At 41.6% G+C, this 111,970-nt stretch overlaps 2 protein-coding genes across 11 annotated transcripts; one reads left to right on the top strand and one right to left on the bottom strand.

The window, feature by feature from the left end:
* The first annotated feature begins 577 nt into the window (after positions 1-577).
* SYNRG (synergin gamma) lies at positions 578-85,495 on the top strand. Of its 9 annotated transcripts, none has more exons than XM_026517553.4 (23): positions 578-722; positions 7,520-7,560; positions 10,833-10,951; positions 24,321-24,451; positions 25,252-25,357; positions 25,896-26,007; positions 30,512-30,814; positions 31,723-31,956; positions 32,875-32,952; positions 35,189-35,385; positions 35,986-36,234; positions 37,599-37,732; positions 43,299-43,417; positions 43,609-43,671; positions 48,257-49,204; positions 58,366-58,956; positions 60,110-60,273; positions 61,052-61,105; positions 61,589-61,685; positions 63,578-63,726; positions 83,322-83,432; positions 83,794-83,829; positions 84,834-85,495. In XM_026517553.4, exons 1-23 carry the CDS (start codon positions 646-648, stop codon positions 84,963-84,965), a joined length of 4,245 nt encoding a protein of 1,414 aa, XP_026373338.2. In that variant the 5' UTR covers positions 578-645; the 3' UTR covers positions 84,966-85,495. The 9 variants fall into 9 exon arrangements, with proteins under 9 accessions (XP_026373338.2, XP_026373342.2, XP_044246761.2 ...); XM_026517557.4 differs by having other exon boundaries at positions 10,830-10,951; positions 58,504-58,956; XM_044390826.3 differs by having other exon boundaries at positions 10,830-10,951; positions 58,501-58,956.
* A 3,160-nt stretch (positions 85,496-88,655) lies between these two features.
* Positions 88,656-111,722, bottom strand: DUSP14 (dual specificity phosphatase 14). Of its 2 annotated transcripts, XM_044390829.3 has the most exons (4): positions 111,616-111,722; positions 109,911-110,006; positions 91,421-91,509; positions 88,656-89,985 (listed from the first exon to the last, which is right to left on the bottom strand). In XM_044390829.3, exon 4 carries the CDS (start codon positions 89,891-89,893, stop codon positions 89,297-89,299), a length of 597 nt encoding a protein of 198 aa, XP_044246764.1. In that variant the 5' UTR covers positions 89,894-89,985; positions 91,421-91,509; positions 109,911-110,006; positions 111,616-111,722; the 3' UTR covers positions 88,656-89,296. The 2 variants fall into 2 exon arrangements, with proteins under 2 accessions (XP_044246764.1, XP_026373344.1); XM_026517559.4 differs by lacking the exon at positions 109,911-110,006.
* Between the last annotated feature and the right edge of the window lie 248 nt (positions 111,723-111,970).

The raw sequence follows: 111,970 nt of genomic DNA, 5'->3' as shown, positions 1-111,970 counted from the left end.
AAAGCAGGGATTATTGGGTGGCATAGTGGCAGAACCGAACACACGAACGGTGCGCATCGAAGGTTTTATATACGGGCTAGGGTTATTTGCGCTAGGCTGCCTCACTAAATTTTAAATACCTTCATCTTCTGGGGTGGGTGCCAAAAGGAAGCTGCCGAGTTGAGAGAGGCGACCACTGATCAGCGCTGTGAAGCTATCAAAGGAGCGTCCAGGACCCACCCATTCTTTATGTGTGAGAAGAATAAAAGAACACCCGTACACCCATCATTTCAGTTTAAAAAGCAAGGTTCGATCTCCACTTTCCACTAACCAACATGCCGGTTTTTCAAACGGAGGGACAACGCTTTGCCGCTCGGCCTCCAGCCGGGTTCTCGGGAGGGCCTTGCCAGACAATGAATAAGCTCGCCTGAGCCGCCCAGGCAACCCCAGAGCTAGAATCGCGCTCGGAGGACCCCTAGCTGCGGTCAGGCCACGTGACGAGGGCGCGCCGCATTTCCCCCCTCCCCGGGGCGCGGAGGGTCACGTGGGCGCACGGCTCCGCCCCGCCGCCCAGTCTGCGGCGTGGAGGGGCTGGCGTTTGCCCCGGAAGTGGCTGTCTTCAGCTGACAGCTGCTTGTAAGGTGGCGGCGGCGGGCCCGGAGCAAGATGGCGCTGCGGCCGGGAGCTGGAGCTGGCGGCGGCGGGGCCGCGGGAGCCGGCGCTGGGTCTGCCGGGGGAGGCAGGTGGGTGTGCAGAGCCGGGCCAGGCCCCAGGGTTGGCCCCGCCGGGGCGAGGGCTGTGTGGCGGTTATGGCGGTTTTCACTCGCTTCGACCCCTTTTCCTTTGGCACTGGTTTACGGGAGAAGGGGGTCCTCCGGGGACCTAGGCCGAGGGGGCGGGGGGACCCCGGCGCCCGACTCCTGTCTCCCAGGCTCACGGGCCGAGCAGCGAGCGAGAGCGTCCCAGTGCGGAGAGGAGAGGAGGAAAAGGAGCAGGAGGTGAGGGTCCGCTTGGCTGGGCTGGCCCCCGAACGGGGCTGGGGAGAGCAGGAACCCCAACGCCTCGCTTCCAGCCCGGGCTGGCTCCGAGCGACCAGACTTCCCTTTCCTAGGGCTTTCTGGTTTTGACCGGGGTTAGGGTAGTGAAGGCTCTGAAAAATCTCACAAAACTGAACAGCTGTTTCCAAGATGTGTGTGTGTGTACTATTTGTCTTCCCCGTTTAGAATGCCCTGTCCTTTTATCACCTTAACAACACACGAGAAACAGCAGGAAATGCTGAAGACCTTTGAATTAATAAATAGAGCTCTTGTAGACGTAACTCATAAGACTTGTCTCCTTATTAAAATCAAATCACTATTAAACAACAGTTACGCAGTTATTAGAACAAAGCTTCCAGACTTTTACTTAGTCCTTAAATAAATCTCTCCTCTGTCATATAAAAATTGCCTGTGGTTCTCATATCCAGAATGATAAAGGAGAAGAACGTCTGCAACTTGACGAGTTCGTCGTTTAAGGAAATCCTTTGTTCGGGGAAGTTTTCACCCCACTTCTATAATAATGACCTAGTCCGAGTTTGTTTTGTTAACCGACTCATAGTGCATACACATTAGAAGATAAAATTAGCTTTTTATCTTCAGCATCCTAAATTATTTTTGGAAAGCAAGGTGTTAGTGTTTGGTAGGCAGTGTTTTAGCTTTGGAGTCAGGAACACTAAGAAGTGTCAAGTATTTAAAGTTATCACCTGCAGGTGCTTATATATATACTAGGAAAAGAGGGCAGTGGCTGTTGAATGAACCACCTGCGTGCAGCCCCATTTTCCATTTCTTCTACACATCTTTTATTTTAGATTTAAAACTTTTGTTTTCTAATCTACACTGTTTCATTAGCATCTTTCATGAATACTTGATGTAAGTCAGTTTTTGGCTGCAGAAGACAATCTTTTCTATATGTGATGACAGTTTCTGATATGTTCTTGAGTGGTATTAATTTAATCAAGTATATGATTAATCATGGCACTAAGTTCTGGAAAAATATAAACTTAATTTGGTATTTTAGGCCTATGGGTTTTCTTTTGGTTGGTTTGGTTTCTGTTTTGTGTGTGTGTGTGTGTGTGTGTGTGTGTGGAGGGCCTCATGTGAAGAAAGTTGAATGCATCATCCCCCCTTAGTTTATAGTGTTTTAATGTCACCAGTCCACAAACACTCATTTTTAAAAATAAGTATGGCCTGAATTGTGATAGAAGTTAGAATGATTGATTTTAAAATTTCTTTCATCTATAAAGGTTGGAGTAACATCGAATTCTAAAACTGTAGAGGACAGGGACGCCTGGGTGGCTCAGCCGGATAGCAGCTGCCTTTGGCTCAGGGCTTGATCCCAGGGTCCTGGGATTCAGTCCTGCCTCAGGCTCCCCGCTCTGCAGGAGCCTGCTTCTCCCTCTGCCTGCTGCTCCCCCTGCTTATGTGCTCACCCATGCTCTGACAAATAAATAAAATCTTAAAAAATGAATAAATAAAACTCTAGAGGATATATGGGAGAGAAAAGTGGTTTAAATGTTCCTTACCTTGCAAAATGTGTGGTATATGTTACATATATTGAAAACTTTCTGAGGCCAAAAAGCTGTATGCTCAATAAAGAAAGAATATTACAGTTTTTAGAGAGCAGCGGTGAGGGCTGAGTTTATTTAATAAGGAAGTTAACATTATGATAGCCTAAGTGTATTTTAAGGGAAAAGAAAAAGAGCCAGGCAACCTTTCTCAGCTTTTAAAGGAGAAAATCCGGGAACTATAAGGTACCATATTTCTTAGGTACTTGTTTCTGTTCTGAGAGACTAAACAAAAAGCAATGGCATTTTCCAACTTCATTAACATTAGCCTATTTTTGATTGGTATCATCGTTGGGCTACTTTAGAATAAATGGTAGAGTTATATAAAGGACAAAATTTACCCAAGAGATGAGAAGTATAATTTTTTTTAAAGACAAGTACAGCGGAGAGAAAGATCTTGATTAGTCTGTAGCCTTCTGGGATATTATCATTTGTGAGCTTGTCTATGTTTTTCCTTCTCTTTTACAAGCTCCTTAAGGACTTCCTCATCTTTTCATCTTCCACTGCTTTTAGTACATAGAAACATAGTAACATAGAAAACATTCTGTAAATATTTGTGGATTTAGGCTACATTGAAAGCAAAGGAGGTATTTCAGCTGGGCCTCATTTGGAGGAGAGGAAGGGGTCAAGGGATTGTCATAAGAAATGTGAATGCATACTGAACACTAAGGGAACAGCAAGTAAGGCCAGATGGATTGTGGGAGACGAGTTTTGTAAGATAAAACTGAAAAAGTTATGCTAAAACTGGAGGGGGCCTTGGATATAAAGTAAGGAAATTGAGGTTAAGGGGGAATGATTATGATACCAGGAGTGGTCTTATCAAATGGTCCTTTAGGAAGATGCATCTCACCTGTGCTCTGTATTAGGAGTTTGCGAGGCTGGAGGCGGAGGTTTTGCTGGAGTCCTTGCCTGGGGAGGGAAGGTTAGTAGCAAAGGTAACTGAAAGGGAAGGATGAATGGGATAGGCATGTGACAAGTAGACCTCCTGGTTCTGCTTTCATACTTGGGTATTGGTAAGAAATAGTGGTTTTACCTTTGAAATTAAATCGCTGGTCATCTTGCTGCCCAGTTTATAGGTTTTGGGTTTTTGAGGTTTTTTGTTTTTTGATGGTTTTTTTTTGCCAAACTTTTGCTGTCTTACAAGTGTCTTAGCTGCTTGTCTACCCAGTCTTGAAGCATGTTGTTGTTAGTTGTCTAAGCATTCCAGAGAATCATGAATGGTACATAAGTCACTAAAGAGTTTGGGTTGCTAAGTAATTACTGGAGTAAGTGATTTTGTCAGTAATGTTCTTAATTTAGTTTTTACTGGTTTTCAAGGTAGCCTTTATACATCCTATACATTTATTCTTGTCTATTTGGTTATCTTAGTTGGGACCTTGGCAAACTTGCCGTTCTGTGTCCTCATTTGACAGAGGGGGAACTAGGACAGGGTGGTGAAGGGGTTTGCATAGAACTTTACAGTTAATTTATAGCTGAACTGGAAAAAAGAAAATATAACTTGAGTTTCTAGTTTGTACTTAGCCACTAAGCCATATTGGTAATTGTAATCTTTAAGACTGATTTGGAGAAGTCTGGACAAGTTGATTATTTAAATGCATTCCTCCTAAGTTTATAAATCTTAGTATGTGTGAGTAGCTTTTTTAAAAAGCGATAGTACCAAATTTCAACTTGCAGTTTAAACATCTTATCCGGGTAACGCACAGTTTAGCTAATATATCTTGTGTGCAGTTCAGAAAAGCTGTTCACTATTCAAGCCTCTCTTTGTGTGTGGGACTGCTTGCGGTAGAATTTGCTAACAGTTCAAATCCTCTACAAAGCTGTAAATCACATATAACTAGCTATCCAGCTAGAATTTGTAAACCACAAATTGTTTTTTTAAGATTTTATTTATTCATTTGACAGAGAGAGAGCCAGCGAGAGAAGGAACACAAGCAGAGGGAGTGGGAGAGGAAGAAGCAGGCTCCCAGGGGAGGAGCCCGATGTGGGGTTCGATCCCAGGACTCCGGGATCACGCCCTGAGCCGAAGGCAGACGCGTAACGACTGAGCCACCCAGGCGCCCCCAAAATTTTTTTAAATTAAAAATATTAATAGAGCTAAAAGACTCTAATGTTTGGTGTTTAGCCTTTTTCCTGGAAAGGAAGTAATATACAATAGAAAAATGCAAGGACACATAAATTTGGCATATAATTCTGGATTTCACTAGATTCTTTAAAGATTATCCGAAACCCCCTTCAGATCCTTGACTCCCAAATCGAGTCTTTCCCACTCAGACTTTTTCTTCCTTGAATTGTCCCATTTTCTTTCCCTCCAGCCTCATAGAAAGAAGTCCCTCTTCCTTTTCAAAGCAGGTCTCTTTTGCTACCTTCCTGTGTTAATCTCATTCCCCAAAAAACTTTGTTTTATCAATTTCTAAGTATATCTTTTCTATCCTAAACCTTTCTCCCTACAGGTCCAAGAGTTTCTCTTCCTCTTGACACTGCTTACTCAAAGATGAGCATTTTTGGAAGCAGTGAGCTTTTTTGTTAATCTTCATTCTGATCACCTTTTCTACATCATTAGATACTGGTAACTACTTCCTTCTTTCTGAAATGTGGTCCTTCCTTAGTTATCACTCAATTATAATTAACTCCCTTGGTTTTCAGTGACCATTCCTTACTCAGTTTTTACCATAAGAATTCTCCAAGTTGCCCTTTGGTGTCTTCTCCCTGTATATGCACATTCCCTTAGCGATTTCATTCACAACAAGGGCATAATTTTTTTGTTTTGTTTTGTTACCTTTATTTAAAAGAGTCTAGCTAGGGGCGCCTGGGTGGCTCAGTCTGTTAAGCATCTGCCTTCGGCTTGGGTCATGATCCCAGGATCCTGGGATCGAATACTGCATCAGGCTTCCCGCTCAGCAGGGAGCCTGCTTCCCTGTCTTCCTCTGCCTGCTGTTCCTCCTGCTTGTGCTCGCTCGCTCTCTCTCAAATAAATAAAATCTTAAAAAAAAAAAAAAACCCTACCTAGATTGATCTAGGCCCTTCTCCTTAGCTTGAGTTACTTTTCTGATTGCCTGCTAGTTTGCTCTTTGAGGAGCAATCTTCCTCCTTTCTCTCCAAACCTATTCAAGGGTTCCTTCTTTTAGGAAACAGTATCACCATCCTTGCCATTGCTCGGGCTCAAAATCTCAGCGTGATCTTTAGCCCTTTCTGCTTCTTTACTGCTTTTCCCCCATCCTGGCAATTGCCAAGTCCTCTTGATTCTTTCTTTTGAGTAGCTTTCATTCACCTCTTCTTTTCTAGTCCCACCACCCTGCTTATGGCCATTTTCATCTCTTATTAAGACTATTGTGGTAGTTTCTTAGCTGGTTCTTTTTGCTTTAAATATTCTCTGCTTTACCATGTTCCTAGAAAAACCTCAACCGCATTTCTGATTATTTCACATTCCTACTTAGAACCTCTGACATCAGGGAAATGCAGATTCAAATCACAGTAAGCTAATACTTCATACCCCTTAGTATAACTATTATTAAAAAAAACACCCCACAAAATAACAAGTGTTGGTGAGGTTGTGCAGAAATTGGAACCCCATGCGTTGCTAGTGAGAATGTAAAATGGTGCCACGGTTGTTGAAAACAGTTTGGCAGTTTCTCAGAAAATAAGCACACAATTACTATATGACCCAGCAATTCCACTCCGAGGTGTGTGTGTGTGTGTGTGTGTGTATGTGTGTATGTGTATGTATGTATGTGTATGTATAAATCCATCCAAAAGAATTGACAGGGAGACTCAAACAGACACATGTATACCAACGTTCATAGCAGCATTATCCACAACAGCCAAAAGGTAGAAACAACACACGTATCCTTCAACAGTTGAGTGGGTAAACAAAATGTGGTACATACATACAATGGAGTATTTATTATTCAGCCATAAAAAGGAAAGAAATGCTGATACTGGCTACGACGTGGATGAATCTTGAAAACACTATGTCAAGTGAAATCAGCCACATACAGGCAGGACAAGTATCGTATGATTCCACTTAATCTGAGGTAGCTAGAATAGGCAAATTCATAGAGACAAAAAGTAGTGGCCACCAGGGGCTGGGGGAGGGGTGATGGGGACTTATTCTTTAGTGGGTATAGAGTCTTTATTAGGGATGATGAAAAAGTCCGGAAATGGGTCGTGGCGATAGTTGTACAACATCGTGAATGAACGTGACACTACAAACTATACACTTATAACTGGTTAAAATGGTAAAATTTGTTACGTGTATTTTACCGCAATGAACAATCTCTGCCTTCATATAGTATTCAGAGGAAAATCAGAGGTCCTCCACAGTCTGCTTCTCTAATCCTCTATCTTATAGTCAGCCTTAAATCATTTCTCTAACACACAGCTCTGGCCTCAGGGCTTTCACTCAAACTGCAGTGTGACTCTTTGAGGTTCAGCTAAAAACAGATGTTCACAAAACGCCCTGAGCTGTAACCCATCAAATTAATCTTCTTCTTTTCATCTGTTAGTATTCTGGACCTCTCGCAGCACTTAGCACGTCCTGCCTGGTATTAGAGTTTGTTGCCCGCATGCATGCCTCCAGCAGGACTGTGAGCTGATCCAGTTCCTCCATGTAGTAGGGACTCAGTCCGTGTTCGCTGAATTGAATCTCATCCAGCCTCCTCATTTTATGGATGGAGAAATTGGAATCCAGGGAAGCCACGCAGGGACAGGACCAGGACTAGCTTCAAGGTCTTCTGTTTTCCAGTTCAAAAATTTTCTCCCTACGCTAACATGCTGTCATGCAGCCTGTGGACATTCAGTCTGTGTTGATACTGAGAATTGTACTACAGGACAAATGGCAGGACTCTGTCTACAGTTCTTTTGTTTATGTAAAACAATTACATATTTTATTTGAAATCTTGGTGTATATTAAGATCCTGATAGTTTTCTTTCTGTTTTCAGCTTCATGTTTCCGGTTGCAGGTGGAATGAGACCCCCTCAAGGTATGTGAAAGCTGAAGTTTTAAAGTTTTCACTTTCATGTTTCTGAACTTGGGAATTAAGTGGATAAAAAAAGTCTTGTTGCTGTCAAATAGAGTAAAGTTTTTCTACAGTCTTGAACTTATGCCAGCTATTCTTCAAATTTCTCAAAAATTGTATAATTCTAGACGGTTAGCTCCGCAGGGCAGAAGCTATGTCTGCCTTAAGCTCGTTGGTACCTGCAGTACCCAGCATACTGATAGAAAATTATAGGGTCTCTGTGGGTGTTCGTTGAATGAGTAAATGAACTTCTTTAATTATTCTATACTGCCATGTTTTCTCTATGTGAATTTGGTCTTATGTATGTAAGAGATCATATATTCTCATGCAGTATAAATTATTTTTTAAGTCTCCGTTTTATTCTTTTCAATTTCTTTACTGGGTATATCCCTTCTCTCTGTTTCAGACAAGGGCCTACCAATATCAGTTCTAGCTGTGTCTTTAGAGCAACCGTATGAAGGGGTCCAATCTTGACTCATGCTGCTGTGCCACTGGGACACAGCATTGAAGAAAGAATATGTCTGCCTTTCTCTTCTTCCTGCTCATACCCTCTTCATTGTACCCCTGACACATCTCAATCTGCTTCTGAAAACTGGCCCTTCTCACAAAGCCAGTGTTGATTGCTTATGGTAGAATTGCTAGAGAAACAGAGACTCCCAGGTCACCAGTAGAGATGAAAGATAAAGAGCAGCTCAGTAGCAGGTGGTCAGTGGCTCATACTGACTTTGTCTCCATTTGTAATCAGTGATGGAGGTTGCATTTCAGGTAAATTTTTCCAAGGGTCGGTTGTATTATTTTCATTGTGCTGACATTTATGCATTATGTAAGCTATCTGTAATTAGATGTGTCCCAGATTTAGATTGAATGGTTTGAGATCTTTTGTTCTTTAGGAAGGCGTTATAGAGTTATTCATTATTGTGGCTCAAGATTTTGCATTTTTTAAAACTTTCAAGTAAAAATCTGCATATAGAGCAAGAAGAGAGCCCAAACGGTTGTATGATATTTTTTCTTCCGGAATTTGGAATTGTTTTTGAGATTTTTTTTCTTTTTACAAAGTATGTTAGCATGGACTTTTTGATCCTCAGAAGGCTTTAAATTATGCATGGATTATTTCTGAAAGCATATACAAGAAGCTGACAGCAAGAGTAGCCACAAGATCATGAGTAGGTAAGCAGGAGACAAGAGAGAGATGAGGGTTTTCACTGTGTATACTTTCATGCCTTTAAACGTTGTAGTAAGTACCTGAGTTACCCATTCCAGAATTGCATAAAACGAATCCAAATGAACAAAACTTTAGGTCCAAAGGGGCAAGAGGAAAACATGTGAAGTTCCATGAGGGCAGGGACCTGGTTTTATTGACTACCATGTCCCTAGAATGGTGCCTGACAAGGAGTAGGCCCTCACATGTTTGAATAAATGATTGAATGAATAAATGAATGCTATTACTAATGTTACTTGTAAATATGGATGTTCACGCTTCTGAAATTAAACTGTGTATAAATAACCTTTAAAGTACACAGAACCCACAAGGTAAACGCGGTATACTTTACCAGACTTTTAATTTTTTTTAATCAAAATTTTTTTCTCCTTTATTTACTTATGTATGTATGTATGTTAGTTACCGTACAGTACATCATTAGTTTTTGATGTAATGTTCCATAATTTGATGCCCAGTGCTCTTTGCAATACGTGCCCTCCTTAATACCCATCACCATGCTAACCCATTTGATTAAAAGCTCCTTATAGTAGAACCAACATAGATGTAATAAAAGTGCAGAATTAGGGTGAAGTTTGTGTTCAGGCCATGGAGGGATTTTGTTTTGTTCACAGTTGTGTACCAAATATGTGCCTAACATATAGTAGGCACTTAGTATTTATTAAATTCCTGAAGGTATATATCTTTAGTCTCCTCCACTCTTTGGAATACTTCATTGGAAGAGTTTGGGAGTTACTTTAATCTAAATCCTGTTTTCATGATAGTTCTCCTGCCATTGCATTATATGCTTTCCATGCTGATGGCTATTTAGTGGTAAATGTTATATTAACTATTCATCTAAGGAAAGAGAAGAGGAATATCATTTCTTCTTCAATATCATTACTTCATATTAGGTATTGACCAGTTTTACAAATCAACCGAGGCACAGAAGTTAAGCAAGTCCCAGAGGTACTAAGTGACATTTCTCGTTGGCATCCACAGTTCATGCTATTAGTATATATGTTATTGTATAGTTAGTTATATGCCGCTGCATAAAAAATATCCCAAAACTTAAAAAATACACATTTTATTATTTCACATTGTATCCACGGATCAGGTATCTGGGTATGGCTTCACTGGGTGGTTTTGGCTCAGGACCAAAGAAATTGCAGTAAAGGTGTCAACCAGGGCTGCAGGCATCTTAAGTTTTGTTAGGTCTGGGTGGTCTGTTTCCAAGATGGCTCGCACATACAGATGACAAAGTTGTGCTGCCTTTTGGCAAGAGGTTTCAGTCCCATGCCACATGGATTCTCCAGAGGATGGCTTAAGTATTCTTATGCTGTGGCAGTAGCTTTCCCCAGAGCAAGCGATGGAAGAGAGCAAGGAGGAAGCTGCAGTGGCTTCTAAGAACCAGTCTTGGAAGTTACACGTGGTCATTTCCACCACACCCTGTTGGTTATACTGGTCAGCCCCATTCAGTGTGAGGGGAATGAGTACCAAGAGGCGGAGATTGCTGGGATCCATCTTGAAGGCCAAATATCACAATTAGGCCATCCTGTTCATTTCTTAAGAATGCACAAAAATTCTGTAGAAAAGCTATTTTCTTTGCTTTACAGATGAAGTTTTATAACTTGCCCAAGATCACATAGCTAAGTAACTGATGGAATTGGAATCTTACTCAAGTCTGTCTCACTCCACGGCCTGTGCTTTTTCCACTAAACTGTGCTGCCTCCCAAGTAACAAGTCCTTCATGTACTTATGGTTTTCAGAAGATAAACTTTAAAATACATTGACTTTAGGGGCGCCAGGGTGGCTCAGTTGGTTAAGCATCTGATTCTTGATTATGGCTCGGGTCATGATCTTGGGATTGTCAGGTCAGTCTCCACGTCAGGCTCTGCACTGGGTGTGGAGCCCGCTTGGGGTTCTCTCTCCCTGTGCCCCTCCCAAGCTCGCATGCACGCGCACACTCTCTCTCAAAAAAAATTTATTTTAAATAAAAAATAAATACATTGACTTTAATGACACCTTTGTTTTTCAGCAGGACTGATGCCGATGCAGCAGCAAGGATTTCCCATGGTCTCTGTCATGCAGCCTAATATGCAAGGCATGATAGGAATGAATTACAGTTCTCAAATGTCCCAAGGACCTATTGCCATGCAGGTACTTGCCTCTTTAACCAATTGTTTACAAAGTTATGGTTTGTTGTTACATGTTACATACTAAGAGCTACATACTAGGAGCTTAATGTTATATTTGGAAATAAATGTCCACATCTTAGGTGGCTTCCTTCAAAATAAAATAAAGATATGTTCATAAGAGTGGGGGGAAAAAACAAGATAAATCATGTAAGGAAAATCTGGTGACTACTTTATTTGATTACTCGCTTAGAAGAATTTTAGAATGACATCTTGGAAAGTTCAGGGACCTGATGCCATGAAGAAGCATTGTTAGAAGTAACATTGTTCTCATGAAAGGAGCTGTGTCATTTTTTGGAAGATTTAGAGCCTTCTTTGTATTGAATTATGTAATCTCCATAACTTTTTAAAGAGGTAGTGTCTCCATTTTTCTGAGAAGGAATCTGCAGGTTTGTGAGGATGCCCACAGAGCGTAGGAAGCCAGGATTTGAACCTAATTTTTGAATAAGTCTGTTTTATCCAAATTATGCATTGACTTCTCTCTCAATTGAATAGTTTAAAGCAGTGGAATGACAATCAGATTTGTATTTCAGAAAGATCATCCTGACTGCTAAGTAGAGAAGGATGGAGGTGGAGAGGAGGGCAAAAGTAGATAGAAGGAGAATCATTAAAGGGTGATATAGTGAGAGCAGGTGAGATGTTGACTGATTAAAGCAAATAATGTTACATTTTAATTTTAGAATTGGTGAATGAAATTGATAGTATCAGAATTTAGTAAGCACTGCCTAAGATAAGATGGGATTCTTCCATTTTGGATCTCTCTGTAAATTATCTTCTCTATGATATCCATTTAAACCAAGTAGCCAAATAAACTGAATCCAGGAGTCAGATTTTTGAATGGCTGAATCCAAAGTGTTATAGTATTTTTTTCTAAATAAACATATTAGGGGTGCCTGGGTGGCACAGTTGGTTAAGTGCCCAATTCTTGGTTTCTGCTCAGGTCATGATCTCAGAGTCATGGAATCCAGCCCTACGCTGGGCTCCATGCTCAACACGGAGTGTGCTTGAGCTCTCTCTCTCTCCCTCTGCCCCTCCCCCCTCACTGTCTCTTTAAAATGAATAAATAAATCTTTAAAATAAATGTATTCCTTCACAAATAAGCCAGAACCAAAAGAGTTTCCATACTGTAAATAAATATTGTAATGGCATATATTTTGTTTTTGCTAATTTAAAATTTTCTGTTTGTATGTTTTATCATGTATACAATATATTAGTACAGTAACACATATATAATTTATAAATAAGTAATATTCATCATTTACAATCAGAATTTAAGTTGGGGGCGCCTGGGTAGCGCAGTCATTAAGCGTCTGCCTTCGGCTCAGGGCGTGATCCCGGCGTTCCGGGATCGAGTCCCACATCGGGCTCCTCCGCTGGGAGCCTGCTTCTTCCTCTCCCACTCCCCTGCTGTGTTCCTTCTCTCGCTGACTGTCTCTCTGTCACATAAATAAATAAAATCTTAAAAAAAAAAAAAGAATTGAAACTATTGTGTTGAAGTTATATAAGCAAATAAAGCTTATGTGTTGTATGTAAAGATTTAGGAGAACTTCCAGAATCATTCTTTATTCATCTCCAGTAAAGAAATGGGACTAAATTGAGCTTTTGTAAGTTTTAAATCATGTTACTCAGCTTTTGCTAGGTCATGTTTCATAAACAGCAATCCCAAAATCTCTGACTTACAAAAAAAAAAGGTTTATTTCTCATTTGTGGTATGTGTCCTTTGTGGGTTGGCTGTGACTCCGATCCATGTTCTCTTTATCCTGAGACCCTTACCTAGGACATCCCAGAATTGACATAAGGAAAAGAGATGGCCAAACCCTGTTACAACTTTTAAAGCTTCTTCTCAGAGGTAGCATTTATCGGTTACTTCTACTCACTGAAGTAATATGGCCAAACGAACAGCAGTAGGGGAAGAATATACCAGGAAGAATGTACATCACATAGGATTGTATAATCTTAAACACAGCAAATAGCTGGAAACAATCTACCATAGAATGCAATGTTGTTGTTGTTTATTGAAGTATAGTTAACATACAGTGTTATATTAGTTTCAGGTGTACAATGTAATGATTAACCAATTCTATGCATTACTCAGCGCTTATCAAGATAAGTATACTCTTGATCCCCTTTTTTCACACCTCCTTCCATCCACATCCACATGGCACACACTAGTTCTCTTAAGTGTCTGTTTTTTGGTTTCTCTCTCTCTCTCTCTTTTTTTTTTTTTTTTTTTTTTGGTGATTCCCTTGTTTTGTTTCTTAAATTCCACATATGGGTGAAATCATATGGTATTTGTCTTTCTCTGAGTGACGTATTTCACTTAGCATTATACTCTCTAGGGACTATCTGTGTCATGGCAAATGGCAAGATCTCATTCTTTTTTATGGCTGAGTCATACTCCATTATATACATCTTCTTGAGCCATTCATCTTTGGATAAACACTTGGTTTGCTTCCATATCTTGGCTATTGTAAATAATATGGCAATAAACAGAGGGGTGCGTAGTGTTTTCATTTTCTTTTATTGTTGTTAGAGATTTTCATTATTTATTTGAGAGAGAGATAGCACGAGCACGAGTTAGGGGCAGAGGGAGAGGGGGAAGCAGACTCCCCCTTGAGCAAGGAACCTGATGCGGGGCTCAATCTCAGGACCCTGAGATGGTGACCTGAGCGGAAGGCAGACTCTTAACTGACTGAGCCACCCAGGTGCCCCTTATTTTCATTTTCTTTGGGTAAATACCCAGTAGTGGAATTACTAGATCATATGGTAATTCTATTTTTAATTTTTTGAGAAACCTCCCTACTGTTTTCCAGTGACTGTAGCAATTTCAATTCCACCAAAGGTGCATGAGGATTCCTTTTTCTCCACATCCTTGCCAACACTTGTTATTTCTTGTGTTTTTTATTTTAGCCATTCTGACTGGTGTGAGGTGATAGCATCGTAGTTTTGATTTGCATGTCTTTGATGATGACTGATGTTGAGCATCTTTTCATGTGCCTATTGGCCGTCTGATGTCTTCCTTGGAAAAATGTCTATTCAGGTCCCATTTTTAATCACCTTGTTTGTGTTTTTGGTGTTGAATTATATATATCAGATAGATACTGAATTATTCTGGATATTACCCCCTTATCAGATGTATTATTTGCAAATACCTTCTCCCATTCAGTAGGTTGCCTTTTCGTTTTGTTGATGATTTCCTTTGTTGTGCACAAGCTTTTTATTTTTGTGTAGTCCCGAGAGTTTAATTTTGCTTTTGTTTCCCTTCTCTGAGGAGACATAGCTAGAAAAAATATTTCAGTGGCCAATGTCAAAGAAATTACTGCCTGTGTTTTCTTCTAGGAGTTTTATAGTTTCAGGTCTCACATTTAGGTCTTTAATCCGTTTTGAGTTTATTTTTGTGTGTGGTGAAAGAAGGTGGTCCAGTTTCATTATTTTGCATGTAGGTGTCCAGTTTTCCTAGCCCATTTTATATTCTTGACTCTTTTATTGTAGATTAATTGACTATGTAAGCATGGATTTATTTCTAGGCTCTCTATCTTGTTCCATTGATCTGTGTGTCTGTTTTTGTGCCAGTACCATATTGCTGGTTTTTCTTTTTAGATTTTATTTATTAGAAAGAGAGAGCATGAGCAGGGGAAGGGGCAGAGGGAGAGGAAGAAGCAGACTCCCCACTAAGCAGGGAGCCCAATGCCAGGCTCGATCCCAGGACCTTGAGATCATGACCTGAGCAGAAGGTAGACGCTTAGCCGACTGAGCCTCCCAGGGCCCCAGTACCATATTGTTTTGATTACTACAACTTTGTAGTATATCTTGAAATCTGGGATTGTGATACCTCCAGCTTTCTCAAGATTGCTTTGACTATTCAAGCTCTTTTGTGGTTCCATACAAATTTTAGTATTATTTGTTCTAGTTCTGTGAAAAATGTTGTTGGTATTTTGATAGGGATTGCATTGAATCTGTAGGTTGCTTTGGGTAGTATGAATATTTTAACAGTATTTTTCAGTCCATGAGTATGGACTGTCTTTCCATTTGTGTCATCTTCAGTCTCTTTCATCAATATACAGTTTTCAGAGTATAGGTCTTTATACTCCTTGGTTCAGTTTATTCCTAGGTGAGACTTCTGGTGTAATTGTAAATGGGATTGTTTTCTTAATTTCTCTTTCTGCTACTTCCATTATTAGTGTATAGAATTGCAACAGATTTCTGTATATTAGTTCTGTATCCTGAAACTTTACTGAATTCATTTATCAATTTTAATAGTCTTTTGGTAGAGTCTTTATGGTTTCCTATTTATAGTATCATGTTATCTGCAAATACTGACAGTTTTACTTCTTCCTTATCATTTAGGATGCCTTTTATTCCTTCATCTTGTCTGATGGCTGTGGCTAAGACTTCCAGTACTATGTTGAAAAAAAGTGGTGGGAATGGATATCCTTGTCTTGTTCCTAGTGTTAGAGGAAAAGCTCTCAGCCTTTCACTATAGAGTATAATGTTAGCTGTGGGTTTTTATATATGGCTTTTAGTATATTGAGGTATGTTCCCTCTAAACCCATTTTGTTGAGTTTTTAATCATGAATGGTTTGTATTTTGTCAAATGCTTTGTCCACATCTGAAATTATCACACAGTTTTTATCCTTCTCTTGTTAATGTGATATATCAATGCTGATTGCCAATATTGAGCCACTCACCCTTGCATTCCTGAATAAATCCCACTTGATCATGGTGAATGATTTTTTTAATGTATTGTTGGATTTGGTTTGCTAATATTTTGTTGAGGATTTTTACATCTATGTTTCTCAGAGATACTGGCCTATAGTTTTCTTTTTTTGTAGTGTCTGTCTGGTTTTGGTATCGGGGTAATGCTGGCCTCATGAAGTGAATTTGGAAGCTTTCATTCCTGTTCTATTTTTTGGAATAATTTGAGAAGACTAGACATTAACTTTTCTTTAAATGTTTGGTAGAATTCGCCTGTGAAAGCATCTGGTCCTGGACTTTTGTTTTTTGGGAATTTTTGATTACTGAGTCAGTTTCATTGCTAGTAATCAGTATAATCAGAAATTTTCTATTTCTTCCTCATTCAGTTTTAGAATGTTACATATTCCTAGGAATTTATCCATTTTTTTCTAGGTTGTTGAGTTTGTTGGTATATAATTTGTATTATCTTATAATCCTTTGTATTTCTGTGGTATTTGTTATTTCTCCTTCTTCATTTCTGGTTTTATTTGAGTCCTTTTCTCTTGATGAGTCTGGCTAAAGGTTTATCAATTTTCTTTTTCTTTACAAAGAACCAACTTCTAGTGTTATTTTTTTGTTTTCTTAGTGTCTATTTCATTTATTTCTGCTGCAATCTTTATTATTTCCTTCCTTCTACTGGCTTTGGGCTTTTTTTCCCCCTAGTTCCTTCAGGTGTAAGATTAGGTTCATTGTTTGAGATTTTTCTGAGGTAGGACTGTATTGCTATAATCTTCCCTCATAGAACAGCTTTTGTTGCATCTCAAATATTTTGGGCCATTATGTTTTCATTTTCATTTGTCTCCATGTATTTTGAGACTTCCTCTTTGATTTCTTGGTCGACCCATTCATTGTTCAGTAGCATGTTATTTGTATTCTTCCAGATATTTTCTTGTGGTTGATTTCTGGTTTCATACTGTTGTAGCTGGAAAAAATGCATAATATGATTTCAGTTTTTTAAAATTTATTGAGACTTGTGGACTAAGATGTCATTTATCCTGGAGAATGTTGCATGTGCACTTGAAAAAAATGTGTAGTCCACTATGGGGTGGAGTGGTCTGAATATATCTGTTAGGTCCATCTGGTCTAATGTGTCATTCGGACATGTTTGGATGACCTCTCCATTGATGTAAGCGGTGTGTTAAAGTCTCTTACTATTATTGTATTACTGTCAATTTTTCTCTTTATGTCTGTTAATATTTGCTTTATGTATTTAGGTGGTCCTATATTGGGTGTATAGATATTGATAATTGTTGTATCCTCTTGTCCTTTTGTCTCTTGTTATAGTCTGTTTTAATGTCCATTTTGTCTGATGTAAGTATTGCTACCCTAGCTTTCTTTTCACTTCTGTTTGCACGGTAAATGGTTTTACATCCCTTATTATCTCAATCTGCATGTGTCTTCAGCTCTGAAGCGAGTCTTTTGTAGGCAGCATATAGATGGGTCTTGTTTTTTTTATCCATTCTGTCACCTTATGTCTTTGGATTTGAACGTTTAGTCCATTTACATTTAAAGTAATTATTGAGGGGCATCTGGCTGGCTCATTCAGTAAAACATGCAACTTTTGATCTCCGGGTCATGAGTTCGAGCCCCACTTTGGTCATAGAGCTTACTTTAAAGAAAATTAAAATTAAAACAAATCTTTTAAATAAAGTAGTTATTGATGATCATGATCAAGTAACCACTTGTTACTTCTTTATGGTTGTTTTTGTCATTCTTTTGTGTTCCTTCGTGTCTTGCTGTCTTTCCTTGTGGTTTGATGGCTTTCTTTAGTATTATGTTTGAATTCCTCTCTCTTTATTTTTTCTATCCATTACAGGTTTTTGATTTGTAGTTACCATTAGGTTCATGTATAACTTCTTATGCATGTAGCAGTCTATTAAGTTGATGGTCACTTAAGTTTGAACTCATTCTAATAGCACTAAATTTTTACTCCCTGCCCCCATATTTTATGTATATGATGTCATACTTTACATCCTTCTATTTTACAAATCACTTGGCTGCTTTTTATAGATAGAATTGGTTTTACTACTTTTGTGCTTTAATCTACATGCTGGTTTTATAAGTGATTAATCTACTTTTATGTGTAAGTATTGCTACCCTGATGTGTAAGTATTGCTACCCTAGCTTTCTTTTCACTTCTGTTTGCACGGTAAATGTTTTTACATCCCTTATTATCTCAATCTGCATGTGTCTTCAGCTCTGAAGCGAGTCTTTTGTAGGCAGCATATAGATGGGTCTTGTTTTTTTTATCCATTATGTCACCTTATGTCTTTGGTCACCAAAGACATAAGGTGACATTATATGTTTGCATTTACCTGTGAAATTTTTTCCTTTCATCATTTTCTTACTCCTGATTATGGCCTTTTCTTACCAAAGAATTCCCTTTAACATTTCTTGTAAGGATGGTTTAGTGATGAACTCCTCTAACTTTTTTATGTTTGGGAAACTCTTTATCGCTCCTATTATGAATGATAACCTTACAGGGTAGAGTATTCTTGTTTGCAGGATTTTTTCTTTCAGCACTTTGAATATATCATGCCACTGCCTTCTGGCCTGCAAAGTGTCTCCTGAAAAATCAGCTGATAGCTTTATGGGGTTTCCCTTGTATATAACTGTTCTTTTCTCTTGCTGCTTTTAAAATTCTCTCTTTATCACTACTTTTTAATTATTGTGTGTCTTGATGAGGACCTCCTTGGGTTTATCTTTTTGGGGGCTCTCTGATTCCTGGATCTGGATGTCTGTTTCCTTCCCCAGGTTAGGGAAGTTTTCAGCTATTATTTCTTTAAGTTTTCTTCCCTCTTCTTTCTGTCTTCTTCTGGGATTCCCTATAAAGTAAACATTATTATGCTTGGTGATACCACAGAGTTTCTTTGACCTGCTCTCATTTATTATTACTCTTTTTGTTGTCGTTGCTCTTGAGCTTGGTTGCATTTCATTAAGCTGTCTTCCAGATTGCTGATGCATTCTTCTGCTTCCTCTAATCTGTTGTTGATTCCCCCTAGTGTATTTTTAAATTTTAGTTGTTGAATTTTTTAGCCCTGACTGGCTCTTTTTAATATTTTCTTTCTCTTTGTTGATGGTCTCACTGAGATCCTCCACTGTTTTCTCAAGTTGGTGAGTATCTTTGTGACCATTACTTTGAATTCTTTATCAGGCATATTGCTTAGCTCCATTTCATTTAGCTCCCCTCCTACCCTTTTTGATGTGGTCTTAATTAGCTGTGGAAGGTCTATTCTGCCGGTTTTCAGGTTGTTTTCAGTGTTAGTCACATAGATGTAGTTCCTGTCTCAATGTGTCCATGGGAGGAGGTGAGCTCAGGATCCTCCTACTCTGCCATCTTCCCCAAACTACCCCCATTCTGTTTCTGTTTTTGCTTTTGTTTTCTTAAGTAGGCTGTATACCCAACATGGGGCTTGAACTCATGACCTGAGATCAAGAGTTGCATGGTCTGCCAGTTGAGCTAGCCAGGTGCCCCCTGTTTTTTTGGTAGTAGCTGTTGTAATGGATGTGAGGTAGTATCTCATTGTAGTTTTAATTTGCATTTCTCTAATGAAGGGTGTTGAGTATCTTCTCATGTAATTATTGGCCATTTGTGTATCTTCTTTGGGGAAATGTTTATTGAAGTCTGTCCATTTTTGAATTGGGTTTTTTGTCATTGAATTGTAAGAGTTCTCTTTATAGTTTAGATATTAATCCCTTATCAGATGTATGATTTGCAAATATTTTCTTCCATTCCGTGGGCTCCCTTTTTACTCTGTGGATAGTGTTTCTTGATGTACAAATTTTTAAGGTTTTCATGAAGTCCGAGTTTGGTGGTTTTTTTTGTTTCTTTGTTTTTTGTTTTTGTTTTTTTTTAATATTTGGTAGAATTCACCAGCAAACCCATCAGGTGCAGGACTTTTCTTGTTGGGAGATTTTGGTTACTGACTAAATCAATGTGGCTATATGACAAGTCTTCCCATGTCATTCTTCTTTTCAAAATTATTTTAACTATTCTAGTTCTTCTATCTTTCCATATAAGTTTTAGAATAATGTTGTCTATATCTATGAAAAATCTTACTGGAGTTTTGATAGGAATTATGGTAAGCCTTTTTATCAATTTGGGGGAAATTGACATCTTTAATTTGTGGATTCTTGCAATACATGAGCATGGTATGTCTCTCCATTTAGGTCTTTGATTTCTGTCATCAGCATTGTATGGTTTTCAGCATAGAAGTTCTTTAAATGTTTTGTTAGATTTATATCTAGGCATTTCATTCTTTTAAGTAATGTAAATGGCATTGTTGTTTTTATTTCAGTGTCCTGTTCATTGCTAGTATATAGAAATGATTGATTTGGGTATGTTTGTTTTGTAACGTGCAACCTTGGTGAACTCACTTATTCTAGGAATTTTTTTTTTATAGATTCCTAAGGATTTTCTATGAAGATAGTCATATCCTTTTATTGGATTTTAACCTACCATATTTGCTTCATATTTTTAAAAGAATAGAACAAAACAGTTATAATTCCATTCTTCTACTTCCCCAGAGATGGTTATCACTATCAAGAATTCAGTGCTTATTGTTTTCGTATGTATTCTTCTTACACTTCTACTATTTTACATGTTTGAATATTTATGGACATTATATATTTTCTAGGGTTTGTACTTTTCTGCATTTGATTTTTTTATTCGACATTGTTTCTCCCCTAGATTTATCCCTGTTATAGAGTGAAGCCAAATTTGTTCATATAGCTGCTGTGTAGTATTCCGATGCATGGGTGTATGTATACTTATGTTGGTAGACATTTATATTGCTTCCAAATTTTGTTATTTGTTCCAGTTTTATTGATTTCTAAAAGTTCATTGTATATTCTGGATTCTTGCCTTTGTGGTTTTTGTGTTGTCAGTATTTCCTCCTATACTTTGGTTTGTCTTTTAATTTTGGTGGTGGTGTCCTGTGTTGAAAAAGTTAAGTCAGATGGATAAATCATTTCTACTATTCGAGTTTTGTGTCTCATTAGACATAGTCCTACTCTGAGATCATAATATTATTCTCCTATATTTTCTTATTAAACCTACGTGGAATTGTTCTTTGGCATCAGTGTGAGTCTAAAGTTCTAATTTTATTATTTTCCATTTGACTAGCCAGTTGTCTCCAAATCATTTATCAATATCCCATTCTTTCCTCATTGATTTCTAAGATTATACTATCCAATTTCTTTTGCTTTGGGTTAGTTTCTGAGCTCTTCTATTTATCTCATTGCTGTTTCTGTCTATCCCTGCATCAGTAACTATCTTAGTCTCCTAATTTTTCTAGCCTAAGATAAGCCTTGATATCTGCTAGTGTGGATCTTCTTTGTTCTTCTTTTAAAGAATTTTAGCTATTCATGGTTCTTTCCTCTTCAGTATAAATTTTAAGATAAGCTTGTCAAATTCCACATAAAATCTGTTGGGATTTTGGTTGAAATTGATATTTTTACTTTTTTAATCTGTCCTGTCTCTCCAGTTACTCAAATCTCCAGTTACTTCAATATTCTTCATCTAGGGAGTGAACTTCTTTATCTTTAGTGTTTTTAGCAGTTTATTGGATATATCAGATTTCTGAGTTATTTGTCATGTCATCCACCTGGTATATAACTGGAGATCAGTATTCTTTAACCTTTTGGTGTATCTAGATTTCAAAAAAATGTATTAAGAATCTGTATAAATGTGGGGCGCCTGGGTGGCACAGCAGTTAAGCGTCTGCCTTCGGCTCAGGGCGTGATCCCGGCGTTACGGGATCGAGCCCCACATCAGGCTCCTCCGCTGTGAGCCTGCTTCTTCCTCTCCCACTCCCCCTGCCTGTGTTCCCTCTCTCGCTGGCTGTCTCTATCTCTGTCGAATAAATAAATAAAATCTTGAAAAGAAAGAAAAAGAATCTGTATAAATGTATAAGCTAACTTTTCAGTAGTAGGAGAAAGACAAAATATCATCTAGCAAGTTTGAATCTTCCTGAAGAACAGAATTTTGTAAATAGGAAGACAATGTGCGTAAAAATGCCTGTACTTTTTTCATTCTTTATTACTTTTGTGAAATATCTGGTCTTTTGGCCTATATGAGTTGAGTGAGGTTTTTTTGCATTTTATGTGCCTTGGGTAAACTAAGAATTTAAAAAGGAACTTAATCCCTCACAAGAAAGAAATGGTGATTATGTGATGTGATGGAGTTGTTAGTTAATGCTGTGGTGTTAATCATTTTGCGGTATGTAAGTGTATTACATTAACACGTCGCATACCTTAAAATTAGACAGCATTATGTCAGCTGTATGTCAGTCTGGAAAGCTGGAAAAAAAATAGGGAATTGATTGAGTTATTATATTTAAATAGAGCTGGAAAAAAAATAAATGTAATCCTAGGACTACAGTGCTAATTTTTAGCAGCAAGAGAACCACACTATGACTAAAAGTAAGTATATATTAAAACTCCCACCCAAGATTTAGAATAGAAAGTGTTAGTAATTAAGCAATATGAATTATTTGTAACTCCCATTGTAAGGTCCTAAAACTATTCATAAGCCTTCCAAGCTGCTACTATTCATTGAGCAGGTATATGACTGAGCAGATGAATAGACACAGAACACATTGAAATTGTTTTTAAGTCTAAATCTGTGGTAGTTGTTGGTAATTGGAGAGGCAGCGTAGCCTAATGGTGGAGAACCTGGACTTTGGAACCAGACACTGCCTGGTTCTCATACTGGCTCTGCCACTTACCGGCAATAGGTAAGGTAGTTAACTATTTTTGTACTTCAATTTCCTCATCTGTAAAATGAGAATAATAGTAGTGCCTACTGCATAGGTTTGTTATAAAAAGTCTATTAATATATGTAAAGTCTTTAGAAAATTCCCTGGGACATATGAGGAGGTTCATAAGCGTTATTATTAAGGTATTCTTATTGATCATTATCAGAAATATCTCTAATTCTAAGGATCTTACATATATTGAGAATAATGTATGTAAGTGCCTCATTCTAGAGTTGGCATATGGCATGAACACAATAAAACGATACCTGTATTATAACCATGAAGTGTTCATTTTTCTTATCTAATTGCCTGCAGAATCTTACTTTGTTCCAGGAAAAAAAAGGGAGGGGGGATCATCATTGTTTTTGAGAGTGTATTACTTTGTTGTCCGTATAATTTTTAATAATTATAATAACGTCTCTTTACTCATATATGCTACACAGTGTTCCGGGTGCTTTACCCACATTATATTATTTCTAGGCCTTAAAACAGTCCTCCACTGTTTCAATGAGGTACACTTTTTTCAAGGTTCAGAACGAGGGGATATTTTTGATAATTTCTAAGAGGAACTTTTTTTTTTTTTGAGGGAAACACTAACGTGATTTGATTTCTTCAACAAACATTTTTAGATTAAAATCAAGATCTTAGTCTTGTTAAAAAAACAAACTTCATTAAAAATGAATTGCTGAGGGGCGCCCGGCTGGCTCAGTCAGTGGAGCATGTGACTCGTGATCTCGGGGTTGTGAGTTCCAGCCTCTTGGGTATCAAGATTACTTAAAGGTAAAGAACCTTTAAAAAAAAAATGATGAAAATCTGACTATATTAATTCCCATAGTGGTAATATAATCTTTACCTTAAAGTAATTTAAATTTTGGTAGTTTATATTAACCAAGTTTGTATAAGCAGGGGAGTTAAGCTTTATTACAAACACATCCTTCATCCACTCTAACTGAAAGTAGCCATCCTGGAATAATGGACTAGGCAGTTTGGGCGACTAAAGTAGCTGGATGCATGTATTCAGGTTTTTGAAGGAAGAGAGAGGATAAAAGGTTTAGAAGAAGCAAGGAGGAATATTCCCCTTATTTACAGGAAATGTGGAAGAGAAGCAGCAGTCTCCAGATGAGAGCGCTTCCGGAGACAGCCGGCTTTCAGTTAGGGAACAGAAGGGAGGCCTGTCAGAGAGAAGGCTGAGGAGTAGAAGAATTTCCACTCAGTGTAAATTAGCCATTATCATCATTATCAGTGTCATCATCATCATCATTATTAACGTTAGATTTTGTGATTAGCTATTGTGTAATACTGTTCTTACTTCTGGATGCTTGAATAAACTTTATACCGTGGTATTGCTATATCACTTATTGCTGATTAAATATATTTTATTTTCTGTAAAAGTTTGGGTATCAGGCCTGTGATAATAAGCATCAAATTATTCATTATCCTATCATACTTATTGGAAAAGATGTTTAATCTCATTTTTGGAATAACTACCATATGCCAGGCTCTTATCTGTTGCTAGAGATACAAAGACATGTAAGATATGATACCGCTTCTCGAAGAGTGTGGGTTAGTGAGCTCACCAGAATATACCCCGTATGTGCGCATGTGCTTCGAAGCATACACACCTCTCGCTGTTAGCAGTGGTCACCTCTCAGACAAGGAAATGAAAAGGGTGACATAGTAAGGGGAGCTTTCCATGTTTAGCCTGTGTTTTTTGACTCTGTTATTTTTTTTAAAATTCTATAGCTCATTAATAAAAACACTAAGAATTCATGGAAGTCATAGTTTTTCTCTGTAACAATTAGAAGGAGGAATTGTGTTTTTTAAGCCTTTTGTTTCTTTCAGGCAGGGATACCAATGGGACCAATGCAAGCAGCAGGAATGCCTTACCTGGGACAAGCACCTTTCCTGGGAATGCGTCCTCCGGGCCCACAGTACACTCCAGACATGCAGAAGCAGTTTGCTGAAGAGCAGCAGTAAGAGACCTCAGGAGTCAAGCATAAAGATGCATGATAGCTGCTATTTTAAGAGCGGTCAAATGTTCTTTCATGCAGATTTGAAGCCAGTACAGTCATGTTGCCTTTAAGATACTTGGCAATACAATTTTCTGTATAAGTTTTAAGCAAGAATGGACCTTACGGACCCTCTAATTCAACCCTTTAATTTTTACATTTAGGGAAAGTGCAGTCCAGAGGATGAAGTGGCTTGTCAGTCCAGGTTACACAGTTACTAGCAAAGCCTGGACCCAAATGTAGGCCTCCTGATGCCCCAAGCATTGCTCTTTCTCCTGTACAACACTGCCTTCCCAAGTCAGTTTCTTTTTTGTCTACCTCCCTGTCTGTTTTTTGAGATTATTTTTGAATGCAAAAGGTTTTCTCTTTCTCTTGCAAATTAGACAAGAAATAAATTCATATCTATAATTTAGGTAAATCTTTTTTTGGACTCATTTCATATATTTTGAAACTAATATAATAGGGAAATAGTATTGTCATAAGAAAATTAAGTATAATTAGCGGTGAGGTTTTTAGTTCTAGAAATGTAAGGTGATATTGCTAAAACTATTAGAAGTATGAATATAACACAGTTTACTCATTTCATTTATTTTGGAATTAATATAATGGGGAAATAGTATTGTTATAAAAAATCAGATATAATTAGCAGTGAGGTTTTTAGTTCTAGAAGTGTAAGGTGATATTGCTGAAACTATTAGAAATATGAATATGACACAGTTGATAATCTCTGAAGCTAGTTCTTTACTAGATTGTTTTGCCTTCAGAAAACGATTTGAACAGCAGCAGAAGCTCTTAGAAGAAGAAAGAAAAAGACGCCAGTTTGAGGAGCAGAAGCAAAAGCTCAGACTTCTGAGTAGTGTGAAACCTAAGGTAATGTCTTCCACCCCCGCAGCACACATACACCCTGCGTGTGCCTCTCACTCATTCAGTGGATTATGTCACTTGGGCACCAGCCCAGGCTCAGGCTGTGGTTGATTCATTTGGGTCTATCCAAGTCTAAAAGTGAAGAATTCTTCTTTTCCTGTAAGACACTGTACTGTTGAACGGAATGGGAGATTAACCATCATCTTCTCAATTCTTTTTTACTACCATTGGTATGTTTGCCATCTTTCCTTGGGAAGATTAATAATTGATCTGAATATTAATTAATATAGGATACTTAATATCATTTGTGTCCTGAAGTGTTTATAAATGAACCCTTTAATATTTTTGTGTTTTATACAGTGTCATTTGATGCCTTTGGTGTACTTATACACTTAGCAGTGTTTTTCTGACTTGGAGAATTCCCTATCCAAAGTACGTGGTAAAAATATAGAAAACAGACCAATATCTGTACTTTCAATTTGGGAGGATCTAGGATGAAGTGAGCCATACGTGAAGATATATCCATATATCTCTTGTCTCTTAGACAGGAGAGAAGAGCAGAGATGATGCTTTGGAAGCCATAAAAGGAAACTTGGATGGATTTTCCAGAGATGCTAAGATGCACCCTACTCCTGCATCACACCCTAAGAAACCAGGTGAAGTTTAATTTAAAATTTTCCTTTCGTCGGAAGGTTATTTCTTGTGTGTTTAATTGACCACTGCGTGTGTGTGGAGAGTCAGTGCTTATCTCATCCTTTTAGCTGAGAAAGACTTGGATGTTTTAAAATTTTCAGGAGGTTAAGAATAACATATCATTAATAGACGAAGAGTTGTTGACTCATTCAGCCAACCAAGTACTCTTTTCTCCTGGCATAGATTACGTTGATAAATGTTATCTTAGACCCTTGTATTGTAGAAGCTTTTATAGGTGAGATCAGTGGGGAATAATCTAATATTGGCACAGTGACCAGTTCTTGACTTTCTGGGACAGCTTTAACTCTGTCCTATTAAATTCACTTGTTAGATTATATACTGATTCTCATTCCACGTGTGCCCCAAAGTAAACTACATAGCAAGCTTGAAAAGAGAATGGATATAGCAGTCAGATTGGGTTCAGAAAGGAAAAACATAAATAAAAATGAAAATTATAAGCGGAATACTTAGGAAGTAATTGAAAAATAGATATTGGAATGTGAAACCAGACCCTGCGTGGAACTTAGAAGAAGGGAGAAAGCAGAGATGAATGGTCATCGTTAGGGCAAACACTGTTCTGTCCGTATAGAATGCCGTTTTCGGACAACTAGGTGTAGTTTAACAACCTCGTTGTTAAATAATAAATTGTTCTTTTGATGTTTAAGTGGTCTCATGAGTTCAGTCAACATGCATGCATCAGCTGTTTCTAGTTAACTGCTTTGTGCTTATCCAAAAAAAGATTTTTTGAAACAAGCCCAAGAAGTTTCCAGAGCTTCTCCAGTTGAGGACTTACACCTAGGCCTCAAGTACATAAAAAGAGTTTTCAGCCGTTTACCCACCAAAGGCATCCCTTAATCCCCCTGCTCCTACTGACTATTCACCTTAAACTATGAATTATACAACCTATCACATAATTTTATATTTCTTCTTAATCATACATATCACTGTGAGAGTTTGTAAGCCAAAATATATATAACACATAGATTAACATAACTACAAATATAAAGAAACAGGGCTTTAGCATTTGCAGCCTTATTGCTGGTAAATAGGGTCCATTTAAAAAACACTCATAGTAGCTCTCAGTTTTCCATTATTACTAGTTTCTACGAGTGCTGGTCTGAGAACCCAGATTGAGAACTTAAATCCACACTCTCGTAACCATTTTTAGAAGGGGTTGGAATTCACTGGGTCATGGCTTTTTTTTTTTTTTTAACAAAATTAATTAAAACAGTAGTTTTGGATATTCATTTTGCATCTTCCATAAAACCTGGCAGCATTGAATGTTCTATTTTATGAATTCAAAAGAGAAGCATGTGGTGTCCCCATTTTTCAGATGAGAGTCTTTTTTTAAAAAGACTGCTCCTGTGGCATTAGAGTTTAGTAAATGTTAAGGCAATTTAAAGTAGTTAAAAATATGAAGAAACTTTATGTGTAGAAAACCCTAAAGACCACCAAAAAAATGTTAGAACTAGTAAATTCAGTGAAGTTATAAAGTCACTATGTAAAAATCTGTTGCACTTTCATACACAGTAAACTATCAGAAAAAGAAATTAAGAAAACAATTTCATTTACATTGGCATCAAATAGAATAAAAAACCTAGGAATAAATTTAACCAAGGAGGTGAAAGACTTGTATACTGAAAACTTCTAAGACATCAGTGACAGTCATTGAAGAAGATACACACAAAAAAGGAAAGATATTTTGTGCTCATGGATTGGAAGAATTATTGTTAAAATGTCCGTGCTACCCAAAGCAATCTACAGATTTCAGTGCAATTCCTATCAAAATTCCGGTGGCATTTTTCACAGAAATAGAACAGTCCTAGAATTTGTGTAGAACCACAAAAGACCTCAAGTAGCCAAAGCGGTCTTAAGAAAGAAGTACAAAGCTAAAGGCATGATGTACCCTGATTTCAAAGTATATCCCAAAGCTGTAGTAATCAAAACAATACGATACCGGTATAGAAACAGAAACATAGATCAGTGGAGCAGAATAGAGAGTCCAGAAATAAATCCAAACATATATGGTCAGTTAATTTATGACAAAGGAAGCAAAAATACACAATGGGGAAAGAAATGGTGTTGGGAAACCTGAACAGCCACATGCAAAGGAATGAAACTAGATTACTATCTTACACCATACACAAAAATTACCTCAAAATGGATTAAAGACTTGAATGTAAGACCTGAAACCATAAAACTCTTAGAAAAAAACACAGGTGGTAAGCCCTTTGACATTGGTTTTGGCAATGATTTTTTTTGGATCTGATTCCAAAATCAAAGGCAACAAAAGCAAAAATAAACAAGTAGAACATCAAACTAAAAAGTTTCTACATAGCAAAGGAAGCCGTCAACAAAATAAAAAGGCAACCAGCTGAATGGGAGAAGATATTTGCAAATCATATACCCATAAGGGCTAATATCCAAAATATACAAAGAACTTATACAACTCAATAGCAAAAAAAAAAAAAAAAAATCTGATGAAAAAAATGGGCAGAGGATCTGAATAGACCTTTTGCCGAAGAAAACATACAAATGGTCAACAGGCATATGAAAAGATGTTCAAGATCACTAATCACTTGGGAAATGCAAATCAAATCACATTGCAAGCTACAATGAGGTATCACCTCATACCTGTTAGCATGACTGTCATCAAAAAGACAAGAAACAATAAATGTTGGCAAGGATGTGGAGAAAAGAGAACCCTCATGTATTGTTGGTGGGAACGTGGGTTGGTGCAGCCACTGTGGAAAACAGTGTGGAGGTTCCTCAAAAAATTAAAAATAGAGCTACCATATGATCCAGCAATTCCACTACTGGTTATTTATCCAAGGAAAATAAGAACACTAACTAGAAAAAATACATGCATCCCATGTTCATTGCAGCATTATTTACAATAGCCAAGGTATGGAAGCAACCTAAGTGTCCACTGATGGATGAATTGGTAAAGAAGATACGGTGTATGTATACAACAGAATACTACTCAGCCATAAAAAAGAATGGAATCTCGCCATTGGCAATAGTGTGGCTGGACCTTGAGGGTGTCAGGCTAAGTGAGATAAGTCAGAGAAAGACAAATACCATATGATTTCACTCGTATGTGGAATCTGAAAAACAAAACGAAGGAAGGAGAAGAGAATGGTAGTTGACAGAAGAAAGTGGGGTGGGAGGTGGGTGAAATGGGTGAAGGTGGTCAAGAGGTTCCAACTTCCAGTTATAAAATAACAGTCATGGGGTTGTAATATACAGCATGAGGACGATAGTCAGTAGTTTTGTAGTGCATATTTGAAAGTTGGCTTAAAGTTCTCATTATGAGGGGAAAAATTTTTTTGTAACTTTGTATAGTGACAAATGGTAATTAGACTTATTGTGGTGATCATCTCACAATGTGTATACTCTTATCGAATCACTGTGTTGTGCACCTGAAACTGTGTGTGTTAGCCGTACCTCAGCAACAGCAGAAACAGACTGAGAGGCACATGGTCCAGTTTGAAGCTGGCTGCGGAGGGGCAGACATGGAGATAGGGATGATGTTGCCTTTATCTGTTTCTGTGTGCGACTCTAGTTTTTGAAAGTTGATTTATTTAAAATTTTGTGGATTTTGAAAAAAGAATGTGAAGAAGCAAAAATGATATTAAATGAAGTCCCTGTAGAGAAGGTTTATTACATAAGTAAATCTCACATTTAACAGTAAAGAGCTGCAATGATGTTTATAGACTTTAGAGCCAAAGATCTCTTAAACATAGTCCTCAGTCAGGGTTTACTTTCTTAAATTCACTGTTGAGTTGTTTGACTTAGCACTTTATGGTGTCCCAATCTCGATGCTTTTTACAGTACCATCTTGGTATTTTGTTTAATGTTCTTTTGTACTTTTCATTCCTCAAGTGGTAATTTTACTGATGTGAACTATGTATGCGAAGTGTATGGATTAGGCACGGTATGTCCAAAGTGACAAGTATGTGTCATGCATTGTTTCTATCTGGCATAATAAAATTTAATCATCAGAGTACTTATCTGTCCAAAATGTATTCAGCAGCATGGAGGTAGGTTTTCTAATATGTGGTACATACTGCTTTGAGAGGATATTACCCCAAACAGATGACTTGGGTGTCAAAAGTAACCACCACTTCGATGTAAATTATTAGTGGTCTCGGGGGTGGGGGGGGACTGGCATAAACCAACTAAAAGAAGGAAGGAAATTTTGAGTTTTACATTTTTTTGTTTTTGAACAAAATGTAAAAATACCTATGAAACTGCTCTTTGAAAAGAAAAAAATGTGTGTAAATAGACATCAAAGTGTTTTTCATTCATTCAGTAATTCCATTTGACTCTCATTGCATGTTAGTTCTTGTTCACCTCTGCTATTCATGTTTCAGTATATTCTTTTGGAATTGTACTACATCTTAATTTCTTTTTCCTTGTTGATTTTCATTTCCATGTGTTTCATTGCCATTTTCCATTTTGCAGATTATCCCACATCATCTCATTCTACTAAAACTGTCTCCCCATCATCTGCCTTTCTTGATGAAGAAGAATTCAGTGACTTTATGCAGGGGCCTGTTGAAGTGCCCACATGTGGTCCTTCTTCCACTTCCCAGCCTTTTCAGTCTTTCCATCCCACCACCCCACTTGGCCAGTTGCATACACAGAAGGCTGGAGCACAGCCTCTCCCTCCAGGTCAGATTCCAGTGTCTTTTGCCTTACATGGTGTCCCTGGACAAATTCCTTCTTTCTCTACTGCTGCAGCCTCATACAATGTACAGAAAGCAGGTAACTCCTAGAATATTAATGAAAGCATTCTTAAGATAATCTTGGATAATTTACCTCTCTTATATAAGTAGAATAATACACTGTTGTTGGTAAAGAGACATATATGAGCACTGAATATATGAGCACTACTGAAATGCACCAAAATAGGAATCTAGACTTTTTTTTTATTCTGGGGGCTCACATTCCAGAAAAATAATTTAAAACTTTTGCTCCTAAATTAGGAGCTATTTAAACCTCCTTCGAACGTTAAAAACAAACTGATTTCTACAGATTACTCGTGTTTGGGAAAATCACCAATATTTTGTTCAGAGTAATGAGTCAAGAAAAGCTGCTTTAAAAAGTGCTCTCTCTAGTTCAGTGGTAGAACACTTGGGGGTCAGAAGCCCGGTTTCTCCATTTATTGTCAGTGTGTCCCCGGACAAATCTTTAAACTGTACCTTAGTTTAGCACTTGTGAAAAGATGGGAGGGGGGATGGTTATACACTCATTCTTGAGACATAGGTCCTAGCAGACATGTACTTAGTCCAAACTTCCTCAGTCGGCAGATGTAGAAAAACACACCCAGAGGTGATGTTACTGGCCAAGGGCCTCCCCAGTAGTGAGTTGGAAGTGTCTATCTTGTGCAGGTCACCAGATTTCTAAGGTAACACTCCTTCCACTATACCATTCTGCCTGCTGGGTCATAGAATTCTTGAGAACCAAAGTAGGTAATGATGTTTAAGTTCTCTAAAATCTCTAAAGGCTTTCGGGTCCATAAAAAGTGTGTTAGTGATTGGATTATTTCAAAATTTACATTATGTGTGGCAGGGCCTACCCTTGAGAATCTGGGGATGGAAATGGATGATTGAAAAAAAAAAAATCAGAAATTTGCAATTATATACAAATAACCCTTCATGCTGTTTGTTTAGGCCCTTCCTTGGAGGAGAAGCTCCTAGTATCTTGTGATATAAGTACGTCTGGGCAGGAACAAATTAAATTAAATACCTCTGAAGTTGGGCAGAAAGCCCTAGGCCCAGGTTCCAGTAAGAACCATCCCAGTTTAACGGCCAAAAACGGGGGTGCTGTAGATGGACGTGTAAGTGGCACCACCAGTGCAGAGGCAGAAAAGACTTCAGACCAAAACCTGTCCATTGAAGAGAGTGGTGAGCTCATGAAATACTCAGCGAAAAGTTTATTTAACCAAATGTCGCTCAAACGCTAACACCTTAAGCATTAATCTTCAAATGAATGCTGCTTGATTTTGCTAATCAGTATTTTGCTTAAAATATTTTAATGCATTCCTTTCTCAACAATTAACCCCTACAATTTTGCTCTGAATTCTTTCAGCACAGTTATTCCTTTTAAGAATTTTATGATAACCAGTTTTTAAAAATCAGAATCATTCCTGATTTTAAATTTCTTTTCCTTTTATTTTATAAAAACTCTTTTTCCCCTCTTACACTTTCTGTTCTTCCATAAGGGTTGAAAGTTAAAATTTAACTAGAAAAGTCACCAATGAGAAATAGTTTTCCTTCTCTGAAATAAATCATACACACTGCTGCCTTAAAAATCCAAGTTTTTATAAACTCAGCTTGCAGAGATGAATTAAAATTTGCATGCCCAGGAGACAAACTTGTGGAGGATTTTTTCTGAACAAAATTAAAAATCCTATACATCTAAGGCAGCAGTGTCATACTCAGGTAAAAAAAAAAATCAAACTTTGCCAAGAAATATTAGTACAAGCTGCAAGGAAAGCTTGAGCAATTACATTTTTTTACATGTGTGATTTTTAAACCACCAGCTGTCATGTTTTCTCCTTTAATTTGTAATACATGTGAAATGGTGCAAGCTTCATGTGGTTCAGAATATTGATTTGGTACATCCTAGTTTTTTTCGCTTACTCTTTAGGACATAGTTTATGTACAAGAGTTGTTTAGAAACCAGATCTTTTCATTGTATTGGTGACTTTTTTTTAGTATCTTCAACCAGCGCTCTTCTTATAAAAAAGGGGGACTCAGTGGAATTTCCCCATCTTCTGCATGGACCGTTATGTATGTTAAATAGTGTTTCTTATCTCCTAGGTGTGGGTGTATTTCCCTCACAGGATCCTGTTCAGCCCAGAATGCCTCCTTGGATTTACAATGAGACTTTGGTTCCAGGTAAAAAAGCTGCTTTGTCCAGGATTACCATCTGGATATTAAACTTTAAGTGTTGAAAACAGAGTTGTGAATATTTACTGTTGTGGTTACAAAATATACAGAAGGAATTTTAACTTTTTTCTTATTTTTTTCTGAAAGAGTACAGAAAATTTAAAAGATCTGATATTTCTTTTTTTTTTTTTTAACGATTTTATTTATTTATTCGACAGAGATAGAGACAGCCAGTGAGAGAGGGAACACAAGCAGGGGGAGTGGGAGAGGAAGAAGCAGGCTCATAGCGGAGGAGCCTGATGTGGGGCTCGATCCCATAACGCCGGGATCACGCCCTGAGTCAAAGGCAGACGCTTAACCGCTGTGCCACCCAGGCGCCCCAAGATCTGATATTTCTTAAGACAGCCTTATATGTGAAATAGCTATATAAATGTGAGAGAAATGTTTTGCTTTAATGTTCTATTGACGATCATAGACTATTATTTCTAAAAGCTTTGCTTAGATTTATCATGCTTTAAAAGATATTGTTATCTCATAGATTATTAATAACTTTGCAAGAATAATAATAATACGGGCACGTGGGTGTCTCAGTTGGTTAAGCGTCTGCCTTTGGCTCAGGTCATGATCCCGGGGTCCTGGGATCGAGTCCCACGTCAGGCTCCTTGCTCAGTGGGGAGCCTGCTTCTCCGTCTCCTCTGCTGCTCCCCCTGCTTGTGCTCTCTCGTTCTCTCTCAAATAAATATATAAAATCTTTTTGTAGTACTAATACATTTAATGCAGTTTTCTGAACTCTTACTGATTAATTTTTATATTTTAAAATAATGTCTTATGTGAAATAAAAAACCAAGTAGCATCTTTTTCAACATTGGAAGGTGGTGTTTACCACCTGAGCCAAAAAATATCCCTAAGGTGCATATTTCGTGATAGTGTCCAGTCGATATGAGGAGATACTCTATTGAGCCATGGCTGATGTGCCTACAGTAATGACTATTGTAGCAGCGTGTGTTAATCAGTCTTTATTGTAACATGTTCACTTTGCTCTATTTTGCCAATCCCTGGAAAACTGTCGCTGAACTTCTTTTGGGGGAAAAACCAGTAATGTCTACTTTACATCATAATCGTATACTCACCAATTGAAAGACTATTTCCCCCAAATCCTATGGGACTTCAGTTGTGCATAAAAATAATAGGTTTTCTTCCAACTGCTCATTAGACAATTTGCATCTTCTTCCTCTCTGTCTTCAAGCCAAACAAACAAACAGAACCCAGATCTGCTGTATTTTGGAGTTCCTTCCATTTTCTGCCAGCTTGTATCTCTTTCTCCCTCGTTCCGAAAATACATCCACACATAATTTTCTAACCAAAATATGTGTTCTTATAGCTAGCCTACTAACCTATAAACCGTAGTTAAATACTGCCTGTAAAATTTTTGCTTTAAATGTTTTTTTTTTTCTGTCTGCCTTAGCCCTACCCACTGTCATCCCCCAAAACTCCTCTGACTAGGGTTGCCAGATTTAGCAAATAAGCATACCTAACATCCATTTAATTTTGAATTTCAGATAAATAGTAAATAATTGTTTAGTATAAAACTATGTCCCATGTGATATTAGCATCCTCTATTTTATATGGCAACCTCGTCTCTAAGAGCCTTTCCCATTTTGTCCTTTGGAAACCCTATTGGATTGTGGAAAAACTCCTCAGCAGTCCCTTCCTTTTTTTTTTTTTTTTCAAACATGTATCCTGCTTTATCAACTTGACTGAAAGTATGGCTTTCTCTGAAAGCTCTATTCCCATAGCACCTTACTCAGTGCTATTTTTGCTTATAGCCTCTAATTCACTGGGGGAGGAGACAGGTGGTATTGGTACAGTTCTCGCCTCCCCACTGCTATTTTCAAACTATTCCCACAACATTGCTCTACAACTTCTCTTTTAAAGTGCAAAGCATCTGTTTATACCACCTCCATCTTAATATTGTTACTATCTTCTGAATTCTAAGACTTTCTCTGACCGTTAGCCCCAAATCTTCATCTTTAGGACCAAGTTCCAACCTGGCTTCTAAGCTGCAGACTCTGATTGTGTGTTGGATATTTCCACTTGAATAACCTTTACAGCCATTCAAACCCTAACATGACTTCAGTTCTATTAAAGCAGTTTGACTTAAGATCATTCTTGTGTGAGCAACAATGACAAAAAAGAGCAATCGCTTTTAATGTTTACATTTGTAATCTGGTCTTTCCTTTGATAGATGCCTATAAGAAAATTTTAGAAATCACGATGACTCCAACTGGAATAGATACTGCTAAACTCTATCCCATTCTGATGTCATCTGGACTTCCCAGGGAAACTCTTGGACAGATATGGGCCTTAGCTAATCGAACTACACCTGGCAAACTTACTAAGGAAGAACTTTATACTGTTCTCGCCATGATAGCAGTCACACAGGTAGACATTGTTTCTTAAGTTAGATCTAATAATTTTTCAGTATAAATCCTATTGACTACAACCTTGTAGAGCTCCCTGTACATTAAAATTTAGATTATTTTTAGGATACAGTACTTCAAAACTGTACAGTTTTGTTTGATTCACATACTGGCAAAATACTCTTTTGTTTAAAGACTGTTTAGTATATTAACATTCTCTGACCTAACTGTATCCTTTCTGAACTTGAAAGTTATTCAGTAGTAGATGAAATTACTCTTCCTGTTTTTGAAGTCCATATTTAAAATTCCTTAGATATAAAGTATTCTTGGTCTGGTAGCAATTTTTCTCGTAATACAAAATCATTGTAAGTGATTTGATGATAATGAGTTAACTGAACTTGTCAGAGAGTACGGTGTCACCATTGAGCTGTGTTAACCAGTTCTTTGCCCGATATTAGGTTTACATGAACCTTGTAAGTTATTTTCTCGTGTCAGATTCATGAGTTTTGGGACTTAGGGTGGAAAGCTATCAGGACTACAGATTTTACATTTAGGTCTCCCTTTGATTGTATGTGGTTTGCAATCCCCTAAAATGTTTCCATTTTCCTTCTATTCTGTATAGAGGGGTGTTCCTGCCATGAGTCCTGATGCTTTAAACCAATTTCCAGCCGCTCCTGTTCCAACTTTAAGTGGCTTTCCTATGACTTTGCCTACTGCGGTGAGTCAGCCAACTGGGATGTCTTCAGGCCCTGCAGGCTCCATACCCCTCAACCTTGGACAGCCAGTCTTGGGCATTAACCTTGTTGGGCCAGTTGGGGGAGCTGCAGCCCAGGCTTCCAGTGGCTTCATGCCAACTTACCCTGCAAATCAGGTAAGTGGAGAAGCGGTGCATATTCCAAATAATCCCTGAAAGTGAATCTGGGCAGCTTTTTTTCCCAGGATGCAGAGAAGATTGTGATGGACACGAGGTGAAAAGTAAACAGTAGTAAACAATACAAAATTCAATTTCTCATTATTTTTAAAAAAATGAAATTTCTTAAGCCTTAAGAGATTTGAATTTTGGCTAAAAGTTTATATAGTTCTTTTATAGTATATACATTTTAAACATCAAGCTTCATGAGGTTAACCAAATTTCTAGATTCTGTCTTTTGGAAAAGCTACTAAACGTGAAATTCAAGTGCTTCCATTTATTTTTCACTTCTCAGATTAGCAAAAAGTTTAGGAAACATAATAGTGTCAGGGAAAATGGTTTGCTGGTGCAGCCTTCTTGGAAGGCAGGTTTGGCAATAGCTACCCAAATTCTATATGTCTGTATCTTCTGACCTAGCAGTCACACTATTAGGAATCCATCCCATTAACAAAAATATGCAAGGATATTTGTCATAGCATTGTTTGTTAGAGTAAAAAGTTAGAAATAGCTAAATGTCCCTCAGAAGAAGGAAGGTTAAATAAATTTCGCTTCATCCATATAGTGGTAAACTATTTGGTCATTAAAATGAATGATCTACATGTACAACATGGAAAAGATGTCTACATTATATTTATAATTACGTCTTTGTTTTAAAGTGCGGAACAACGTGTAGTATAAGCTCATTTTTCTATAAAACAAATGAACTGTTCACGGTACTTCCAGAGCATGTGATTAGGAGCCAGTGTTTGTTGTTGACTTTATACATATACTAATGGATTATAATAAGCTTGTATCACTTTTGTAATTTACATCATGTATAAAATGTTTTTTAAAAATGGCGGATTCTCAGTAATAAATGTGATTCAGCTGTTTTAAAATTGTGTAGATTAGTTCTTTAAACCAATCTTTTACCTTTTGTACAAAAGAGTATCTAAAAATACAAGACAGGGGCACCTGGGTGGCTTAGTCGATTAAGCTACTCACTCTTGATTTTGGCTCAGGTCATGATTTCAGGATCATGAGATCAAGGCACGAGTCAGGTTCCATGCTGGGGGTGAAGTCCGCTTTAGATTCTCGCTCTCCCTCTCCCTCTGACCCTCCCACCACCCCCCCAAAATAAAAAAATACAAGACAGATTCTTGCTTTAGGTACTCGAGTTGGTGTTAAATCTAAAGTGTTGTTCTTCTAAAATTAGTCATGCCTATCTAATTAAGGTCCTAAACTGAGAGATTTAAAAGGTAATTTTTGAGTTTGACAGTTGTAAATTTGTTGTTTACTCTTTTATCAATTCGATCTCTCTATTTAAATGTCCTCTATAAACTTAGGTGGTAAAACCAGAAGAAGACGACTTCCAAGATTTTCAAGATGCTTCTAAGTCAGGCTCCCTTGATGACTCATTCAGTGATTTCCAAGAGTTGCCTGCTTCTTCAAAAACAAGTAATTCCCAGCATGGAAACAGGTAGAAAAGGGTTGAATATAGTTAACATTGTGTTTAATAATGGAGAAAGAGGCATCCATAGTGAGAAGCCTAAGTAAGAAATTTACTCTCATGCTTTCCTTGATTAGTCCCTCTTTATTCATACTTTTACCATTGAAACTTTTCTCCCCATCGTCCACCTAAAACTTTAGCACTACCATTTCCTCCCCAGAACACACCTGCTTGCCAATATTTTTTTCTTTGCCTGTGCTAAACCTGATTATAGCTGAGTGAAGCTGTGCGGTGATGACTTTATGTTCTTGTATCAGAAGCAAGTCTTTGGCTATTGAAAAGCTTTTTAGACAGAGGCACGTAATTTGATATTTTTGCAATATAACATACTGTTGATTTTCCACAGAAATAATAATTCTGAAATCTAAACATGATTATTTATTCATGTCTCCCTTATGTTTAAGATCAGTGACTTTTAGGCCTTCAGATTTCTGTTCGTTTGTTTGCATACATATTTCTCTAACGTCTTATGTACTAGCTTCACTTTTAGGTTACAGTAACTGTCTCAGTATGTTGCCAGCACCTTTCCATCATTTTTTTAAAGTTTTTAGGGACGCCTGGGTGGCTCAATCAGTTAAGCGTCTGCCTTCGACTCGGGTCATGATCTCAGGGTTCTGGGATCAAGCTCTGCATGGGGCTCCCAGCTCAGTGGGGAGTCTGCTTCTCCCTCTCCCTCTACTGTTCCCCCGCCATGCTCTCTCTCTCAAAAAAATAAAATCTTTAAAAAAAAAAAAAAATGTTTTTAGATACTACTTCTTCCACAGAATGGAACATATACCAGACTTTGAGCAAGCAATAGGAATTTCTTTGGTTATTTCTGGAACTTGTTTTTGTCAGGATACATTTACCATTTCTCTTATGTTCCTCTTGGTGCAATATCATTCATCTTTTCCATTTTAACCAATTGATTATCTCTTAATGCTTCCTGCATATACACTGTAACAAGAACTAAGGGACAGGCATTGTAGGGAATTGCGAATTAGGAAAAGAACTATTCTCTTGATTTGAAGAATACGTCAGACAAACGTAAATGACAGAGGAGAAACATTTGAGGGATGGGACTGTAAAGTGCGGGGACTTCCGAGCCTGCTACACTGGCGCACACACTTAACCGATAGACACAATAATAATACTTCTTTCTCTGCTCTCTTCCTTCAAACAAAATGTGTATGTTCTGTCTAGAACCTATCTGAATGACTCAGGGCATCTCAGATTACGCGCATAAAATTAGATTCAGTGTTTTCCCAGTCAAAGCTAAATTAAAATTTGTTAAATCACTATCCCTTTTGTTGGTGAATCATGTGACCATATCCAGTCACCAAATCAGAAACATGTTATTTATTTTTGGCTCCCCGCTCTCTCCTTTACCGCCATTGACTCTGTCAGCTCTGCTTGGCCTGGAAAAAGGCTGCGTGTGCTCTTGCCCCTGCCTATTCTTTTGACCATTGCCCTTCCCCCACAGTTGACGCTCCAGCCATGCCAGAATGATTCCAAACTGAGTCTGCTCTTTCAGGCTTCTGACCTTTTATCTTCTTCAATCTGAAGTTCTCTCTATAGTTAATTCTAGTTCTATTTCAAAAATCAGTTTAACATAGGAAGTTTTTACTATCCCATCTGTATCAGTTGCTACCTCAAAGATGAGGGCCCTTCCCTCATTTACTGCCCTAGTGCCTTCTGGATATCTGTACCCTGATGACTGGGTTACTGTTTACCTTCCTGGGCTGCCGTACCTGAGGACCATCTTTCACGGCTATATATGTAATACTGAGCCGTATTATGTAATTAAGAAAGGATTATTGGATGAATGTGTTGCAGTATGAAGGTTATAAACCAATTCATCAAATTAGTGGTTTACTCCTCTGGGCGGGGGGAGGGGGAGGAGAAAAAACCTCTCAGTAGGTGAAATTGAAATTTGGGCATAGAAAGCTTTAAGATGGTGGCCAGATCCAAGATATATGGGATATTAGCAATTTTTTGTGGCATTATCTCCACATAATAGTTTACTTTCATACACAGTCAGACTTTATAGACTTTTTTTTTTCAGTTCTGGCTTGATTACTTCCATGCTTACATGAAAACATTTTGCTCATGTCTAAGAACCCACACTCATTGTTTATTTACTCACTGAAAACATTTACTTACCATCTGCTATATGCCAGACATTGGGATAGGCTCTAGAACTACAAAAGCAGAAAACGCAGTTCCTGCTATAAAGAAGCTTAGTTTTATCTGGGTATTTATAGAATCTGATAAAATTCTCTTAGAATTGGTCCTTCAGTCTTTGTATGTGTGTACATGTATAATGAATTCCCTAGTTTAGATCTCTATTCCATATTATGAGTTTATTTTAAAGGGATATTAAGCCGAGGTGAGACTGCTTTGGGCCGAATTTTTTTCCACTAGGTGTGGAGCCTATCACGGGGCTTGAACTCACGACCCTGAGATCAAGACCTGAGCTGAGATCCAAGAGTCAGACTCCTAACCGACTGAACTACCCACGTGCCCCCTGGGCAGCATTTTTAAGCAAAAAATGGGCATTATTGGGGCGCCTGGGTGGCACAGCAGTTAAGCGTCTGCCTTCGGCTCAGGGCGTGATCCCAGCGTTATGGGATCGAGCCCCACATCAGGCTCCTCCGCTATGAGCCTGCTTCTTCCTCTCCCACTCCCCCTGCCTGGGTTCCCTCTCTCGCTGGCTGTCTCTATCTCTGTCGAATAAATAAATAAAATCTTTAAAAAAAAAAAGGGGCATTATTTGAGAAGATGAAAAGCCAAGTAAGTTAGAAGTAGGCTGGAGTGGAGAGTATTGTGAGTCTGTGAAAAAAAATCTCATTAGTTAAGGGCAGCACCAATGTGGGATGGCTTATGATTTGTGACGTAATCTGTAAAGCATTTTAGAGATAAGAAGTGGCCTGAGAAAAGCGATCCCTGCTACTGTGTGGGGTAAATTCAGCTGCCATAGTAACCCTGTGGTGAGGTGATGGGAGGTACTCTAGGTTTAGAGTCAGGCACTGAAAAGTGTGCGTCTCAGCAATTGGTCAGACTTGGTGTCGAACTGCATGTCAGCAGAAGTAGCTGGCGCTTGAGTCAGCATGGAAGGGGATGCAGTATCATTCATTTATCTGTTCACAAAACACTTAACTATGAGCCGGGCACTGGGGATCCTGGAAAAATAAACACCACAGACATGGGCTACTGATGATAAAATAGTTCAGAAAGGATTAAGGTGTAGGGGTTTTGAGTTGGTTAGCTTCATTTTACTTTTTACATGGCAGTATTTAGTGTGGTGTCTGTTCAATCAGATGGGGGTCCCCAAATGTGGGGCGATGATCTCGTGGAAGCCGGTGGCGGCCGGTGAAAGGATTCACCCCAGGCAGAACAAAGGAGATAGAAATTTATTGAATACACCGCCAGGGAGCAGTGGGTCAGACAGCAAAGGAAAGACCATCTGCCACCAGGCAGTGGGTAGGGGCCGGTTTAAAGGGGGAAGATGGGGAAGTATGGCCACAAATGGAATTTTCCCTTTTTGGTAACTATGCCAAGTAGCCCACTGGTCTGTTAGAGCCTGTGGATATTTTTGAGCTCGGTGGACTGATGGGCTTGTCTGTATTCAGCCAGGTGGTCGCTGTGGGCCCTTTTGCCTTAAGTTTCCATGGCTCAAGCCTATTGTCTAAAACATGTCAACATTTAGCAGGGTGAGCAGCTAAGTAAAATCATCTATGACAGCCAAGTGGAGTGATTATAAAACAAATGGATGCACTGGAGAAAAAGCAAAATGCTTTTTTTTTTTTTTTTTTTTTTTTTTTTTTGGTGGCCAAATTCTCTTAAGTCTTATCTTTCAATAGAATGCAGGTTCTTAGATTTTAAAACATTATGCCTCTCACTATCCTTCACTAGTATTAAATAGTAGAAATAACAGTTTTCATATTTGGAATAGATAAGTACTTTATATAACTGGGCTAAACACTGTCATGGTGATTACAGTATTTTTTTTAATAATTTCCGAACACTAGAATGAGTTATTAATTTGTAATATGCATAAAATTACAGTGTGAGTCAGCTTTTTTTTTTTGAGTGGAATTTTATTTTGTTGACTTCAATCAGTATTTCATTACCTTGAAGGTCCTCTATTTTTTCCCAGTCTTGAAAATAATTTTAAAATTAATAATAATCAATTAAATGTCACATTCAATAGATTTTACCAGTGGGCTTTACAAGACCATAGCTAAAGTTGGCATTTCATGAAAAACAAATAGGTTGTTCAACTTTGTGATTTTTTTCCCCTCAAACATTAATTATTACTTTTATTTATGTGTAACATTCTGTTCAATGAGTTGTAGTTTAATTGCTTATGGAACTTAAAAAATCCACCTACAGTGTATAGATGATGACCTGTTTGTCAAGATCAAATATATCGCAGCTCTTTTAGTGACGTGAAATTATAATATTTGATAGCACTAAGTCCTAAAGCACTGTGGACCTCCATTAGCATGCATGCGCAAGAGCTGGGATTTTTACCTTGCTTGTAGGCCACTGATAAGACGATTTAAATGGCTGTGGAAAGATTTTTGCTTCAGGGCAAAGAACTCAATAGAAATCCATTTATATAACTTGTGTGTGTGGTATTGAATGACACAAACTAGTGGTGGAATGTAGTCATTCATATGTAAAGTTATTCTTCCAGGGAGCTGCCTGGGTGTGATAAGAAAAAGAGAAAAAAAAAATGCCGTGCTTTTATAGTATGTGTTTAAGCCATCCAAGAATTACCCACACAGATACTACTCATTACACTGTTTTTCCATCCAGGGAGAAATATGTCCACAGGCAAAAGTATCTTTATCTAATTTTGAAGTGATTGTTGTTTTGCTACAAAGATAGCTTCTGGAACCGCTGATGTGATCCTTGTGAAAATGTAAATTGTATTAACTCTACTGCGGCTTATCAGCTGTGTGAACTTCTGCCAGTAAGCGATGCAGTAAGATCAAATAAGAACAATTTACATCTCCGCTTGAACAACATTTCATAAATAGATGTTTATCTTAACTAGTCTACCTCTGCATTTTGAACCCATCTGAAAGAATAATTTATATTAAGGCTAACAGAATTTACTCTGAAATATTGGCTGTATATATTTGGAACAGTTCGCTTTTGCAATTTTATGGACCTTAAGTTAAAATTGTAGGAGGTCATCATTCTATGAGAATCTATTTCCAGAGCCATTCCAACTGTTTTTGTGGTTTACAGAGATGATTAGACGGTCAGTGTGGGTCTGACCCCTCTTCAGATAAGTAAGCAAGGAATTATCACATGGGTGGTGTGTCAGTATATTTTTCCAAGAAAAAAAGGTGTTTAAAAAAAACACAAAACATGGTTTTTAGCCTCTGCGGTGATTATAGATATAGTTTCTAACTTTTAAAAGCAGGGAGCCATGAATTTTAATCAGGTACCTGTTTGCCATTTTCATTCTAAGCTTCTATTTGATGATAAGGGAAGGATTCAGTGTTCTAGTCATTAAGAAATATCTCGTTTTCCCTTTCAGTGCCCCTTCTTTGTTGATGCCACTTGCCGGAACTAAAGCGTCAGCTTCGACGGATAAATATGCTGTGTTTAAAGGAATTGCTGCTGACAAGTCCTCGGAAAATACTGTTCCATTTGGAGGTAAAAACACGTTGTCAATTCATAAACCTATGAATGTAAGCCTTTTTAGTGGTGGCCTTTTGTGAGAAATGTATAAAACGCTTACACCATGTGTCAAGCATATATGGGTAACCCAGTCTGCCTTACTGACTTCCTTGAGTTTTAATCTCAAAGTTCCTAAACTTAATGGCCTTTTTGTCTTTTCATCATAGAGCCTGGTGATAAATACAGTGCTTTCAGAGAACTCGAACAGACAGCAGAGAGTAAATCTTCAGGTAAGTTTTTGAGTCCTTAAATGGATAAATTACTTCAATTGTTTAAAAATTTTATTTATTTTAAGTAATCTCTACACCCAGCATGGGGCTCAAACTCATGACCCCAAGATCAAGAGTCACATGTTCCTCTGACGGAGCCAGCCAGGCACCCCTCAGTTTTTCATAAAAGACATTTTTGATGGCTCTTTCAGTGATACTCCTGAACATGTCTTTATTATATTGTGTGTATGAGGGTTTCTTGGCTTTGTGCCTCTGGAAATTACAAGGAAACAAAATGTGGTTCTGCTACTGGAAATTATTTTCTAAAATTTAGGGCAAATCCCAAATTGAAGCAATTTCTTCTGAAGCTAGTGCGTTCCCTTTCACTGGAAGCCTTCAAGCCAAGTTAGACTTCTGTAAGAAGTGGAGGACTGTGACTGGTCTCAGTTATTTTAGTGTTTAACAAGAACTCGAACTGTTGGCAGTCTGTGGACTATGCAAAAGGTAGCAACCAGTCTTTTCAAGATTTTCAAAATCGGCTCTTAGTAAGATGAGGTAAGAGGGACTTATAGAAGGGCTTAAAGAGAGTAGAAGGAAATATAGAATGATAGTTTGAGAGCCATATGTGTAAAGACTGGAAGTTATGTTTGTGGTTAAATCCTAACCGGATGTGTAGGGTTTAGATAATCCATAGGGCAAATTATGTCCTTCAGAGCTTAACTGCACATGCCATGGTATTTGTAATCTCTGCGGAGGTTTTCTTCCTGAGCACAGCGCCATATTCTACCTTTGTGTGCTGAGTGCTCAAATTGGGAACATCCTTTTTAATCGTTTGGTCTCACCCTTCTGTGGAAGAGGGTGGGAGTGGGGTGGGGGATGAGAGGAGATTGTAGGAAAGGTAATGTATGTGAAAGTTCAAGGAAAAAGTGTACTGCTTAGGGGGCCTGGGTGACTCAGTCAGTTAAGCATCAGCCTTCGGCTCAGGTCATGATCCCAGGGTCCTGGGATGGAGCCGGGATGGAGCCCTTCATTAGGGTCCCTGCTCGGTGGGGAGCCTGCCTCTCCCTCTCCCTCTGCTGTTCCCCCTGCTTGTGTGCTCTCTCACTCTTGCTCTCTCAAAAATAAATAAAATCTTTAAAAAAAATTTTTAAGTGTACTATTTAAATATCTCTAAAAATAAAAACCCACCAATTCTAAAACTATTGAATCCCTTATAACTCTTAGGTTCTAGAAGTGTTTCCTTGTTTCAGTCAAGCCTTTAGGATGTATTAACTTTTTTCCTCAGTGCCTGTGTTAGGCAGTAGGAATACAAAGATAAACCTGAGAGGAACTTGGGGCACCTGGGTGGTTCAGTGGGTTGAGGGCCAACTCTTGATTTTGGCTCAGGTCATGATCTCGGTCCTGGGGTTGCACTCAGCAGGGAGTCTGCTTCAGGATTCTCTCTCCCTCTGCCCCTCCCCCTGCTCACTCACATGCTCTCTCTCTTTCTCTAAAGTAATAAATCTTTAAAACACACACACACATTTATATATATATATATATATATATATAAAACCCTAGAGGAACTTTTGGCTTGTTAGTTGGGTTTGACTCCCAGCAGTGCTTTCCTCACCTCTTGGGCCAGGCGAGTTTGGAGTAAAGAGCGTGGTTTAATATCAGATTTCTTTGTGTAGTGTGGTATTAGTGATCATATCATAGGTATGTTATTCCCGGGAAAGACAGTGGTGCCATCAAAGTGGAAGCAGTACCTTAGTAACAGAACCCCATATTGTTGCTGCCATGTTTGTTGGCTTGCCTTCATTCCTGCCTGAACTTTGAGTGAAAGAGTTAAAGAGTTCCAGGTAGAGGTGCCAGCTCTGTTCATTTTAGGAGACTATATTTTATGCTGTTCTCATAAAAATACATTGGCCTGAATGCATCAAGTACGTTAGTGTCTTAGAATTTATGAAAAATCATGTAGTATTGTGTTCAGAACTGTGGGTTTCATAGGTTACTAAGTGACAGATATTAATGATATTTCCTTTTTCCTACCCCTATAGTTTAAACCATAAATTTAAGGAGATGAGGAAAATACTCTATATGGAGAAGTGACCCTTCTTACTGAAGTTTTAGCAAAAAGTGACCTCTTTTGAAATGTTTTTAGGGCCTAAAAAGTGACGGGAATTTATGAGGATTCAGAGGATTAATGTACCCTCTGATACGCAAGCTTCCAATGACTGCAACTAATTTATTTGCCCCAAAATTCCCTTTGTTTTTGAACTTGTAAACCCACGCATTTTTATTTCTTTTTGACTCTTTCACCCAGCTTACGTTTCTAAAGGAAACATTTACAATTCATCAGTAAGTTTAGTTTGCTGTGGTGATTTCTTTTTAAAAATAACAAAGCAAAACTTGTCAATTTCACAGATATTTCAAAGCAGCACATCACAAATTTAGACTGTGACAAAATTGGCTGCTTGTTACGTTTTCATTTACAGAAATGATACAAATATTATCAGTAATATACTTATCCAAAATTGTAGGGTGATTTTTTTAAAGTTTTATATCTGCTTCTCCTGTCAATTTGTGAAATTGACTTTAGTTTTATTAGTGGTATGTCTTAAAAACATAAAATACAGAAATTTTGAATGCTGTTCCTCTCTTTCTAAAATTTCTCTAATAATACTAAATAGGTTTCTCTGTGTTGATGGATTATGATGGTGAATTAAGTGTCTCAGATTAGGAGGAAAAATCAGCTTCCATTGTTTCCTATGCTTGCTTCTTATGATGTATCAAGGTATATATCATGTTACAAACACAATATATTTAAAGCCTATGTTATTTTAATGACAGTTTTAAGAGTTAGATTTTGGTTTGAAATATACTTTTATAGCTCATATGTTTCTATATCTCATTTTTAGGGACAAATAGAATGTTAAAACTGGACAAAGAAATTAAAGCCTATATTTTAGTTTATAACTCTCCAGAAATAGCACTCGTATTTTCAAACAAGTGATGTTGGTATAGCTATATTTATATTTGGTTTATCTCTTGATTTTCATTACTTGGTAAAACCTAGTAGATTTTATGAAAGACCTTCAGACACCATTAGAAAAACTGATATTATCTGCATCCTAACATCGTACTTATGATGAGGCAACTTGTATAATGTATAAATGCTCTGATAATAAAAGGAACTCTATGTAGAATCATGGGTCTAGATTTTTATCAGCATCTTAATTGAGTCTATTTATTGGAAATACATTGTACCTATTTTCTCTAAAAAATGATAAAAAGGGGCGCCTGGGTGGCTCAGTCGTTAAGCGTCTGCCTTCAGCTCAGGGCGTGATCCCGGCATTCTGGGATCAAGCCCCACATCAGGCTTCTCCACTGGAAGCCTGCTTCTTCCTCTCCCACTCCCTCTGCTTGTGTTCCCTCTCTCACTAGCTGTCTCTATCTCTGTCAAATAAATAAATAAATACTCTTAAAAAAAAAAAAGATTAAAAAAAATTTCAGTAAGTCTTTCCTCAGAGTAGCACAATATAAAGTTTAAATCCTATCCTTGAAATTTTTAATGCAGTTGGTATTTATTCAAATCCCTCTGGATTTTAATAAATAAGAATAAGTGCTCGTTGGTACAGTGGGATGGCTGGTTTCAAGAACAGCCCAAGTACTCAGATTTTTTTTCCATGAGATTCAGCTTATTTGTTGTAGAGTGTAGAAAAACCACTTTAAAATGTGTCCTTAGCACGGGGCGCCTGGGTGGTACAGTCCGTCAAGTGTTCAGCTCGTGGTTTTGGCTTGGGTCTGATCTCAGGGTTGTGAGATCCAGCCCCGCATCAGGCTCCCTGCTTGGTGCAGAGTCTGCTTGAGATTCTCTGCCCCTCCCACTTGTGCTCACACGAGCACACATGCTTGCTTGCTTTCTCTCTCTCAAATAAATAAATCTTAAAAAAAAAAAAATGTGTCCTTAGCTAGAATGTTTTACAAATAAGTAGATACCTTTTCAAAAATTTTCATCAGAGTTCCCTTCAAATTAATGCCTCCATATGCTGGAGCAAGACCACATAATATCTAACAAGATGCTTAAAGTGCCTAGTTGAGCAAAGCATTTCACATCCTAAATATTAGATGCAGGATTTTTCATAATACCTCATTGGTACCTGTGATATTTTTTTCCTAACTGAGCACCATGTAAAACATTTCATCTTTAAAGGATCATTATGTCAACGTGTATCTCTTCAGGAACATCCAGCACCTATTTCTTCTTCCCTTGTGTGCTTGGCTGGCTGGCTCTAGTGAGAAGAGGTCCTGAGAGCAGCACTTTTGGCCAACCGAAGGACCTGGCACTAGGAGACATAGCACCCTCAGATGAGCAAGTGAAAGTGATAACTGTTGGCTGCTCTCCGCTTGATTTGTATTTATTTTGGTATCACTAGCCTTCAACGTGGAAACAGACGCGTAGTTTCCAAAGAGATGTTTTGGTGGGTTTACGGTGTGGTTGAATAATGTCAGGCCAATGAGGGGAAAGTCTCTAAAAGTATGCTTGTAATTTAATACGCTGTGTAGCATGTGGTTTTCAGCTCAGCATTCTTATTTATTTGGCTGTATTTTTTTTTTCTTTCAGGAGAAAACTTTGCAGAATTCCGATCCGCAGGCGCTGATGATGGCTTCACCGATTTTAAAACTGCCGATAGCCTATCACCACTAGAGCCACCAACAAAAGACCAAACTTTTCCAGCGGCCTTCCCCTCAGGAGCTATACAACAGAAACAACAAACACAAGTGAAAACCCCTCTGAACTTAGCAGACCTAGACATGTTTTCCTCAGTTAACTGCAGCAGCGAGAAGCCCTTGTCTATTTCAGCTGTATTTAGTGCATCCAGACCTGTTTCCACACGACCGCAGCCGGCAGGATCTGCTGCGGCCACGACAGCGCTGGCATCAACGAAGATGTCTAGTTTGGCTGATGATTTTGGAGAATTCAACCTTTTTGGGGAATATTCTAGTCCAGCAGCTGTTGGGGAGCAGGATGACTTTGCAGATTTTATGGCTTTCAGTAATAGCTCAGTTTCATCTGAGCAAAAGGCAGATGACAAATATGTCACCCTTAAAGAGGAAGCGAGTCCTGTTCCTCTAACCGGCAGCTCGAGCAGTACGGCGAAGAGCGGACAGAACTCAGCTGCCACGTCTACCAAATATGATGTCTTCAAACAGCTTTCTCTGGAAGGATCTGGACTAGGTGTTGAAGAACTGAAAGATAACACTCCTTCAGGAAAAAGCGATGATGATTTTGCTGACTTCCACTCCAGTAAATTTTCTTCCATGAACTCAGACAAATCCCTGAGCGAGAAATCAGTGGCTTTCAGACACACCAAAGAAGACTCTGCTTCGGTGAAGTCCTTGGATCTGCCTTCCATTGGCGGCAGCAGTGTCGGCAAGGAGGACTCTGAAGATGCACTCTCTGTTCAGTTTGACATGAAACTGGCTGATGTGGGAGGCGATCTTAAGCATGTCATGTCTGATAGCTCTTTGGATTTACCAACAGTTAGTGGCCAGCATCCTCCTGCTGCAGGTGAGGAATTGGTGAGATTACTCTGGTGATGGTGATGTAGATTTCAAAGATGGTGTGGTGGGCGTTGATTTACAGTAGAGTGAGGCTCTGGCTCTTAACCTTCATGAATTTCTAATAACCTCTTCATTGCCAATCCCATTAAAGCAGTGTCAGATTTGATTGTATAGATACTTGGATATATGGATCCCATGAATACTGTGGAACTTAGAGTGGATCGCTCAAATATTTTTATTTGAAACTGAACACCAACTTGGTGTTAGAGGCACATAAAAATCCACTGCTGAATGAACCCTGCATCACCAGGAATTTTATAAAGACTTCTGCAGTGTCAGTAATGTTGCTCTATTTCTGTGAGTGAGGTCAGTGTTTCCCTCTCCTCTCTTCTCTCGGGTCTGTTTGGCAGCTGCCAATATAGGATTCTGTTCGGTTTATAGAAACTGACTCTTGGTAGGCCAAGAAAGTAAAAATGTCTAGCTGGTTGTACTGCAGTTTGCCACGTCCCCGCCAGAGAGGAGGGAAAGAGCCTGTCTGTGGATGTCCTGTGTGCCAGAGTCTGGCAAGGAGGAGGGCATGAGTTGTTAGTGGAATTGAGGTACAGTTTTCGGCTCCTCTATTACTGAAAGTATTACACTGTAACAAATCTGTAGATGGTAGAATAGGGTAACTACTAACTTTCTCATGAAGTGTTTGAAAACGTCTTACAAGGGAGCCCTCTCTAGATTCTGTATGGATTTACTGGTAGCAGTTTTTTCTCTAGTCCAGCTTCCTGTTGTAAAAACTAGATTCCCAAGTGTCCTCATTTTTATTTTGTTTTGTTATTTGGTATGTTATATAGAAAGATAAACCCATTTTGTGGCCTTTAATAATGAGAACTATCTCAGTATTACTGTATTATTCTAGAAAACATAATACGCATTCGAAGGGTTTGTTGTTTTTTAACTAGAGAGGGACACACAAGACACGTCCAGGTTTACAGATTGTGGCAGAAATGTCAAAGTAGTACGGCTTTTGTATGTATCAAATTGGCAAGTCGGAGAACAAAATGACACCCATCCTTTGGCAACTGAAGTGTTGGGGGTACCCTTAAACAGCGTGCTGGTCAGGGGCAGGTTTTCAGAGACAGGACGTGTCTTACACGGCGGCTTGCTAGGGCATTGTCCGAGAGCAGCGGACTGTCTGCAGAGCTCCTTGCGCCTGTCTACTCCCTTTTTTTGTATTTTTCCTCGGATGTTTTCCTATTTTTTTGCTGCTGTTTGTTTGATAGAGTGATTTTGTTTCTCTCTCTCTCTCTCTTTTTTTTTTTTTTTTGTATGAGCTGCTTGAGCCACAGTGGTAGGTTGCAAAGTGCTCTGTTTTTTGAAAAAAAAATTGATTTTTATTTAAAAATCTCATGACATGTATACTAACTAGCCTTTTGGACTCTGAAGTTATAAATTAGAAGCTATTTTTCTGAAAGTGAATCTATATTCTTTCATAGTGCCAAGCTAGATGTCTTTATGAGAGGAGTCTAAATCAGGTTGGGGATGTCTTTTTCTTTTTCCTTCTTTTTAAATTTTTTCATTTTATTTGGGGAGGGGAGGGTTTGTTTGTTTGGTTTGGTTTGGTTTTTTTTGACCGAGCTTGTTCTGATCGACCTGTTAAAATAATCTTCTGTGCTCATGTTCTTTTATGTATGTTTGGAACATTCCCAGCTTGGAACCTGTAATGTTCAAGCCAAGTCTCTTCAGTTTGAGGTTATTCTTAAAAGCAGAGTGTTTCCTCTTTTTGATCTGTAAACCTCCTGTCGGAAAGGAGCAGTATCCCTTTAGAGCGGTTGTTAAAAGGGGTTGCTGTCTGACCAGTGAGCTCCATTGTCGAGCAAAACTGCTGCATCCATGTACTGTCGAAGGTAAACGGCAGGGACTTCTTCAGTGCATTTGGTTTTACTTTAACCTCATGTTGACGACAGTATCTCTCGCTCTCTTAGTTTGAGGGTTAAAGGTACTTCTTGCTGCAGAAATAAAAAGTGGGCTGACGAAAAGAGAATAAAACCTAGCAGACTGCTATCTCTGGACCTTAATCTTGCTTAGAAACCCTAACTTAACTCTGAAGGGGATACTGTCTCTTTTAACTCTCGCTATAATTCTTTGTATGGAAGGTAGATAATACTAATAACATTGCCTGATTTCTCTGCATATTATTACATTTAACCCTTTGAGCCCTTGCTGCATATAATTTCAACTAGGCTGCTTTTGTCCCCACCACCAAATTTAATCTCTCTGGCACTGAAGCATCTTGATGTGCAGTCCTTAACGATCATCCGGTTTTGTTGGCAGCAAGAGCTTACCCTCATTTGTGACACTCTCAAAGGGTTAGCAAGACTTCTGTAGCTAGCTGCCTACCTACCTGTAAAGTAGCTCTTCTTTGACATTGAAAACCGTTGTATTTTAATCAGCGCCTTATTATTAGTATTTTTTTTTTTTTTGGCTGCTTTTCTGATGTCTTTTTTTCAACCTAGACATTTTCTGTGTGAATGTGCCTTTTCGAACTTGCTTTGGTATATTCCTCTGCAAATACTGACCTGCATGCTTATTCTGATGACTTCTTTTCCAGCTCTTCTGTACCACTCTCTTTTGTGATCTGTAAGTCCTATGTTAATAAATAATTCTTTGGCATATTTTGAAAGTGTGGGGATGTGTGTAATTTGTACTTTTTCAGGGTTAGACCAGAGAAATATCTGGTCCGTATCAAGTGCAAAGCAATAGCACCTCCTGTGATTAGAGGGTCTTTCCCTTTTTTTGTTTCTTCAAATACCTTTCTCCTAAGAAAGTATTGGTTTAGCCTTTTCCCCTTATAATTCCATTGATAGAAGTTTTTAACATGGCACTGAATTAAAACGTAACTTTAACCTTACACTGTGTAATAGGAAAAATTTACTCCTTTCTTCTAGTGAAAAAACAGGTTAGATGTTATTGCTTTGTAAACATGACAGCCTGTCTCCACTAGGAGTTAGAGTGTGTGAAGAGAGGGAGCGGCTGAGGGGACAGATCTAAGAGTTGAGTGTTGGGGACAGGGGATACATCTGATAATAAATAGATACCTGTAAATTTAACTTAAATCATGAAATGGTATTGAGATGGACTTCTGACCACAGTGCATGCAAACTGAATTTAAATTGATAGTCTCTGTAATGGAGAGCGTTCAGTGTTAATACCAGGAAGTCTTCAGGACTGAATTCAGTGTGAGTCTGAAATGGGCACTCGTGCTCGAATTGTAGAGCACGTTATCTTTGCAACTTCAGAGTGTATCATGAAGCCACCCCTGAGTCTTTTTCTTTTTTTACTCATAGTCATAAAGCAAGTTCTTAAAACAATTTTAGGGAATGTCCTCAAAGTAAGCTTTAACCCACTTTCCTTTTTAAGAAAACAATTCTAGAAAGACGCACAAGTTAGCAATGAGAGAATGCCAAGTTTGGAAACTATTTTTTTTCCATTTTAGAGTATATTAATAGCAAAAAGCCTTGGGAATATTATTATTTTTTAGATCATAAACCCAAGAACAATTAAGACCTTGGAAAAAAAGGATTGTTTCCATGGTTTACATTTTTTTTCTTACATTTTGAGATTTTAGTTCTTTGTTCTTTTTTAAAAATTTGAGGTGGACAGGAAATTAAACCATTTAAGATGAGGATTTTGAATAGGATTCCAGAGAGATCGCTCACAGTATCTGAAGTAGGCCGTTTGAGAAAGAGAAAAGTTGCATGTTGGGGTTTGGATTAATTCAAAAGTAAAGCTGTGTCTGCCATTCAAACTGTGTTTTCCAGAAATTAATGCTTTCAAAAGTTGGATAAATATATTACGTCTTAATTATGATGTTTGCTGCTAACTAATTTGGAAGAAAGAGATCTTGGTATAGCCTCTGTCTAGTGATGATACCAACTGCCCTTTATTTAGGATTTTTCTTGTGCCATATATAAGACCAGTCTTGTGGTGGCTTTGGCAAGGAAATTCCTTTGTCAATGGAACGATCTAATGCTAGATTGGTCCATCTGGGACTGCTTTATTTGGTCCTTTCTGCATTTATCTGAACATGCTACAGAAAATGACTAAATAATAATTATTTATATTTATAAAAATAAATATAACTCATTTTAGAAAATGACTAAAAATAACTGATTTATATAAAACATAAATATATAAATATAAAACATAATCATGTTCATTTAATAATAAATAATATAATATAAACTTAATATAAACTTATTATATTATAATAATATAATATAAACCTAATATAAACTTACAATAAAGACTTGAAGAACTCATGCTATAGATTCAAACAAACAAAATACTGTTCTGTTTACTCCTGTGCCAAGTAAAGTCATACAGTTAGTTCTTGATGTCATATATCAGTGCCTGAGAAATTGTACAAGTGTAGTCATATTCTACAGTCACTCTCTGTTCACATTAAAATCTCTGCTGATTTTTAAAAGTAGCAAATGAACATGAAGGGGACACTGGCAGTATCGAAAAGCTGGGCTAAATTACCTAAAATAACTCAAATTATTTTCTTTTTAAAGACCTACTTCTAGCTTTGTTTTTCCATCAGTTGAATTCTTTTGATAAGTTGTTTTGGAAAATGTTGCCCCAATGGCTTTGAGAGCATATTAAGTTCACGGGCATAAGAGGGTCTTCTGGGTGCTGCCTTCTCTCTTGGATGTCCAGAAGACCCCACATGCAGTTGCCATCTTCTGTGTTCATTTGGTGGGTTTTTTAATGAGATTTTTTCACGATGACCATGAGCAGTGCCACTGTATGGTTGACCCTTGAACAACATGGCGGTTAGGGACATTGACACCCCCCCCCCAGTGCAGTCCAAATCCCCAAACAACTTTTGACTAATAGCCTACAGTTGGCCAGAAGCCTTACTGATAATATAAAGTCAATTAACATATATTTTGTATATGTATTATGTATTCTAATAAAGTAAGCTAGCAAAAAGAAAATATTACTAAGAAAATCACAAGAAAGAGAAAATACATTTACAGTACTGTATTTTTTTTTAAATCCATGTATAAGTGGACCTGTGTGGTTCAAACCCGTTATCATTCAAGAGTCAACTGTGTATCCTGACACCATTCCTTGGCCTTCCAGCCCCTTCTGACTTCAAATATCTCCAGAATAGCTGCTTTTCTCTGTTGAACTTTAAAGCACTGGCACAGAAACCTGGGGGTGCTTTCAGATAGCGTGGGTATCGTTTAAACCATAGATTTCTGTGAGTCGGGACAAAGGAAGAATGGGGTTTCTATGCGGATTAGGGAACACTAGAAGGCAATTATACCGCAGCATTTTGTAGCCTGTCATACTCACGCTGTGATCACTTTCATTCTTCTTTTCGTCAACAACTGTCCGAGTGTTTGAGACTTCCAGGACACAGCCCGGGTTCTCTAGGTAATAGAGCACGTGAAGGTAGAATAGGGTCAGGGGTGGAAAGAAGTTGAGATGTAGGAATATCTCATGGTTTGCTTTGGTAAGTGAAGTTTGGATTAAATCAGTATTGGAAATTAAAAGGTATTTCTTCCTCAGTCCAATGAACATTTTTGTTGCTATATAAAACCCTGGGGAATAGTGGACTTTGCACATGTATCCTTTCTTCTTTTTCTAAACTCCCTTCTCCAGAGCCAGGAACTTAATCACCTGGGCATATGCTTACTGCTTTAGAAAACTTCCATGGAAATGGCTATGGCCTTTGCGTCGTGTAGTGGCGGCTCACATTCTTTGTTCCCAGAAACACCTTGTTTTGTCTTCAACATCCATTCAGAGGGGATTTGAATAGAGGTTATGGAAGAGACTGCTCGGGTTACTTGCCAGCGTAAGCAAGAAAGCCATGTCTTGATTTGAGATCCATGATGGAAAGGAGCTCGCCTAGCTGATTCCTTGGCCTTTGTAACAGGACATTCCTGATTGCCAACAAATACCTGTATTACAGCACACAATTTGGCCTGTTATCAGTGTGCAATTGCTGTCCGACCTCGCACAGCCTCGGAGCTCTCCAGGAGAACTGGAAATACAGTAGTGATTCTCTTTTCATTTTATTGCATCCATTCTCTGTTTTCTTTTTCCTGTTTCTCCCGCAATTTTCAGAATTCACCTATCGAATGGAACACCCATCTATAGAAACTTCAGTGCTTACAAAATGTGGGTTATTCCACATCATTCTTCCAGACAGGCTTCCATCACTTACGTTGTAGGTCCTACAGCTTCTTTAATACTTTGAAAACCATCATACGGTAATACATGTAATTTGACTGCTTAGAAAATGTAGAATTGTTAACGTGAGAAATGAGAAATTTTCTTAGTTTAACCTACCCTCAGTGAACTGACTTACCACATTTTTCTTAGAAAATGGTTTACTAATATTCCCCATTCCAGGAACTACTACTCAGTTTTTATATTATTTATAAATGCTAAGATTTGGGAAGCCTGTGTTCTCATCTTCCTTACATAATTCAGTGTTCGTACTTCCTTATGTGCTCAAATGCATTGCACTTCAGTAAATTTTTTTTTTACGCTTTAGTAGCCAATGAATAAGCAAAAGTAAAATTTTTAAATCAACCTTGAGGCTGGATTTTGGTATATTTGTATATTTACTTTTCTTTTTTTTAATATAAATTTTTTTTAATCTTTCTTTGGTCATTTCTGTGAATTGCTCTAAAAGGCAAAATGTTATGCCTCTCATTTTTAATAAAAGTAAGATTTGTTGAAGACCTGTATGTTTAAATATAAACATATTTAAAAGCTCTTCAGCTAAGGTAATCCCTTATTGTTTATAATGCATTTAACCTGATTATATTACAATCATTTCTGGTTTTTTTTAAAACCCTAATTTTTTTCTTACTGCATAATTGCACAAAAAGGTCTTTTTATTACCATAGTAACCGGGTTGTGGTTTCCGAACTAGAGCTTAACTTCTCATTAAATTTACCTTTGGTCTTTGGGAAAATTGCCACCCTTCTAGTAGATGAGATTCTTGGCGCAGTTCATAATACAGCTTCCCCAGAAAGCTTTCTAGTAGGGTCTAAGAATGAAAAATACCCATGTTGTGAGACATTTTTCTGAGTGCACCCCTTGAAGATGACTCTCGTGTTTAACTGCGTCTGCCTCCGGATTGCAGTCCGCCTCGTTGGAGTCAGGGCACCTGCTGCTCCCTTTCACTATTTGGGGGCGCGGGGGGAACAACACTACAGCGGACACCAAGAAAGCATTTTGCCTGAGGTCTTGTTTTATTCATTCTAAACCGTACATTTCTCACCTGAAATCTTTTTTTCCCTGCCGTTTAACAAGCCAAATTTGAAGGGTACCATTTACACCACAGAGGTCTAAAAAACACTGTTCTGTGAACGTTTTCTGCTTTTTGCTGGTTCGCCTTTTGTGTAATCCAGGTTTTTCTTTCCACTTTTATTATTAATGTAGTGCCCTTTTCCTAATTGAGTTTAAAGAGAAAGCGAGCGAGGTTCGGAGTATGCTCTTGGAGGAGCTATGGAAATGTCAGGAATCTCTTAACCCTCGGGGGAACAAAGACACAATGACCTAGTGTGGTTCACCTATTGACTTAGTTAGGAAAACCTGGGCCCCAGAACTCTTGAGCATTTGCCTTGTCAACCGTGTTTGCGGTTGTGAGAGAGAGGGAGTCTTGCACCCGGCCCTCCGGCCTCGTCCACCGAGACTGGAAGGACACTCAGCCCGTCAGCCAGACCGGACGGCCGGCGCGCTGGAGTGAGGGCCCCGCACACGAGCGGTTTTCAGCCTCAGCCGCTTTGGCGTTTTGAAAACGGGCAAGAAACTTCCCCTAGTTGAGACCTTTAAAATGATGAGTTGACATTTCATTTTTACTCTGAAATAATTCCATTTTTAGGCCCTAAAGCGGCAACTAAATGTAAGATGAAGGCCGGCGGCAACTAGGCTGCTCAAATACCATTAGTACACGTTGCTCACCAGGCGCTGAGCGGGGCGCTTTACCCGCGTTTCCCGTCCAGCGTCACGACACAGCCCTTCCAAGGCCATGGTCTTCTCAGTTGACTGAGAAGCAAACCAAGGTTGTAAGAACTGTTAAAGGACTTGTGTCGTGCACGCAAGCAGTAGGTGGCGCCGTTGAGTTGAACCATGATCTGTCTAAATCAAAACCCTACGTTCTTGGGGCGCCTGGGGGGCTTGGTCGATTAAGTGTCTGACTCTTGATCTCAGCGCAGGTCTTGATCTCAGGGTTGTGAGTTCAAGCCCCACATTGGGCTCCACGCTGAGCATGGAGCCTACTTGAAATAAAACCTTCCATTCTCTCTATTGTTTTATGCTACATCTTAAATTATTTAAACGTGTATTAAGAATGCTTTGTAAAATGAGTCTTCTGCCCCAGCATTTCTTTCTTTTTCTTCTTTCTTTTCTTTTTTTTTTTCTTTTTTTTTTTAATGAGGGGCTGATACATAGTTGAAGGAGAAACAGGAACCCACCAGGACCCAGACATTTGATTCTATTTGTTAGAGGCTAAAGTAGATTAGATTGATTTTTCTTTCCTCATACTCCATCACAGCAGTGTGGCGTCCATATTGACAATAACAACTAGGTAAGTAACTGCTTAATTAAAATCTTACCTTTGATCTTGCCTGAGACAGAGACTCCTAAGAATTGGTTAAAAGTTAGGTAACATTATTTTCACTTTACTTTTGAGAAATTGTCAGTTTTTAAGTCGTTTGTCATGTACATTTCATACGTCCATGTGTTCAAGGAACATTTCCCAACCAAGTCAAGACGAAAGGGACCAGTTTTAGGCAGGGAGTACTGTAAGTACGTTTTAAAGTTTGTAAGTGAACAGTTTATTAAATGACCCTAACCATGTCATACATTGGTAGATGATACTCCTGTCTTTTTATAGTAATCTTTACATGCAGGAAAAAAAAAGGCTCTTTGTAACTAAATATAAATGCCAACTCAAAGCTAATGTGGGTTTTTAAAGATCAGATTTTACAGCCCAATTCCTTTAATTTTAGTACAAGCTCTAAATTTAGTTAACTCCAACATAGCATAAAACTAATCAAATATGCTAGACATTTTGCTTCTGCAGAGTTCAGGGCATTTTGCCTAAATCATGAGCTTGCCTCTAATTGTGGGGTCTTATTTCCCTTTCAGATATAGAGGACTTAAAATATGCTGCTTGTGGAACCTACAGTAGCAATTTTGCAGTGAGCACACTTACGAGCTATGACTGGTCAGACAGGGAGGACGCGTCTCAGGGCAGAAAACTCTCTCCATTTGTCCTCTCAGCAGGAAGCGGAGCCCCCTCGGCTGCCTCAGTTCTTCAAAAGAAAGAGACATTTGGCAGTTCCGAAAACCTCACCATGACCTCTCTCTCCAAAGTAACAACCCTCGCAAGTGAAGATGCTCTTCCAGAGACCGCCTTCCCAGCTTTTGCCAGTTTTAAAGATGTGATTCCTCAGACCAGTGAGCAAAAGGAATATGAAGGTGGGGACTATAAAGATTTCACGAGACAGGACTTGCCGACAGCCGAACGGAGCCAGGAGGCCACCTGTCCGAGCCCAGCTGCCAAGAGTGCGTCTCACGGCACCCCTAAAGAGTGTGCAGATGACTTTGGAGAGTTTCAAAGTGAAAAGCCCAAAATCAGCAAATTTGACTTTTTGGTGGCCAATTCACAGAGCAAAATGAAATCCAGCGAAGAAATGATCAAAAGCGAGCTGGCGACCTTTGATCTTTCTGTTCAAGGTGAGTCGCTTTCAGCGTCGATTATCGTACTGTGGTGGTTTCTTCCACTGCGGTGATAGATGTTCTTTCATACGAATAAAAATTTGGTCTCTGGTTTAGTAGGACACAGATTTTGCAGCCTCTGAAGTCCGGGTCTATCATAAATAGCTATAAAAAAGGTTTACAACTGCACTGAAGTCAAGCCAGTATCCCTCAGATAATTGCTTTGGGGGCTAAAAACAAACGTAGCGCAGAGTCTGTCGTTCATTAGTGTGTTGGCTAGAGGGGTAGTGTGTTGAAAGAGCCAGAGAAATGGATTTGATCCCCTTGCGGGCAAGTTCGCGCTGCTCTCATTCCCTGGCTGTGGACTGTATTTTTCAGTCCAGAGACTGCAGCGTGGTGGTGTGGGTATGGATCCCGTCTGCACACTTGTTTTGACTGATCCACACAGAAGGTTTTTAATGTGTGGAACAGCTGCCAGTAGATAAGAATCATGAGCTTGCACGATGTGTGTTTCTAGCTTTTCTTGAAAAGTTGCCATCTCTGGCACCCCTAGGCCTATATCTCCCCTTTCGACAGTCCCGCGGAGCTGTGCAGCACTGCTCCCTCTGACAGGTGGGACGTACTGTCCCAGTGTCACAGGCCCACCACTTCTTGTCCCCGGCTGACCTGGTGCCATCATTTACTTGACCTGCCTGCTCTCCGAAGGCATTGGAGTGTGCCGCTTCTGCTTTAAGCCTGTCCTGACCCAAGGCATCCCTGGTTTCTGTTGGATTGGGAGTATGTAGGAGTTCGGTGCAAATCCATGACTAATGACTGGAAAAGTAACACAGCTCTTATGCACTGATATTTAAAAATGCTATTTACTGCACACTTAACAGTCTACAGTGTAGGGTAAACATAACTTTCACATGCACTGGGAAACCAGAAAAAAAATTCATCTGACTCACCGTATTGCAATACTCACTTTATTGATGTGGTCTGGAGCCAAACTATCTCCAGTATCTCCGAGATATGCCTGCATAGCTTGCCAGAGAAGAATGAACAAGGATTGTGTTTCTGAATGCTCCGTGACGTAAGCATCCAAAGAAGAGGGTCGTGTTAGCAAGGGAAAGCTTCGGCCTGCTTTAAGCTGAGTGATGAGAACCTTTGACCGTGCCATCCACTTCTCCAGGATCGCACAAAAGAAGTTTGAGCCTTGGCGATAAAGAAATAAGCCGCTCTTCTCCCTCTCCGGCTTTGGAGCAGCCTTTCAGAGACCGTTCCAACACTCTGAGTGAGAAGCCAGCCCTGCCTGTCATCCGTGACAAGTACAAAGATCTGACCGGAGAGGTGGAGGTGAGTAGGGGACTTTCCTCCAGGGGCAGGTAAAAGACGAGCCGGGCGCTGAGGGCCTCAAGAAAAATGCTCATGGGGAAGCGAGGGCAGAAAGTCACAAGGAATCAGACGTAAAATATTTAACTAAAGGGAGAGCATGGCAACATTAGCCCTGGATGAAAATACTTCCAGGTGGGCCATCTGCCGGAAGTTGTCAGCGACCCTGAAACTGAAATTATTCATGAGCCTTCACGAGGAAGGAAGTGTTTGAAGGAACTTGTCTTTGAGCGCTTAGACTTTATCATTTTAGACTTAGCGAATGTTGAACCATCAGAATAGAGGAGAGGGGGAGCGTGTTCCAGATCTGAGTCCCACGCTGTCTTCCTCCTGCAGCCAGTACTCTCAGCTCTCCGCCTCGCCCCTCCTTGTCACTCATCCGTGCGCGCACAGCGGCCTCGCTGTGGAGCGGGAAGCCGTGGTCTAGTGTTAGCCCTCGTACTAAACGTCCATGGGGTGAGCACCTCTGAAGAAGTTTGCGCTAGTACCAGAGCAAATGAGGCAACATGTACAGAGGGAAGCTGCTACAAAACGTTCCCCTCAGATTTGCAAATCCTATGCTCAGAAGTTACACGTATTAGTAATTTTGAACAGTCGTTAGTGGTTTCAAAAGATAAACCGTGCTTGAAGTAGAGTGGTTTTAATAAAAAGGAAAGTCTTCCAGTGCTCTTTAAATGGACAGAAAGCACAGAGGCTTCCAGCCTTCCTGGTTTTAACCCAGCTCTTGTTATGAATTCCGCAGGAGAATGAGAGATACGCGTATGAATGGCAGAGGTGCCTGGGGAGTGCCCTGGATGTGAGTATGTTGCTGCACGGGAGTGCTGTCCTGTGCCATTTTGCCTTCTTTCTGGTTCACTCGAATGGACAGAGGAAAACCCGAGGAGAGCCCTCCCTCGATGGCCTCGTGCAAAGGGAAGCTCTGTAGAAAGTCACACATCATAAGGGAGGCTTTCACATTTATGTTAGCAAACATTGGCTCATTTGTCACTTGTGCCCTCACCTGTCACTGTGTTTAAAAAATAACAAAAGGCTGTCATTAACACTGCCTAAATTAAAATAGTATTTAAACTAAGGAATCTCTTCTCCAAAGAAACGGAGGGTTGTAACTTCAAGGTTAAAATTAAGTTCTCAGATTCGTGTCCGTGTAGTCATTTACATGTATCAGCCCATCATGCTTCTTCACACCTCCCGGCTTCTCCATTGGGTTTTCTACTGATAGGAAATTGATTTGCAGTGACTTTTCTCAATTATATAAGGCGAGGCCTTTCATTTCTCGTAGGTCATTAAGAAGGCAAATGATACTTTAAATGGAATCAGTAGTAGTTGCGTGTGCACAGAAGTGATCCAGTCCGCTCAAGGCATGGAGTATTTACTAGGTACGTTCTTTTGTGTTGTAGTTATTCAAAATCTTGACATTTGACAGTATTTTCAGTGTTCCCTTATGTTAAGTATTGTAATCTAGATCTTTCAAGCTACATCTGACTTCACTAAGTAGCATCTGCATTTGTAGGTAAGGTGCTTAAGTCATAGAAACAACTGTTTGACTTAAGGACCCTGTGGCGAAGGTTCTCAATCCTTATACACATACCAGCAACAGCGTAAAATTGGGTCTGCGTTACCAGTTTATCAAAGAATCTGACCTAGATGAGGCATTAGAATGAAATCCTCTCGGGGGCACCTGGGTGGCTGCATCGGTTAAGCATCCGACTCTTGATCTCAGCGAAATTCTGAGGTCTCCAATTATTGCCTTACCATGCTCGTGTTCTGTTGATTCTTCCTCTCTACCCCTTGATGACATCACAGATTCCTTACCTTCCGGACCATCTGTATCTATTAAATGTCACAGTCCAGCTTGAGACCCCAGTCTCAGTCTAGTCCGGTGTTGCTCTCCTCCTGAAGGTCACACTTGGCCCGTGGCCAGAGCCACGTGCACTGGACCCGAGTGGTTTTCAGATCTCTGTTCGGGTGTCGCCTTCTGAGTGAGGTCTTCCCTGGCCTCCCTTTCTCAAAACTGTGTCCCTGCAACCCACCCTGGCACTTCTGTCCCTTTCTCTGCTTGATTTCTCCTTTGCCCTGTCACCTTTAATAGCTTGTATATTTTACTTACTCTTGCTGACAATCTGTTTCCCTCCCCTGGAACGAACCTCCAAGAAGGGAGTGATTCGGTCGTTTTTGTTCCCTGCTGTGTCTCTAACACTTCGACTCGTGCCTGGCACACGGCAGTCACTCAGACATGCGCTGGACGAGCAGAGAGTGAAGGGATGCGGTCTCTCCTTCGCTTCTGCCGCCTCCCTCTAGCTCCTCCCCCTGCTCAGACCGGCACAGTCTCACTGCACAGACAGACCAGGTAGGAGGGTACCTGTCTGTCCTCCTCTAGATTTCCTAGCACCTGTGAAAGATTGTCTTAGAAGCCCCCTCACTTGACTTAGGGTAGGCAGTCATTCCTGCCCTTCCTCTGGGGAAAGAAGAGGAAAAGCAGAGTGGTGGACCCCGGCTGATGATGCCCTACTCTGAAGACCCCCTGGAATTCCTCCAGTCCTTTCTTCTAGAGGTTCAGGGGAAAGCTGGGGATGTATCTGGTGGCTGTCCTTAGAAAGTGAAAATACTTGGCACCTTTCATCCTGGCTGGAAGAATTCAGCCACAATTCAGAGACCACAGGAGAAGGACCACGCTCTGTTCTGTTAAATATATGTAAAAGATGCATGAAGCCACAGGGTTTGTAAATCATTGGGCATTCGGAGAAGTGAGATAATTCTTAATTACTTTGTGATGATATTGACATTCAGATTCTTTTAGGCTTTTGATGTTCCCTTTTCCGCCAGTTTAATAGGATTTCCCAACTTAAACAGACGGACTTATAAAGAAGCCAGAAAAAAATGAGCTAATATTTGCATGGCGTCTCTTGTTTTACGGGCACTGTTGTAAGCCTTTTACAGTATTAACCCACTTAATCCTCTTTGGCGAGGTGCTTTTTATTATCCCCGTTTTACAGATGAAGAAAGTAAGGTCCAGAGAGGTTATGTGACTTCCCTAGAGTGACACAGCTAGGAAGTGGCAGAGTTGGGATTTGAACCTGGGTGGTGTGGCTGTGGTCTGTGCTCTTACCAGTAAGGTACACTGCAGCACTGTGTAGGCTGGAGTAGTACGTTCACTTCTGTGCAGATACAGTCCGTATTTCCCGCTAAGATACCAGCAGGCGGTGGTGCAGCCCTGTGCTGCCCACGCCGCTCCGCGCTGCCCGCCTCACCCCGCTCTCTCACCCTGCAGGTGTCGTCGAGGTGTACAGAGTGACCAAGCGTGTGGAGCTGGGGATAAAGGCCACCGCGGTGTGCAGTGAGAAACTCCAGCAGCTGCTCAAGGACATCGATAAAGTATGGAATAACCTCATTGGCTTCATGTCCCTGGCCACGCTCACGGTAAGGCCGTTAGACGTTCAGCACTCGCTTTCCTTTCCAGAAACCTCAGTGGTAAAGCGAAGTGTCCGTTCCTGTGGCGGCACTTCCTGCAGGATGAAGGTGCGGTGCCTGTTGGACCGTGGGACGTTCAAGGAAGGGGATCTTTGTACAGTTAGCTGAATGGCACCAGCTGGGCCTCTCTCTAGCCTCCGGGCCTGTGGGGCCCACATAAATCAAGAGCACAGGAAAACATTCACTCGGTCAACATCCTGCTGCTGCTGCTTTTTTTTCGTTTTGTTTATTTAAATAATCTCTCCATCTGACGTGGAACTCACGCTCACAACCCCAAGATCAAGAGTCGCCCATCTTCCGCCTGAGCCAGCCAGGCACCCCTTTTAAGTCACATACATAGACACGCATTTTGCAGAGCATCGGTGTGAGTTCCTCTGTTTGCCCTTCCAGGTCCGCACGGCCCCGTATGTGTCCTTTCAAAAAGCTGGGCAACACATCTTGCTCCTGTCCTGTGGTTCATTTAGCCTTTTTACTTTCTTAGGTCCTTAGATTATTTCTACTTCCTATTATGAATAGTTCCATTCTGAGTATCATTAAACAAATGACTATTTGTCCTTTCAGGGATATAGTTCCTCCAAGTGGACTTAAAAGGTCGGAACATGTGTTTGCACACGTGCGTGCGTTCGTATATAGCTATTGTTACTTTTCTTGTGTGGCTTTCCAGAGAGCTGGGGCTAGTGGGCAGTGCTTCCAACAGTATGTAAGTGTCCTTCTCTTTACGCTGTGTTCCAGCTTGTTTTGTCCGCTACTTCATTTAGCAAGGGTGTAGTGAGTATCTAAAGGTGTTTTGTTTTGTTTTTAAAGATTTTATTTTTAAGTAATCTCGACACCCATTGTGGGTCTTGAACTCACAACCCCGATATCAAGAGTCACATGCTACCAACTGAGCCAGCCAGGTGCCCCCCTACAGGTGTTTTATATTTCATTCATTTTGTAGAGGCTATGCAGCATTCCAGATGATAATTTATTTCCTTTCTGTGTAAATTGATCCTCTGTTTTGACCATTTGAGCATCTATTCAATGAAATACGGTCATTGACCTTACATATTTCATATTTGTAATAGATTTATATATACACACAGACATAGACGGGCAAACTTATATCTGTTATTTTCTTCATCTTCTATTTTCTCTTCGTTTTCCATTTCATTGGGCAAAACTATTTTATTTTTATATATTCATACCTATTCAGTTTGTCTCTGATAATATCCTTTATTTCACAATAGTCAGAAATTTATCTTCCTTCCACAGCTGGAATAAATATGCTATTCCATTTTCTTCCTTTCTTTCCCCCCCTCACGTATAACTGTGTGACCCATCTGAGCGGGCCGGCAGCCAGGGGGTAGGAAGCGGTTCTCACTGCGCTGTGCTGATGGGCAGGCGGATACCAGCTGTCCCAGCTACATGCCTTCAACAGCAGATCTTCTCACCATTGTTAGGTTGCTTCTGGTTTGTAATCTAAGTTCTTAAAGAGTCTAAATCATTTCCAAAATCTCTATTCTGTTCCGTTGGACTATTTTTCAATTTAGAACCTAAAATCATACAGTTTGGGTAATTATTTTTGAAAAATACAGTTCTGGCCAGTACAATAAGAAATGAAATATAAATATTTGAAAAGAAGAGATAAAATTATGTTTATTTGGTGATATGAAATACTTATGAAATCTGAATTCAAGAGGTTAAATTTATTGAGTTTGGCAAAAATTCATAGCATTCTTACATATTAATCGTAGCTAGAAAGTATAATAAAAATGGGAACCTCATTTTTCTTAATGTATTAAATCACTCAGGTCCTTATCACTTCTGACCGCATAGCTAGAGTTGCTGGTTCATTTTGTTATCCCCTGTCAATCTGTTGTGCACACCCTCCTGGCCCATTCTTTCTGAAATGCCAGTCTGGTTGTGTCATTTAAATCCCATTTAAAATCCTGCAGTGGGCTCTCCACAGTCTTCAGGATCAAGTTTCAACTCAGTATATAAGGCCTTTTCCATCCCTTGGGCTGCCTTTGCCTCTTTCTCTGTTAGACTGCTTTTCCCTCTGCATCGCTTCTCCCAGAAGTCATTCCAAAGAGCGTCTCAGTCTGAATTCGATGCCCTTCCTGGGTGTGTCCACCGCACAGTTCTCTCTGGCCAAGCACTTAACGTGCTTGTTGATAATCGTGTGTTTGCTTGTTTCTTGCCCACTAGGTTGTCCGCTCCTTAAAAGCCAGACTGTGTCCTTTATTTCTTTGTGTTCTAATGCAGTGTTTGGTGGGACTTTGTACTTTTTGTTTTATACCCTTTTGAACCTTCCAATTTTTTTCAAACTAGGTATGCATTTTTTTTATCCTCATAATGTTCATAACTGGTGTAAATTTTTTAAATAAATGGATAAGAAAAATGAAACAGGGGAGAAAGGAGGGGAGATAAGATAAAGCCAGGAATGAAGTTAAGTATACAAAAGTGTGTGCTTTTAAAGTGCTTTCATTTGCTAGTGGTGAGCTGTAGCTAGTTGACTTTATGCTTTCTAGGAATTGACGTAAAGAAGACATGATGAGTTCTGTAATTCACCGTGTTCATAACGTAAAAACAAAGCCACTAGTTGGGAGACGCGTAATTATTCCTAGTACTGATACCAGAAAGCTTGTCTTTTGTGGGCTTTTGTAAAAAGGAAACTAAACGTAACCCATGTTATCTTCAACCTCCTTTCCGCAAATAAAGCAAGAGGTTTCAGTGAGTCCTTTCTTCTGGAATCTCTCGGTATAGACCAGATGGCACAGCACCAGGCACAAGTTAGCGGAAGTCATTCTAAGTGTGGGAAAATAGATTACACGGGAACTGGGAAATAGCCCGGCAGGGCACACGGGCAGAGGGCTCACGTCTTTGCTCTGTGAAGAAAACCTGCAAGTAGATGGAAATAGACCACCATCCCAGTAAAATGTGAGCAAGACCGTGAAGGGATCTGTGGAAGGGCAGGCACAGCTAATCCGTACACGTTCACTCAGACCCAAGCAGGATTGCATTTTCTACCTAATAACAAACCCAGTTTTTGTTTGGTTTGCTTATTGGAATCCTAATGGTGTCGATGTGGTAAAATGGGGACAAATCCTGAGGGAATTTACTAGGAGCTCTAAATTGGTATCACCCTATAGAGGGTGTTAAACACTGTACTTCCCCCCCATCTGTGAACTCCTTGAGGACAAGGACCAAGACCACATTTTGTTCATCTTTTGTTCTCTGAGTACAGTGCCGGGCACCGTAAATCCCCAGTAGAGGTCGGGCGAATTCAAGGACTTACACTGAGAGTAGTTGACGCAGCAGTCCCGCTGGTAGGAAAACTTCCCAAGGCGACGGTTCTAAATACAAGGCCACAAAAAGAAGCAAGTTAAACGCACAAGTTGTTCTTTGTAAGAGCGAAGAATCTAGAGGATCAGCCAAGTCAGTTGTGTGGCTCTTCCTACGAGGCTGTTGTGCAGCCGTTTCTTTAAAGGAGCGCCAAGTTTGAAATGACACGGGCTGTTACGACAGGGCGGGAAGGAACTAAGCCACGACGGCAATAGGGCTGTGTTTGGGTGACGAAACCCTGGGTTTTCGAATGTTCCTGAGCGCCAGCTACAAACCAAGCGGGTTGGCTCATGGCGTTCAGGGGTGGCTGCGGGACAGGGCAGGACGTGTTACCAGCTGTTCATCATGGAGTTCACTGTGGTGGTTCCTTTGCTTCGTCTCTCTCGCCAGTCTTCCAGAAGTCTTACCTCGGAACTCATCTGTGGCATGTTTCTAAGGAATACGATGTCTAAGACCAAGCGTTAGCAACCTAGAGATCAGTGTGTGTCTGGGTCTCTCCTAATTCACCCATCTTTTGCTTCCTAACTTTGTGCTAAGGTGAACCAAATAAAACGTGAATATCTTCAGCAGCAGCAGCCAGCTTTTACTGAATGCTGACCATGTGCCGTACCCTGTTCTTAACTCTCAACTTTTTAATTTACTTAATACAGGACTTTTGAGGGTAGATACTATTATTCTCCCCCCTTTACAGGTGAAGAAACTGAGGCACCAAGATATTAGACCTGGGTTCAGTCTCAAAGTCAGGAGTCTGCTTTTCAACCACTGTACTCCGTTGTGTCCTTGAAATGGGCAAACTGGGCGGGGACAGCCAGAGATGTGCAAAAGCCTTTCCGGGGAAAGAGGGTCGTTACTCAGCACCCGCGTTAATGAGGGGGAGCACCAGGCGTCTGTCCTGGCATTTTGGGTAGGAAAAAGTCAAGTTCTTTTCGGTGCATTTTCCCCTATTTTGTATCCCAGGACTGGAGAGCAGCTTAAGAACCTCCCCCTTTCCATTTAGATGGTAAGATTCTTTGTTTTGGTGGCAGTCAGTTTCTCATGTAATTAATGCTTTGATTATCTTTTTTTTTAATGTTTTTTTTAATTATATTATGTTAGTCACCATACAGTACATCCCCGGTTTCCGATGTAAGGCTCAATGATTCCTTAGTTGCGTATAACACCCAGTGCACCATGCAATACGTGCCCTCCTTACTACCCATCACCAGCCTATCCCATTCCCCCACCCCCCTCCCCTCTGAGGCCCTCAGTTTGTTCCTCAGAGTCTCTCATGTTTCATTCCCCCTTCTGATTACCCCCCTTTCTTTATCCCTTTCTTCCCCTACCGATCTTCCTAGTTCTTATGTTCCATAGATGAGAGAAATCATATGATAATTGTCTTTCTCTGCTTGACTTATTTCACTTAGCATTATCTCCTCCAGTGCCGTCCATGTTGCAGCAAATGTTGAGAAATCATTCTTTCTGATGGCTGAGTAATATTCCATTGTATATATGGACCACAACTTCTTAATCCAGTCATCTGTTGAAGGGCATCTCGGCTCCTTCCACGATTTAGCTATTGTGGACAATGCTGCTATGAACATTGGGGTGCATATGGCCCTTCTCTTCACTACGTCTGTACCTTTGGGGTAAATACCCAGTAGTGCAATGGCTGGGTTATAGGGTAGCTCAATTTTTAACTTTTTAAGGGACCTCCACACTGTTTTCCAGAGTGGCTGTACCAACTTGCATTCCCACCAACAATGTAGGAGGGATCCCCTTTCTCCACCTCCTCTCCAGCAATTGTTGTTTCTTGCCTTGTCTATTTTTGCCATTCTAACTGGCGTAAAGTGGTATCTTAGTGTGGTTTTGATATTTCCCTGATGGCTAGTGATTTTGAACATTTTTTCATGTGTCTGTTAGCCATTTGTATGTCTTCATTGGAAAAGTTTTCATATCTTCTGCCCATTTTATGATTTGTTTATTTGTTTCTCGCGTATTGAGTTTGAGAAGTTCTTTGTAGATCTTGGATACCAGTCTTTTATCTGTAGCATCATTTGCAAATATATTCTCCCATTCCGTGGGCTGCCTCTTAGTTTTTTTGACTGTTTCCTTGGCTGTGCAGAAGCTTTTTATCTTGATGAAGTCCCACAAGTTCATTTTATCTTTTGTTTCTCTTGCCTTTGGAGATGTGTCATGAAAAGGGTTGCTCTGGCCGATGTCGTAGAGGTTGCTGCCTATGTTCTCCTCTAGGATTTTGATGGATTCCTGTCTCACATCGAGGTCTTTCATCCATTTGGAGTTTATCTTTGTGTATGGTGTGAGCGAGTGGTCAAGTTTCATTCTTTTGCATGTAGCTGTCCAATTTTCCCAGCACCATTTATTGAAGAGACTGTCTTTTTTCCACCGGATGTTTTTTCCTGCTTTATCAAAGATTAGTTGTCCAAAGAGCCGAGGGTCCATTTCTGGGTTCTCTATTCTGTTCCATTGGTCTATGTGTGTGTTTTTGTCCCAGTACCATGCTGTCTTTGTGATCACAGCTTTGTAGTACAGCTTGAAATCCGGCATTGTGATGCCCCCAGCTTTGTTTTTCCTTTTCAACAGTTCCTTGGCGATTCGGGGCCTTTTCTGGTTCCATACAAATTTAAGGACTATTTGTTCCAGTTCTTTGAAAAATGTCATCAGTATTTTGATCGGGATAGCATTGAAAGTGTAGATTGCTCTGGGTAGCATGGACATTTTAACTGTGTTAATTCTTCCGATCCATGAGCATGGAATATTTTTCCATCTTTTTGTGTCTTCCTCAATGTCTTTCAAGAGTGATTTATAGTTTCTAGAATATAGGTCCTTTACGTCTCTGGTTAAGTTAATTCCAAGGTAACGTATGGTTTTTGGTGCTATTGTAAATGGGACGGATTCCCTAATTTCTCTTTCTTATATAGAAATGCAACTGATATCTGAGCATTGATTTTGTATCCCACCACATTACTGAATTGCTCTATAACTTCTAATAGTTTGGGAGTGGATTCTTTTGGGTTTTCCATATAGAGTATCATGTCATTTGCGAAGAGAGACAGTTTGACTACTCTGCGGATTTGGATACCTTTTATCCCTTTTTGTTGTCTGATGGCTGTTGCAAGGACTTCTAGTACTATGCTGAATAATAGTGGCGAGAGTGGGCATCCTTGTCGTGTTCCTGATCTTAAGGGAAAGGCTTCCAGCTTTTCCCCATTGAGAATGATATTTGCTGTAGGCTTTTCATAGACGGTTTTTATGAGATTGAGGAATGTACTCTCTATCCCTACACTCTGAAGGGTTTTAATCAGGAAAGGACGCTGTATTTTGTCAAATGCTTTTTCGGCATCTATTGAGAGAATCATATGATTTTTGAATTTTTCTTTCTGGATAAAATCATGACATTGATTGATTTGTTAATGTTGAACCACCCTTGCATCCCAGGGATGAATCCCACTTGGTCATGATGGATAATCCTTTTAATGTACTGTTGGATTCTATTAGCCAGGATCTTGTTGAGGAATTTGGCGTCCATATTCATTAGGGAAATCAGTCTGTAATTCTCCTTTTTGATGGGGTCTTTGCCTGGTTTGGGGATCAAGTAATATTGGCCTCATAGAATGAGTTTGGTAGCTTTCCTTCTGTTTCTATTTTTTGAAATAGCTTTAGGAGAATAGGTATTATTTCTTCTTTGAATGTTTGGTAGAATTCCCCAGGAAAACCATCCAGGCCTGGAGTTTTGTTATTTGGAAGGTTGTTTATCACGGACTCACTCTCTTCATAATTAATTGGCCTGTTTAAAAAATCAATTTCTTCCTGTTTCAGTCTTGGTAGTTTATAGGTTTCCAGGAAGGCCTCCATCTCTTCCAGATTGCTTAATTTATTGGCATAAAGCTGTTGATAAAAGTTTCTAATAATCCTTCCAATTTCGTTGGTGTTGGTTGTGACCTCTCCTTTTTCATTCATAATTTTATTAATTTGGGTCCTTTCTCTATTCTTTTGGATAAGTCTTGCCAGTCGTCTGTCAATTTTATTAATTCTCTCAAAGAACCAGCTTCTAGTTCTGTTGATCTGCTCTACTGTACTCCTGGTTTCTAATTCATTGATTTCTGCTCTAATCTTGGTCAGCTGCTTCCTTGTGTGTGGATTAGGCCTGTTCCTCTGTTGCTGTTCCATCTTCTTGAGGTGAGAATATAAAAACTGCATTTTAGATTTTTCTATTCTTTTGAGTGACGCTTGGATGGCTATGTATTTCCCCCTTAGGACTGCCTTTGCAGTGTCCCATAGGTTTTGCACCATTGTGTTTTCATTCTCGTTGGTCTCCATAAATTGTTTAAATTGATTTTTGATTTCCTGGTTTATCGAATAATTCCTGAGCAGGATGGTTCTTAGGCTCCAAGTGTTTGAATTTCTTCCAAATTTTTCCTTGTGGTTGAGTTCCAATTTCAAAGCATTGTGGTCTGAGAATATGCAGGGAATCATTTCAGTCTTTTGGTATCGGTTGAGACCTGTTTTGTGTCCCAGAATATGGTCTATTCTTGAGAGTGTTCCATGGGCATTAGAATAGAATGAGTATTCTTTGGTTCTGGGGTGTAGTGTTCTATAGATATCTATGAGGTCCAACTCGTCGAGTATGGCATTCAAAGCCCTTGTTTCTTTGTCTATTTTTTGCATGGGTGTTCTATTTCTGATAGTGGGGTGTTGAGGTCCCCTACTATTAATGTATTTTTATCTATATGTCTCTTTATTCTGGTTAAGAGTTGGCTTGTGTATCTTGCTGCTCCCCTGTTGGGGGCATATATATTTATAATTGTCATATCCACTTGTTGGATACATCCTTTAAGAATAATATAGTGCCCTTCTGTGTCCCTAACTATAGTCTTTAGTTTAAAATCCAATCTGTCTGATATGAGAATTGCTACGCCAGCTTTCTTTTGAGGTCCACTGGCTTGAAAGATGGTATTCCATCCCTTTACTTTCAGTCTGAATGTATCTTTAGGTTCAAAATGAGTCTCTTGTAGACAGCAAATGGATGGGTCATGTCTTTTTATCCAATCTGCAACCTGTGGCGTTATGGGAGCATTTAGGCCATTTACATTGAGACTGATTATTGAGAGATATGATTTTAATGATGCCATGTTGCCAGTAAAGTCTTTGTTTCTATCGATTGTGACTTTCTGTTCTGTATCACTCTTGGGGCCTTTTTACCTTTATAGAACCCCCCCTTAATATCTCCTGTAGGGCTGGTTTTGTGGTTACGAAATTGGTCAGTGACTGGCGATTCTGGAAGGTCTTTACTTCTCCATCAATTCCGAATGACAGCCTTGCTGGATAAAGGATCCTTGGCTGCATGTTTTTCTCTGAAAGAGCTTTAAAAATGCCCCCCCCCCAACCCTTTCTCTCATTCCAGGTCTGTGTAGACAGGTCTGACGTAATTCTGATACCTTTGCCTTGGTACGTGAGAAATTTCTTTGCCCTGGCCGCTTTCAATACTGTATCCTTGGATCTAATATTTGCGAAATGCACTATGACGTGACGTGGTGTAGGTTTGTCGTCGTTGAGCTTGGGGGGGGGTCCTCTCTGCCTCTTGGACATGAATGTTTGTTTCCCTTGCTAGATTAGGGAAGTTCTCAGCTACAATTTGTTCAAATATCTCTTCTAGACCCCTGTTTTTCTCCACCCCCCTCAGGGATGCCGATGATTCTGACATTGGAACGTTTCATTGAGTCAGTAATCTCCCGTAACCTACATTCTTGAGCGTGGATTTTTTTAAAGTCCAGATTCTGTTTTAACTTTCCCTTTTACTAACCCATCCTCCAATTCGCTGATACGTTCTTCTGCCTCATTCACCCTGTCCATCAGAGCCTCTAGTTGTGACTGCTTGGCTCATAGAATTTTTAATTTCTGCCAGATTCGCTCTCATTTCCGCCCTTAGAGAGTCTATATTCTCATTAACATTTTTAATACTTTTTTCAAGTCTACACATCATCTTGACCATTGTTACTCTGAATTCCATTTCTGATAATTTGGTTATATCCATATCCATTAGTTCTGTGGCAGAGGCCACAGACTCCTTGTCTTTTCTTTGCTGGGGGGATTTCTCCTTCTCTTCATTCTGATGAGGAGAGGTTGCGGGGTTGTCCAGAGCCCAAATTATTGACCGGGACCCAGGCCGTGCGCCCTTGTTTTATAGGGACCTTAGGGATGTGGGCTTCTTGATTTTTCAGCCTGCCTTCTGGGGGAGGGGCCTGCCACGCCGATACTCAGGCAACCCTGTTTGGGTAGAGTTTCCGTGTCCCCTTCGAGGGGGATAGGGGATGGGCACACTGTGAGCCGGTGTTTCCAGGCTTTTGTTCTCTGACGGCTTTCCCTGGCGGTTTGCTGTGCCTCTTCTGAGAGTCAGAGCAGCAGTGGCCGAATCCCAGCCGCTGTCTCAGAACAGAGGGATCGCGGACCGTTCTCCACTGATGTTCTGGCCACTTTAATTCTGTTTCTGTTGGTGCTGCTCAACCCTGCAGCGTCCTGGGATGTTCGCCCCACACCCGGCGTCCCAGCCCTCACTTCCAGGGCCAGCGCGTCTCTGTCCTTTGTGTTTCTAACACCACGAGCCGCCCCTGCGCGTTTCCCGGCTCACGGTCTCTGTCTGCTGTCTCACGGGTGCTGGTCCTCGAGTCCTCCTGCTCACCCGTGCAGGTGGCTACCGTTTCCCGGCGCCCGAACGCAGCGGCTCCCTCCCCCTTCCGTTTATCTTCCGATATCTGTGCGCAGTTTCACGGCTCCCCGCTTCGTACCTCAATACTCAGCGCTGGAGATGTTCGTTTGTAGAGATCCAGATGTATCCTCCTGCGTCTCAGGCTGATTCCGTGGATGTTCAGGGTGGTCTGGTACCTATCCAGCTCGACTCAGAGGACCGGCTGAAAAAGGGGTCCCCTTCTCCTCCGCCTTCTTAACTCCCTCGTCATGTAATTAATGCTTTGAAAACTAGATTTCTGTGCTCTCTGGGTCATGAGATCAAGCCCTGTGTTGGGCTCTGTGCTGGGCGTGGAGCTTGCTTAAGATTCTCTTTCCCTCTCCCCCAGAGATTCAGTAAGTTGTGTTACTTAAACCATTGAATGAGCTTTGACAAATGCATACCCCAAATAACTAATGCCCCTGTAAAGATGCAGGATCTCCCGATCATTCCAGATGGTTTCCTCATGCTCATTCTTTGTCGTCATCCCACTCTGAGATTGTAATCCGCATTCTGATTTTTTTATACCAAGGATTAATTTTGTTCAGACCTTTTTAGAGAGCCATAGAGGGGCACCTGGCTGGCTTAGTTGGTAGAGTATGCGACTCTTTTTTTCTTTTTTTTAAGATTTATTTATTTATTTTTGAGAGCATGCACACGTGAGTCAGGGGACGGGCAGAGGGACAGAATCTTCAAGCAGACTCCCTGCTGAGCATGGAGCCTGATGTGGGGCTCGATCCCAGGACCCTGAGATCACAACCTGAGCCGAAACCAACAGTCAGATGCCCAACCCACTGAGCCACCCAGGCGCCACGAGCATATGACTCTTAATCTCAGGGTTAGAAATTGGAGCCTCACAATGGGTGTAGAAATTACCTAAAAATAAAATCTTTTAAAACAAAACAAAACAAAGCCGTAGAATTTGCTTTTGTGATTTCAAAGAAACCCTGTTGAATCTGGTTACCATCTAACCTGGGGAAGTATTGCCCTGTTCACATGTGGTGATTCTAAATCCCTCAGTGTGGCAGAAGGTGAGGTAAATGGGAAGGGTTGCCAGACTTCCGTGCCCTCTCCTCCAGCTCCCCTGAGGAACTTCCATATCTAGCATCCATTTCTAGTGAGTGATGTTACCTGACATTTTTTTTTAGACACGGGATAACAGCATAGGGATTAATTAGTCTGTAACTAAACAACGCAGGAATGCATGCAGATTGTACAGGAATGCAACTGAGTATCCGTTCCTCTAAGTACTCATGCTTTTCCAGTTGTGCCTTTTTCACCAAGTTAGCTGTGACAGAAAAACAATCCTTCTCTGCTTGGTTATTATCCCTGATTACACCGTGCATTCATTGCCTTCTGATAACCTGTAAGTCTTTGGTCTACAAAACTTACTTGAATTGCCCACTGCCTGAAGAATAGTATGCATTCGCCAGAGGAAGTATAAGATAGGACTTGTCACAAAGAAACTTTTACTCTAAAGATAGATACGCGAATGTAAATGACACCAACGAACATCTGTGTAGTTCCGTTGGAACAAAACTGCAGCCTCCGGGGACTCTGGATGGGAGACTCAGTACAAAGAGATCATTACTAGAGAGAAGCAGGTTGGAGGTTGTGTAGGAAGCTTGTAACTCTTTGTACCGTTGCTTCATTTAGGTAGAATTTGAAGTTCTTTAATGAACCAAACGGCCATAGTCAGCCTCTTCGATTCCAATAATATGATAGTTTATTTTGTACCTGGAACCTGTCAGGCATTGTGCTCTGTGCTTTCCATTCCTTCTCGTTGAACCCTCGGAACAGTCCTTTGAGGTCAGTAGTATCATCCCCATTTGCAGCTGATGAAATTAAGGCTCAGAGATGAACCTTGCCTGAAACTGACAAATCAGCGATTTGAATGCACATCCTAGTTTAATTTTTTTTTTTTTTTTAAGATTTATTTACAGGGTGCCTGGGTGGTATAGTAGGTTAAGCATCCGACTCTTGGTTTCGACTCAGGTCGTGATCTCGGGGTCGTAAGATCAAGCCCCGAGTCGGGCCCCAGGCTCAGTGCAGAGTCTGCTTGAGACTTTCTCCCTCCCCACTGTGTGCACGTGCTCTCTCCTTCTCTCTTAAAAAAGTCTTTTTTTTTAAGATTTATTTACTTATTTGAGAGAGTGTGTGTGAGCGCACGAGTGCGGCGGAGGGGCAGTGGGAGAAGGAGGAAGTGGACTCTGCACTGAGTGCGAGCCCCACGCGGGGCTCAGTCTCACGGCCCTGAGATCATGAGTTTCAAAAGTCCGCTTTTCTTACCGTGTCGGTGCCAGCTTTCAGGACGCTAAAAAAAAGACTTGTTTCTTCCATGAAGACATCATGAAACTATTCCCATCAAGAAGCAGCCGCATTACCTTTCTTCGGTGAAAAAGACCTGGAGCGTTAGCGCTCTGTCACAGTCCCAGTGCTTGGGCCAAGGAAAGCAAAGAACACAACCCCAGGCTCCAGACCATGGCTCCCTGATATTTACTGGAGCTGGAAGCTCTCCTGTCGAGTTCCAGCGAGCTCTTTAAGCGCAGGCCACACCTCCCTCTTGTGGTGGAAGCGTATGCGCCTTTGGGCGCAAACCTGCCCGAGCTGGTGTTTCCCAGGAGGTCAAAGTCATCTGTTTTAGTGAGACGAGGGAGTTAAGAGTTGAAGTGCAGTAGGTTTGGAACAAAGGAAGTCTCGGCCCTGGAAAACAAAACAGATGCGTTTTTGCCATATAAAATCTGCAGAAAGAGACAGGACTGCTACTCTCCTAACTCCGGTCAACTGACAATCATACAGGCTTTGGTTCCACTGTTATCCTCAGTGTAATGCAGATTCTTCTGTACTTCCTTGCAGTGTGAAATAAGCAGTGAATCTCAGAGCACCTCCCTTGAGTCGCTGAGGCCTGTCAGGAGATCAGTTTATTTTTCATAATGTTAGCTTGCTTATCATCTTGCCAGCGCACACGCTGTTTTAGAGACCGAATCTTCCTTATGTTTCTGCATGGCTGTCCTCAGTTGACAGAAGGTGATAGGGTGGATGGAATAAGGCACACCCCCAAAGATGACCATGTCCTAATCCCGGGGACCGCGAATTTCTTACCTTATGTGGTAGAAGGGACCTTACAGATGTGATTAAGTTAAGGGTCCTTAAATGGGGGAATTTACGCTGGATTATCAGGCATAGAGTGAGCATGAGAAAAAGCCACAGACAGTTGGACCAAAGAAGTTGGCAGATCCTCTGCTGTTGGCTTTGAAGATAGAAGGTGGGACCATGATTCGAGGAATGGACAGGTGGTCTCTACAATCTAGACAAGGTAAAGGAACAGTAGAATTTCTGGAAAGAATGCTGTGTTGCCGGCTGACTTTAGAATTCTGACCTCCAGAACTATAAGAGAATAAACTTCTGTTGTTTTAGACAACTAAATTTTTTCCACTTTGTTAGGGCAACAATAGGAAAAATTAGACAAAACATTGAAACTAAGCATCAGAATGGTTACATTGTAACTCAAACCAAAAAAGTCTAGAATTACTTGTGAAACTGTGTCTCAGTCATTGTTTGTATTAGTCAAATTAAGGCGGGGCTCATGCTGTGGGACACCTCCCCCACCGTCTTAGTGACGTGGGACCACGGAGCCGTGGTGCTCCTGCTCTGCGGACGTCTCAGGTTGGAGGGGACCCCGTGGACAGGTCCTTCTCACTCAGGGACCTAGGCGACAGAGCCCCCACCACGTGGTACAGAGCTGATCACCAAGGGAGGGGCAAGGGAACGTGCCAAACATCACATTGGTCGTAAAGGCTTCCTCCCAGAAGTGACCCGCGTGACTCACGATCACATCTGCATGCTATATGGCCATGCATCGTTTAAGGGGATAGGACGTGCCCGTCCTACCATTTGTCCAGAAGAAGTGTAATGAGGATATTTGTAAAGAACACTAATTACTACCAAATTCTTCTTCCTTGATAGTGATTTTCTTGGACGCCTTTTTAGCAGTTTATCGTTGGCTAAAGACTCAGGATTGTATATCCCGGTCTGACTTTGGGACTTACTGTACGAAAGTCATTTATACCGTAACTGCTTTTTCAAATCTTGACTGAATGCATGAAACACTTGCCGATTAATATGGATGATGTTCAACTTAAAATGGCCTGTAGAGGGCACACCTTCTTAAAGCCTCACGGCCACGGATTGCTGTCACACTGCTGCTGTGTTCAACAACCCGTTATCGGTGTGTATTTGTAAAGGTTAATTTTATCATTTGAAAGATTAATGTGATCACAGGGTAGTTTATGAAGAGCCTTATGATTTTCACGGGAGATTACAATACGACCTTTTCTTTTGCTTTCTTTATGCCTTTGGTAAACAGATATTAAAGGGCTTTTCTTAATTGGATTGATTTCAAGATTGGCTTTTCCCAGTTTCTAATTATTTCTCAAATAGCATTTGTTCGGTAGTAACATGATCGATGTCTATAACGTAGAGTATAGCAGTGCCACTGTTCTTTTAACCTCTTAAAAAAGCTTGTTGGATTTTGTCAAAGTAAATAATTTTAATACTTATTTAGAGCATTTCAGAGAACTTTTTATATATCTCTGATGGTCCCAACAGCAACTGAGGAAGGTAGGTAGGACAAGTGAAAGTGTTAACCACTTTATAGATGGACAGAATTGGACAGCAAACAAATTATAGTTTAGCCTGCTTCTAGATTTGACCAGAGTTGGCCATGATTGCAGTAGAAAAGAAAAATGACTGTCTGGCTTGGCTAAGGCCACGTAGGTTCGCTTCAGGGTCAGAGTCCTCATGCGTTTCGGTGAAACATCTGCCTCCCTTTTCTTTGAGAACTGTCTGTCCTTCCTTCCCTAGGTGTGATCTGAATGGATTCAGCTCGGGTTAGTTCAAGAAAGGTTTGTGAAGCTAATACACAGTTTATGGTTTCAAATTAGAAAGGGATGAGGGGCGCCTGGGTGGCTCAGTCGGTTGAGCATCTTTCTTTGGCTCAGGTCGTGATCCCAGGGTTCTGGGATCGAGTTCTGTGTCGGGCTCCCTGCTCACCAGGGAGTCTGCTTCTCCCTCTGCCCCTCCTCCCTGCTCGTGCATGCGCGCGTGCACTCTCTCTCTCTCTCTCTCTCAAATAAAATCTTTAGAAAAGGGGGGGATGAAGAAACATCATATATAATCTATGCATTTTTCTAGGGAGAAGCCATTTTTTCCCGTAGGGAAGAATAACATAATTTCTCAAATACAAAAACAGTACACTAACTCCTCATGGTTCAGCTTAAAGTAACTATAAAAGATGTGACTATTATTTTGGCAGGAATTTGCCATCATCCTGGGTCACCTCAGTACCCACTAGGACAAACCAGCCAACCTGCCAGGCTCCCAGATCCTTGACCACTGGACTCAGGGACCCTTGTCTCCATGGCACTTCGGCCACCCGTTCCCATGATCTCATCAAACTGTAGTACGTGCGCCAGCTTAAAGCCAGACCTGTGTCTGAGCCCGGATTTGTGACCCTCTGGCTGCCTGCACTTGACTCTCACTGCTCTCGTTGGGTTCTCGGGACAGGACAGCTGTTTGACCCTTTTACTTGGTTGCCATCAACTTCCATCCTCACCTCTTGTTCCCACCTACTTGGTTCTTAGCTTTTGAGGTTCCTTATGTCTGTCCTTGGACAACCATGGATACCAGTTTGTGTAGGACTGAGGGATTTCCTCAGAGCTGAAACTGGAACAGTCTCGAACAAACCAGGAAGTTGGTCACCCTGGTCTGTTATATCCATATGTGGCAACACTGTAGGATGGTACTGCAGGCACCTCTTCCCCGCACCGTGTTCACGACATCACACTGGTACCTTGAAATCAGCCGTGGTGGCAGTATTTATACCATGGAAGTCTGCGAATGCTATATTGTGAATTAGACCAAAGAGCTGAGGAAACGTTCTCCCATATTTGAGAACTGTTACCTGATTCAGCGAGTCATTCACCTACTTGACAGATGGGGGACATTCTGAGATCTGTCTGCTTCCCCACCTCAGTCTCAGTCCTTCACGGAGAAACCAACCAGCGCTCACGACATCCGCGCTCTGGTGAGCGCGAGCATGGGCTGACTGTAGATGCAAGAGCTGGGCAGCCGTTCCAGAAAGAGCACTGAGAATCGGGTGACTCTGGAACTCGCAGTAAAGATGATTGTGTATTTTATTATTTGTAAACTGTGTGCTTCGTGGTCTTTATATCAGTAAAAATTTATAAGCTCATGTACGTGTGTGTTTATATGTGCGTGTACGTTTGTACACACGTGTGCATATTTGTCTCTTCGCAAAGTCCATTCTTAGTGGATTAATGCCTCCGGATTGGCCAGGGATCCTGTTTAATGTCCTCCAGTGCAGAGGACAGGCCCCACAATAAAGAATTATCCAGCTTAAAATGTCAGTGGTGCCGGGGCGCCTGGGTGGCTCAGTCGTTAAGCGTCTGCCTTTGGCTCAGGGCGTGATCCCGGCGTTCTGGGATCGAGCCCCACATCAGGCTCCTCCGCTGTGAGCCTGCTTCTTCCTCTCCCACTCCCCCTGCTTGTGTTCCCTCTCTCGCTGGCTGTCTCTATCTCTGTCGAATAAATAAATAAAATCTTTAAAAAAAAAAATGTCAGTGGTGCCAAGTTTGAGAAATCTCTGCTCTAGGGTATATAAAATCAAAGTAAATTGGTTTACGTATATCTAAAACTTCTTCACATTAGGAATACAACTTTTCGGGGGCGCCTGGCTGGCTCAGTCAGTAGAGCATGCAACTCTTGATCTCAGGGTTGTGAGTTCAAGCCGCACGTTGGACGTAGAGATTACTTTAAAATCTTAAAAAAACAACAACAAAAAAAACCCCACAACTCTTCTGAAGCTTTTTTTTTTTTGACTTGTTTTGTTTTGGTTTTATAATTAAGTGTTTTTCTTAATTGAAGGATAATGAAGTGAAATCCTAAATGCAGAGTTGAATCGGTTTGTAAGCCCGCACCCCATCAATATGTGCCGTGTTTTCATCACCTCTGAAAGTTCTCTCGCCATGATCTCATTCCAAAATAACCACTGATCTATGTTCCATAGAATTCTGTCACCCTAGAGTTGCCCACCCTAGAACGTTGTATGGAATTACATAGCATACGTGTGTTCTTGTGTCTGGCTTCTTAGCATGTTTTGAAAATGCGTCTACATTGTTGTGTGTGTCAATATGACCCCTTCGTCAGTGAGTACTAGTCCGTTATGTTGACATACCATGGGGCTTTAATCCGTCTCCTTATTTACAGAGACTATTTCGAGTTGACTAATGCGAATAGGGTTACTGTGAACACCTTGTACATGACTTGGTTAACATGTTTTCATTTCTCTTGGATAAATATCAAGGAGTGGAATTGCATATAAGTTCATACAGTAGATATGTATTTTAAGAAATGAGCTTTCAGGGCGCCAGGTGGCTCAGTCAGTTAAGCGACCAACTCTTGATTTCAGCTCAGATCTTAGTCTCAGGGTTGTGAGTTTGAACCCCACACTGGGCAGCATGGAGCCTACTTAAAAAAAAAAAGAAAGAAAGAAAAAGAAGTGAAGGGACGCCTGGGTGGCTCAGTCGGTTAAGCATCTGCCCTCGGCTCAGGTCATGGTCTTGGGGTCCTGGGATCAAGTCTCACATCAGGCTCCTTGCTCAGTGGGGAGCCTGCTTCTCCCTCTGCCTCTGCTGCTCCCCTGGCTCGTGCTCTCACTCGCTCTGTCTCTCTCTGACAAATAAACAAATAAAATCTATTAAGAAAGAGAAAGAAAGGAAAGAGAGAAAGAAAAGAAAGAAAAGTGAAGATCTTTCCAGGACCACCTGGCTGGCTCAGCCGGTACAGCATGTGACTCTTGGTTTTGGGGTTATGAGTTTGAGGCCCCTGTTGCGTATAGATATTACTTAAATAAAAAAAAATTTTTTTTAATTTTAAAAAGGGGGCATCCCTTTTGGGTCCCCTCCGTCCTTGGGAGCTTTGTGCTATCCCTCAATAAACCTTACTTTACTGCCCACCAAATAAATAAATAAATAATAAAATAATAATATATATATATTTTTTTAAAAGAAAAAAACAGCTTTCCAAAGTTGGGACCTGTCCGATTAATCATTGGGCTACACTCCATATTTCATAGATTTGTTTTAAGGAAGAAATTATAAAATGCATGTGGAGAGCTTAGTGTGGTACATAGCAAGTAAGGGCTTGGCTGATAATAACTTCGTTATGTATTCTTTCTAGCTGATAACTTCTAAGTCTCACAGTCTGGAGCACTAGCACTATATAGCCGTCTTAGTGCTTATGTAACATCAGAACTTGGCTGTCCACAGGCATTTCCAACTCAGCATATACCAAACTGAACTCTTTTCTTTTTTCTTAAGATTTTATTTATTTATTTGACAGAGCACAACAAGCATGGGGAGTGGCAGGGAGAGGGAGAAGCAGATTCCCCACTGAGCAGGGAGCCTGATGTGGGGCCTGATCCCAGGACCCTGGGATCATGACCTGAGCCGAAGGCAGATGCTTAACCGACTGAGCCACCCAGGCGCCCCACCAAATTGAACTCTTATCCCCAGACCCCAGACCCAAACATGGGTCTCCTCTGATGGGCCTTATCATGGCGAATCCTGTTGGCTGCCCAGGCCTCTCCCCCTCTTGCACATCACCCAGGCTTTGTCAGGTGACCATTTCTCTCCGTCCCCCACTGCTGCTTCCCTAGTTCTGACTTCCTTCACTGTCTCCTGGATCGCTTACGACAGTGCCCTAACCGAGGCCCAGAACTTGAGGGTTGCCACCCGCCATTCGTTGCCTGCGCTGCAGTCAGAGGGGTCCGTCCATAATACAGACCTGATCCTGTCACGGTCTAGTTAGAACCCTTAGTGGCTTCCCAAAATAAAGTCTTCTCTTCCTTTCAAGGCCTTCATGCTAGAGTTCCATCTCCCACCTCCTTTCATAAGCTTGGCTCCCAGCCCCTGGATTTCTTCTCCTAGCCTATCTTTTGCTTAGAGGCCTTTGCCTGTGTTGCTTGTTCTACTTAGAATAAAGACCGTCCCTTCTCTTACCGCCCCCTTGCCCATCGCCGTCACCTAGCACATACCTCTCGAAACTCAGCCAAGGTGTTTCTAAGTGCTAGGAAGCATTCTCTGCCATTGGGCTCTTTCTCCCTTGGGTTGGAGCCCGTGCCACCCCACCCACGTGCCCTAGTGTGGCTCTTGTGGCACTGTCTTGTGGCTTGGTACCCACCCGGCCCCCGCCCTAGACAGTGAGTTCTCAGAGGACAGAGACCCATTTTTGCTCATGCTAGCATCCCTACCCCCTAGCACAGCAGGTGCCCAGTAAATGTTTGGGAAATGGAGTCGCTGTATTGATGGTATCAGAGCTGACTGAATTTGCGGCTAGACCTGTTGGGGATGAGTGAGAGGGAGTGAAGCCAGCAGCATTTGGAATTGTTGCGTCCTTACCATTTGTCTTGTCCTCACAGCCCGATGAAAATTCACTGGATTTTTCCTCGTGTATGCTACGGCCTGGGATTAAAAACGCTCAGGAACTTGCCTGTGGGGTATGCCTTTTAAACGTGGACTCCAGAAGCCGGGTGAGTGACACACCTTCCCTCCGCAGCTGGCAAAGCGCTTCCCCAATGTGACCTCCGGGGACGTCCCCTTCTGGCCCCCTTCCCTGCCAGGGCTGTGAGCACAGGCGGGGATTTTGATGAGGCCCTGGAATCTGACCACAGAAGTCCCTCGGTTCTTACAAGAGGGCAGTGGGCGGAGTGCTTGAGTGAAAGGGGGCGCAGGTCTTCCCTTCCCAGCAGAATGCTGTCTGCACGGTGCCCGCGGAGCCCTCTGCACAGCGGGGTGGTAAAGAGAGGAGGTTATACCTGGAAGGCTTTGTTTGGAGGCAGGAGGTCCTGTTCTGGGAATTTTGTTGACCTTATGGTTTCAACATTATTTCAGAAAGAAGAGAAGCCTGCAGAAGAACATCCTAAAAAAGTATGAACCAGTTACACATTATCTTAGCGTCTCCATCTCAGTTTTGAGTGTGGAAAGCAAATCCGATGATTCCACTTCCGTCCTGAACTGTTCTGATTGTGAATCCTTTACCGAGTCCTGTCTGTTCCCATAACGTTTGATTTAACCAACTAGTGCGTCTGTGTGGGTCTGTTTGTGTCTTGTCTGCACGCTTGTAGCTCATAATTGGCTTCCGGTGTTGCAGGCATTTTTCTCTGTGCACAAAAAGTAACAGACTGAGCAGCTTATGGAAGACTGGAAGTTGTGACACAGAGAATGAGATCAAAGAGCAGCAGGATTCGGCAGTTATCAGACAAAAACAAATTGGGGTTCAGAGTTTTGTTTACTTGTAGTGCTTTAGAAAACCCCCAAGGAGTTGAGGTTAGGACTGGCTGACTGGGACTTACCTGTAAGTGTTAGTCGTCTGGGAATAATTCTTACGTGCTTTAATATCTTTCTTTTTACAAACCCTGTACCTGGTTGGACTTTTTAATTATGTTGGTTCATTTATCAGGTGCCAGTGGCATTGGTCCCTGAGAGTTGTTGGTCTTTTGTTTTTTCCATGTAAGGACTGTAACCAGTCACAGAAACGTGGGGGGCTGCAGGTATAGTCAAAGGCCAGCCTTAGGGGAAGGCTTCCTTCCGCACAGTTGAGGGATAAAAATGAGCCACGGCCCTTGGCTATTTTAGTCCCCCATATAATGAACACCCCCCCCCCCCCGGCCTCCCCCCTCCCAGCCTGTCTGCCTTTCCTGGGAAAGATTTGGCCTTCTTTGGCTGAAACTGGGTTCTAATGGTAAAGATTTTTTTAGAACTTTAATTAGCAAAGAACTTTCTCACTTGAATTCCTGTAGCTCCCTGCTCAGCTTGTGTGTGCCCGCGTGGCCTCAGCCTGCGGCCTGGACGGGCGTGCGCGCTGCTCGCGGGCCCGCGCTCGGACGCGGAGGCAGCCTGACCTGCCGCACATGTCTGTGTATTCTTGCCAGGCGTTCAACTCCGAGACGGACAGCTTCAAGCTGGCATACGGAGGGCACCAGTACCACGCCGGCTGCGCTAACTTCTGGATCAACTGTGTTGAACCCAAACCTCCCGGCCTCGTCCTGCCTGATCTGCTCTGAAAAAAGTTCCTGGACGAAGCACCTACTGGTGGTTTTTTCCATCACACCCCATGAGGTGACAGGGACCGAGAAACAGAACGCAGGTACTGCCCGGTTCGGCTCCACGAAGCTGAGTGAAGACTCCCCCAAGCCGCAGCAGGGAGAGAGATGCTGCCGGGTTCCCAGTCCTTCCCACACACGACCTTTGTCCCCCGAGGTCCCACTGCCAGTCTTGGGGGTTTGAGGTAAAATTGCCTTGCCCAGACTGTGTGTGGTGCCGAAGTTTGCTAACTTATCTCTAGTTCTGGTACGATGTTTGAGAACACGGACCACAGTTTTGTGTCTCGGAGGAATAACTTGCTGCTGTACTGAAACTGTGAAGAATTGGTGTTTGAAGAGAAATCAGTTGTCGGTATAGAACTGGAATTGGCAAGCATGTTTTGAGCCAGTGCTTTTATCTAGAACACTGTTGTCCTGTGAAGTAGAATGCGCTTACCCACATTTAGTTTGTTGATACCCAAAATGAATAAAAAGGGGAAATTGTGATTCAACTGATGTTCCTTTTATAGAAAAACTTGTGCTCGTCTTCGTGGGACAAGACACGGGCAGGTAGGTGAGGGGAGATTCACCAACTTTACTGTCACAACTGAACCAGTTCTCCTTTTGTTCATTTCTAACACTGTCAACTTTCAAGACGACTCTTCCAGCATGCCTGGGCACTTGGTGGTGGAGTGAATGTTCACTTTGACAGAGGCCCAAATCCTTGGTGTGGGATAGATCACCTTTCCCTCAGGATCCTCCACAGAAAACTCTGGTTTACCTCAAAGACCGTGAACATGGTACTTTTGTTCAGACAAGGTTTGGAAAGGCAGCTGAATGAAACCTCTTTGCAGTGGCCTTTGTCCAGATTTCCAGAAATGACTGTGCAGGGACCAGTGCTGCCTGACTTGGCAGTATCTATGTGAGAGACCTGGAAATTAGTTCAGGTTAGAAGGTGGAGTTCCTGACCTACTGAGGCAAACAGTGAGATGGCTATTTATGGTAGAGGTACAGGAATTAGAAGCAGTGGAAGAAAATTGTTCTAAAATAGATGGAATTCTAGAAGGAAAAGGCTCATGCTCTCTGGTGTAGGGAATTTTCTTTGTCACTTAAACTGAATGCACAAAATCAAGCAGGGGGTTGAGGGGAGCCAAATGGTTAAGGATTGTCAAGTCCTGGGAAGAAAGGCCAACCTAGGACACACGTTTCTCTGAATTGTAAATTATGTGCTTTATGAAGAGGTTCTAAATCTTGTTTCCCGTTGTAGGACTCAGGCTCTCTGCCTTGAATTAGTTTTTATTTATAAACTGAACGAATTAGTTTTGTCTATAAAATTGCTGCTTTACATCACTAATTAGACTGTTTTCCCCTCTCAGGACAAAACTTGAAGGGATTCTATTCTGCTCCGTCTTACCCCTTTTAGCCTCCATCTTCTCCAAGAAAGGTATAGAATGTTTTCGTTGAACAGCTCTGGTTGAGGCTCCTGCTTCCCCTTGCTGTGCCCGAGTGCGGAGAGGTGCTTTTCTCTTCGTCTCCAGATTCATCTCCAGCTGACACAGCTGTCTGAATTATTACCCTCAGGGCCTCTGTCCTCCGTGGGGCTCGCGGAGCGTTAGGAACCACACGAGTGGGCCGGTTCCTCAGGCTTCCCCGAGGCCTGTGTGCTCCGCATCTGCCTGAGCGGCACCTAGTTTCCTCCTGGCACTGGGGTTCAGGCAGCTTCTCGTGCATTCCGTAAGAGACCACGATAGCAGAGTCTGCCTGCCCGGTTAGAGTTCACAATGCTGAGAGTTTGGGGGAGTGCCGTATGGACCATTATTCTGTCTCAATGGCCTGTGTCCGTGACATTTTAAAAAGTACGCTCACCTGCTAACTGGAATGGTTCCATTCCTAGATTCCAGAATCTAAGTGTAATTGCTGCTGGCCTTACCAAGTATGAGGGCTGTAGTCACTCCATGGGAGGTGCAGGAGGGAACAGCAGACGTCACCAAGAAGCCTGGGCTATGACAACTGTTCCCTCCTCGTAGTGCCTGTCCATCAGCGGCAGCGTTCACACACGGGCCACCAGGGATCTCGGGAGCGTGGAGGCCCGCTGCGTTTTCCTGATGCACACGAGTTCATTCGAATGGCTCCGCACTGCATTCAGCTGCACCCCGGCTCTTATTAGCCGAGTCCAGTGTCCTTGGAAACAGTAACCAAGGTTACTTATTTCCGTACTGTGAATCGTGCAGGCAGCTTCAGCCCCACCGCCTGAGTGGCGATTAGTAAGCGCTCTTCTCTCTCGGTATTGTGTTCGGCTTTCCAGCATTCTAGGGCTGTGTGGAATTGAATCTGTCTGGACGCGCTTGAGGTCAAAGAGGCTCGGTGTGTTACCGGGCAGGCTTTGTTTCTTCCGTGGCTACTAGTCAGCACTCTCTGTAGGCTGTGTGTTTTAAAGATGCCTTCTGCTTTAATGACTTGTGTGACCTCAAGCTTGGGAAAGATTATAGGACCTTTACATTACAGAAATTTGCAACGCTTGCTTGGCGCTGGGGTCACTGCGGAAATCCCCGACACCCTCTGCGTCACACGCGCGCCTTCGTGAGCAGCCACTAAGCTCTGACGCTTAGATGAGAAAGGAGTTAGGCCGAAGTACTAAGAACGCTTAGTTACATCCCAGTCGTGGCGCTAGCCAGGATTTCTGCCGGAAATTTTCCTGCCAAGAACATCTGTCACCAAGTGTTCCCTTCCTATAGTACAGCAGTTATTTCTGGCCTCTTACAAGACTTAGAGTTTGCCTTCGTGCTAGAGAAGCCACAGCCTGCACAGCCGCGGATCGTTCTGTTCTTTTGATGGATTCTTGGCCATGTGCTGAGGTAGCATTTATGGGCTCCTCCGGTTTCCCATTGGAACAATTAACTTCATTTTAATTTTCCTATTTAGACAATGGTGCATGTTTATCAAAGTAAATGGTATGAAAACCACAAGGTAGAATTTGGATGGAAACCATTGCCACAGACCAGGCAGGATCTAGAAAATATATATAAGCATGTAGCCACTGACATTGTATTTATGGCTTCTTGCCAAAATAGGCCAAAAATCTAGCAAGTTCTTCCATGAATAAGCAAGGGGCAGCCTACCTGGCAACTGAAGTAAAACAAAGCAGCATGGTGACAAAGCCAGGGCAGCTGGATGACGCCCAGTGGCTTGTAAGGTGTGGACTAGGGGAGAAGCAAGTAAACTTCTGCCGGGTCCCTGAGGAGTTACGTTGCCATATTTATTAGCAGTTAACCGAGTGACGTTTGCTTATCACGTTGAGGTTTGGCTTAGGGCATTTTTGTGTGTGTTAACAGTCCAGCAAAGGCAGAGCTTTTGGTAAGCAGCATCTGGTGGCGGGCTCGCTGCTTCGGCGCGGTGCGCTCCCGCTACCCAGAGACCGCTGGAAACAGGACCTTTTATCAGAGCGTCCGCTCCACGCTGTCTTCCAGGGTTCTGGCCTTGTGAGTGATACTGACATGTGCCATCTGCAAGGATGTGAAACGCTGACATAACTCAGCTGGGGTGTCTGTTTGAAGTAACATTCAGAGTTGGCACAGGAACCGTAGTTGAACGGAGTTAGTGCAGGGCATCTTTTTTCCAGCATCGACACACAGACACATACACACCCTGACGTTCTTAGTAAAAATTCCAATATGTTATGCAGATATATTTATTAAAAATAATGCTAATATAGTCCTGGGGCACAATGATTCCAAGAGGGTGTTTGCAGCAGATTTCATTATAATTACTTAACAACTAGATAATAAAGGTTTGGGTTTTTAACTTACAGAATCACTAAATAATAGGAAAGGAAAGAGTAGGGCTAATCCAGTAGAGACTGAAGCTGGTTTCAATCTTCCCTAAGCATTTGTTTGGTTGGCAGCCTTGGGCAAAGCTGGTCTCTAAAGGGTTAATCAGGACCCAAAGTGATTTTTGCACTGAGCTCCTCCCGCACCTGCCATGATGCCTAAAGGCATGGGATTCAGAATAGAGCAGAACCAGTTTATTAAACTGTTCAAATTGTTAAAAATGATTAAAAGCCAGTTAAAGATTTTCATAAACACTATTCCAAAATGTTAATTTTTAAAATGTTACTAGCAATGTATGCATTCCCCTTATGTTCTTCCCCTCCCTCCCTCCCTATCTTTTAAAATAAACTTGAACACCCAGTGTAAAAAACACTTGAGGGAGAACCAAAAGTCAACCATTTGAAAAGAAAGGTGAAGAGGGGAACAGACGGTGAGTAGCAGATGCTGGTACTGCTCGAGGGGCTGCTGATGCAGGCTTTGGTGGCATTATATCCCCCAGTAAGGCATCAGGTGTCGGGACTCTTTCTCATAAACGTCTGGAACTATGCCATACGGCGTCTGTACCATTTTAACTGTCGACTTCCCGAAGAGCTGGCGCTCGTAGTCTATCAGCTGCCTCCAGAAGCCTACGTTGGGCCTGATGACGGGCCTGCGGGCCTTCACCCAGTTGTAGGCCTCCAGCAGGCACACGCTGTGGCACTTCATCAGGTAAGCAATGCAGAGAGTGGCCGAGCGGCTCACCCCCGCGGCACAGTGCACCAGCGTGGCCCCGTGCTTCCTGCTCACGCTGTGGATCTTGTCGGCCACCGTGTCAAAGTACAGTCCGATGGGGGCGTGGGGCATGTCGGCCAGAGGCACTTTAACATATTCAAACTGGGGCCAGTTGAAATTGGGGATCTCGATGGTAGCGTTAACGATGCAGGTGATGCCCCGAGCCTGGAGGAGGTGCCGGTTGGAGGCCACGCTGCCTCTGCCCAGGAAGAGAGAGGAGGTGATTTGAGCGATGCCTCCTACGTCGCCCTCAGAAATCATCCGAGGGGCCATGAGAGTCCGTGGAAGTGTGCTGTGACCTCTGGAGCTCATGAAGATGCCAGCAATCACACTTGCATCGTTGGAAGCAAGACCAGAGGGTTTGGTTTTCTTCCACCAAGGAATGCGAAATCGCCGTCTCCTTCCTGAAAAACACAGGTATCTGTCAGTACTTTGATTCGTCACGGCCTTCTCTAGTTTTGGGGAAGGGGAAGGTGAACGGATTCTACAGTAGAGTACGTTCTTTGTAGACAAATCATTTTCTGTTAATAGGAAAAGTAGCCTAAGACGGCAACATAAAATCAATGTTAAAACTCAGCTCTCTGGTGATTCTATTAAAAGCGGGGGGGTAAGTGGAAATCGTCATCCTATTTTAGAAATAATTCTAAACTCAGAGACATGCCCAGCTGGTTCCTGAACAACAATCTTGCAGGGCCTTGCTCTTACTGAAGGGTGTGCTGCTCCTTGGTAATTACGAAGAATTTAATTAGAAATTTTGACCACTCCTAGAGCCGTGTTCTTTCATACACCTCTTGCCTACTTAATTCCAGACATAGAAATCTTAGGTATAAAAATGATACCACATGAGGTAATATATTCAAGGAATTTCCTTTAAAAACTGAAAACAATGAATTCAGACTGAGTTACAGAAAAGCCAAGACCTTAGCCCTTTGTTATTTTAAAAAAAATAGCTAAGGGGTGCCCTAGGTGACTCAGTCAGTTGAGCATCTGACTCCTGATTTTTGGCTCAGGTTGTGATCTCAGGATCATGAGACGGAGCCCTGCTTCAGGCTCCGTGCTGGGTGTGGAGCCTAAGATTCTCCCTCTACACACACCCCCCCCCACGCTCTAAAATATATCATTCATAAATTCAATCGCTAAATAGTAACACGCTGCAGCATTCCCATGGCAATAATCCCAGGCACTATGAAGGCCATGATCTTACATCAGTCTACGGGGCGCCTGGCTCAGTCAGTAGCACATGTGACTCTTAATCTCAGGGTCATGAGTTTGAGCCCCAGGTTGGGTGCAGAGATTACTTAATTTTTTAAAAAACACATTAGGGGCACCTAGGTGGCTCAGTCAATTAAGCATCTGCCTTCAGCTCAGGTCCCGATCCCAGGGTCCCCTGCTCAGTGGGGAGCCTGCTTCGCCCTCTGCCCCTCCCTCCACTCACGCGCTCTAAGTTCATGAACATTTTATGACCTGACCCTGGGTGTGGTTAAAAGAGAACGTCACCTTCCTCAGCCAAATTTCAGCTCCAAGACGAATCCCCTTGGCTTCAGATGCGTGTTGGAATTAAAATTTAGTTTAAGATTTGAAGATCTAATGAGAGTCATTAGTACAGTGTTTAAAAGACTAACATTATATACTGTCTATATAGGACACCAGTAACAAAAGAAATAGAAAATGCTGGTTTCCTGAGATTTTAGACCGATCACTTCCTCACACTGCTGTATAGTCTGGGCCTGCTGGGAAATGTGCTCCTCCCCACCCAGGGTACCGTAGGGACCCCTGAAATGACTGCAGCTGGACAAGAACATCCTCGGTGCCCCAAAGGTGGTGCTAGAGCCAACTCACCTGTGAGGAATCTGGTTACTCCACAGTCCTGGGTCAGGATCTAGAAAGTCCTAACTGAGCGTGCTGGTCACAGTGGGTACAAATCAGATCTGCAGAAAGACAAGGGGGCAACAATGTGGCCAGTCAGGAAGTTCAAAAGAATTCCTCCTGGGTTTTATTACTAAACTGGGTTTGACTAGAATAAAACTAGCAAGTGGAAAGCATGTTAACTAAAGAAGATGCCAGTAAGAAATAACCTGAGTCTCAGCTTTTTGTTAATGACACGTAACTCGTGTTGTAATAAATGTAAGGTACAGTTTCGGCCATAACAAAGACAAATTTTTGAAAGGAAATGTACTAAGGCACTGCTCACGGGGCCGGAGAAAGATGCAGAACCATGTGTGCCCTCCGTGCACCAGCGGCGTGGGAGACCGTGCGGCCGGCCGGACGCCAGGGGACAGCCCCCCCGAGCGCCGGCCACCGCGGACAGCACCGAGACCGCCCCTGCTCTTCCGCGTTGGCCCCTTAGCTTTGCATTTATGTAACAGTACGGTGCGCACCAATGAAAACATGCGCTCCTCCCCTGCCTGTCCCTCCGCTCTGGGAGGGTCCCAGGTAGCCATCACACTCAAATATATACCTAGTTTTTACAGCCCTGTTGAGGCGTGACTGACGTCCGAGCTGCTGCAGCACTTGACCAAGTATGCAACTCGAGGAGTTCTGAATTCTGTGCCTACACTGCACACACCATGACTCAACACGATCAATCCATCGCCCCCTCCAGATTTCCTCATGCTCCTTGAATCCATCGCTCCCTCACCCTCGAGCCCCACCGCCAAGCAACCATTGATGTTCTGTCACTATTTTCACATTTCCTAGACTTCACGTAATGGAATCCCAATGCGAGGATTTGTTGGTATGGCCTGGCTCTCACGCAGCAGTTATTCTGACGTTCTCCTCAGTTGCTGCGCGGATCAACAGCTCCTTCCTTCACGAGGCTGGGTGCTGTTCCACGGCGCAGACGCGGCAGGTTTATTCGCTTACTCGGGTCTGGCCGCGGAGCCTGTTACAAGTGCAGCTGATGGAGACCATGACGTGAAACCTCCACGTACAGGCCGCCGTGCGGACGTGCGCCCTCCTTTCTCTTGGTTAGACAAGGAGGAGCAGAAGGGCTGGATCATAGGACATGGTCACGTTTAACATTTATTAAAAGCTTTAAAAATAGTTCTAGCATGGGGCCTGACGGGCAGGCGTCTAACGAAGCACATACGGATGTAAGCATCCACTGCAGTCCTCTCCAGAATGCCCGTCTTTCCCAGACAGGAGCTTCTCCGTGTGTCTGTGCCCTGGGTCCCATGGGACTGTAACAAATGAAGAGCCCACTCTCCCTGGCTACCACCCTCAGGGCACTGCACGGACTGTTCTTCTGTGAAAAAGCCTATTGCTTGTCCTGGAGCTTTAGCCTTAGGGGCAGGCTTCTGCCTTGGCACATATCTGGGGGCCCACTTAGGCTTACTCCAGGGACCAAAGCCAGGGGATGCCATCTTTGGGTCTTCCCTCTGCCCTACTCCTAGTCTCCAGTATCTCCTGGAAAGGAACTTGTACACCTGTCTGATGTCCTGATTTTTGTGACTGCTGTCCAGTGGACACTTCTAGACCACCAGGCTCTGCTGGCCAATGAAAAGGACACTTGCAGTCCCACAGGACTATGTTTATCTGCATATGTTAGAAGCTGCTAAGTGACATCCTCCCCTTTAGAACACTGACAGGTCTTGTCACACGTGAAACAACTGGGAGCCACTAAAAATAGGCTGCTTGGACAAAGGTTTGAGTGAAAACCAAAACGAAGGCAGTCCTGAACGATAAGGTTCACCTCCTACAGGAGGCCACTCCTTCAAGACTGGGAGAGGTGGCTGTTTTATCTAATGCACAGAAACCAACCCAGAGTGGAGGAAAATGAAGAAACAGAAAAATATGTTCCAAATGGAAGAACAAGATAAAATCTCAGAAGTAGTCCTTAATGGAAACAAGTGATTCACCTGAGAGTTCAAAAGAATGGTCATAAAGGTGCTCACTGAACTTGGCAGAAGAGTGAACACAGTGAGAGCTTCAACAGATAGAAAATGTAAGTACCGAAGAGAAATCACAGAGCTGAAGAACACACTAACTGAACTGAAAAATAAATGAGAGGGTTTCAACAGAACTGCCTGACACAATCCGAGCAGCAAAAGAATGAAAAAGTGAAGACAGCTTAAGGTACTTACGGGACATCAAGTGGACCAACATTCACATTACAGGGGTCCCAGAAGGAGAAGAGAAAGGAGCACAAAACTTATTTGGAGAAATAATGGCTGAAAGCTTCCCTAGCCTGGCTGGAGAAGGAAACAGACATCCAGATCGAGCAAGCTCAGAGAATTCCAAATAAGAAGAACCTAAAGGGACCCACACTAAGTCACATTATAATTAAGCTGTTAAAATACAAGGAGAGAATCTTAAAAGCAGCAAGAGAAAAATAACTTGTTACATACAAGGGAACTCCCTAGAAGACTGTCAGATTTTTCAGCAGCAACTTTGCGGGCCAGCCCGGAGTGGCACGCCATGCTCAAGGCAGTGAAAGAAAACACTTCGAAGCACACTCGGCCCAGCAAAGCTGTCACACAGCAGTGAAGGAGAGAGAGTTTTGAACTACAGGAGTTCATCACCACTAAACTGGCCTTTCAAGAAATATTAAAGGGACTCCTTTAAGCTGAAAAGAAAGGGTGCTTATTAGTAACAGGAAAACACATAAAAGTATAAATCTCACTGGTGAAGGTAAATACAGTAAAATTTAGAATAATATAAAGGTGGTAGATTAATCACTTATAAAGCTACTATGGGGATGCCTGGGTGGCTAAGTCGGCGAGCCCAGGGTCCTGGGATGGAGTCCCACATAGGGCTCCCCACTCAGTGGGGAGCCTGCTTCTTCCTCTGCCCCTCCCCCTGCTCGTGCACTAACAAATAAAATCTTAAAAAAAAAAAAAAAAAGCTACTCTGAAGGTTAAAAGAAGTATTAAAAATAACTATAACTACAGTAACTAGTTAAGGGATATACAAGATAAAAAGATGCAAAATGTTAACATCATAGGGGCGCCTGGGTGGCTTAGTTGGTTAAGTGTCTGACTCTTGGTTTTTCGGCTCAGGTCATGATCTCAGGGTTGTGAGATCGAACTCTGAGTTGGGCTCCACACTCAGTGGGGAGTCTGCTTCCCCACTCCCCCTCCCCACACTCATACGTGCGCTCTCTAAAATGAATAAATCTTTAAAAAGTAATTTAATGGGGTACCTGGATGGTTCAATCAGTTAAACGTCTGCCTTTGGCTCAGGTCATGATCCCAGGATCCTGGGATCAAGCCCTTCAGCAGGGAGCCTGCTTCTCCCTCTCCTTCTCCCCTCCTTCCCCCACCCCCATTCATGCTTGCTCACTTGCTCTCAGATAAATAAATTCTTAAATAAAATGTGACATCAAAAATATATAATTGGGATGTGTGTAAAAGTGTAGAGCTTTAGAATGTATTCAAATTTAAGTTATCAACTTAAAATAGACTCTTGTAAGTTGTTATATGTAAACCTCACAGTAACCACAAAGCAAAAGCCCACAGTAGGTACACAGAAGATAAAGGAATCTAAGCATACCGCAAAGTCATCAAATCACAAAGAGAGCAAGAGAAGAAAGTAAGAGAGGAATTACAAAACAGCCAGAAAACGAACAAACTGGCAGTAAGTGTGTACCTATCAATAATTACTTTAAATGTAAATGGACTAAATTCTTCAAATGATAAAATGGCTGAATGAAAAAAGACCCATCTATATGTTGCCTACAAGAGACTCATTTCAGATGTAAGGACATATGCAGACTGAAAGTGAAGGGCTAGAAAAAGACATTACATGGAAATGGAAACCAAAAGAAAGCTGGAGTAACTATATTTACATCAGACGAGAAAGACTTTAAAACAAAGACTGTAATAAAAGATAAGAAAGGCATGGCATAATGATAAAGGGGTCAATTCAACAAGAGGATGTAACATTTGTAAATAATTATGTGCCAAACAGGGGTGCCCGGCTGGCTCAGTCGGCAGAGTGACTCTTGATCTCAGGGTTGTGAGTTCGAGCCCCACATTGGTGTAGAGATTAAAAATATTTTTTAAAAATTATGCACCCAACATAAGGGTACCTAAATATATAAAGCAATATGAACAGACCTAAAGGAAGAAATAGACAGCAATACAATAATAATAGGGGACTTTAACAACCCACTTTCATTAATGGATAGATCATCCAAGTCAGAAAATCAATAAGGAAACATTGGTCTTAACACCTTAGACCAGATGGACTTAACATATACAAAACATTCCATCTAGAAGCAAGAGAATACACATTCTTAAGAGTACATGGAACATTCTCCAGGATAGATTATAAGGCCACAAAACAACTCTTAATAAATTTAAGAAGACTGAAGCAATGCCTCGCATCTTTTCTGACCATAGTGGTAAGAAACCAGAAATCAACTACAGGAAGAAAACTGGAAAATTAACAAATACATGGAGATTAAACAACATGCTACTGAACAACCAATGGCTCATAGAAGAAATCAAAAACTACCTTGAGACAAATGAAAATGGAAATATAGCATACCAAAATTTATGGGATGTGGCAAAAGCAGTTCTGAGAAGGAATTTTATAGTGATAAATGCCTACAGCAAGAATCAAGAAAGCTCTCAAAAGATTTAACTTTACACTTCAAGGAATTAGAAAAACAAATGATGCCCAAAGTTAGAAGGAGGGAGATAACAAAGGTGAAAGTAAAAATAGAGACTAAAAAAACACTAGAAAAGATCAATGAAACTAAGAGCTCGTTCTTTGAAAAGATAAAAATTGACAACCTTCAGCTACGCTTAGCAAGGAAAAAAGAGAAAGGACTCAGATTAATAAATTCAGAAATGCGAGAAGTCATGATCAATATTACAAAGAAATACCAAGGATCATAAGAGACTACTTTAAACAATTATACACCAACAAATTTGACAACTTAAAAGAAATGGACAAATTCCTAGAAACATACAACCTGCCAAAAATGAATCATGAGGAAATAAAAAATATGAACAGACCACCAACTCATAAGGAGATTGAATCAGAAATCAAAAACCTTCCAACAAACAAAAGTTCAGGACCACTCAGCTTCACTGGTGAATTCTACCAAACATTTAAAGAAGAATACATACGACCTTTCTCAAACTCTTCCAGAACATACAAAAGGAGGGGACACTTGCAAACTTATTTTACAAGGATTATGTTGATACTAAAACAAGACAAGGACACCACAAGAAAATTATAGGCCAATATCCCTGATGAACATAATGCAAAAATCCTCAACAAACATTAGCAAACTGAATGCAACAATACGTGAAAAGAATCATGCATCACCATCAAGTGGGATTTGTTCCAGGCATGCAAGAATGGTTCAACATTTGTAAATCAATGTGTTACACCGCAATGAGATTATCACTTTACACCCATTACAGTGGCCATTACAAAAAGACAAGAAATAACAAGTGCTGGTGAGAATGTGGAGAAAAAGGAACCCTTGTGCACTGTTGGCAGCAATGGGAATTGGTGTCATTGAAAATAATACGGAAGTTGCTCAAGAAATTAAAAATAGAACTACCAGGGGTGCCTGGCTGGCTTAGTCGGTAGCACATGTGACTTCTGATCTCGGGGTGATAAGTTCAAGCCCCACGTTGAGGGTAGAGATTACTCAAAACAAAACAGGGGCGCCTGGGTAGCGCAACTGTTAAGCATCTGCCTTCGGCTCAGGGCATGATCCCAGCATTGTGGGATCGAGCCCCACATCGGGCTCCTCTGCTGGGAGCCTGCTTCTTCCTCTCCCACTCCCCCTGCTTGTGTTCCCTCTCTCGCTGGCTGTCTCTGTCAAATAAATAAATAAAATCTTTAAAAACAAAACAAAACAAAACCCTACCATATGATCCAGCAGTCCACGTCTGGGTGCTTATCTGAAGAAAATAAAAACACTAACTTGGAAAAAACATATGCACCCCCATGCTCATCGCCAAGATACGGAAACCACCTAAGGGTCCACTGATACAGATGGAAAAGATAAAGAATATGTGGTATATAAACACAATGGGATGTTATTCAGCCATAAAGAAAATCTTACATTTGAGATAACATGAATAGACCTTGAGGGCATTTTGCTAAGTGAAATAGGTCAGAGAGAGAAAGACAAATATTGTATCAGTTATATATGGAATCTAAAAAGAAAATGAAAACGAGCTCATAGATCCAGAGAACTGACTGGTAGTTGCCAGAGGTGGGGGAGGGGGCACTAAATGGGTGGAGGAGGTTAAAAGATACAAACTTCCAGTTATAAAATAAATAAATCATGGGGATGTAATGTACAAGTTAACATTTACTGTACTGCATATTTGAAAGTTGCTATGGGGGCGCCTGGGTGGCTCAGTCGTTAAGCGTCTGCCTTCGGCTCAGGGCGTGATCCCAGCGTTCCGGGATCGAGCCCCACATCAGGCTCCTCCGCTGGGAGCCTGCTTCTTCCTCTCCCACTCCCCCTGCTGTGTTCCCTCTCTCGCTGGCTGTCTCTGTCAAATAAATAAAATCTTAAAAAAAAAAAAAAAATAGTTGCTATTAGTAAATCTTAAAAGTTCTCCTTACAAAAAAAATTTGTAACTATACAGTGATGGATATTACTAGACTTATTGTGATGATCATTTTGTGCTAATGTAAATATCAAATCATTATGTTGTATACCTGAAACATAATGTTACGTATCAATTACACCTCAATAAAAAAATAAATGAAACAGTTATAGCTTCATAATGCAGTGGTTCTCAAACTTTAGCATGCATCAGAGTCTTGTTAAAACAGATTTCTGAACGACACCCCAAGAGTTCCTGATTCAGTAGTGCCAGAGGGGGGCTCAAGAACTGGCATTTCCGAGGTGATGCTGCCAGAGGACACACTTCGAGAACCACTGTGAAGGTCGGCACTGGGGTGAACCACTGGTTCCCTGCTTCAAGACCAAGGAACTCAGTCCTGATAAGTCACAAGTCTCTTCCCACAGTCTGCCCTTTTCTGAAGGGTAATGCCTCACCCAAGGTTACAGCCTTCTCTGGGGACCAGCATCGTAAACCAGCATACACGCAGCACATGAGTGAAATCGCACCATGATGAGGAACAGGAAGTAGTCACCTAAGGAAATGTGTGCGGATGTGTGTTAGGTGGAAATGGAAATGGGCCGAATTTATATAGGAGAACATCCTGTCCTGCCGCAGAGCACAGTCTCGTGCCACTTCCAAGTCTTTCCCTGGCACAATCCTAGTGATTTAGAAAGCAAAGTCACTGTAGTAATAAGCACAAAATTAGGCTCTCAAACTGCTGGTGATAACTCCCTCCTGACTGTGGAAAATCTGGAAGATGCTAATCAAATTTCCAACCAGGTTATTTAGTCACTGCCTAATTAATAGTAACTCAGTCTTGTGGTCTCCCAAATCATCATTCTGTTTGGGAAGCCACTTGCCCTCCTGAGGCAAAGGTCCCAGACTCACTGGTCTTTGCGGCGGAAGTGTCTTCATCAAGGGGAAATAATGGATGGCCCGGAAGCCTAACTTCCTCTGCTAACTCTCCTTTGTCGGGCAGTGATAAGGTACTTGGTACTGCAGAGAAAACAGATTGTCAGTCCTCAGGGCAGAATCCAAGTGAGACAGACACGATGCTCCCTCCCTGCTGCTGCCATCAGTCTCGTGCCAACAAACCTGCATCACATCGCCAAAGCTGGGTCTAAGGTTTAGAAAAACAGCTTCTGCCAGAGAGCGCGCAGAGGGCACAGATTTCCCTGAGGCTCCTCTGACAAACACTCCTGACCCTTTTACAGATCAGAAAATAGAAGGTTCAGAAAGGCTGAGACGATTTCCACTTCGAGAAGATAAGTGACAAGCAGCAAAAGACCCAAGGTGTCTGGGCTCCTAGCTCCAGCCCACGCGCTGCCATTCTGCGTGACCGTGGGGAGCGGCTGCGTTCTCACTACCTGCCTTACAGCACCACCGCCGGGACCTTCAGTGTGGGAAAGGGGTCTTGGGTCTGCCAAGAACAGTGTGTTTAAATGCTGCTTACAGAAAAGCCCAGCTGGACTGAGCTACTGCAGCTTCTCCTGTTGCCCAGAACTGGGAAATAGTGCCGCAGACTGGTGTACCATTCAGGACACACACAGCCCCGATAGCAGAGGGCCCTCAGCAAGGGCTGGTTCCACAGTAAGCACAGCAAGAAGCCCTAGCGTGCTCCAGTGCCAAGACCAGGAGATTCTGGCCATACAGAAGGAAAGAATACATGTGTATTACGTCACCGGTTCATCAAAATCATCTCAGTCAATGTGTACTGGAGGACAGAAGAAGGGGCTCTCTTAGCACAGTACAACACTGAGGCACGTTCGAGGGATCCAAGCAGCAAGGTACTCTGAGTGAACTCCCAGCGCAGCACACATGTCTCTGAGATGACCAGAGGGGGTGCCAAGGAAAGTTCATGTCGCTGTCCATGGTGGTCAACGCAGTCCTTCCACATTGCTCTGGCAGCTACCTTTACTTCTTGGAGGGAAAAATGCTTTCCGGGCCAGGAGAATGGGGATGGGGTACAGTACAAGACAAAAAGGAGGAGCTGTCCTAAACCAACCCCAAAGAGGTACTTTTTTTTTCCCCTCCACAAGTTCTAACATCTTGCTGGTCTGTCTGAATAATAAACATCAAGGCACTAAAGTGCTAAGCAAAAATGCAGAATTAGTGTCTGCCCAGGTGGCCTGTAATCTCGATGCATGAGCTAGTAACAGCTGACTGCTCCCTGCACCAGGAAAGTCCTGGGATGTGGGCACCAGCCTGGAGTCTGCACTGGCGTCTACACCTGAAGCAGCCTTGGAATCGCTACCTGGTGTCCCAATCTGCTCAGAGCATCCATCCCAATGCCACGGACACTAGTTTTCTTCCTACTTTTTTTTTTTTTTTGTAATCATAGCAAATAACCACCAGAATAAGCAGTTAGAAACTGATATTCTATCACTGCTTTCTCCCTTCTCATATTGAATAAGCAGAAAATGGCCATAGTGATGCTAGAGATGACCCTGTCAAATGACCTGACTAAATTATTTTCAGTTGTAGGAATTTCAGAAGGACATAGTATATGCTAGAGGCCTACACTGTGGGGTTTTTTGTTGTTGGTTTTTTTTTTACCTGAAAAGCCTATGTAATCACATTTTCTCCTGTTAAACATTTAAAGTTTTTTTTTTTAAAGAACTAGATAAAGTCACCTCTTTAAAATAGAAGCATATTACCTACATTGCCATAAATAAATAAATGCTACTTTTCTCATTAATTTTCATTATTAAATTACAAATGTGTTCCACTGGGGGAAAAAATTAAAATACTCTTAAAAATAAAACTCATAGGGATGACTGGGTGGCTCAGTTGGTTGGGCTTCTGCCTTTGGCTCGGGTCGTGATCCCAGGGTCCTGGGATCGAGTCCTGTGTGGGGCTCTTTGCTCAGCAGGGAGTCTGCTTCTCCCTCTGCCTGCAGCTCCCCCTGCTCATGCTCTCTGACAAATAAAATCTTAAAAAAAAAAAAAAGAATACAATTCAAACAAATGTTGAGTTATATTTGTATCAAAATAAAATGAAATAAAGGTTACAAATTGTTCTCGCTCATCTGGAAAGCTTTAGTAATTTGGCTAAAACACCTCAACACTCACTTCTGGAGGAGGGGCTGTGTTTGCTCTCCCACCGCACAGATGCACTGATACGATGTCCTGGGATGAGGGTAAACACACATGATGCACATAAAGCTAAGGACAGAGTCCCCATGCTGGCGGCCACAGATCTTCCCCCGTGCGACACACAATGGCTGTAGAGCAACGGCCCGCGTGGTTGGGATCTGACTGCGCACCTCGATGTCCTCGGGTGCGTGCCATGAACCAAGCCCAACCAGCTGCTCAAGAGTACACGCAGCCCAAAGAATGATGTGGGCGGTCCACTCAATGAGAGCAGGGAAAAAGTATGACAATATGGTGACATACACAGTTGCACAGACCTTAAGAAGTTTAGTTCCGTATGCTAAGTTCGGAGGTTCCCATGTTGGAAATAGAACGGGGAGAGTACTGGAAGAGACTGTTAATAACTATAAAAGGTGAAAGCATATATTTATTCGGGTATCATGGGGTAATCTGTTCCTATCTGGAACTGAATTTTTGAGTTTGATCCTCACCCACCTAGGTGGTAAAATTACTTGCCACTCGTTCACACAACAGTTTTACTGAGTTCATGCCATGTGGTCAACACTATTCTAAGTGATGTGGGGATTGTGGGGAAAAGGTCTCTGCCGCAAATGGCCACAATATCTCCGATCCCACTTGACCTTCTTACAATGTGACCAACTCAACCAAAAGAGTACAATAGAAATAATACTCCTGAGGCTAGATTATAAACATGTCACACACCCTTGCTGTCTCAGGACTTAGTCTTAGAACCCAGCTGCTATGCTGTGAGGAAGCTCAACAGAGTTACCATGTGGTGAGGTCACACGCAGATGTTCCAGAGAGCAGCCCAGCTGAGGTCCCAGCTGACAGCCAGGATCAACTAGGAAATACGTGAGTAAAGACAAATCGATGATTCTAGCTCCCAGCCATCGAGTCATCTACAGTCTTTGACTATCCCACCATTGGCCCCAGACACTGTGGAACAAACAGAAGTTGTCCCCACTACATGAGGTCCAAATTCCTGACCTACAGGAATCTGTGAGCAAAATAAAAATGGTTGTTTTTACACCACGGAGTTTTGGGATGGTGTGCTATGCAGCAACAGCTAGAACAGGGATATTAAGGTTTAACACAAACCATCATCCTGTGCTAGGAGTCTATCATCCTAAAGGGATGACACAAGATACACTATAAAACAGTTGAATAACCACAGGAGATCAACTAATATTAAGTGACCCAGATGAGTGGTGCAAACAGTGGGTACCTTAGCAATTCAGAGAAGGCACAGGCTCAAAGCAAACAGTCAATGGGGCTGAAAAACAGACCTGTTTCTTGGGGAGGTGTCTCATAGATGATACTATCGTGCTTTTTCTCCAGTCCATTTAAAACATACTGCCATTTATGGGCACCTGGGTGGCTCAGCTGGTTAAGTGTCTGCCTTCAGCTCAGGTCATGATCTCAGGGTCCTGGGATCAAGCCCCGTGTCAGACTCCCTGCTTGGTGGGGAGTCTGTTTCTCCCTCTCCATCTGCCATGCCCCCCTCTGCACTCTCTCCCACTCTCTCAAATAAATAAAATCTTTATAAAAAAAAATAAGACATACTGCCATTCTTGACATTCAGGAGCCTTCTTACTTTCAGATTCCAAATAGAGAACACAAGCCTTTTCTATAACCCCTCACTACTCCAAGTGTGATCCAAGACCTGGCAGCATCAACCCCGAGCTGGACAGAAATGCATCATCTCGGGCCCCATCCTAGACCTATGGAATGGGATTCCACAGTGAACAAGATCCCAGGTGATCTATATACACAGGAAAGTGTGAGAAGCATCGCTCTCAATCAGCCTGTCTGTCCCACTGGACTTGCTGGAAAACAAAAAACAAAAAGCAAAAACAATAACTCAAGTGCCTACTTTGTTGAACCCACGTGAACACGCTCAGCCTCACATGGACAGTATTGTTCTGCTGTCACGGTTTCCAGATGAGGAATCAGAGGTAAATGGAGGTTAAGAGGCTTTCCCAGACTCTTCATAGAAAAGTAGTAACCCCACTGGGACCAGAGCCCCTTTCCCATGAGTTGTTTATTTGTTGATTAGTCATACCATCTGACCATGACAGGTCAACTGATCGAAGGACTAACAAAATGTCCCCATTTCATGGGGGAAGAAAACAAACACTGCAAAGAAAAAATATTAAGGCACATAAGGTCAGTCTCATTGTGCTTGATCTATAATGTGGATATGAATCTAAGAAATCCTACACTGGTATGTGGTATGAGATGGTCTTAGGGTGTGAAAAATCTGATAAACCTAAACCAAAAAAATGCTTGCAAAATCCCACAATCATATTTAAATTTGTTTGGTGAGAACTAGAAACCAATTTGTGCCACAGCCTATATAAATACTTTAAAATCTTCAAGGAGTAAGTGGTAAAAATTAAATATGAATCACAGATTCTTGGTTAAGCAGTGAACTTTGATTTATATAGGTCAGAACACCTATATGCAGAGTACTTTAAAAAAAAACAACACAGCAATTAAACCCAAAATAGATAAAAATGTGCCTCAAAATTGCCGAAGTCACTATCACCCTCTGAGAAGCAAGACTATGAAATCTCAGAAAATACAGATTTTTTATTTTAATAAATAAGATCTCAGTCCTTAAAAGTTCATTACTACTTTAAGGAAGACAAAAAAGAATTTATAAATTAAAATAAAGTTCACAGGACTAAGAGCTCAACCAGTGAATACCTGACAACCTTCAATCATTTCACTCTGTCTTACTGGACGTATCGGCATCCTTAAAACTCAAGCAGTGAGCCTTAACTTTCTCCCTACAAGGATTTCTTTATCATACCCATGGCCCAATTCCACATTTTTGGTGATTTCATAGCAAATTAACTTCATTTATAAAGTACTGATAAATTAATTTCCCTTTTTTCTTATAAATCAAAGGCATCTAATTACCCACTAGCGTTTCTGAGCAGAGTAAGATAACCAGGTAAGTCTCTTGAATTTACTAGAAAGAGGGAAGCCGATGAAGCTCTGTGCCCTTTCCCTGCTGGGACAGCAGACCTACCATGTTCTGAGGGCAACTGGGTGTGTCCGGGCCCCCCTGTAGCAAAGGGAGGAATCAAGTTTTTAGCTAAATGGAAGTGCAGAGGATCCTGAAGTTATTCCCTTAATTGTCTCCTGAAAAAATAGTCTAATACAATAAGACAATATACATAATTCTTCATGGCAGTTGTTACTGTATTAGCATAATTTATATAGACTGTATTACTGTTATTCACAGGCTATGAGAGAATGCGGTGGCTGCGAACCTCACGCTGCTGTGCTTCCAATCAGGGGTTGGCAAACCACGGCAGGCAGCCCATGTCTAGCCCGCCACATGCTTCTGTACAGCCCATGAGCTCAGAATGGCTAAAAATTAAGTTACAAGCACAGTACACTTCATGGCCTATAAAAACTGTATGAAATTAAAACGACAGTGTCCCTGAAGTTTCACGGTAACACAGCCGCGTTCGTTTGTTACATATTAACTACGGCTGATTTCCTGCTGTTGAGTTGAGAAGTTGCTGCAGAAAAGGTATGGCCCACGAGATTAAAATATTTACTACCTGACCCTCTACAGTTCAGAAAGCTTAGTTGAAATGATGTTCTGAAGCCATCACCCTATGGCAAAGTGTGGACCGAAGGACCCCTGCATGAGAATCACACGAGCTGCTGGTTAGGAGGCGTATTCCGAGGCCCCACCTCAGACCTAATAATCAGAATTTCCAGGGGTAAAAGCCTGAGAATGTATATTTCTAGCGAGTATCTTTGCAAAAGGAATTTAAAATAACATTAAGCGGCGCCTGGACGGCTCAGGTGGTTAAGGTTCCAATTCCTGATTTCAGCTCAGGTCTCCATCTCAGGGTGGTGAGTTCAAGCCATGTGCTGGGCGTGGAGCCTACCTCAAAAAACAAGTGACTTGGACTTGTGGTGTTACCTAGACTTAACATATAAACCTGGGTGGCTCAGTCAGTTAAGAATCCGACTCTTGATCTCAGCTCAGGTCTTGATCTCAGAGTCTTGAGTTCAAGCCCTACACTGGGCCCCACGCTGGGCATGGAGCCTAATAAAAAAACAAACAAATGAACAAACAAAAAGACATAATCCCGTATGAAAACAAGTTTCACTTCATTTGCATTTTGGATCATCTTAATCTGAAAATTTAAACCAGGTAGTTGAAACTCTGTAAAATACTGAATACTCCAGTTTTTAGCAAGAATCATGTGCAATGACGTACAACCTCTAACCCTGAAAGAGTTCATTTCTAAAAGTCCTAACACGACATACGTGACAGTGCGAGTTAAAGGCTACTGAAGATTTCTGCGTCCTTCTGACATTCATCAAGAATGCACTGTTTAATTTTAAACAAACAGATATTTAAATAAATCAAGTGGGAGGGAGTGAAACCTATAAAATTCATGGGGGATGGTTGCCTCAGTGGGGAAGGAAGGGAAGGGGGCCCAAGGAGAATTCAACTTTATAATCTTCACCCCGTTTTTTAATAAAAGAGAGAAAATATGACCAATTTGGGGTGGTAATGATATAAATTTGTTCTTTATAATTTTCTATATGAATTTCTTTGGAATTTCTTTTGTTTATTCATTTATTATTACTTTTGAGAGAAAGAGGGATGGAGGGAGGGAGAGAGAGAGAGCATGAGCAGGGGGAGAGGGGGAGGGAGAGAGAATCTCAAGCAGGATCCATGCCCAGCACAGAGCCTGACATGGGGCTCAATCTCACAACCCTGAGATCATGACCTGAGCCGAAATCAAGAGCTGGACACTTAACTGACTAAACCACCCAGGCAGTGCCCCAGTATATGACTGAAATTTCTAAAAATAAAAATTATTTGGAATAGAAGAAAATTAACTACAACAAATGGCTGTCAACACAAACCCCCCTCCAGGCTCTGGACTGCACCTGCTCTTCGCATGGGAGCCAGACTCACAGCTGATGTAGTAGGAGAACTTGGCAAGGACACCACAGTGCACAAGAGCTAAATTAGTGAAATTCTTAATTATAAATTTTGATTTCAGATTTGTATGTAACTTGCATGCTGACAGTACTCTCCTGGATTTCATTTTTACCAGTACTTCCTGAAAACGTCAAGCAAGCTCACAGTCTCTCTCCTGCAGTCGAGGACGGCTGGTGCTTCACGTGCTCACTGTCTGCCGCAGAAATGTTTACTAGTTCAACAGAAGCAGCGTGCTCTACCCGAAGAGGCTTCTCCCGCGTTACCCACAAACTCGAAGACCTAAGGAGTCGAGAAAACCTGCTGCCACAGGCCCGTGATGCTGAAACTATTCTAGGACAAAGGCAGAAGTTAAGACCAGCAGTTGCCTGTGAATTTGTCGGCTGAGACTCTGAGAAGGCAGGGGGAAAAGCTGGCCGAACTGTGAGGGCCACGGCAGAGGTAGTTAAAACTGGGTCAGTGCTAAGAGCAAGAATGGCAAGTGGCAAGGTGAGCTGGGAGGGCCGTGGGTGTACGTGACCCTGTGTGGCCAGTATGGCCACGACCGCAGCACCCACACCCCACCCCCTGCCCTGCAGCAGGTGGGATACAGAGCTCTTCCATCAACTACTGCCCGCCCGAAGGGATTACCAAAGAACACAAATAGGACTTCTCACCACTCAGATTAAGAGGCTCTGACACTCCATTTTATCCTTTAAAACTTTTAATTTATATAGAAGTAGTTTTTAAAATTATGACAATTTTAGAGAATCTGAAAAAAACTTTAATATGTAAGTGAAAAATACTCATGATTTATGGAAAGCCAGAAATAGAGCATATAGCCATTTCTAAGATGCCTTACAGAAGAAATTGAAGAACTACAAATCTCACATTCTTTGGACTGTTCTTCCTTTACCCCTCCAACTAAGAAAAAGGATAGCCCTGAGGGTATTTTCTAAACCTACAGAACCGTAGAACATTCTACTCCAAGGACAGAAGCAAACTGTTAGCAAATAATACTAGGCACTGTAGATATTCAACAAACACCTGCCCTGACATAACCTCCCCATCTCTCCGTACCCTTTCCCCCATCCCTTCCCTCTCTCCCCTCCCCCCACCTCGGCCCCCCTGGGGCGCACACTCCACACACCTAGCTGTAAATCCAGCTAGCAACACCAAACACAAGCACTTAAAGTTAACCTGGCAACTGTCTACTCAAAAGCAGAAATTCTGATTTAAACCCAGTTTTAAGTACCTCTACTATGGTATACTAAGGAAGATTTGGGGGAAAAGTACATTTTAAAGACTCTAAAAGACTACTTTATTCCCATAGCAAAGAAGCTGCGGTTCGTTTGGAAACACCAAGGAAAGAGGAGCCTTGGTCTGTGCTCAGTGCCTCTTAAAGGATCTGCACGTGCACACAAGCGTGATGGGAGGGGCCTCCGAGGGTACGTTAACAAGGACTGGCCTGGGTTCCTACACACATCACACACTAAAGCCAGCACTGCCGGCCTACACATTCAGGGCTGGGCACAAGCAGGCCTTCCCCAGCACAACTCAAGTCACCAAGTCAAGGCATCTAGTGGCCCCAGAGGTAGGATTCACCCAAAACCTTTAAAAGACTCTTAGGTAGGGGCCCCTGGCTGGCCAGTCAGAAGAGCATGCTGGGGTTGTGAGTTCACGCCTGACGTTGGGTGGAAAGATTACTAAAAAAACAAAACAAAACAAAAACACTTAAAAATCTTTTTTTTCTATTCAAAAAAAAAAATCCTTTAAAAAAAAAATAAGACTTCTAGGTAACTGGACACTTTTATTCTTCACTTTGCATATTTAAATTTTCCTATAACTAAGCATCTGTTAAAAAAAAAAAAAAAAAGGAAGGCTTTTCTTGGGTGTTTGTCAACCAAACAGAGTGGAAAAACCATCTCTGGCCTTTGGGTGGTATGTTGGTCCGAGCCATACAATTAAACCTATAAGTATATATAAATCCACTGGTACACAAAGGACCAGGGATCAGACCACCCAGGTGACGTTCATTCATTCACACTGTGGTTATCCAAACATTGTGATATCCAAACATACTGTGGTTCAACAACAAATACAGTGGATTATAAATTCAAGGCTGACACCACTGGAGGAATGCAAATTAGTACCAACCACTTTGGAAATTAGGCAACAGCTAGTAAAGCTGCAGATAAACACACCTGTAGCCCCTGTTCCTAACTGCCCCGGACCAGAAACGACCCAGCTGTCCGTCAACAGATGATAGGTAATTTGTGGTATGTTCAGACAAAAATGAACTAATTACAGTCACAGAAAACACGAATGAATCTTCAAAAAAATACCATGCTGCAAGAATTTTAAAAAGCTGTCAGTGTGTGTGTATATTCCTATATACATACATGCATATATACACACGTATATGTTGACCCCCCCCAAAAAAAGTATTTAAAAGAATACCTACTTTGATTTCATTTGAATAAAGATGAAAACAGACAAAATGAAACTTGTTTGGATATTAATATTTAGGAGAGAAAAACTAGCAACAAGAAAGGAAGTGATTTCCACAAAAATGAGGCTGGGTTACTTCTGGGGTGAGGGGGAGGCTGTCATCGGGAAGTATGGGAGGAAGGTGCTTCTTGACCTTGGAGATGGTTACAGCTGTGTGTTCTTAAAAAAAAAAAATGTATCCATTTGTTTTATATGCTTTTCTGTGCGTTACAATTCACAAGAAAAAGGTTAAGTACATAAAATGTTGATGTCCAGGAATTCAGAACCATTACAGTTCTGGCCAATGTGGGGGAAGAACACTTCCTCTCTATAAATGTCACTATTAGCCTATCAGTTTTGTCAGTTTTCAGGGACCTTATCCCGAAACTACTGATCTGAACAGTGCCCACATTAACACTTCCCTTTGTTTCCCAGTGAAGCTTTCATAAATAACTAAAGCTACTACCCTTAAATGTTCACCTTGTAAGCTTACACCCAGGTGCTGCTGCTTTAGCAACTCTCCCTGCCTTCCGCTATTATGCTTCCTTATAAGAAAAGATGAATACACTAGTAGTCCTAGATATACTTTGTTTAATGGAAAAGTTTTCATTTTCAACCGAGAGTAACACCTAGGATCTTAATGATGTAAGTGCTTTGAGGCTGTTTAAGAAGGGGGCATTTGCCCATCGTCCTGAGGGATACTACCATGCTGCAGAGCGAATGAACCTTTACAACCAGCTGCACTTGAAACACATACTACCTATTCTAGACAGAAGCCAAGTCTCTAGGAACACGACCGGTTAATTTTATAATTCATTGCAATTAAAAAATCACTTTGCGCAGACACATAAAAATGCTTAGAAAAGTCGAAGAGGATACACACAAACCAATAAAGATATACACAGCAGTTACTTTTGGGAAAGATACTAAAAAGAAGGCTTTAGCCTTATCTGCAAAGTTCTAAGTTTTACAAAGAGAATTATTAATGAATTTCTGGTGACAGTGAGAAAAAGCATTTTCAATCCACCTTGCCTTAAAATCCCAAATGCAAAGAAATCCACCAAACACACATTCCTCCCTAAAGACCATCATTTAAAAAGGTTAAGGTTTTCATGCTAAAGTTTTAAAGGATTTCCTGGATTTATACACCTGACCAGTATTTTTTATACGAATATACATTTATGCCATTCTATCAGGGAATATTACAAAAATCATACCTGCATTCAACCAATATGAAAGATTTCAGATGAGAACTCAGCATAGACACGTTTGACACTGACGTTAAAACGACTTGGAATGAAGGAAACCGGCTCCTGTTTTATGGGGGAAAGCCAAAAATATCAAGCAACTACCTTCTCCTCCCCCAAGCGTCAGAAGATGAGTCAGAGCTGGAGGCAGGAATAGGGCCCCTGTGTCAAGCCGCCTGTGCAGGGCGCCTTCCTACCTCCACCCCACAACCCTCTCCCCCCACCCAGGTCAGGGTCCCTGCCTCAGCCTGTCCCTGACATGAATTCTCAGGTGTCCCTGGTGAAGAAGAGGCAGTTATTCATTCCGGGGGCGCCTCATTCCCCGCATTTCTAAAGGGAGTTCGCGAACAGGAGGCTTTATGAATCCACAACTAACAATCACCAAATGCAGCTCAAGGGAGTGCAGCTTCCAGACACACTCACACAACTTTGCAAAGAAGACAGCACCTTTGTTCCCCTCATTTTAAACAACAGGAAACATGCAGGGAGCAGCTGTGACTTGTCCAGAATCACTTAACTTTGTGATAGAGCTGAGTGTCAAGCACCTACTGCTGACACCTGGCCCCAGCCTCTTTGACTTTTAACTGATCTGTACAACCCCAGGGAAGATGTTCCAACATTCCATTTTACTTCTGTGTGGCCTAATGGACTAGGAATTCCAGGAAACTCGGGGTTCAATTTCTTGGTCCATATTCCTTTACCATTAGCAACAAACTGGACCTGGTTCTTTGCCTCTGTTTTTACATCTATAAAACGGGACGGCAGTGCTCTCTACCTACCCCTCCTATAAAACCACAATGAACGGCTGGTTAACACATGCGAATGCCTTGAGGTCCTGCTGGATGGAAAGTACAAGGTAGTTTTGGTTTTTTTTTTTTTTTTTTAATCCCTACACAGCAGAACTGCAATTGTAAGTCACTCCTCCTTCCCTTGCCTCTGGGATGCCCAGTTACCATAACACTGGCTGGTACCAATGGCAACATCCACCTAAATAAAATATAGTTATACAATCCACCAAGGCAGCTCCAGCAGGCGACTCCTCTCACAAACAACTCAACTTCGCTTTGAAGCGAGGGTACTTAGGAGAAATAAGACACGTTAACAGTGTGCACCCCAATCTATCACCGCAGAGAAACACTCAAGTTGAATACTTGGCATTGCTGAAAGTCAAGTTGCTTCTAGCAATGCACCAGAAACCTATGGAAGAGGCAAAGGGCCGCCGACAGCTCCAGAGGCTCGGAGCGGGTGGATGCTGACCGCGGGGGAGGAGGCGGTGGAGAGACCATGGCGCGGCCGGAGTGCAGAGGGTCGGGAAGGAGGAGGAGGAGGGGAGGGGAGCCCACAGGATGCTGGCCAAGGAGCCCGAGGAACCGTACGCGGGGCCGGGGCGTCGGCCGCACCGGGGCGCAGCCGGGGGCGCGCGCCCAGAGCCGGCGAGGCGGGGGGTCTGGCGGCGAGGAGCGGGCGCGGCGGAGGGCCCCGGGCCTCGCCCCTCCCGGCTGCCCAGAGGATGCGAGAACCGCCCGGGAGCAGGTGTGGGGGCCGGCACAAAGTTTCCAGAGACGAGGGTCGCGCGGGTCCCCGGCCGCCGGGTCCCGCCAGCCGCCCCCCGGGGTCGCGTCAGCGCCAAGTCCCGCCCGCCCCCCGGTCCTTGCCCGGGCCCGCGGCCCCCTACCGGCTCGGCCCCGCGGCGGCTGATACTCCGTCCTCCTGCGCGGCTCCCGGCTTCTGCGGGCTGCCCGCCGCGCGCGCCCCTCCTTCTCCCCTCCGCCCGCGCCCGGGGCGGGCCGCGCGCACGCTCCCTGCGCCCCACCGCCCTCTCCCGAGGGGGGGGAGGGCCGCTCGGGGCGGGGGAGGGGCCTCCGCGCGAGAGGCGCGCTACGGGGGGGGGGGAGGCCGGCGAGGGACGCGCGGAGCGGCGGGCAGCGCGCGTGCGCACTGCTCCGTCCGCTGCCGCGCGGAGCTGCGGGGCGCACCCGGCGTTTTCCTGGATGGCCCTTGGGTCGGGCGTCTTCTGGAGTCTCCTCCTG

Source organism: Ursus arctos, unplaced genomic scaffold, assembly GCF_023065955.2.
Source record: "Ursus arctos isolate Adak ecotype North America unplaced genomic scaffold, UrsArc2.0 scaffold_24, whole genome shotgun sequence".
NCBI classification, from domain to species: Eukaryota; Metazoa; Chordata; class Mammalia; order Carnivora; family Ursidae; genus Ursus; species Ursus arctos.
The sequence above is the reverse complement of the archived record's forward strand: the minus strand, read 5'-3'. Positions and strand labels throughout refer to the sequence as shown.

Bases quoted from the DNA above. Each gene is read 5' to 3' on its own strand.
- SYNRG (XM_026517552.4), top strand. From the start codon at position 646: ATGGCGCTGCGGCCGGGAGCTGGAGCTGGCGGCGGCGGGGCCGCGGGA. The intron at 25,358-25,895 runs GTAATGTCTTCC...CTTGTCTCTTAG, and splicing joins TGAGTAGTGTGAAACCTAAG to ACAGGAGAGAAGAGCAGAGA. The intron at 61,106-61,588 runs GTGAGTATGTTG...CATTTCTCGTAG, and splicing joins GCCTGGGGAGTGCCCTGGAT to GTCATTAAGAAGGCAAATGA.
- DUSP14 (XM_044390829.3), bottom strand. From the start codon at position 89,893: ATGAGCTCCAGAGGTCACAGCACACTTCCACGGACTCTCATGGCCCCT.